The sequence below is a fragment of the Nomascus leucogenys genome, chromosome 5, assembly GCF_006542625.1.
Source record: "Nomascus leucogenys isolate Asia chromosome 5, Asia_NLE_v1, whole genome shotgun sequence".
Classification (NCBI taxonomy): domain Eukaryota; kingdom Metazoa; phylum Chordata; class Mammalia; order Primates; family Hylobatidae; genus Nomascus; species Nomascus leucogenys.
The window spans coordinates 138,532,966-138,654,861 of NC_044385.1; the positions used below are offsets into that span (position 1 = coordinate 138,532,966).

At 45.1% G+C, this 121,896-nt stretch overlaps 1 protein-coding gene and 1 long non-coding RNA gene across 2 annotated transcripts in view; one reads left to right on the top strand and one right to left on the bottom strand.

Moving 5' to 3' along the window:
- Positions 1-5,122, bottom strand: part of LOC105739817 — an 8,624-nt gene extending 3,502 nt beyond the window's left edge. Inside the window, exons 1-2 of the long non-coding RNA XR_001115799.2 lie at positions 4,956-5,122; positions 1,170-1,469 (exon numbers count right to left, since the gene is read on the bottom strand). This is a non-coding gene — a long non-coding RNA (uncharacterized LOC105739817). The remainder of the gene's footprint in view (positions 1-1,169; positions 1,470-4,955) is intronic.
- A 45,590-nt stretch (positions 5,123-50,712) lies between these two features.
- Positions 50,713-109,378, top strand: SPACA7 (sperm acrosome associated 7). The gene is made up of 7 exons (XM_030812536.1): positions 50,713-50,855; positions 67,745-67,801; positions 72,713-72,802; positions 73,728-73,835; positions 75,729-75,824; positions 107,134-107,214; positions 109,176-109,378. The coding sequence occupies exons 1-7, from the start codon at positions 50,762-50,764 to the stop codon at positions 109,238-109,240; spliced, it is 591 nt and encodes a 196-aa protein (XP_030668396.1). The 5' UTR covers positions 50,713-50,761; the 3' UTR covers positions 109,241-109,378.
- The last annotated feature ends 12,518 nt before the right edge of the window (positions 109,379-121,896 follow it).

Below are 121,896 nucleotides of genomic sequence, written 5' to 3' on the forward strand. Positions count from 1 at the left end.
AGCATGCATAGCTGACTCTCAGGCCGAGAAACAGCACACGCGTGCAGACCCCAGCCTCGGTCCCTGCACCACCCACTGGCACCTCCCCGCGAGCCGAACCGAAGAGGGACCCCGTAGCCCAGCGCAGCCTCTGACGGTACTCAGGAGCAGACCACAGCCAAACGTCCCGGTCACCCGCGGAATTTGGAGGAGGTTAGAAATGTTTCTGTTGTATGATTTCAGGACATTAAGCTGCTATTTTTAGGCGTGTAAGTCATTACAGTGTTCCCTGACGAGAGCCAGCCCCAGTGTGTGCACAACACCCACAGCCATGGGCTCATGGAAAACAAGCTCAGCCCGGCTCACGGTGCCTGGAGATCCACGTGGCACCCATCAGTGACCACAGTTCAGGGCGTCGGGTCTTGGCCCGAGCAAGGTGAGCCCCAGGCAGCGGGCAGGGAGAGGACATATCCTCTGCCCTGGGAGCAGCAGCTCCGCCCTGTGAGGGCTACGTGGGGCCAGTGCCTCCTGCTCAGCCCAGGACACCCACAGCGGGGCACACGGAGGGCAGGTGCTCACTCCCCATCTCCTGGAGGCCTGGAGTCAGCAGGGCCTGGGGAGGCAGGGCAGTTAGACAAGGCAGCCACCCCGAGGGAACGGCCTCCCTAGAGCATCACACTCACCCCACCAGCACACACAAGCACACGCATGAGCGCAAAGGAGAGCACGCAAGAGCACAGAAAGGCACACGGGAGTACACGAGGGCACAGAAGTGCCTACAGAGCACATGCAAGCACACGCGAGAGCACCCCCATCCTATTCCATAGCAGCCGGACACCCTGATGCCCTCCTTGATGAAGCTTCGTGCCCGTAGCCTGGGCCCTGGCTCTGAGGTGGCTTCGAGGACTGACTGGAAGCTCGCGTGCAGCACTGAGCCTCGCCTGGCACCTCAGGTGCCTGAATAGCATCACTACATTCAGCGTCCTTTCCTTAGAACACTGATGAAAAGCAAGCTGGATTCGGGCAGGGCACTGACTGTCTGCATGGTTCTCACCAGTTCACTGTACAGACAGCAGCCGCAGCCATAGACAGCACCAGGCCCTCCCACTGCTGTGTGTTCCCCCTGGAGCCAGCCGCACAGCCAGCCCCTGCCCTCTGCCCTGCCCTGTGTCCCTGAGAGGGTCACTCACCTTCTCTCATCCTGTGGCTTGGGGAGGTTAGAAAATCTGATAGAAGGTTAGAAAACCTTCACGCACAGATGTGATGGCTCGCGTCTGTAATCCCAGAGGCCAAGGCAGGCGGATCACTTCAGGTCAGGAATTCGAGACCAGCCTTGCCAACAAGGCGAAACCCCGTCTCTACTAAAAATACAAAATTAGCCGGGCATGGTGATGGGCGTCTGTAATCCCAGCTACTGGTGAGGCTGAGGCAGGAGAATCAGTTGAACCGAGGAGGCAGAGGTTGCAGTGAGCCAAGACCAGAGTGAGACTCTGTCTCAAAAAAAAAAAGGAAAAAAAAAAAAGAAAATTTAGAAAAGCACACTTCCACAGCATGTGGCTTTAGTAAGGCTCTTCTACTGAAGGAACACCCAGTGGCCAGGGCTGGAAATTTTAAACTAAGAATAATAATAGTATGATAATAAATTCTATTCCACAGAATAGAATAAATATCCATGAGCTTAAGCTGATACAAATAGGTAATCAAATAAACACATAGGGTGGGGAGGGACAGCCCTTTCTCACAGGAGACTCCCAGTTACTCAGTGTGGAAGGAAAGAAGAAACGGGAAAAGCTGAAACACCACCATTGGGCAAGCAGCACGGGAAGAAGTGTAGAAGGCAGCATTCTCGAGGGAGCTGATATCGGCAGGCAAAAATATGAGAAACTGGCTATTTCCGTAGTCCCCAGATACCTTTTCATAAGACACTGAATCATGGCAAAGGGGAAAATCCCAAGCTGACAGGGGAGATGCCCGGCAGATGCCACCTACCTGTGTGGTCAAAGTTGCACCACCAGGAGTGAGGCTGTGGGACGTCACGTGCCTGCCGGGAGGCTCCAGAAGGACATTTGGCATTCTGGCCAAAAATGCATAATTTTAACTTATTCATGAAGAAACATCAGACGAACCCAAACGAAGCAGCATCCTATAAAATCAGCTCTCCAGAGCTGCCATGGTCATTGAAGAGGAATCTACAGGGAGGAACTCCCCCAGCTGGGCAGAGACGAATGACACAGCAGCTAGAAGCAACCTGGGCCCCGGAATGGATCTGAGACCTGAAAAGAGGCAATCACAGGGAAATTGGTAGCGTTCACATAAGGCCTGTAGACCGGCTGGTAATCGTGTCATCTGCTATGTGACTGTAAGTTTAACACAATGAATTATGTAACCACAGCCTTCAGGGAAGCTGGGTGGAGGGTAGGGCAGACACTTTATACTAGTTTTGCTATTTTTGCAAGTCTTTTATAAGCATAAGATTATTTCCAAAGTGTATTAGTCTGTTTTCACACTGCTATGAAGAAATACCCGAGACTGGGTACTTTATAAAGGAAAGAGGTTTAATTGACTCACAGTTCCACATGGCTGGGGAGGCCTCAGGAAACTTACAATCACAGTGGAAGGCAAAGGGGAAGCAGGCACCTTCTTCACAAAGCGGCAGGAGAGAGAAGCACAAAGGAGGAACTTCCGGACACTTATAAAACTGTCAGATCTCGTGAGAACTCACTATGATGAGAACAGCATGGGAGAACTGCCTGTATGATCCAATCACCTCCCTCCCTGGACACATAGGGATTACAGGTCAAGATGAGATTTGGGTGGGGACACAGAGCCAAACCATATCGCAAGGGAAAAGCTAAGAGATAAAGGAAGGCCACTGACTAATGGGCGTTCTTCACCATCCTTGCTCTGGATTTGTCTAACCAAGGGTGTTGCCCAAGCCAAACCCCCAAGTTGAGAAGCCGGAGTTTCCGTGGTTTCATCCACAGATGGAGTCCTTTCTCAGCCCCTGGCCTCGCCTCCATTCACTGGGGACCTCACAGGGACCTGGCCAGGCCCTCCTGCTGGGACTTACTCTGCTTCAGGGCCCCATTAACTAAGGGCATCAGCGACCTGCCCTACACCAGCCGCTGGGTCCTTCTGTCCGCCCTGCTCCACACAGGAGCATGACCTTCCCGGAAAACTATGATAGTGACCACCCTGCACATCTGATTTGCCAGCCTCCTCCAAGTGGATCCCCTCCTCTGCCTGCAGCCTCCACCAAACAGCCTGGCGGGAGCTCCCGAGTCCTGAGTTCTGAGCCAGGTGTTTTGATGTTTTTGCAGACTGGTTTTAAAGATTATGGGGTGGAAGCATAACAAGAAGGAAGGAATATTCTCTATGGACTTGCCTGTAGTCACTCAACAAAGGTGATGAACCCCAGGAGCTACCCTCAGCTGCCCTGGGTGCAGAGGGTCCCGCTCTCGCTCTCAGGCACGGAGTCTCAAGGCCAAAGGGCTGAAGGCAGAGCTCGCTTTGTTCTGCCAGGGCTCAGAGTCTCCTGGACACACTCCCTCAGCTCCATGCTCCCACTCGAGACCATCGGCGTATGAGGGGCCATGGGCAGGGCATGTACACAGCCACCTGGGGCACGGTGGCCGGTGCTCCCCAGAGGTATGAGGGGCACCAGAAAACAACTACAGGTGAATCAGGTGTGGGGAGAAGGTATTATTGTAAACATGTATACAATAATTTTTTTAGTTTTTTTGTTGTTGTTTGGAGATGGAGTCTTACTGTGTCGCCCAGGCTGGAGTGCAGTGGTGCAATCTCAGCTCACTGCAGCCTCTGCCTCCTGGGTTCAAGTGATTCTCCTGCCTCAGCCTCCCAAGTAGCTGGGATTATAGGCGTGCGCCACCACACCCAGCTAATTTTTGTATTTTTAGTAGAGATGGGGATTCACCATGTTGGCCAGGCTGGTCTCGAACTCCTGGCCACAGGTGATCCGCCCGCCTCAGCCTCCCAAAGTGCTGAGATTATAGACATGAGCCACTGCACCGGGCCAAAACATGCTTTTTGAATCACAGAGGAAAATGGTCAGGGATGCATGTTAGATGCCCCATGTTTGCATACTTACCCAAGCAGCCTCCGACAGCGCATCCTGCAGCCCTCTTCAGTCTCAGGCATGGCCGAGGACCTCACCTTCTGCCTGCCGCCCCCCGGGACATAGCCTCCTACCGCCAGCTCACCCTCAGTCACACTCGGCTCCATGTGAGTGACGCCCCTTGGCCGGAAGCTTCCTGGGGTCACTGTCCCCATGCCACGAGGCCCCATCCCCCCACCCCACCCCAGGGGCCACCCTCTTCGAAGCTCCTTCAAACACACGCCCGCGCCCCCATCTGCTCCTTCTGGAAACGCACTGAACCCTCTGCGGGAACTCAGAATGGAGCACTCGGTTCTCCCGTCATGAACGAATTCTTCCTATCGGCGCTTAGAGCGAGTGTCTGTATTGTGGGCAAAGAGCATCAGAAATGTGTCGTGGAAAGAAAAGACTTCCAATTAAAGCTTCTAACACCAGGGCCAAGAAACCGAAGGTCCTGGGCGAGGCTCTCACACCCCCGCCTTCTGCATCTCTAGACAGCCTGCCGAGCCAGGCACAGCCCTGGGACCTCAGGGACTGAGGACGAGGCTCTGCCATGGCCTCTGCTCTTACTCTGAGCTCGCTGCCTGCGGGTGCCTCCCCCTCTCCCCACGCCCCTCCTCGGAGTCCGACCCGAGGCCCGTGTTCCTGGCTGCTTGCGTCCCACCTCCTGAGCCTGTGAGCTAAGCTATTCCCTGTCGTCACACTCAGTGTGGCAGTGTGGCTGCGTCAGTTTTCACCTGCCTTTAAATCGGCCCGGGCTGCATGCAGCCTCCCGCGTGCCTAGAGAGGCGTGTGCTGCAGGCACCTGCCCTGGGCCCTGAGACCCCAGGAAACTCCTGCCACGCCCTCTTCTTGCACGTACTCAGAGACTGTGAAGTGTATTCGCAGGCTTTCTGGTGTCTGTGAAAGGAACTGCGGGGACATTGATCAATTTCAAACACACGCCTGTATCCGTGAGGAGTCAGAGAGGCAGAGTTGGAGCGTTGCCCGGAAGCTGCCCTCTGTGGCCATGAGTGGGTGTCCAGCCCCTTCCAAGGCTGCACCAGGGAGACACTGGTTTTCTGCTCATTGTGACCGAACAAAGCCCCTAAGAGTCAGTGCGCAGAATAGAAGAGCTGGACCCCCGACAGGCTGAGTCCCAACATGAGGCACCCAGCGGAGGAAAAACGTTCACGGCCCCAGCTCTCCGCAGCACAGAAGAACACGCACAGGGGCACGCGGTGTTCTCAAGGGATTCATGGCTGTGTTTGAAGTTTTTTTTTTCTTTTTTTTTTTTCCAGTGAGACAAGTTTTACTGAAAACTTTTCCTATCTGGCTCATCAGATCTCAGGCCGTCTCTAGTGGTTTTAGCTGCTTTAATTTAATTAACTTTAAAAGACCTAGAGCGTATTAGTAAAATATACTCCCTGGTCACAACTCCATGGATGTTAACAACCTGTCCAATTACAGGGAAGGGGGTCCCGACCCCTCGCACCTGCTAATTAAAATTGCTAATCACCAGCAATTATCTGGCTGAGCTTTAGAAACCATTTGACCCTTCGCCCACCAAGGGAGCGATGTTTGCGGCCCCTCCCCGGAGCAGAGCCAAGCTGTCCCCAGCGCCTGCCTATTAAGTGCCACTAATAGGAAATCAACAAAAGCGCCGTGACATCTGTGTAGACGTCCCAGGCCCCAGGTCTGAGTGCACAGGTGCTGGCCATGAGGCTGCCAAAGAAAGTGCCAAGAGCAGGAAATTCACCAACAATGGGGCGGACTGTGCTGCTGCGGAGTCGGCAGCCCCATCACCCGCAGCCGCGCCTTGGCCTCCGGATAATTAGGTCCCCAAACCAGGCAGCCCTTTGTCCTGAGCAGCTGGCTGGCCAAAAGCATTGGACAGGGATTTTAAAGATCTCTTCTTTTTAATGACTCTTCTCCCTGCTCGAACATAAATGAAAGATGTTATTTTTTTAAAAAGTCCACTGAGAGGATCGCAAATATGTAGCCTTTATGTTGTAGGGAGAGTGGGGTTCCCTACTCTTACTGCTGGAGTGCAGAGGTGTCCTTTCCTTGCTGGGTTGAAGCGGGCTCACAGAAGAGACCGTGATTGTGATCTGCTACTAGGAAAAGGTTCTGGGATAGTTCAGACTCCCAAAAGGCAGCTTCCTGGGAAGCTCGTAGGTTTTAGCACCCAATCCATAGGTTTCTGCAGTGCCTGCTTCTTCCCCACAATATGATCTTTTAAAAACACCCCTCGGCCCATTCAGCAGATTCACAGACACATCACACTTTCCTTCTTGCCGTTTGAGGATGAGATGGTCTAAGTTTAGAAATTCATCCTAGGAGTGGTTTCAACAGCTCTGGATATAAAAACAGCGCAAGAAGGAAATGTAAATGTAGCTGAGTGGGACGCGTGTGATTTCAGACCCAATTACCGGCCGACTGCAAAGGAGACAGATGCAGATGGCTCCAGATGCGGGGAAGTGCGCTCCGGTCGAGGGCTGTGATCGGGGATAATCATCGCCTACAGTGGCCTTTGGTCCTTTATGAAAAAATAAAGTGAATAAAATAGTTTTACCCCATGGGTTTCAATTCCCTGCTCACCCTCTCTTGGCCTCCCCCTCCATCTCCCTGCAGCCTGGGTGTGACCTTCAGTCAGCAGTTGGGCATTGAGACCTCGGCACAGTCTGGCCTTATTTCTACAAGGGGAGAAGGAACCTGGCACCGTCGGAGTTTTGCCAAAGCCACGGCCATTGCCAAAGTCCACTCTCCACGTGTGTCTTGGCTGGAGTGGCTGGTTTCTGGAATTCGACATGTAAAGGCACCAATGATCCCTCTGGGAAGCCAGACAAAGGCAGGTTGGAGGCTACTGCCATGTTCCACCTGGTTCCACCTGGCCTCTGTCCCAGGCCACAGCTTGGCGCCTCCACCCTCCCCCCGCACAGAAAGGGGACTGCCGGACACAGGCTCCAGAGAACAGGGCTGCCAAGACCCACAGAGGCCTCCCCATCCCTGTACTGGGGAACTGGGATGAAAGCCACCCCCGCATTTGTCCAGAATGAGTGGAGATTGGACTTCAGGGCTGGACCCGCCTGTGGGGCTGAGCAGGGGTGGGTAGGCATTTGTTGAAGGTGCTTCCTGCCCCTCCCAGCCCCTGCCTGGCTTTTGCATTAGCCCCGGCACCTGGGATCCTGCATTTTCTTCTTAATCCTTTATCCGAGGCCAAACTTGATAGTTCTGTCTATTCTCCTTCCCCCCGTTTTCCTCCCCTCTACCTAACAGGTTTCTGGGCTTTTGACCCATACCCCTGACCTCACCACCTTTGTTTTCAGTGTAGTAAATACATAAACCAGGACCATAATCGTTGATGGTCATTCTCAAATACTACACACTGTACGCAGCTGTCTGTGCTAGACTCTTACATGCTGGCCATGCAGCAGGTTTGTTCACACCAGCATTATGCACCCACGTGAGTGATGCACTGTGTGACCCCGGGATGGCTGTGATGTGACAAAGCCCAGCACACACAATTAGCTATAGCAGTCATATTTGATAATGGTAACAAATGGTCTTGTGACGGGTTGGTGTATTTACTATGCTATACTTCTTATCATTATTTTGGAGTACTGGTCTTTCTATATATGTGTAAGTTAACTGCAGAACAGCCTCAGACAGGTCCTTCGGGAGGTGTCCAGAACAAGGCGTTGTCATAGATGATGGCTCCGTGTGTGTCACTGCCCCTGAAGGCCTTCCAGTGGGACAAGATGTGGGGGCAGAAGACAGTGATGTTGACGGTCCTGACCCCAGGACCAGGCCGAGGCTAATGTGTGTGTTTGTGTTTTTGTTTTTAACAAAAAAAAAATTTTAAGTAAAAAATTAAAAATAGAAGAAAAGCATATAAAGATATAAAGAAAATATTTTTGTACAGCTGTACAATGTGTGTTTTAAGCTGAGTGTTATTATAAAAGAGTCAAAAAAAGTTTATAAAAGTAAAAATAGTTATAGTAAGCTAAGGTTAATGTGGTATTGAAAGAAGAAAACTATTTTTGATCAGTGTAGTGCACCGAAGTGTACAGTGTTTGTGAGTCGCCAGTAGAGTGCAATCATGTCCGAGGCCTTCACAGCCAGTCCCCACCCACTCCCTGACTCACCCAGAGCACCTTCCAGTCCTGCAAGCTCCATTCGTGGGAGGTGCCCTGTGTAGGTGTGCCAGTTTTTATCTTTTATACTGTATTTTCACTGTGTCTTTTCTATGTTTAGATATATTTAGACACATAAATGCTTACCGTTGTGTTGGAGTTGCCTACAGTGTTCAGTAGTGTCACACACTGTGCAGGTTTGTAGCTTAGGAGTCAGAGGCTGCACCATAGAGCCGAAGTGTGCAGCAGGCGCTACCATCTAGGTTTGAGTCAGCACACTCTACATCAGGGGTGTTCAATCTCTTGGCTTCCTTGGGCCACATTGCAAGAATTGTCTTGGGCCACATGTAAAATCCACCAACACTAATGATAGCTGATGAGCTAAAAAAAAAAAAAAAAAAAACCCATACTGTTTTAAGAAAGTTTACGAATTTGTGTTGGGCCACATTCAAAGCCATGCTGGGCCACATGCGGCCCATGGGCCATGAGTTGGACAAGCTTGCTCCAGATGTCCACACAGTGATGAAATTGCGTAACAACACTTTTCTCAGAAAGCGCCCCGCAGTTAAGCAATGCGTGGCTGTAGCTTTGGATTCCCGTGTCGTAACTAACCTTAAAGAAACTGCCTAATTGGTGTATCATCAAAAATCCACATGTAACTGAGAAGGCCATTAAAGACTCCTCTTACCAACTGTGTATCTGAGCGAATGGAATTATCTTCATCCACTTCCACCAGAAAGAGATGTGAGAATCCACTGACTCCTGCTAAGCCAGGCATGAAAGAGATTGGCAAAGGCACACACACCAAGACCACTCTTCTCATTAAATATTTTTTTATTTGGAAAATATCACTTTTAATAAAAATATGCTAGGTTTACACAGGATGTATTTAATATTTTAAATTCCTCGGTTTTGGTAGTTATTATTGTAAGTACATTAAGAGCGCAAAGTTGCCCAGAGACTAGGCCACTTGAGAACAGCAGCTCCACCCTCCCATGTCCGTGCCGTGAAGCCTCCCCATGCCAGAGGCAGGCCAGGATTCAGGCAGCTCCTGCTGCACACGTTGGAGAATTACTTCCCCTGGAAGCTGGAGAGCCTTTGGAATGAGATCCAGAAAAGCTGCCACCATCAAGATCACTGCCTTTTCTGTGTGCCTGTTTCAACCCAGCACTGAAACACCAGCATCCTGTTGGCCCATAAGCTTTGGCCTGGCTCTCAGAAGGATGTTTGAGCAGCTCCTTGGTGAAAGCTACGGCAGAGAAAGGCACTGGGGCCTCCGAGGTGGTGCAGGTGAGCTGCACACCGCTGAAGGAGATAAATGATATTTTGCACATCAGCCACAAAACCAGATTAAGGAACTTCCGGTTCCAGACAACATGAAGTAGGTCCATTTCTCTCTATTCCCCTCACTAAGAACAGCTAGAACTGTATGTATTATACATCAAACACTCAAGAAAAAGCTGTGAAAATTAGAGAAGGCAGACGGGCTAGAGACAGCAGGACCTGAGGAAACATGTAGCATTTTCTTTATCCTCCCTGAGGCCTGGAGAGTCCAGCCACCCAGAAACACTAACAGACACAGGCTCAACAAAAGGCCAAAGAAAAGCCAGTTCTCTCTCTAGGTCAAAGGAATGGAGCAACTCAGCAAGAAGGAAAACTTTTCAACAACAATGGCCTCCTCCTGCCAAGTACCAGAGGAAAGGTTGTGGCCCCGCCCACACTCCTGATGGGTGGATCAGCAGAGACCTGATGGAGAGTCTGACCTCCACCCCCTGCACTCAGAAGGCACCTCCCAACACCCCAGGTGTCGGGGCACCTGGTGAGGAACCCAGACTTCTACCCCTAATTGACAGTAATGAGGCAACAGCCTCCTCCCGATGGTGTGCTGTCAGAGGAGACCTGCCAAAGCAGAAGGTGAACATAAGAACATGGTGTAATACTGAAGGTGTTGAGATACAATTAAAAATCACTCATCTAGTGATTCCTCAAAGACCCAGAACCAGAAATACCATTTGACTCAGCAATCTCATTACTGGGTATATACTCAAAGGAATATAAATCAGTCTATTATAAAGACATATGCATGTGTATATTCACTGCAGCACTATTCACAATAGCAAAGACATGGAATCAATCCAAGTGCCCATCAATGATAGACTAAATAAAGAAAATATGGTACATACACACCATGGAATACTACGTAGCCATAAAAAGGATGGGTTTATGTCCTTTGCAGGAACATGGATGAAGCTGGAAGCCATTATCCTCAGCAAACTAACACAGGAACAGAAAACCAAACACCACATGTTCTCAGTTATAAGTGGGAGCTGAACAATGAGAGCACATGGACACAGAGAGAGGAACAACAAACACCAGGGCCTGTGGTGGGGGCAGAGGGAGGGAGAGCATCAAGAAAAATAGCTAATGCATGCTGGGCTTAATACCTCGATGATGGGTTGATAGGTGAAACAAACCACTATGGCACACATTTACCTACGTAACAAACCTGCACACCCTGCACATTGTACCCCAGAACTAAAAATAAAATAAAAACCACTCATCATACTAAGAATCTGGAAAACCTCAACTTAAATGAGAAAAGACAAGCAAAAGACACCAACTCTGATGTGGTACAGATGTTGGAACTATCAAACAAGTAATTGTCACAATTACAAACCTGCTGGAAACACATGTGAAAATAGAAAGCATCATCAAAGAAACAGAAGATACAGCAAAGAACCAAATGGAAATGTTAGAACTGAAAAATATGATAATGCAAATAAAATAACCTGCTGGATGGGCTCAACACAAGAATGTAGAAGACAGAGGAAATAGCCAATGAACTTGAGGATGGAACAGTAGAAATTACCCAATCTGACCAGCAGAGAGAAGACAGGTTAAAAAAAAAGAATAAAATGCCTCCAGTATCTTGGAAGTAAAACAACAACCTAACATTCGTGTTGTTGGAATCCCAGAAGAAGAGGAGAATGAGGACAAGGCTGGAAAAGCATCTAAAAAAATAATGGATGAAATTTCCCAAATTTGGCAAAAATCATACACTTCAGAATCAAGAACCTGAGCAAAGCACAGACAGGATAAAACCAAAGCAGAACCCACATCCCAGTCAAACTTCAGAAGCTGCAGGCAATGAAAAACTCTCAAAAGCAGCCAGAGAGAAAGGAGGCATCATTCAGAGGGAAAAAAAAAAAATACAAAAGATAGCAAATTTCTCATCAGAAACCCTACAGACCAGTCCCAATAGGGCACAAATTCTTCAAGCGCTGAAAGAAAAGAACTATCAGCCCAGAATACTATATGCAGCAAAGATTTCCTCAAGACTTAAGGGAAAATCATGACATTCTCAGATGAAGAAAAATGGGGAAAATTTATCACAATCAGACCTGCTTTAAAACAATGGAGAGAGGAAGTTCTCTAAACAGAAGGGAAACGATGGAAAAGGGAATCTCTAAAGGTGAGGAAGGAAGGAACAGTGACAGAAAGAAGGGAAATGCTGGTGAAGACAATAGACCTTCCTCCTCCTCTTGAGGTTTTTGGGGTTTTATGGTTTTTTGGGGGGTTTTTGTTGCTGTTGTTGTTGATGTTGTTGTTGTTTTTTGAGATGGAGTTTCACTCTTGTTGCCCAGGCTGGAGTGCAATGGTGTGATCTCAGCTCACTGCAACCTCTGCCTCCCAGGTTCAAGCAATTCTCCTGCCTCAGCCTCCTGAGTAGCTGGGATTACAGGCGCCCATCACCATGCCTGGCTAATTTTTGTATTTTTAGTGGAGACGGGGTTTAGCCATGTTGGCCTGGCTGGTCTCAAACTCCTGACCTCAGGCAGTCCACTCACCTCAGCCTCCCAATGTGCTGGGATTACAGGCATGAGCCACTGCCCCCAGACTCCTCCTGAGTTTTCTAAATTTTGTTTGGAAGTTTGAGCAAAAATAATCATGTTGTGATTCCCAATGTATGTGTAAGAAATTGCAAAACAATGATTTTACAAAGGCAGGGGGTGATAATGAACTTACAGAAATGTAAGATTTCTGCAGTTCACTCAAACTGATAAAATGTCATCACTAAAATAAAATATACTTTAAATTTTTAAAAAATAATTCAAAGACTAGACAATTTTAGAAGAGGAAACCCCATTGAGGATGAGCGCAGTCCCTGAAGTGAAGAATGTGTGATGGGCATCACCAGTGGGGGCTGGGGGCATGTGCCAGGGCAGTGCTCAGTCCCTGGGGTGAAGAATGTGTGATGCGCATCACCGGTGGGGGCTGGGGGCATGTGCCAGGGCAGTGCTCAGTCCCTGGAGCAAAGAATGTGTGATGGGCATCACCGGTGGGGGCTGGGGACATGTGCCAGGGCAGTGCTCAGTCCCTGGAGCAAAGAATGTGCGATGGGCATCACCGGTGGGGGCTGGGGGCATGTGCCAGGGCAGTGCTCAGTCCCTGGAGTGAAGAATGTGTGATGGGCATCACTGGTGGGGGCTGGGGGCGTGTGCCAGGGCAGTGCTGGCGGCATCTCTCTGCCACCATGGAGACTCATCAAGGAAAATGGTGCTGTCTCCAATTTACAGGTCAGGACAAACCCAGTGACTTGCAAAGTCCAACATCCAAAAGCCAGGAAGCGACTGAGTGAGAATTCAAACCCGAAACCCACCTTATCTTCTCCCAATGCTGCGTGGCTCCACAGCACCTGTCTGTGTCCAGCATCCCCCCTTATTCGTGGGGACTCACTGCAAGACCCCAGTGGATGCCTGAAGCCGAAGCTCCTTCGGAGCCCTGTGCAGGCACACCTCATTTTACTGTACCTCACTTTATTATGCTTTCCAGATACTGTGGGGTTTTGTTTATTTGTTTTTGACAGATTGAAGATTTGTGACAACCTTGCAGTGAACAAGACTGACAGCACAATTTTTCCAACAGTGGGTGCTCACTTCATGACCCTGTGGCACATTTTCGTATTTTCACAATATTTAAAACTTTTTCATCATTATTCCATCTGTTACGGTAATCTGTGGTCAGCAATCTTTGATGTTACTATTGTAATTGTTTTAAGGTGCCACAAACTGTGCCCATATAAGACAGTGAACTTCACGGAGAAATGTTGTGTGTTCTGACTGTTCCATTAACCAATTGTCTCCCCACCTCCCTCCTTCTCTTCAGTCCTCTCTATTCCCTGAGACAAAACAATATTGAAATTAGGCCAGTTAAGAACCTTACAATGGCCTCTAAGTGTTCCAGTAAAAGAAAGAGTCGCTCATATCTCACTTTAATCAAAAGCTAGAAATGATTAGCTGAGGGAGGAAGGCATGTCAAATGCTGAGATGCCGAAAACTAGGCATCTTGCACCAAATAGCCAAGTTGTAAATGCAAAGAAAAAATTATTGAACAGAATTAAAAGCGCCACTCCAGTGAGCACACAAATGATGAGAAAGTGAAACAGCCTTATTGCTGATGTGAAGAAAGTATGAGTGGTCTGGACAGGAGATCAAACCAGCACAATATTCCCTTAAGCCACAGCCTAATCCAGAGCAAGCCCCCACCTCTCTTCAGTTCTGTGAAGGCTGAGAGAGAGTTGTGAAGGCTGAGAGTGGTGAGGAAGCTGCAAAAGAAAAGTTGGAAGCCAGCAGGAGTTTAGCTCATGAGGTTGAAAGAAAGATGCCATCTCCATAACATGAAAGTCAAGGTGAAGCAGCACGTGCTGATGGAGAAGCTGCAGCGAGTTCTCCAGAAGACCCTGCTGAGGCCATTGATGAAGGTGGCCACACTAACAACAGATTTTCACTGTAGAAGAAACAGCCTTCTGTTGCAAGAAGATGCCACCTAGGACTTTCATAGCTAGATAGGAGATGTCAGTGACTTCCTTCAAAGCTACAAAACACAAGCTGACTCTCTTGTAAGGAACTAATGCAACCAGTTACTTTAATGCAACTGGTGTCTTTAAGTTGAAGCTAATGCTCATTGACCACTCCAAAAATCCTAAGGCCCTTAAAAATTATGCTAAATCTACTCTACCTATGCTCTATCAGTGGAATAACAAAGACTGGATAACAGCATATCTGTTTACAGCATGGTTTACTGAATATTTTAAGCCCACTGTAGAGACCCACTGCTCAGACAAAAATAAAGACTTATTTTAAAATATTACTGCTCATTGATGGTGCACCTGGTCACCCAAGAGTGCCAATGGAGATGTACAAGGAGATGAGTATTGTTTTCATGCCTGTTAACACAACATCCATTCTGCAGCCCATGGATCAAGGAGTGATTTTGACTTTCAAGTCCTATTTTTTTGGAAACACATTTTGTAAGGCTATAGCTGCCAGAGAGAGTGATTCCTCTGATGGATCTGTGCAAAGTAAATTGAAAACCTTCTGGAAAGGTTGCACCATTCTAGATGCTACTAAGAACATTGGTGAAGTGAAATTTGAAACCAAAATGTCAGCATTAACAGGAGTTTGGAGGAAGTTGATTCCAACCTTCATAGGGTGACTTTGAGGGGTTAATGACATCATTGGAAGAAGGAACTGCAGATGAGGTGGGAACAGCAAGAGAACTAGAATTGAAGTGGGGCCTGGAGATGCAGCTGAACTGCTGCACCTTCATGAGAAAACATAAATGGATGAGGAGTTGTTCCTTATGGATAAGCAAAGAAAGTGGGTTCTTGAGATGAACTGGTGAAGATGCTGTGAACATCGTTGAGATGACAACAAAAATTTAGACTATTACATAAACTTAGTTGATGAAGCATTGGCAAGGTTTGAGGGGACTGACTCCAATTTTGAAAATTCTACAGTGGGTAAAATGCTATCAAATAGCATTACATGCTACAGAGAAAATTCTGATGAAAGGAGGAGTCCATCAATGTGGAGACCTTCACTGTCTTATTTTAAGAAATTGTCACAGCTACCCCATCCTTTGGCAATCACCACCCTGGTCAGTCAGCAGCCATCCATATCGAGGCAAGACCCTCCAATAGCAACGTGCTGAAGGTCCAGATGATTGATAGAATTTTTTAGCAGTAAAGTGTTTTTCAATTAAGGATTGCACATTGTTTTTAGACAGAATGCTACTGCACACTTAATAGGCTACTGTATAGTGTAAATTTTATATGCACCAGGAAACCAAAAAGTTTGTATGAGTCACTTTATTGCAGTCTTCTCTTTATTGCAGTGGTCTAGAACTGAACCTGCAATATCTCTGAGGTATGCCTGAATGTACTGTTTTTTCCTATACCTGTATACTCACAACAAAGTTTAATGTATACATTAGGCATGGTAAGAGATTAACAACAATGGCTAATAACAAACTAGAACAGTTATAACAATCTACTGTAATAAAAGTTATGTGAATGTGCATGTTCTCTCTCTCTCTCTCCCTCTCCCTCTCTCTCCCCCTCTCTCTCCCTCTCTCTCTCTCTTTGTCCCTCTCTCTGTCCCTCTCTTTCCCTCTCTCTCCTTCTCTCTTTCCTTCTCTGTCCCTCTCTCCCTCTCTCTCCTTCTCTCTTTCCTTCTGTCCCTCTCTCTCCCTCTCTCTCTCCCCCCTTCCTCTCTCTCTCTCTCTCTCCCCACCTCTCTGTCCCTCTCTCTCTCCCTCTCTCTCTCTTTCCCTCTCTGTCCCTCTCTCTCCCTCCCCCTTCCTCTCTCTCCCTCTCTCTCTCCCCATCTCTCTCCCTCTCTCCCTCTCTCATCCTTTCTCCCTCTGTCTCTCTCCCCCTCTGTCTCTCTCCCTCTCTCCCTCTCTCACCCTCTCTCCCTCTCTCTCTCTCCCTCTCTCTCTCCCTCTCTCTCTCCCTCTATCTCTCTCCCTCTGTCTCTCTCCCTCTTTCCCTCTCTCTCTCTCTTTCTCCCCCCGATATCTTATTGCACTATAGTCACCAGTTTTCAGACCACACTTGGCCTTGGGTAAATGAAACACAGAAAGCAAAACCGCAGATGAGAAGGACTATGGCTTAAGTGTAAGAAACTCTCAAAGCCTATGTAAGTTTTCTCGTACCAAAATCTGAGAACGGTTTCACTATGGTTAAAGAACCATAGTGATTAGAAGGAAAATAACTGGGAAATCAACTGATTTCTGTCTGTTTTGTAATTTCTAGGACAATGGCACTCAGGGTGCTGCACATTCAGGAGTCACCGAGACCCTGCTGCTCAGAGCCCAGCCCAGAGCCTGGACCCAGCTCTCAGGCCCCCCAGTCAGCCCATGTGAAATCTAATGTCACAGTTATGTCCAGTGTGCGGCCAGGGGCGGCGGGGACTGAGAATGCCGCTCCAGGGTGATGCCAGACCTTCACCTGAATTCAAAACCCATTTGAAACGTTACTGTGAAAACCAACAGAAAAGCGAGGGACAGAGCCCCACGGCGCCGTGCTGGCCCCTGCCGCAGACCCAGTCCTGCCCTCGTCCATTCTCGCTACCACAAAAGTGTCCTGACCTCATGAGGTCTCACTTTCCTCATTGCAAAATGGGAACAGTCCCACCCTTTCCTGGTGTGATCAGGATTAAACTAGTGGAGGGGGTTGGACAGTGGTCCTAACCCCCAGAACCTATGAAGGAGACCGTGTCTGGGGAAGGCTTCTCTGCAGATGTAGCTAAGGACCTGGAAAGGAGATTGTCCTAGATTAGGGTGGGCCCTGCATCCAACGCCAGGTGTCCTTCTAAGAGACACGGGAGGTGAAAGCACAGCACAGTGTGACCGCGAGAAGACCCAGGCAGAGACCAGCGCGATGCAAGCCCAGGAGCTCCTGGGCCACAGGAGGCTGGAAGGGGCAGGAAGGACCCTCCCTGGCTCCCTGGAGAGAGTGCGGCCCTGAGACGCCTGAGTTTCTGACTTCTGACCCCAGAACTTTGAGAGAAGGAATTTCAGTTTTAAGCCAATCACCGGGGCAATCTCCAACAGCAGCCACGGGCGGCTCCAGGCACCGGCTCATGTCTGGGGGGGTCTCTGCAGAAGCGGCTGTGGATGCCTAGCAGCCATGGTTTCAGAGTCTTATTCCGAAGCTGCGCCTCCACCTGCCCTCGGTGTGAGAACCAGCCTTCGAGCCTAGGTTGGGACTAATGAAAACGCAGATTAAACAGCGTCCTCCCTCCGGGCGGGCCCGAAGACCACCTTCCCTTCCAGGCAGGCAGCGATGCCCCTGAGAGCCCAAGGTCCCGGGACCTGGTGCAGGAAGAGCCGCCTGTGCAGGGGAGACGCGGGGATCATCGGCCACACCCCGGACGGTCGGTCGTCGGGGCCTTACTCGGGGGCGGGCGGCCCCAGCCTCCCGGGAATCCAGGGACGTCCGCAGCGTGGCTCGGGTTTGCCTCCAAGACGCTGCGTCCTAGGCCCTGCCCGGGGCGGATGGGGTCCGCGTGAGTGAGGCGAGTCCACCGGGCAGGCCAGGGTCTGCGGGGGAGGAAGCTGACAGCGGCGCCCCTGGGCCCGCTGGGCCAGGCCGGGATGGGACGGGGAGGGGACCTGAGCCCATCGCGCGCCCTCCGGGGATTCCCCACGCACGGGGCAGGCGCCAGCCAGGCGCCCACGGGAGACGCCCCTTCTGCCGCCCAGAAAGTGGGACTCAAACAAGACAGGACAAACAGGCCAAATGCTTCACGTGCAGCTTTGGGAGTGGAAAGGAATCATTCATGTTCCCTCTTCTTAACAGAGGGTGTTTCCAAGTAAGGATGCATCACTCCAAAAGCTTATATTACTTTCGTAATTAAAAAATACATTTGGTAAAAGAATGAGTACTTTTCTATCTACCCGGTCGGGGGAACGGGATGAAGTCGACCTTACATCCCAGTGGTCTCTGAGCCAGCCCTGGGCAGGCCCTCCGCAGCCACACCCATCCTCGTCTCAGGATCCTTCTGCAGGATGGTTGTGAAAATCATAAAAGACCGAACACAGGGCCTCATCTCCAAATGTGCTGGCCACCCACCAAACAGCCCCAGCGCGGCATGTCCTCGCCGTCACCCACCTCTCTGTCCAGGGCTCGGGGGAGCTTGTTAATAAATGCATAGCTGTCCCCTAGGGGTGCATACCGCGAGGGCTGCGGCCCTTCAGCGCTTCCGCCAGTTTCTCAGATGGCACAGCCCACGCCCATGCTTCTCTCTGTGGAGACCACGTCCCTGTCCTGAAAGCAGGGGGAATTCGCACATGGGCTGGTGAAGGAATCACCTCCTCACCCCATGCCAGACCATCGTTTTCATCCTGCGTTTTTGCACGTTTTTCTAAGGATTTCTCTTGTTGACAATTCAGAAAGAATGTGACCTCCATGGCCATGGAGGCGCCTGCGAAGCATGCCTTTCCTTTTTCTAGCTCTTAGGTGCTCAGACTTCCAAAATATGGGCTAGAACAAGCGCGCACACTCATCTCTCTGCTTCTAGTGACGAGATCCCTGCATCAGGGCTCAGCGAGGCTCACAGAGTTCTCTGCCTTTTCCCTCTACTATCCCAAAAATGCCAATGTGCAGACGAGAGAGCATTTCTCAGCCTCACGTTAGAGAAAGCACAAGATGATGCCCCCCGCGTGTACCTAGGATTCTGACATAAGCAAAAATCTCACTGAATTAACTCTCCAGGGATGAGTTGGTAATCCCGTAATCTGAAGAACAATCAGACTCTGCCACTACCGGCTGCGACCCAAGAAAAAACACTGTACAGGCAAGCTGCTCTGGAGGGTCGTCCTCACATTATGGAATCCCACAAGATGGTAAACAGATTTGGGAAAGTACCAGCGATGTGTCTTGTTACCAGCTCTGAAAGGGACTGGACCCTGGATAATCAGCCAGGAAGTAAACCAGAAGGGAAATAGCTGTTACCACGGTGAGGTCTCAGCTCCTGCCTCTTCCTTGTCTGTCGCTCTGAAGAACGCGGCAAAATTGGCCTAGTAGCCCCTGCCTTCTGAACCAATGATGCAAGAAAAAAAATGTTTAAATTCCTCCAACTTCTGAGCAAAAAGACTTATGTAAAAAGTCTTTTCTGTTGTTCACGATGCGTGCCCCTCACCTCCCCTGACAGGCTGTCAACATATGAGCTTTGCTTTACTGTGACGAGATTTGAACCCCTAGCCCTGAGTCCACAGGTTCCACTTGTTTCCAGGAGATGGTTGCAATGACATCATAAACAGTATCCTGTGAGTTGGTCATCTAGACTTCTGGGGTTTTTTTAATTATGGTAAAAAACACATACATTAAAACTTACCATTTTAACCATTTTTCAGGGTCCAGTGCCACGGTGTTAAGTACATGCACCTTGTTGTGTAAGATCTCTAGAACTCTTTCATTTCCCAAAATTGAAACTCTGCACCCAGTAAAGGACAGCTCCTCACTTCGCCCGCCCCCCACCACCCCACCCTCCACAGCCTCTGACTTCAGTTGTTGTTGTTAACTATCAGTAATGATCTAATCAAAGAATGCAGAAAGACAGAAAATTCTGACCCAAGGAATTGGGGTCTGTGAAAATGAACAGAGGTCCCTCATCTGGAGGGAATGTACGTAGGCCACATCAGGCCTGCCCAGGGTCTCTGTGGCGAAATTAGTAGCAAATTCTACAAAGACACTGAAATCACGGCCCGTGTGCTAGAAGCAGGTGCGTCTCCCTTTGACTCGAAAGCCTCTTTTCCCAGTGAGTTCTTCTTTCATGACTACTGCTGCTGGCCTCCCGTACAAAAGTTAGTGTTTTCATTCAATCAAGTTGCTGTCTCCCCAGTAAGTTTAGGACTTGCTAGAACTATCTACTTCTGTGTGTGGGATCAATCCCGTGTCACTCATAGGCTAGACTTTGAAGTTTTGACATTTGGATAATGCAGCTGCACAAACCTCTGTTCCCTGCCTGGGACCCCCAAGGCTGCAGTCGAGGGGCAGGAGTTCAGAGCACAGTTCAGAGTCAATGCCTATCAGAAACACTAAGGGTCCCACTAAGCTCCATAGCTAACACTGTGATGTTTCTAGAATATCAGCTTCGGAGATACACAATACAGTTTTGTATTCTTTTCACATGCCAAGAACTAAACAACCATATTCATTACGTAGTTCTCCTATCAAGCAGTGGCTACTTTTCATCAAGAAATTCACAAGGTGATCAAACATTTGGGCAAGGTTGCTCCTCAAGGGAGAAGGAGAAGGGCCCAGGAGAGCTGTGCTCTGGGTGGGCACCCGGCACTAAGCTTAGATGGAAGGTGTTCAGCAGAGGGCTGGACGTGCAGCTGCGAGGTGGGCCAGGCAAAGCCCCACACACTGAAGCTTAAAAACTCGACTGCACCAGGCCTTTCTCACGTCCCTGCGCTGTGATGTGTCTGATGAGGGTAATGAGGGAAGCATTTGCCTGAGCCCGTGAACACCTCCTCCACCAGACATTGGTGTGGTGGTGTCAGGCCATTCAGGCAGGGCTACGAGTTGTCTCCACCAGATGCCCCTGAGGCTCCCCAGATCACATCTACCAGCTCCCCAGAGAGAGGACGCCAGCAAGGCAGGTTCAGAGCAGTTGCCGAGCCTTGAACAGCCTCTGCTGGACGGTTGCCGCTCCAGGGAGGCTTCAAGCAACGCCCTCCCCTGGCCGAGCCGCCCTCTCATCAGTCATCAGGAGCCGTGGGGAAATCACTGAGCCCTGAGGCGGGAGCTGCCGGCAATTGCCTGTGATTGATAGCACTAAATATGAAACCGCATGTACCTCATCCATGCAGCATGGAATCAGAGGCATATTGTTAGTGGGGGAGATGAATAGAACTTGAGATAACCTCTGCAAATTAGGCATATGTTAGTGTTAAGCTTTGTCAGTAAGCAGGCTATAAATTACAGGCAGATTGTAACTCCATAAACTCTCCTAATGAATTGGATGACAGTGGTAATTCAATGCGAACACAGCAGCTTAACCCTTTTAAGAAGTCAGCCGCAGGCCTCCAGGATGCACCCAGCCAAAAGGCCCTGTCAAAGTCTGTCTTTAATATCTCCCTAGAGAGCATCTGCAGCAAGATAAAATAACTTCTTAACATTTTCTGCATATCAAAAACAAAAGTCTGAGACCCTATAGGCAATTACATTATTTCATAGTTCATTCCTTTTGGAGTTTTTCTCCCCAGCACATAATTTTTATTATAGTTCTTTTTTCCTTAAAACGATCACACTAAATGCTAGGAAGGCAGAAGCCCCAGCGTGCCCCGCAGCTCTGGGCGATTACCGAGCACATCGGGGGGTATCCAGCACTCTCAGGCTAAAGGCTCCCAGACTTTCACCAGAAGGAGAGGCGGTCTTTCCATACAAATGCACTACCTGCGGTGTCTTGTTGCAATAATGAAGTGGAATTTATAAATAAAAATAAGGTGCCGAGACAGACCCTGTGCGATTTGCGGCCATTACTGACAGAGGAACGACGTCAGTGACAGCTAAACTGAGGCTGTGAAGCTGTTTCATAATTTGCTGTATATTTTAGTAAAAGTTGCATGTAGAAATAACTGACAAATCAATGTTGATCAAAAGAAAACCTTAAATTCAAATGGGAAAATTAAAGGTAATATGTCATTATTTAAAATGTGTTGACATAGTAAAAAGCATTCTTTAGTTCCTATTTAAAAGGAAGTAACACAAAATAGCACCAATGGGTATAATTACTGTATATCAGCTACAGCTACTGGTACTCATGTTACAAAACTAAGAATTTTAAAAATAAATTACCCTTATCTAGGTGTATTTTCTCTTCTACAGAACACAATTCTCTTTTACTATAGATGTTAAAGGAAACATGTTCTTTACTTCTTTATCATGGTGTTAACCGTAGCCATCTCTTTCTTCATAGACCCACAGCACGTAATTCCAGCCAGACATTCAACCCCTGCAGATTTCATGTGAACAGATCCACAGTATCATTTTCTATGGCTCTAGTAGAAGGTGTTTGTTCACAGAGCATTTCTATAGAGCCCAAGGGTCATATTTACAGTAGCGGGGGGAAATGAATAACAACTGTAACTATTTTACATATTCTGTTTCACAGTTTGCTGTATATTTTAGTAAAAGTTGCAGGTAGAAATAACTTAGAAATATACAGCAAATTATGAAACAATGTAACTATTTTACATATTCGAGTTACACCTTTAGTCTGATGATCTTCCAGGACTTCAGAGGACAATGTTAGAATATTGTCTGTTTCAGTGACTCATGCACTGCAATCATTAAGGAATCTGAATAATGCCCCTTAAAAAATCTAATCTGGAAAACAATCTATACACTTGTCCTTTGCCACTCAGACAGGAAACGGATAAATTCTGAACTATCAAACTTGCATCGCTTTTGTGAGGCCGAATGCATTCTTTTGTTAAGGTCAGTGCACAGCCGTCATCTCACCTTTCTGGGATTCACTAGGAATCACTCTGCCTTCTCGGAGGCATCAGGCACAGCTCAGCTGGCCCTGTGTGAATGGAAGCCACAGGGACGGGAGGTTTTCAAATGTAGGAAAAAGTGACCCTGCTTCCGGGACCCCTTTCCCTGTCCCCACGCCAGGGACACTCCTGGTCTCAGCCTCCCCCACATCGGCCTCCTTGGCTATTTGTCCCCTGAGGCTCCGTGCATGCACAGGGTCTCAGGCAGACATTCTGTGGTTCCGGTGACAGACACAAACGCAGCCACTGATGCTCAAAATTTTGCAAATATTCTCAGCCCGTAGGGTGGCCCTGGGACCTGAGCAGGACCACTGGCCTGTTTTATTTGGCTTGCCTGCTACTCAGAAAATACAAGATTTCACATAAAAATCCAGCTTCCCATCCATTCTCAAAAAATCTGAAGAGCAACCGTGCAGAGCCCACTCACCACAGAGCAATGCCTGGAGCCCCATCTCTGTGATTCCTTCTGTGGCCACAGGCCTGGCGGCCAGTGCAGCCCCCGCCTAGCCTGGCCTGAGCCTTCCCCTCTGTCCCTCTCACCCCTGGGCCACCCACAAGGACGTCAGTGTGTGAGCCCCAGATGAGAACACCTGGGGCAGGTGCCACCGGCTGGCCTTGAGTGTGACTGTCCCCTGCTGGGAATTCTTTTTCTGTGTGTCTCTTTTCAAGTCCTGGTTTCCCAGTGAGCTTCAGTGAGGAAGAGACATGACTTTCATCGTTCTGACCTTTAAGGCGAAGTCCTTGACCAGCAGCCTCGCACCCACCTGGGAGCCTGTTAGGGATACAGTCTCAGGCCTGCCCCGGGCCTGCTGAGTGTGAAGCTGTGACTTCACAAGATGCCAGGCGGTGCCGTGCTCATTAACCTGTCCCCGAAGACACCTCCAGCAGGACTTGGAGCAGGTGCACAGTCAGCACTGGCCGACGGCTGGCAAGAGGGTGGTGCTGGAGAGCGGGAAACCTGGACCCGATCCTGAAACAAACCAAGAAACCAACAGAAACCGCATGTGGGCCAATCAGCAGTGGGGAGCCACCACCCCAGAATTCTAAGACCTTCAGAGAGTAACATGAAGAAAATTGTGGCCAAATTATGCAACCCCATTTTTTAGACAGCCTCTGTGCCAGAGAGTTGTATGATGCCTGTGAGTTTTATTGATAAGATTTCAAGAGGACTCTGAGAACTTGTCTTCCTTCTCAGGTGAGTGGGCTCTGCATGATTGCTCTTCAGATTTTTTGAGAATGGATGGGAAGTTGGATCTTTATGTGAAACCTTGTTTTTTTGAGTAGTAGGCAAGCCAGACAAAACAAGCCAATGGGCCTGCTCAGATCCCGGGGCCACCTTTACCAGCCGGAGCTCAGCAGTGTTCAATGATGATCTTCCACGAGCCCACAGCTCTGCTGGGAGGTAAGCTCCAGTGCAAAGAGGAATAGAAGGTGACTCATTTCCTACATTTCCTACATTCCTCTCCAGTGCAAAGAGGAATAGAAGGTGACTTTTGTCCTCAAGGAGCTTAGAGTCTAGTGAGGGTGTTTGCAAATTTGTTTGTGGTGGGAAAATAACAAAGAAGAGGCCGTGAACCCTGAGGTCCTCACAAGCCTGCCAGCTTGCTAGTGATGCGGGTTCCCGGGCTGTAGCCCCGAAGACTCGAGCCCAGCAGCACAGTGGTGAAACAGGCATCCCCCTTGGTACGAGCACCTGTAGACTCCCACAGATGTGCTCAGCACCCTTCTCTGAGGCCCCCGCAGGTGTTTATCTCCCTCACACATATGCGAGCATGTGTGCGTTTTTAAATGAATGGAGAATACAGTACTCACTTCCGGCCCTGGAACAAGGGAGGCTTCGTGAAAGAGGTGGCCCTGGAGCCACCCTGCCTGATGGCAGGAATGGCCTTGCCTTCTCACTGACACTTGCTCTGGTTGTCTTTCTAACTTCACCAAATTCAAGACTACATGGGAGAAGCTTCTGCTCAGGCCCCACTGAGAACAAACCAGAGGCAGGTTTGGGTTCATTCAGGTAAGTGAAGTCTTTGTGCCTTCCCTTGGTCCCGACCTCCTGGCTGCAGCCTCTCCCATGAAGGGACTCAACTTTCCTCCCTTCCTCTGCATGCCGCAAGGAGCCACGCGCGCCGGGGTAGGGGGAGGAGGAAGCCTGTAGCTGTCACGGCCCCTCTGTCTCAAGTGCCTCTTGGGTGTCTCTCATGCGTGTCACCATCCACTCAGCATGTCTTCACAGAACTCCCAAGAGCAGGGCCTGACCTCCCGCTACCTCCCAGGCAGGCTCCCCAGTGCCCTGGGCCCTGGCTCCAGCCCACGAGATGTGCTGAAGCAGCCAGCACAGCAGTGAGCCACTGCTCTGGTTACCCCATGATGGCCCGCTGCACAGATGAGGGAGCAGCAGCTCCATTGAGCAAGCCAGCGCCAGCTCCTGTCCCGCCACAAATACACAGATTCTCAGAAAGAACCTAGTTTTCTCATCTGTAAATGAGGAGCTGAGAAAAAAATCCTCTTCCAGCACTTAAATTCTGTGATCAGAAACTGTCACTACCTTAAACCACCTCCCAAGTACTGTTCACCATGAGTAGCACCTTTGTGTTCCATTTGCTGGTAGCTCTCTTTGCAGATCTGTGTCAGATGTTGTGCACAGCTGTGCATGGCTGTAGGTGGTCGTGCATGTCTAAACAGTTGTGAATGTCTGCATTTGGCTGTGCCTGGCTTCTGGCGATTGTGAATGTGCATGTTTGTGCATGTCTGTGAATGGCTGTGCACAGCTGTGCATGGCTGGGAGTGGTTGTACTTGATTGTGCATGGTTGTGTATTACTGTGAATGATTGTGAATGTGCATGGGTATGCATGTCTGTGCATGGCTGGGAATGATTGTACATAGTTGTGCATGGTTGTGCATGGTTCCACACGGCTGTGCATTCCATGTGCATGACTATGAATGTTGTAAATGTGCATAGTTGCACATGACTGTGCCTGCTTGTGCATGGCTTTGCATGGTTTTATATGACTGAATGGTTGCGAATGTGCATGGTTGTGCATGGCTATGCACAGCTGAGAGTGGCTGCACATGATTGTGCATGGTTGTGCATGACTGTGAATGGTTGTGAATGTGCATGGTTGTGCATGGCTGTGCGTGACTGTGAATGGCTGTGAATATGCACGGTTGCATATGGCTGTGCATGGCTGTAAGGTTGTGAATGTGCACAATTGCGCATGTCTGCACATGGATGGGAATGGTTATGAATATCTGTGAATGGTTGTGCATGGTTGGTTATGCAGCTTTGAATGACTGGGTATGGCTGTGAGTGGTTGTACATGGTTGTGCATGGTTGTGTGTGGCTGTGAACTGTCTTAACAGTTCTCATGTGAGCAGGGTTTATGAGTTTCTGCAAACACTGTATTTCCTCACATCCTCCATTATATATGCCACATCTTCATCACAAACCTTACACTCTCTGTCTCTCTCTCTTCCTTTTCTCACTCTTTCTCCCTCTTCTTTCTGCCCCTCCACAAAAGACAGAAAGCACGTGTACCTTGGTCTGTAACTTAATGAAAGCTCGGTCTCAGAGGCTGTAGTTGTCTGCCAGGTTGCAGAGATGTTGTGGGATCCAGTTCAATTGAAACAAAACAAGAACTTTTGCTAAAAGCTCTGCTAGAGATGCTTTCTGTATTAGATACATGTTGTCAACAACTCAGAGGAAATAAACACGTTTGGTTATAACTAACATGCACTAAGCACTCCGGGGAGCAGGTGCCATGCTAAGCCCTTTACTCAGGTTCTCTCATCTAATCCCAAGAATGCGGTCAGGTGGGTACTGTTGTGATTCTATAGATGGGTTTGCATCACCAGTAAGCAGTCCAGCAGGAATTTGAGAAAAAGGCACCTGGCTGCAGAGCTGCCGGTTGAACCACTGTGTCGTGACCCTCTTAGATTACACCCTCACATCCATGAAGCATTGGAATTTCTCAAGATTCAAGGTATTTTTCAAATATGTCTTAATAGTGCAAAAAATCCAGTGAATGTTGAGAAATATTTTGGGAATGGGAGCAATGTTTGTGAAGCTCCTGCCAAGCTGGCTGTGACTTAGGGCCTCTGAGTTTTGCTCAAGAAGGGAGTATTTGGGACACTCACAGTGCAAGGGTGGGGTCTTTCCAGCACCTGGGGGGTGAGGACCAGGGACGTCAGGACCTCAGGCTACAGGGAAGACCTCACCACGGCAAACTTCCATTCAGAACAATCCTGTGGGTGAAAAGCCTGTTTCTATCTACCAATGCCAACTGTTTTCTTCTGTAAACACAATAATATTTGTTGTATGGTTTTAGTATATACTGAATTCTCCAGTAATGCAACTGCTTTGAAAATCAAGAGAAGTCAGTACTTTGTCAGAACGTTATCGAGTGTTGTTTATCATTGAGGAAAATCATGCCACAGACAGGAAAATCCAGTCATTACTGGCGTCTGTGATGCAAAGATAGAGAGAATTGCTGGTGTATTGGTCTGCATTTGTAACCACTGCATTCATGAAAATCCTCTCTATTAGGATGCATAAATCCAAATATCTTCAGATAGCTTTTATTTCAAAATACTGAGCATAAAGTCTTCATAACAGGCAGCCGAATGTTGCTTCACTTCTCTGAAACCCGACTGGCTCATGTGAAGGAGAGGCGCGTGTTTGTCTACTTCATTATGTTTGTTCACACTGTCATGCCCAGGTGTTTACATATCGAAATATAGGCTGTTGTAAATTAACATCCTTTGATTACAGTTTAATTAATTTCCTATCTATAATATCATTTCTCAGGGGTGTGGATTACTCATACTAGCTGTGACTTTCATTCCAAGTAAAGGGAAGTGACAACGTGTTTGTCATGAAAGCGGGTGGCATTGGTTTTTGATGGGGTTGGAAACCACAGCTCTGGGGGACTGCCCTGCTTTGCCGCACATTCAGATGATAGGGAATGGCTACGTGTTCAATGAGGCAGCTCTGTGTGCACCCAGTGGAAAACACACGTGTGTTCTGGGATAAATAAATAAATAATCCCTTTGATAAAGCAGGAAGGCGCTCTACAGCGTTCTCACTCTGCCACTGAAAAGCTGCTAGCTTAATAAAGCCATCAAAGTTTTCGCATTCTGACCCCACAAAGGCAGTGAATAGCTAGAACTTCGACTTTTAATCTAAGCTGCAGCATTTGAAGAACAAGGAGCTCTTGAAGGCCTCGAAGCCCAGCACCCCCGGCCACTCTCGTCCTTGGGGCTACGCGCCCGCCAGAGGTTCATGATCACAGCACGAGGACGACGTGCTTTTTGAAAGGAGGCCTCAATCTTGTCGCTTAACCCCCAGAACATTCATTATTTTCAGCCAAAGGATAACAAAATTATTTCAGAAATTTTTTTCAGCCTTATCTCTGGAGCACACTTCACCTCCTAACTTCCACTTACTTCGTCTCTCCCAGACACTCAGGAGGAGCTGGAGGACCTGGCCCAGCGATCGGAGCCTCATGGGGAAACAAGGCACTGTCTGCTGAGTCTCAGCAGAAAAACATCTTAAAATGCTTTCAGATGTCAAATCGGTGGGCAGCAGGATTAAGAATGAGGGGGGCAGGAAAGAATGGCAAGGGTGGCGAGGAAACAAGGCCTTTGGTGACAGGTGGATGGGACGGCGAGCTTGGAAAACATCAGCAGCTGCTAGAAATCTCCCCAGAGGTGATGATTCCCAGGCCCACTGGAAGGCAGCACGAGGGTGCATTGTGAGCTGCGAGCAACCGAGGATCCGGGACCCTGGGACCTCCCTGGACGTGCACCCAGGAGCTGAGCCACCCAGAAAACACCCAGCCCGGACACCCAGGGAAGGCCGGACTCAGCAAAGGAGCCCCCCAGCCCCATCGAGGTGGGGTCCTGGAAAGTGGGGCCCCAAGGCCTGGAGGTCAGGGAACTGCGTCGGGGGAGATGGTGGCGAATGGAGACTGGGCCCTGGCCCAAGAGCCCCAGAGACTGTGCCAGGCCTGCAGCCTCAGAGGGGCTTTGGGGAAGCAGCTTTCACTCTCTGAGCTGCCAAAAAGGAGTCCAGTGATGTGACCGTGACCTCTGAGCCGCTGGACCCACCATTGGCCCTCTGTGGCCACCCCAGGCCCCACCTGCCAACAGGGCCCCCACCCATGGCTACCCAGGGACAATCCTCTTGCGTCACCTTTAGGGACTCTCCAAGCTCAGCTTCCTCCGACCTGGCCTCCCTCCCTGGGGCCAGTGCAGAATTGTGGAGGGGCAGGGGGTGCTGAGTGCCCGCACCCCTGTCTCACCTCCATCTCCCCGAGGGGTTGCAGGCTCCTCACTAGCCGGGAGGGTTCAGATCCATCAGACGGGCCTGGCACGGGGTGAAGCTGTGAGGGCAGAAGCCAGAGTCCAGGGGCACACGGTGACCCAACACCCAGCACTCGACGCAGAGCACCACTCACCTGATCCTCTCCGCTTCCGGGCACCGCGCTTTACAGACGAGGAAACGGAGGCTCTGGAGCTTAGGTGGCCTCTGAGGGCACAGGGATGCCGGGACCACCCCCTGCACCCCAAGGCAGGGCGCTCTCCTGCCTCTCATGTGCAGGCAGACCCTGTGTGTGTGATTGTCCCAGCACCGCCATGCAGGAGCTCAAGCCCGGGGCAAGGCCTCAGGGGAGGGAAGGGAGACGGAAGGGGGAGGGCCAGCTGTCCGGTCATGGGGGTCACGTGTGGTGGGGCCCTCAGAAGCCGCAGGTGTTTTTATTCAAATCAAATCAATGTTGTATTTAAATTAACTTTAATCAGGTGTGTCATTCAAGGCTAAGCCGGCGATGGGGGAAGGGGGCGTCTGTGGAAAGGTCCAGGTGGAAGTGAGAAAGGGAAGCGGGCACCAGGCCCGTGGCCCCGGCTGGAACACCAGGTGTGAATGGGGCCGACTGGGGGCTCTGCCTGCTGGAGACGGCCACTCACCCCTTTGGCCTCCATCTCAGTCCATTTAGGCTGCTGTCACAGAATGCTATAAACTGGGTGGCTTGGAACAAAAATGTATTTCTCACAGTTTTGGAGGCTGCAAGTCTGACACAAAGGCACCGGTGGATTTGGCGTCTGGAGAGGGCTTCCTGGTTTGTGGACGGGGCCTTCTCACTGGTTCCTCACATGGTGGAACGGGTGAGGGAACTCTCTGGGCCTCTTTTGTAAGGGCACAGGTCACATTCGTGGGGACCCACCTTCATGACCATCTGAACTGATCCCCTCCCAAAGGCCCCACCTCCCAACACCGTCACCATGGGGCTGAGGATTTCGATACAGGAGTTTCCTGGGGGACATGAACTAAGAGCATGGTGCCCCCCCAAGCCCGCTGCAGCCCCCTGGGGGTCTCCTCCTCCCGTCCTCAGCTTGCTCTATGCCCCTTGCCCTCCTGGAGCCCCTCCTGCCTCCTCTCCCTTTCTCTACTCTGCACGCGCGGGCAGAGAAGAGCTAGCAGTGTGGAGGTGGGGCGGGCACCCACGCAGGGGCACAGGAGCCCACCCCAAGCTGGGCACAGCAACGCCATGGTCCTGCAGAGCAGGCAGCCCTGGGAGGGTTCATGAGGGCCTAGCACACAGGGCACCTTACAGCCTCCCCTAATGTGAAGTCCTTCCGTGAAGCTCACAGAGCAGGGAAATACATGTGAAAACAAAACCAAACTTGGATGAGACATCACCTCCAAGGTGAAACAAATTTGGAAAACTTTCCAATGAAAGTACCTTGAAGAGACTTTAGGTTTGTATTACTTTAGATATTGCATGATTATGCTGGTATCTCACCCCCAGGAGGGAGCCGCGGGGCCCCCTCCTGCTCCAGCAACGGCCTTTCTCCATCGCCATCTCATTTCCGAGCCAGGCAACGGATGACCAGGGGCAGAGCGTCCCTGCTATGGGGGCCAGATCGGGGTTCACCTCCACTCCTAAACTGAGGAAAGGACACCTTTTTTAAGGTCAAAATTAATTTTTAAATTGCATCAAATTATCTCAAATAAAAACATGTAGGGACATGCACATGGCCCCCTGGCTGTTTCTCAGTGCGTGTTAGAGAAGGAGGGCGTTTTCAGCCCAGCCACTGGGACACCTGTTTCCTGCGGTCTCCAGAACGGTGCCTCCGTGTGCTGCATGGACAGAGACCCACAGTGTGTTACCTGCTCACACCCCAAACGCCAGGCTTCTTATGCTGAAACGATGGCTCTGGCCTGTGCCCTGCTAAGCGCTTGGCACGACTTCCATCTCGGAATAAAATTAGTCCTTGATTCTTCATCCCCGTGGAAATTGCATGGCTCCAGGCTCTCCACTTTCTTAATGGTTTCTTCACTACAAAGGCTCAATTGAATGACCCTGTCAGCCATCTCCAAGGTTTGGAATTAAATGTACCTAAGTGTAAATCAATAGAAAGGGAATCAAAAACTAAAAGGCTGGATTATTTTTGCAGATCTCTTTGTGCAAAACAAGTTTGCATTGAACCCAGAACCACCTGCGACCCCAGAGAAGCTCCACCCTTAGCTTCCGGTACATGAATATAATGGAGGAGCTTTGATGAGCAAAGATTAATCACAAGATCTATTAAAATGGAATTATGATTTTGACCCACTCACCTCCAAGAGCTGCCGGATAGCAAGATTAGAAAATTCGGAACTGTAAGTGTTCCATTTTAAACTGCAAGAGATGCTACACTGGCAAGCATCTCCTCAGCCCCTCCTCATTCCAGACTCAGGTGACCCCAGTCCTTCATGCAGACATGGATTGTGAATGCACTGCATTCTCAAACAGTGGGATATGCAAGAAAGATCCACAGGCATATTTAGAAGCCAGTGGAAGGCAGCTCTCGGCGCCACCATCACCTCCCCCCTCCCTCTAAGGACAGTAGCTCCAAAAACTCTGGAGGTTCCTCTGGTTTCATACCTCTGGCAGGGACCAGCCACCTTTGCCAGTCTGTGCATGTGCTAAACCTCAGACTTGCCAACCCACTACTTTGTCTACAAAACCAGTTTCTAATTTCCTCTTAGACACCAACGCCTGGTAAATTATTAGCACATCGTTTCTTCCAAGAGTGTTTCATGTTTCAATGGTAGCCCCCATAACACAACACAAGGAAGAACTTTCTGACAGTAAAAATGCAGCCACCTGAGCTAATCAGAAGGCTTCTTTGTGCCTCAGGTTGTAAGGAGCTGCACCTGGATGGGTACCTCTGGTTGGTTCTGTGGACCACTGCCAAATTTCCAGTGGTCAGCAGGAGCCCATACAAGATGGCAGAACTAATATTCTGTTCCAAACATTCACAAATCAAAGTGCCAAAGCTGTAGGCTTTTATTCATTCTGCATTGCTGTAGGAAATATGAGTTTTGCCTTCAGCTTCAGAAAAGCTGAAGGCTGCGTGAGTGGGCGCTGGATGCTTAATTTCAGGGTTGAAGGAAACAGTAGCTCAGAAATTGTTTCAAGGCTACAGGCGGGCTGTTCAGAAAGTCAGCAAGTGAGAAAAAGTTTTCATTCATCCATAAAAAAATTTAAGAGTAGTCAGAGTGAACCTTTTTTGCTAAGTTGGCCTTATCTGTAAAACATGTGAATGATAGAGATCTTTGAACATTAAAAAAATAACAAAAACAAACAAAAAACTGACACGTTCTACATCTTATCTGGAACCTCGGAGTTCTGGAATGCACCTGTCTAAATGAAGGCTAGAAAAGGGCTTGGGAGATGTGGGGGAGTGAAAGAAAGTAAATGGAGAATTTGGGGTCAAAAAGAAAAAAGTGTGTGTGTGTGTGTGTGTGTCTTGTGGGTGTGTCGTGGTTTTGTGTATGTGTGTGTATGTGTATATGTATGTGGTGTGTGTACATTTTCTGTTTGTGGTGGTGTATGTGTATGTGGGATGTGTATGCATGTTGTATGTGTGTGATGAGTGTGTATGCATGTGTATGTGTGATTATGTGTGTGTGTAGGATGTGCATGTGTGCGTGTTGTGTATAGTGAGTGTACATGCATATGTGCAATGTATATATGTGTGTATGTGTGTAGGATGTGCCTGTGTGTTGGGGGAATGTGTATGTGTGATGTGTGACGTGTGTGTGTGTGTGTATGTGTGTGTAGTCCATATGTTGGGGAGGATGTTTATGTGTTGTGTGTGGTGTATATGCATGTGTATGTGTGACCTGTGTATGTGTGTAGGATGTGCATGTGTGTTGAGGGAATGTGTATGTGTGATGTGTGACGTGTGTGTGTGTAGTGTGTATGTAGGGGAGGATGTTTATGTGTTGTGTGTGGTGAGTATATGCATGTGTATGTGTGACCTGTGTATGTGTGTAGGATGTGCATGTGTGTTGTGGGGGGAGTGTATATGCATGTGTATGTGTGATGTGTGATGTGTGTGTAGTGTGTATGTAGGGGAGGCTGTTTATGTGTTGTGTGTGGTGTGTATATGCATGTGTATGTGTACACGTGATGTGTATATGCATGTGTGTTGTGGTGTGTATGTGTGTATGGTCTGTGTGTGTCTATAAAAAATAACCAAATGACTGGATCTCTATGTTTTGAAACAGAACCCCTTAATTCTGTTTGGAAAATGATGTTCTTCCTGTGGACATCGGGATTTCTGTGCCCTAGGAAGAGTGATGGGTCTGCCACAACCTGATATTTCTCCAAGAATAATTTCAGGTTAAAAAACATCCATAGTAAGGTGAAGGTCTCAGCAAATGTGAAATAACATCTCACTGCCAGTTCCCACGTCCCAGGCAAAAATTCCTTTAAGTTAATTATACATTATCTGAACCAGTGTGTACATGTTCAGTCTCTTCATATCTGTACACATCTTCTAGCACTTTTGTTCTGATTTCTAAAGAACCTTGACTAATTCACTTTAGCAAGAAGCTAATCCCGCACTGTAGGGCTAAGTATAAAACAAGTGACATTCTCAAATGGGTGACAGAAACGTGCAGGCGAGGGATCATTAAGTGCTCATTAGCCACGTGCCGTCACGTTAACCATGGGGTGTCGCACCAATTTTCTCTTCTTTGTCATGAGCCAGCACTATCCCCCTTTCATGGAGCAAACCACCAGGGCGAATGGTGCCCACACCTCTCGCCTTCCACTCTGCTTGTCACACAGTGGTCCCTGAGCTGCACTTCCATGGCCACAGTCTTAGAAGTCCACTCAGAAGAGGCTGTTACCTGGGCCTGTTGGTAACAGTGGTGAGTAATTGAAATGGTCAAGTACCAGAAAAAATATATTTTTTCAGACTATTCAATATATACAACTGTTAGAGCCATGTGTGAATATAGTCATTTTATTTCAACTCATGATTTTAGAATCTTAAAGATGGCCATGTAACCCAGACATTTAGGATTCCCAGGTTTGTTTTTATTTCATTTTCATTTTTTAATAATTTCCATTTTATTTTAGATTTGGGGGTACATGTGCAAGATTGTCACATGGGTATATTGTGTGATGCACATGGACTGAGGATAGTACCCAAGAGTTACTTTTTCAGCCCTTGCCCCACTTTCTGCCTCCCACTTCTAGTCCTCCCCAGTGTCTATTGTTGCCATCTTTATGTCTATGAGTACCCAAAGTTTAGCTCCCACTCATAAGTGAGAACACATGGTATTCGATTTTCTGTTCCTGCATTAATTTGCTTAGGGTGATGACTCATAGCTGCATCCATGTTGCTGCAAAGACGTGATTTTGTATTTTTATGGCTGCATAGTATTCCATTATGTACATGTACCACGTTTTCTTTATCCAGTCCACCATTGATGGGCATCTAGGTTGATTCCATGTCTTTGCCATGGTGAATAATGGTGCGATGCACGCATACATGTGTTTCTTTGGTAGAATGATTGTTTTCCTTTGGATATATACCCAGTAATGGGATTGCTGGGTCAAATGGTAGTTCTGTTCTAAGTTAAGAAATGTCCAAACTGCCTTCCACAGTGGCTGAACAATTTACATTTCCACCAACAGTGCATGAGCGTTCCCTTTTCTCTGCATCCTCACCAACATGTGGGGGTTTTTTTGTTTGTTTCTGTTGTTGTTGATTTTTACTTTAATAATGGCCATTCTCAGGTCCACCTACACTAAAAATGGCCCTAAAATAAATTGGTTGAAGAAATTAGATCCCAAACATTCTTGATTTTTTCCTAGGTGAATTTTGAAGTCTTCATCAGTCTATCCATATTAAAAGGAGATGTCAGAAGCCAAAATAAAAGAATTATGGGCTGACAGGACAACTGGATTAAAATAAACATCAGTTTCATTAAAAAGGGCTAACTTGAAAATAAATCTTTTGAAGACAAATTTTTACTCCAGCTCTCTAAATAAAGTGACCTTGATGGACAGTGGAAGAAATCACACCATGGAATTCCTTGAATAAATTTATTGACTTTAAAAATAATAATAATAATAATGGCCATTCTGACTGGTATGCAATGGCATCTCATTGTGGTTTTGACTTGCATTTCTCTGATAATCAGTGATATTGAGCATTTTTTCACATGTTTATGGACCGTTGGCATGTCTTCTTTTGAGAAATGTCTATTCATGTCTTTGGCCCACTTTTTTAATGGAGTTATTTGGTTTTTGCTTGTTTAATTCGTTAAGTTTCTCATAGATTCTGGATATTAGACCTCTGTTGGATGCATAATTTGCAAATATTTTCTCCTATTCTGTAGGCTATTTACCCTGTTGATAATTTCTTTTTCTATGAAGAAGCTCTTCAGTTTAATTAGGTCTCACTTCTCAATTTTTGTTTCTGTTGCAATTGCTTTTGAGGACCTAGTCATAAATTATTTACCAAGACCAATGTCCAGAATGGCATTTCCTAGGTTTTTTTCTAGGATTCTTGTGGTTTGTGGTCTTAAATTTAAGGCTTTAATCTGTCTTGCATTGACTTTTGTATATAGTGAAAGGCAGAAGTCCAGTTGCACTCTTCTGCATGTAGATAGCCAGCTATCCTAGGACCATTTATTGAATGGGGTGTCCTTTCCCTGTTGCTTATTTTTGTCAACTTTGTTGAAGATCAGGTGGCTCTAGGTGTGCAGCTTTATTTCTGGGTTATCTCTTCATTCTTTTGGTCCATATGTCTGTTTTTGTACCAGTACCATGCTGTTTTGGTTACTATAGCTTTATAGCACAGTTTGAAGCCAGGTAATGTGATGTTTCCAGCTTTGTTCTTTTTGCTTAGGATTGCTTTGGATGTTTGGGCTCTTTTTTTGTTCCATGTGAATTCTAGAATAGTTTTTTTTCCTAATTCTGTGAAAAACGACATTGCTAGTTTGATAGGAATAGTGTTGAATCTGCACATTGCTTTGGGCATCATGGCCATTTTAATGATACTGATTCTTCCAAGCCATAAGCATATTTTTCCATTTGTTTGTGTTATCTATGATTTCCTTCAGCAGCATTTTGTAGTTACCTTTGTGGAGATCCTTCACCTCCTTGGTCAGATGTATTCCTCGGTATTTTATTTCTTGTGGCTATTGTGAATGGGATTATGTTCTTGATTTGCTCTCAGTTCAAATGTTACTGGAAATGCTACTGAATTTTGTATATTGACTTTGTATCCTGAAACTTTTTACTGAGGTCATGTATGAGTTCTGGAGCCTTTTGACAGTCTTTGGGGTTTTCCAGGTATCAAATCGCATTAGTGAGGAGAGATAATTTGACTTCCCCTTTCCCTATTAGGATGCCTTTTATTTCTCTCTTGCCTGATTTCTCTGGTCAGGACTTCCGGGATTCCCAGTTTTAATTCTTAGTCACTCTTAGTTCCAACAGTTGTAGCACCGACAACTGTGAATTTATGACTGTACTCCACAAAGAATGTCTACGCATTTAACCATGCTGTCTTCATTCAGTAGCTATCGGGAATAACAGCTGTTAGACTTGAGCAAACGTATTGGTGGGAACATGGCTAGGAAACATCTTTAAAATTTCTTTAACCCTGTTTCCCTGTTTGTCCTGCCAGCTAATGATATTCTTTGAAAGAAAAACTGAATTTAAACTCTGCTAACAGAGGCCTAACTCCATAGCAATGTGTTTTACTTTAAATAGTAGGTCTTGATAAACATTTCTAGCACAGTTTTACATCGAACTCATGATTAACACTTTTCTCCTAGTTTTCCAATTAATAATTCTATGTAAGCAAATTGTTTTCTTTCACTGCGATGTGACTCCATCCTCATACAATATATTTTATATTTGATTTTGCCAAAATTATTTCTTAAAGCAACATTGGATTCTTTATTTGAATTCAAGAAACTAATACAAAATGGAGCCTGAATATATGGAATGGGTCTCAGTGAACACACTTGCCTGGATTTTCCAGGCCAGTCTTGGCCAGCCTGGGAAACTCTGCCATTTTGTGCTACTGGTTTCACAGCCAATCATGGCCAATATACTGGATTTTATCACATGTAGAAATCTACAGTTAATCTGATTCCATGTAACCTGATCCTCTCAGCAAACATACCCCATAAGAAGACAAGAAAAAGGAAGGAAAGGGAAGGGAAGGGAAGGGAAGGGAAGGGAAGGGAAGGGAAGGGAAGGGAAGGGAAGGGAAGATGGATAAATGGATGGATGGTTGGATGGTTGGATGGATGGATGGATGGAGGGATGGATGGATGGATGGATGGATGGTATAGAAAGCTTTTAGGAGATTTTCTTTCTCAGGTAAGTTCTTGCTTTCCCAGAGGGGACAGCATTCCCCCTTGGCATTTCACTTTTGTCACCAACACTTAGAATTTCTAGTAGAGGGACCTCTGGAATGCAGAGCTATTATGGACCATTGAGGTCAAGGTTGATGCATCCAAGAAGGTGCCCTGCATTTTCTTGCTAGTCTTCAAAGACTCCTCCTGTGGACCCTTCCTGGGCAGGAAGTGCCATTGGCCACGATCCTGCTGTGACCCTCCATTCTGCATCCAGGTTCTTTCTGCCTTTTAAAGCATCGGCATAATGTCTCTACAATTAATCTGTAAAGCAGCAGAACTTTGTGATTCTGACACAGTTAATCGTTCCCAGTATCTCTATTTAAAGCTTTCTAAAGACAAAAGTAAAGAAGACAATTATACAGATTGCAGAGACCAGAGTAAGATGAGCTTAGAGAGAAAGAGAAACTCAGAGAGCCAACAACAATATAACATAAACAGCTCAGCAAATAATAGTGCAATTTCCCAGCTAATAGAATGGTTTAACACCTGAATACATTCATATGCCTGATTAAGCACTAACAACATACACCCATAAAGGAAGATTATAAGTTGTAATATGCCTTTGCAAGAAGCAGCATATTAACCACTATTTGTATACTTCTCCAATTACATTCCTTTAATTCTTTCATTTAGAAAACAGTTTACATTATAATAGCCAGCATCACTTCTGTTTTTAAAACAATTGGTTATATGTATATTGCCAAATTACGGGTCTACGGGATATTTTCATAAGAGAAAACAATTGCCAACATGCCTGAAAAAGGATCTTTAACTGGGGAGTCTGGTGACATACGGATGCATGGCCATTCCTTCTCACTATGCCAACGCTTCCCAGTGGGTTGAACAGCCCATTTTTTCTTCTCAAGTTTTCTGTGAGCAGAGGTTTGTCTTGCAGACCTGAAACGCGGACAGTGTGGGCCTGTCCAGCTCCCTCCTTGCTCCCTGTGTGCTCCGTCCAGGAGCCCAGCCCTCCCAGGCCACCGCACCCACCGGGGTCTGCATGCTGGTTTGTCGCCAGCTATTCTGTGCCAAAGGCCTCCAACACACCGTCCCTACCCAAATCCTAGCACCCTGCTGGTCCCACCCAGCTCAGTATCTGGCCTGCACAGGGTCACCCCTGGGGCCCAAACATGTCAGAAACCAAGATGCAATCAGCAACAGCAACAGAGCCTTGGAGACAAAAGCCAAACAGCGAAAAGCACCACCATTCGGACCAGAGCAAGCCAGGCACTGCCTCCTTGTGACGAGAACAGGAAACTCCAGGTGGAGGCAGGAGGAGCCTGAGCAGTGTCGGGGCTCAGAAGGCCACACCCCAAAGCCTGGCTGGGACCTGCTGAGAGGCCCAAGGAGCTGTCTCTGAATCAGGGCCCCCTGGCCTGGACGCCAGCTCCCCCAGGTGCTGGGAGGGGCTCTCTCTGGAATTCCTTGTCTGCCTACCAAAGCAGCTTCAATGCAGTTGTCTTACATCTCCCTCCCTGGGAATCTCATCAATGGCCAGGAAAGCTCAACCACCTGGGAAGGGAGGGAACAGGGGTTCCCCACACCCGGACTTCTCATCTGTTCTTCCAAGGGCAACTTCAAGGGAGGTTTTGGGGGACTTGATCTGCATAGTGAGGTGACCTTTATTCCCATGCAGCTCCATCCCCCACCTTCCTGCCTCCACCTCCTGGAGCCATTCGCTTTTCCCTGATGATTTATTGTCCCTCAGAAGAACTTCCCACCCTCGCCAACCCCCCGCTCCCCTGTGGAAAAGGACACATCAGCCTCTGCACTGTGCAACACATTTGGGAAATCACTGCAATTTCCCCCAGGCACAGTCATGAACTGCATGTGCATTTTCTCTGATCAATCCACCTTTTATCAGTTGATTTTGGACCAAACCTTCAGAGGGCAGGTAAAGGGGAAGTGGGCACACAGAGAGGCGGGCACAGCCAGGGAGCCACCCTGGGCAGGTGCAGCCTAAGCTTTGGCTCTAAGTGGAGAAGCTGAGCCTGAGAAGTGAGGTCTGGCAGGGCAGGTTGAGTCGGCATGGACCTAGGGAGGGTCCTGCCCCATGGCCACACGCCAGCAATGCTGCTACCAGGGAAGCCACAGAGGGGAGGCTGGGCCCAAAGAGGGTTGAAGGGTTGTGTTTTGAAAGCAAAGTTCGAGATCAGCGACCATTGGCACTGAGGGATCCCAGGGCTTCACAGACCTGCTCAAAGGAACACAATTTTTCCCAATGTCCTAGGAAAGTATGACAGCAGAGGGAGGGGCTTAGCCCCAGTCTAACGGCTTAGAAAGAATGCCAAGACAATAAACAAGCAAGCCACCCTTCCATGCATTAACTTACTGCTATCAACTGGATTCTGTGGCCCCAAACACGTGTGTTGACGCACTAACCCCCAATGAGATGGTATTTGGAGCTGGTACTTTAGGAGCTAATTAGGTTTAGATGAGGTCAGGAAGGTGGGCTCACCATGATGGGATTCCTGTCTCCATAAGAACAGGAACAGGTCAGGGTCCTCTCTCTGCCATGTGAGGACACAGCAAGGGGGCTGCTGTCTGCACATCAGAGAGAGAGCCCTCACCAGGAACTGAATCTCCCAGCACCTTTATCTTGCACTTCCAGCCTCCAGAATTACAGGAAATCAATGTCTATTGATTAAGACACACAGTCTGTGGTATTTTGTCCCACAGCCTGTGATGACTGAGACACTCACTTAACACCATAAAGGGGTGTGGTAAGAACACAGCACGAAGGACCCAGCTCCACCCTCCCTGCTCCCACACCTGTGTCCTCCCACTTGGGGCTGGTGCCCAGCTCCACCCCTTAGCCCTGGCTGAGCCCCATGCACTGTGGTTTGTAAGCAAACAACACACCATCAGAAGCTGGGAGGTACTTACGCCCAAATCCTGATGGCCCCTGCTCCTTTTCCACCATGGTCATGAGAATGTGCCCAAGCCAGCCTGTGGGGAGAGGCACACGGTCTGCATCTCCACAACCCCAGCTGAGAGCCAACTGCCGTAAGTGAATGAGAATAGCTGAGTGAGCCCAGCCCAGACCTGAAGAACTGCCCAGCTCAGCCTGGCCAACATTGCTGGCCACAGACTTAAGCCACTGAGTTTTGGGGTGGTTTGCCATGCAGCATTATGGTGAAAACAAATGGCTTAGACCTGTGGGAGCTATCAGCTCAGAGGCTCAGAGGGGTATTTGACATGTCTGAGGTCATCAGCTAGTAAGCCACTGACTAGGAATTAAATCGAGCTGGTGTGACCATGCTGAGCACTTAACCTAGTGCACACTGCCTCCCAGAGCCTAACACGCCATGGACACGTGTCCTGCAAGCATGTGCTCATAGAGTTGCATGGATTGGACTAGAGGAAAATACGAGCTGCCTCTGCTTCCCCGCTATTCCCACTGAGGACAAGAGAAAGCCCCGGAGCTGCCCACAAGACAAATAGAAGAAGTCTTAGAGAGGTGGAGGGAAGGAGGCAGACCCATTGGGGAACTTGGATCAAAGAATTGCCCAGGAGGGAGTGCCCTGGGTTTTCCTTTTGCCTCATGTCTCCGAAGTGGGTGCTGGAGAAGCTGGAAGCACAGAGATGGCCATGGATTCAGATCAAAAAAGACTCTGGAAAAGCCTACCCTCTGCAGCCACAAGGCCAAGGAAGTAGCAGCCCTGCAGGACACAGTAACTTCTCTCCTCCAGCCAAATACTACGGAGCTGTGGCCCTGTCCCCACCCCTCCAGCAGAAGTCATGTGGGGAGCCTGGACTTCTGCCCTCAGCACACTGTCATGAGATGCCCCAAACCCCTCTTTGGGTGGCATGGGAACAGGCTGATGGAGGGGGGCTTGGACTTCCACCCCCACCTGGTGGTAACAAGGCCCATTCCCCTCCCCACCAGGATGGTGACAAGGGAGGGAGCAGGAAGTGGGAACTCTCATCATCCCCCAGCAGTCATGAGGCCACCACCCCTGTAGCTTCACCTGGGGCCATGGGGGACCAGTAACAAGGCACTCCTGCTCCACCTGCTGCCAGCCATGCAGAGGAGCCCCACCGTGCCAGTATCAATGAGAGCAGAGAGGGAAGCTGTACTTCCACTCCCAGCAAGACAGTGACACGATGGCACCTGCCCTCACCCAGGGTCAGAGAAACCTGCTAAATGGCAAGATGTAGGTAAAACGCAGAGTCTCACAATATGACACACAAACTGCCCAGGTTTCCATCAAAAATCACTTGTCATATCAAGAACTAGGAAAATCTCAAATGGAACAAGAAAAGACAACTAACAGAGGCCAACACCAAAATAACACAGACATGAGAATTATCTGTCAAGGGTGTTAAAGCAGTGATCATAAAAATGCTTCAACAAACATTTACAAACACTCTTGAAACAAATGAAGAAATAGAAAGTCTCAACAAATTAAAGGTTTCAGCAAATAGTAGAAAATAAAAAAAGAACCAAATGGATATTTTAAGTCTAAAAATATAATATCTGAAATTCTAAAAATCACTAGATGGGATCAATAGCAGCATAAAAAGACAGAAAATAATCAGTGATGCAAAGACAAAATAATATAAATTTCTCAATGTAATCCACTATATTAGCACGCTAAAGAAAAAAGAATTACATGATCATATATATACATGCAGGAAAAAAAATGACAATTCTTTCCAAAATGATACACAGGTTTAACACAATTTTCATCAAATTCCAGCTTTTCTTTTGCAGATATAGACAAGATTATCCTAATATGTAACATGGAAAGCCAAAGGAAGAGGAGTAAACAGTTTTGAAAAATAATACTAAAGTGGAAGCAATTGCCCTTCCCATTTCCCAGACTTTCATGTCGCTTCAGCAGTCAGGACAATGTGGCACTGGAGAGGCATAAACACGCAGATTAACCGAATAGCAGAGAGAGCCCAGAAATAGCCCCACACACGCATGGCCAGCTGGTTTTTAACAAAAAGCCGAAAGCAAGTCAACGGAAGAAAAACAGAGCACCAATTTAAATGTAAGTCTTATCACAGAAACATCCAGAATAATTTTTTTTTTGAGACAGTTTTGTTCTTGTCACCCAGGCTGGAGTGCAATGGCTCATCTTGGCTCACTGCAACCTCCACCTCCCAGGTTTAAGCGATTCTCGTGCCTCGGCCTCCAGAGTAGCTGGGATTACAGGTGCGTGCCACCACACCCAGTAAATTTTTGTATTTTTCGTAGAGATGAGGTTTCACCATGTTGGCCAGGCTGATCTCAAACTCCTGACCTCGGTGATCCACCCGTCTCAGCCTCCCAAAGTGCTGGGATTACAGGTGTGAGAATAATTTTTGACCAGTCCAGAATAATTTTTGACCAAATGTCTGGGTACCATGGCCCAGCCAAGCTGACATAAATTTAGTCATCGCAGAGCCCAATGGAATCACAAGGTCTTTATAAATCAAGAGAAAGGCAGAAGACAGAATTGGAGATGGGGAGACTTTGCTGCTGGAGAAATATGGGCGGCCTCCGGATGGTGGAGGAGACAAGGAGCCAGATTTCCCGGATCCCCCAGAGGAAATGCAGCCACACAGCACCTGGCTTTAGCCTCGAGGCCCAATTTGGACTTCTGGCTTTCAGAACTGGTAAAATAATGAATCAGTGTGGTTCTAAGGCACTGAATTTGCAGGAGTTTGTTAGAGAAGCAATAAGAAACTAGTTCAGGTGTGAACAGACATGTTCCCAAGAGGGTGCACAGGTGGCAAGCACGCAAGAAGACGTGAGCATCGCCAGCTGTTGGGGAAATGCAAATTAAGGTCACAAGAGATTGCCACTACACTCCTATTAAACAACTAAAATGCAAATACAGCCAATAGCACATACGGGCAAGGACAGTGAGAAGCTGGATTTCGCATATGTTGCTGGTGGCCATGCAAAATGAAACAGGGACTCTGGAAATAGTTGGGCACTTTCCTGAAAAACTGAACCTACACATGCCACATGACCCAGCAACTGCACTGCTAGGCATGCACGCCAGGGGAGTGAAAACTTACGTCCACACAAAACCCATACACAGTGGTCTATATTAGCTTTATTTGAAACAGCCTCAAACTGGAAAGGACCAAAGAGTTCTTCAATATAAGAACAGATAAGCAAAGCGTGGTGCAGCTGTGCCACGGAGTGCCTGCTGCTCAGCCATGAAAAGGAACTGTTGATGCAGCCAGTGACTTGGATCAATGTCGAGGGCATTATGCAGAATGAAAGAAAAGCCCATCTCAGAGAAATCACCCTTCTGTATAATATTCTCACACAACAAAATTACATACAAGGAAAACAGATGAGTGCTGGCTGGGGAGGACGTAGGGGGCAGTGTGATGGAGATCTCATGGATGTGGAATAGTCCTGTGTCTCAAATGCAGCTGTGGTTGTGCAAATCTATACATGATAAAATCACAGAACCACACACATGCATTTCACCAATAGAGGCAGTCCCTGATGTATATTCACCTTACAACTGTTTGACTTTATGACAAAACAAAAGCCATCCACATTCAGTAAGAAACCGCACTGTGAGTTTTGACCCTTTCCTCGGCTAGTGATACGTGTTCTGATACTCCCTTGCCCTGCGGGGCAGCAAGGTGCAGCCCCCCAGGCAGCCGGGGAATCACGAAAGTCAACAGCCCACTCTGTGTGTTGCTAGAGATTTTTGGATACTCTGTTTTGTGTTTTCACATCCCATCATGTCTACAAAATGCCCACCTGTGTACCGTATTCAACACTTTAGTATAAAACAGTCTTGATGTTAGATAATTCACCCAACCGTGGGCTAATATAAGTGTTCTGAGTAAGTTAGGCTAGGAATCTCTGGTTAATCTGTAGGTTACTCACATAAACTACCAACTGCGATTTGGTGTATTAAATGCATTTTTGACTTGTGATATTTTCAACTTATGATGGGTTTTTCAGGCGGTAACCTCATCATAAGCCTAGGGATGTCTGTAATGTTATTTTGGTCTGTCTTTTGCTTGATATTTCTTTACATGTATATATCAAGGAATTTCAAGAAATGTATATATATATTTAAATATATACTTATTTATTTAAATATATGTAATTATTTAAGCATATGTACTTATTACTTATTTATATGTAATTATTAAATATATTATATGTTTAAATATATACTTATATATAAATAAGATATAAATATGTATTTTTAGTGTGCAACAAAAAAACAGAAGGAACTATGACATATTAATCTATGTTGCCCATTTACACTTACATGGTTTTGCTACTGTACTAAGTTATGTAGAATGTAAACATGGGGTAAACTCAGCAAAGAACATGCAGGACCTTCTTGTACATTTCTTTGCAACTTCCTGTGACTCTGTCATCACTTCATAATCAAAAGGCTTTTAAAAGAATATGAATAATTAACCAGATGTGGTGGTGCGTGCCTGTCTGTGGTTCCAGCTACTCAGGAGGCTGAGGCAGGAGAATCTCTTTAATCCATCAAGGCTACAGTGAGCTGTGATCGCACCACTGCACTCTAGCCTGGGTGACAGAGTGAGACCCTGTCTAAGAAAAAAACAAAAAGAGCATGAAGAAAGTTATCCAAATCCTACCAAACTGTAACTTGAAACTTGGGTCCTTTCTGAAAGAATAAAGGTTTAAAAAACTAGACTTGATAACATGAGCATTGGAATCTGGAACCACTTCAGGCCATAAAGGACTGATTCTGGTGAAGTTTGGCTCCAGGGTTGCACAGATTGAGGTACCACCCCACCCGACCCCACCCCCAAACAAGGAAACGGAGTGTAGCCCTCAGTCTGTGGCATGGACCTTGGTTCACTTCATTTAACAAAATCCCAGCAGAGGAAGGACAGGCCCAGCTATTCCTGCAGAGACTGTCCCGCTCCACACACATACTTGTTCCTCCTTCCCACCACTCATCCCAGCACCACCAAACTCAACCCTCAAACTCTTGCTTAGAGCAGGGTGTACAGGAGAATGAGGAGGAAACAAACTGGGCCTTAAAAAGTTGGAGGATGGACAAGTAGTCGCTCACCACTTTCCAGAGCAACTAGAACATCTGGGAACTTTCCAAACACAAGCGAGAGGAGAAGAAATACATGGCCATTCTGCAAACATACCAAAACAGATCTCTATAAAATAAAAGAACACCAAGCAAAAGACACATCAAAATAACAACACAAAAGAAAACCAACTCTAAAGGCAGAAAGCTATGGAATAACCGATGAGCTATAGAAAAGCTCAAAGGTGAGATTTTACACACACAAAATAGAATTGGATGAAAATGAAGTTACTGAAACACATTGAGGACCTAAAATGTTATAAACAGCAATGATATAATGACAGAAACAGCAAGAAACAAAATAAATACCTCTAGAAATTATTACCACAGATAAAAACACAGTGAATACAGATTTTTTTTTTTGAAGACAAAAGGGTTACAGCAATTAAGGAAAAGCTAATGGTTAAGGAAGACAGATGGAGAAAGTCCAGTGTAAGGAAACAGGTGCCTGGGGGTGGAGAACCAGAGAGATGGATTGATGACATATTCAAAGACATGAGATTGAAAAGTGCCTGGAGTGAATATAGATTGGGTCTGCAGATCAAAAGGACATACCTTCTTCCTGGCAAGTTTAACAGAGAACAGAAACGCCAAGGCAAATCCTAATTCAGCTGCTTAATTTCAAGACAAAGAAGGAATAATTCGGGTCTTCACACAGCCAGAGCAGATCGTCTGCAAGAGGGGGTCCATCTCAGGTGGCCCACAGAGCGCTCCACACAGCACTCAGGATCTGCAACGGGGAAACTGTAACAACTTTTAGGGAAGGAGGGCTGACCCGTGAATCTTGTTCCCCCTCAAGTCACTTTTAGATTCTAAAGCCAACAACCTAAGTTCTCAGGTCTGAAGACGTCCTGGGATAGAACATCTCTGAGCTCTTCTTAGGGGAAATAAGAAGTTCATGGCCAATTAGCATTGAATCAAAAGAAAACACACACACAGTTGGGAGAAGGGAAGTGAGAGGAAGGGAGAGTGAAGCCATCCTCGTATTTCAGATCAGGAAGTTGGCTGTTCCTGTGTAAAAGTGAAACTTGAACATGTTTAAAAAAAAATGCATTGACTCCAAATACCTAAGTTTTTCCCCCAGAGTCTCCCCTCCTCTCCTGAGAAAGAGCTCTGAACAATGACTCATAGTGAGGAAATACTGGACATTCATCAATTCCTTCAGTTGTGCTTCAGGTTTTTTTCCCTCCATTAAATATGAGTAAATTTGAAGAATTACTTTTGTTGCAGGAGTGAGGTGGTGTGTTCCCACCTTTATTACCTGATGTCCGTCCACCCCACGGGTGTTTGCGCCCACAGGAGAGCTCCTCACACCATGTCTATCTCTCCACCCACTCACCAGCCTGTGCACGTAAACATCAGTGAAGAGGTGTCTGCCACGACGTTAACCTGATATTCATGGTGGTCATGGCTGTGGGGCGACTGGGGTCATTTTTAAATTTTCACCCTTTTATAGTTTCATTGCTGAAGTTCTCTATAATGAGTATGTATTACTACAGTATTTATAAAAACAAAAACACGATTTTTCAAAAATTAAAAACATCAAAGGCAAATATTCTAAGATGCTAACAGTGTTAATTTTGGACAATGCAACTAAGTATGTTTGCATTTTTCTTGTTTTGTTTTGTTTTCTGAGATGGGGTCTCACTCTGTTGCCCGGGCTAGAGTGCAGTGGCACAATTACAGCTCACTACAGTCTCTGTCTCCCCAAGGTCAGGTGATCCTCCTACCTCAGCCTCCCGAGTAGCTGAGACTACAGGTGCATGCCACCACACCCAGCTAATTTTTGTATTTTTGGTAGACACAGGGTTTCACCATATTGGTCAGGCTGGTATCGAACTCCTGACCTCAGGTGACCCACCCGCCTCGGCCTCCTAAAGTGCTGGGATTACAGGTATGAACCACCTCACCCAGCTTTTTTTAAATGTTTTTATGAGATGGAGTCTCAATCTGTTACCCAGTCTAGAGTGCAGTGACACAATGACGGCTCACTACAGCCTCTGCCTCCCCAGGGTCAGGCGATCCTCCTACCTTAGCCTTCCGAGTAGCTGGGACTGCAGACATTTACCACCATGCCCGGCTAATTTTTGTATTCTTTGTAGAGATGACGTTTTGCTCTGTTGCCCAGGCTGGTCTCAAACTCCTAGGCTCAAGAGATCCACCCACCTTGGCCTCACAAAGTGCTGGGATAACAGGTGTGAGCCACTGGACCTGGCCTTGCATTTTTCTTTTAATTTTTAAAATTTTTACGTTTCCAAAAATTAAAACAATAAGGAAAGCCTGTTTATTTAAAAAGAGCCATAAAGAGTTCTTTCCTCTTTCCCCTGGAAGATGAAGGAAACAAATCTCTATTGGCATATGACAGAGACAATCTCAACTGAAATGCAACCATGGAGAAAAAAAACTTCTAGGAGTCATATGCTGCTGCTATGACAGTTATGCAAATGAATTAAAGTCCCCATTCAAAGAAACTGGTATAAATAGATTAATTTGTTAAATTCCCTTCTGGTTTTAATGTTGCATGCAAATACAAATGCAAAGGGAATTATGTGTAAAATTGTTGCTAAAAGACAGCAAAGAATAAGAAAAATAAATTTGCCATCAACCTCCCAAGGGTTGGTGAGAGATTCTTCAAACTAGAATCTCATAAAGCAACTGATTAAAAACACATACCAGACACTCTAGCCTCTTCTTTCCAATTAGCTAAGCAAATCTATGAAACGAGGGGGGCAGAGCTCTGTGAACTAAGCCAGTCTGACTACCATATATATGTGTGTGTGTGTATATATATATATATATATATATATTTTTATTTTAGACAGAGTCTCGCTCTGTCGCCCAGGCTGGAGTGCAGTGGTACGATCTCCACTCACTGCAAGCTCCACCTCCCAGGTTCGTGCCATTCTCCTGCCTCAGCCTCCCGAGTAGCTGGGACTACTGGCTCCCGCCACCACGCCCAGCTAATTTTTCTGTATTTTTAGTAGAGATGGGGTTTCACCATGTTAGCCAGGATGGTCTTGATCTCCTGACCTCATGATCCGCCCACCTCAGCCTCCCAAAGTGCTGGGATTACAGGCGTGAGCCACCGCACCCGGCCTCTGACCACCATATTTTAATGCTCAAATCTGTCCCTCCACTCCTGCATCTGGGCTTAGTTTGACTCATTTGGCCAATGAGACATTAGCAAATATGGTGTAAGAAAAGGCTTGTTTGTATCGAGGCTTACTCTCCTTTCTGCTGTAACCAAGCCCAGGCTGCCTGCTAGGGGCCGAGAGACCACATTGAGGGAAACCTCAGCCATCCCAAGCCCCAGCATCCTAGCTGAGGCCCCAGACATGTCCATGAGGCCACACTAGGCCAGCAGCCCTCAGAGCCAACCCACGAAGTTGTGAGCAATCACACATGGGCTGTATTAAGTCACTGAGCTTCGGGCAGCCTTGACAATGGCTCCTTCCTTGACCAAGCCAGCCAGGCTCCTCTGACCCCTATTCTCAGCGAGGCCTAGCCCCCAGCCCTGATCAAATTCCTCGTCCTCCGCCCTGAGGTGGAAGTCCCTGGCCTGCCTTAGCCAGACATCCCTCCTTGGTGCAGTGCATGTTATTTGACAGGCAGCAGTGCAGGGTTCTGCTGTCATGGGAGCTCTGGCTGCTGTCCGTTTGTACATTCAGCCTCTTAGGCCCATGCTGCTGGCCCCAAAATGACACTCTGAGTAGCAAGAGCCTGGGTTATAGAAGCGAGCATCTCACTTTGACCATTCATTAACTCAGAGTGGGACTTGCAACCCACTGGGTTTCTGCAAATGTCAACCATGCTTAGTGTGTCTTTATGGACACACTGAAAATCTGAAATATCCTCCCCATGCCTTGAGGTAGATTGGCTACCACTGCATCTATCAAGAGGAAAACCTGAGCAAAAAGATGCTGTGGGTTCCCATACCAGCAATAAAAATTAAAAAGCCAGAGATCCATGGTGGGCCAGCCATCCTAGGGGTCCTGACCAGGCCTCGGGGGGCATTGTTAGTCCTGTGCGTCCAGGCCCCCAGTGATATGGTTTGGCTCTGTGTCCTCACCCAAGCATCATCTTGAATTATAATCCTCATAATCCCACGTGTTGATGGAGGAACTTGGTGGGAGGCGATCTGATCATGGGAGTGGATTCCCACATGCTGTTCTCATGATAAGAAGTGAGTTCTCACTAGAGCTGATGGTTTCATAAGTGTTTGACAGCTCCTCCTTCATGTACTCTCTCTCTCTCCTGCCGCCTCGTGAAGAAAGTGCCTGCTTCCCCTTCCATCATGATTGTAAGTTTCCTGAGGCCTCCCCAGCCATGCGGAACTGTGAGTCAATTAAATCTCTTTTCTTTATAAATTACCCAGTCTCAGGGAAGTTCTATATAGCAGTGTGGGAACAGATAAACACACCAGCCCTCTCCACCACGGAGCTGGGATCTGAGGGTTGTTTACCCGGGACCCCACCACCAGCCAAGTCTAGACCAGCTGCCCCGCTCTGAGCCCTGGACATAGGAGTCAGTCCGGGGTGAGATAGGATCCAGCGGAGTCAACCAGAGTGACTCCTTTGGGCTTTTGTCACTGCGCTGATGGAGAAAGCTCTAGAAAGCCTAGGAGATCGAGCTGGGAGGATGATAACATGGAAATGCAACCATGTTCTCCTCTTGTGATGAAAGTCTCACTGCCAGGGAGAGATTGGGGCAGATGCTGAGAAAGAAGGTTTGGGGGAAAGGATGCTGAAACCTGGGTCATCTGTCTCCTGTTCTTCACCACCCTGGAACTTTGAGGGTGGGAGAGAGTGGAAGGGGACATGGGGCCACAGGCCTCTGTTCTTCAAGGCTCTGTTCCTCAAGGGGCCTTTAAGAGGTGATTAGACCGTCTGGATCTGTCGGTTCTGGCACTCGCTCTGTAATTCAACGACCTCTCCAGCATCCTTCAAATACACCTCTTTCAATGGGAGCAGATTTTGTTGGCTTTTGGCCACTGGCCCTTAAGTCCTGATTAATATCTACCCCTTGAGTCCTCAGGGTGCTCAGGACAGAAGAAGTCACCAGAACAGGCAATAAGAAAGAGTAGAGAGGATCTCTGTTACCTTAAGACCCTAATGAGCCTCCTCCCTGCTTCCCAGTCACAGACTCTGGACAGAAACCCTGCCCCCCCCGCCACCCAGGCAAGATGCCAGCTCCCTTCCTGGTCCTGATGTCACAGGTCCCTGGACATGACCTCCCCACCAGGGCAGGACCCCAGCTCCCTTCCTGGTCATGATGTCACAGGTCCCTGGACATGACCTCCCCACCAGGGCAGGACCCCAGCTCCCTTCCTGGTCACGATGTCACAGGTCCTGACATTCCACAGTGTCCTGGAGACCAAGGATGGGAAACTGCTGACCTTCAGAACGTCCTTCTCTTTCAGCTGGAGGGAGCATGGCAGTGAGCCAAGGAGATGGGACCCTCTGCTTTGTCCTCCTGCTGTGCTGCTGGCAAGAAACTGAGCTCCGGCCGAGAACCGTGATTCCAGGTAGGGCCCCGCAGGGATGGCTCAGCAGAAAGAGAACTGAACCAGGTGGGGAGCGGTGGCCTCTTCTGCCATGGGTTCCTCTTATTCCCAATCTACATGAATTTACCATTTATTCCTTGGGGAATGACTGTAGCTGAAAAGTCTATCTTTGAAGACCTTTTAAAATCTAGACGTCCATAGGAAAGTTGCAAATGTTACTTATTTTAACTTTTTATTATGGAAAATTTCTAACTGGGAAGAATATCATGAACCTTCATGTATTCACCCTCAGGTTCAATTATTGTGCATATTTTGTTTTTTTCTACACACACACACACACACACACACACCCCATACCACATACACACACTTTTCTTGTTTGGGGAGTATTTTAGCACTCTCCCAGATGTCTTACTACCTCATGGAAAACATTTTCTTGCCAAGAGATAAAAGCATTATCTACAATGTCGTAATCACTAACACAATTACCAAAAGCCTTTATCGCAGCTCATACCGTTAAAAAATATTTGTGATGCTTGTTAAAGATGGGCAGGCAGACTTTATTCAAAGGGGGCTACTACCATGGTGTCTCATAATAGCGGAGAGTGGGCTCAACTCCAAATACAGGGAAAGTGGAGATTTGTAGCCAAGGATCAGGGGTGGGTCAGTGGATGAACGTTGCTAAGAGGTAGGAGAATTCTTTGCTAAACTGATTCAGCAAAGGCCAAGAGGGCTTTTATAAACAAAAATGAAGCATTTATATTTTTTGTCAGAACTGATTACTCTAGAATTTGGATATTATGATTTTCAGGACCATATAATTGTTTGCATATGTTTAATAAAAATTGATTCTCCTTGCAACAGGACACAAAGGTCTGCTATCTTTGAAGACCTTTTAAAATCTAGACGTCCATGGGAGAGTTGTATGTTACTTATTTTAAGTTTTTATTATGGAAAATTTCTAACTTGGAAGAATATCATGAACATCCATGTATTCACCCTCAATTCAATTATTGTGCATATTGTGTTTGGCCAAACAGGAGGCCAGGCCTGAAAGGAAGCCAAGGTGATAAAATAATCAAAGATGGAGGGTGAGGAATTTGATCAGATATCAAGGGTGACCAGGCCAAGACTAGGGGATTTCCACTAAAAGACTTCACAGGATTCCTACTAAACATGGGGAAAAGCAGACAAAGATAGAAGCTAGGGTCAAGGCCTAGTCAAAGAGAAGACTCAGAGGAGCCTGGCATGAGGTAAGACAAGGAGCGAGGCTTTCCCGTTCCCTCCTCTTGTTCAAGAAAGAAGAGACATTCCTTTTCCCTTTGAACAAGATAAGTCCATTTTTCATCTGGTGGAGGGTATTTGCTGGATGGTACAAGTAGTCAGGAATTTAATGAACGGAATGGCTACGAGAAAGGGAAGAAAAACAAAGATTTATAGTTGGAAACGCAGTTTCCGAATCCAGAGGGCAGTCTGTTGAGAAGATTTCCGGCTTTTGGGCTCGAGGCATCTTCAGCCAATGGGGCAAGGATGGATTTCCTAGTTCGCAGGGCGTGTGTCCTTGGTGACATCATGACCATCAGAGCCACAGTCATGGTTATGCTGGGGGCAGAGCGTGGATGTGTCCAGCTTCAGCCTTTCCAGATGGTCCCACAGGAGGCCTGAGTTGTCAGGCTTTAGTTCTCAGTAACACCCAGTCAGGAGGGCAGAAGAAAGACTGGAAATGTTAGCCTGGGGACATTGAAGGACTCTAGAAGACTTCAGGATCCAGTCCAGTTTACAGGTGGATAACAAAGTAGAAAGCAAGGTGGAGTTTATCAAAAGATTAGAAAAAGTAGAATACACAGGGTTATAACTCACAAGGGCATGCTACCATTTTTCATTAAAACATAAAATATGGCTCTATAGTCACTCCGTTTTTTTGATCAAGATAACCAAAGTAATGCTATTCTTGTCTCAAAAATATATCACATCTTACAAGATTTAGTCTGATTACTTACATAAGTGCAGCAAGAATGGTAACGGACCACATAAATTGAGTTTTCTTTGCTGGAGATTTTTACAAGGAATCTCGGATTAGATTTTTTAAAAGCTTTTTGAGGCTAGGAAGCCCAGCCAAAAACTCACCTTCAGACTTCACGTGTGGTACCTAAAGACTTGGGTGAATTTCTCTCTTCTGAAGGTCTCGAGGTTCCCAAAGTTCCTGGATCTGCCAGAAAATGACCTTCTTCACTCACCTGTGGGATGGGGACCCGGTGAGCCAGGTAGCAGGTCAGTTTCTCCAGCTCCATCAAATCAACCTCAGTTTTTAAAAACTGTCTGGTCACATCTGATTCTATGTATCAGTCTCAAATATGACATTCCAGTCAAAGCCTTGGTAATATGACCAATGTTTCCAATCGTGTCCTGTTGCAAGGAGAATCAATTTTTATTAAACTTATGCAAACAATTACATTGTCCTGAAAATCATTGTATCTGAATTCTAGAGTGGGACAAAAAATATAAATGCTTCATTGTTGTTTATGAAAGTGTAATTACCAAATTGTTGTCCGTTATGCATAGCCTAAGAGAAACCAGAAGCAGAGAGTTCTTTAAATCTGGAAAACAAAACATTAAAAAACCGGAAACATTTCCAAGAAAATTCAGAAAAATTATAATCGTCCCCACATTGAGTCCCACATCATTAATTCTTGTTCTGCTTGATCTTGGGTTAGCAGGTTTACAAACCCGTCAATTTCTCCCTCAGTTCTGGAAAAGTCCAGTCTAATAGTGCAATCTTAGAGGCATCAGAAACCTTACTCCAGAGTACTTGGCAGAGTCTTACCTAAAAGTTTCCTTGAAGACAAAGAATTTTTGGACTGTAGCTGATTGCAAAAGCTTTCAAAAAAGCATCAGAGTAAAACAATAATTGTCTTGAATGACAAAAGACATAAAATGCATAAAATGGCCATGGTTAAAAATCTGATGAGAGTTCATTAGGCTGCAATTGACAAGCAAATTTTTGTTTCTGTGACATACAACATTACAAGATAATAATGGAAATTAGGACTCATAACTTTATACCAGGACATATCATGGACAGTAAGGACAGTGAAAATTTCTAGGAATTTTATACCATTTCTGAAACACTTATAACATATATGCATACAAATATAAAGAAGGTTAAACATCCCTTATTTGACAATGCTTTTTAAGAATTTAATGTATCAAATAAAGCTAATTAGTTTAACATCTTTCCTTTCACCAAGTGAGAGAACAAACCCTTTGAGATTTTCTAGTGGCCGTCTGGGAAATCTCAAAATTAGTTTGAGGCCAAAATTCTTCATTTAGAATTTGGCTTGGATGAAGTTGTCAAAAATTATAAAAGGTTTGAATATTTGGTTAAATGGGATCATAAGTTATTATGAAATGGTAGTTATCCGTTTAAGTTAAATGACAGTAAAGAATTTTTAAAGAAAATGTAGGAAGTATCATGGTTTTTAAAACAATTTAGCTCTTTTAATATTGAGGAGACTCAGTTTTCTTAAGTAATCAAAAACATGATAAAGAAAACATGAAACACAGGAAATATTTGATAAGACACAGAATCTTTGTTTCCTAGTAAGACTACTCAACAGGTAAGAGACAAGTACCTCTTACAATCTCTTATTAAGAACAGACCAGGCCTGGCGTGGTGGCTCATGCCTGTAATCCCAGCACTTTGGGAGGCCAACGTGGGCAGATAATCTGAGGTCAGTATTTCAAGATCAGTCTGACCAACACAGTGAAACCCCATCTCTACAAAATTAGCCAGACGTGGTGGTGCATGCCTGTAATCCCAGCTACTTGGGAGGCTGAGGCAGGAGAATCACTTGGACCCAGGAAGTGGAGGTTGCAGTGAGCCAAGATCACGCCATTGCACTCCAGCCTAGGCAACAAGAGCAAAACTCCATCTCAAAGAAAAAAAAAACAGACCAATAATTCAAGAAAACTTTAGCCTTTTAGCAGAGAGAGAAAATCAAACTCCAGTATTGCATTTCTACACTATTGATACTAAAGCTCATCTATAAAATCTTATAATAAAATTCATTTACTCTTAGTGTATCTTGACCACATAAGATTTTTCTCTCTCTCTTTTTTCTCAGAGACTCGTTACATCTTTCCATACTAATTTACGCATTTTGTCCGGTTTTTTCTCTTTCTGAAAAAACAAAGTTTAAACCACTTTAGGACAAAATTACTCACTTTTTTCTTCAACAAAAACACATTCTTCATATCACATGTGCTTTCTTATCAAAAACAGATCTTACTTTCCTTTATACTTTGCACAGGAAGTTGTTTTTCTTCACCGTCATTATTTCCAGTAGTTTTAATTACACATGTTGATTATGTTGATTACAATGTTCAACAGAGAAAACTAGGAGTAGACAGTTGTGAGTTGTGTCACATATAGCATTCTGTAACAAAGTAGCAAATTGTATGACTATACCATCTTACAATTTTTAGAGATACATTTATCTACAGCATAATTTTTCAAGGTGGCAAAAAAAACTTTTGTTAACAGGCTGAAATACATTTAGTCTCTCCATACCATATAAAATAAGAAGTCAAAAACACATAAACTTGTGCTTAGTAACGAGTGTTTCAATAGCTTATCCTATTTAAAAATTATTAATGAAACTCTTGTTTTACTTAACTGATCATAACGCCAGGGTTATGAGTCACCAAAAAGATGTTTAGAAACTGTTTTTAAAAGGCAAACACAGGTTGGGTGCAGTGGCTCATACCTCTAATCCCAGCACTTTGGGAGGTTAAAGCTGGTAGATCACTTCAGCCCAGGAATTTAAAACCAGCCTGGGAAATATGGTGAAACCCCATCTCTACCAAAAAAAAATGCAGAAATTAGCAGGATGTGGTGGCACATGTCTATAGTTCTGGCTGCTTGGGAGGCTCAGATGGGAGGATCACCTGAGCCCAGGAGGTCAAGGCTGCAGTGAGTCATGATCACACCCCTGCACTCCAGCCTGGCTGACAGAATGAGACCCTGTCCCCCCGCCAAAAAAAAAAAAATGCAGACACACTATTGTAACTGCCCAAGGGGTTTACTTGCCCCCCTGCCCAGGCAGAGCCAATTCATCAAGACAGGGAACTGCAATAGAGAAAGAGTAATTGACGCAGAGCCAGCTGTGCGGGAGACCAGAGTTTTATTATTACTCAAATCAGTCTCCCCAAGCATTCGGGAAACAGAGTTTTTAAGGATAACTTGGTGGGTGGGGGGAAGCCAGTGAGGCAGGAGTGCTGATTGGTCAGGGATGAAATCACAGCGAGTCAAAGCTGTCTTTTTGCACTGAGTCAGTTCCTGGGTGGGGGCCACAAGATCAGATGAGCCACTTTATCCATCTGTGTGGTGCCACCTGATCCATCAAGTGCAGGGTCTGCAAAATATCTCAAGCACTGATCTTAGAAGCAGTTTAGAGAAGGTCAGAATCTTGTGCCCTCCAGCTGCATGACTCTAAACCATAATTTCTAATCTTGGGGCTAATGTTAGCCCTACAAAAGCAATCTAGACCCCAGGCAAGAAGGAGGCTGCTTTGGGAAAGGGCTGTTACCGTCTTTGTTTAAACTATAAACTAGGTTTCTCCCAAAGTTAGTTCAGCCTACGCCCAGGAATCAACAAGGACAGATTGGATGTTAGAAGCAAGAGGGAGTCAGTTAAGCTGGAGCTCTTTCACTGTCTCAATCATAATCTCGCAAACGTGGTTTCAGTCTCTCCCTCTGGGTTTTATAACACCTTCATCTTTTTTGTTTTTGTTTTTGTTTCGTTTCGTTTTGTTTTTGACAGAGTCTCACTCTGTCACCACACTGGAGTGCAGAGGCGCGTCTCGATTTCTTGACCTCATGGTCCGCCCGCCTCAGCTTCCCAAAGTGCTGGGATTACAGGCATGAGCCACCGCGCCTGGCCAATAACATCTTAATCTTCAGGTGTAGGCTGTGAAGATGGGAAAAGGCTGTCATTGCTCTGGCTTCTTCTCACTGACAGGCGACGTAGTGGGAATGGGAATGAACCCCAAGGTGAGAAGAGTGGAACCATTTTGTAGCTGTCTGAGCGACACATGCAGGCCTGGCTGGGCTTCCAAGTCTTATGTGGTAAAAACATTATTACCTTGATCTATAGTTTTAGTATAGTATTTAAGTAAACAGCATACTATAAGGTAAATAATGAGTCCTAGGATAAGGAGTACAATTCTTAATTTTAAAAGAAAAGATTTGAGGCCAGGCACAGTGGCTTACACCTGTAATCCCAGCAGTTTTGGAGGCTGAGGCAGGTGGATTACCTGAGGTCAGGAGTTCGAGACCAGCCTGGCCAACATGGTGAAACCCTGTCTCTACTAACAATACAAAAAATTAGCCAGGCGTGGTGGCGGGTGCCTGTAATCCCAGCTACTAGGGAGGCTGAGGCAGGAGAATCACTTGAACCTGGGAGGCAGTGGTTGTAGTAAGCTGAGATTGAGCTATTGCACTCCAGCCTGGGCAACAAGAGTGAAACTCCGTCTAAAAAGAGAGAGAGAGAGAAAGACAGAAGGAAAGAAAGAAAGAGAGAGAGAGAAAGAAGGAAAGAAAGAGAGAAAGAAAGAGAAAGCAAGCAAGCAAGCAAGCAAGAAGGAAAGGAAGGAAGGAAGGAAGGAAGGAAGGAAGGAAGGAAGGAAGGAAGGAAGGAAGGAAGGAAGGAAGGAAGGAAGGAAAGAAAGACTGAAAAAGATTTAAAAGCATTAGTTTGGGGATTCTAACTCATAAAGAATTTATAATTTAGTCTAAACTGCCCAAAAAAACCTTAAGAAGCACTAACAGCAATGTACTATAGGTTTTTTGGAAGCATAATTTTTTTCTCTCCAGTCCCTATTTTTTAAAGAAAAACAAATCATGATAGAAATGATTTACAGTTTACAAAATAAACTTTAGTCTTACAGTACTTGGCTTGATTATTTACATGAAGTACAACTAGAATAATTATTTTTCACTTAGGTTTTAATGGGCTTTGATGGAACTTTGTTCCATGAAGAATTTTAGATAACACTTTTTAAAAGCCAAGCCCAGCCATGGATTTGTAACCTTAAATACCTATAAGTTGAGCAAATTCCTCTTTTCTTGAGGTCCCAAGATATCTTGCAGTTCCTGGGCCTGTTAGAAAGTGACATTTTTTATTTACCACAGGTCAGGAACCTTGTACAGGGACTCTGTGTGGACAAGGTATGAGGCCAGATTTCCCAACAGGCTTTAATTGGCTTTATAAGTTAACTTTGATTTTTTTAAAAAGCATGCCATTCCAGTTAAAGCCTTGGTAAAATAACCAATTTCTCTAATTGTGTCCTGTTACAAAAGAAAGCCTTGGTAAAATAACCAATTTCTCCAATTGTGTCCTGTTGCAAAAGAAAACAGATTTTTATTGCACTTATGCAATTAACTATACTACCATAAATTGAGAATACTTAGAAATAGTTTTCAAATTTTGGAGAAATCAGGTAGAGAGAAACAAATATGTTGTAAATTTTGTTCACAGGAGTGTATTTTACTCACTTGTTAAAAGTTGCAAGTAGCTTTAAAGAAGTAAGTTCTCTTGACTTGGAAAACAAAAGGTTTAACAATGTTTAATATGTTAGTTTTCCATAAGAGTTCTAAAGTTTGGGTTTTTCTTTATTTCAATAACATAATTTTTAAAATTATCTGAGACCTGTACTTAGAGTTTTATATTTAATTATAAACTGCCTTTTGAAAAGGACTAAAGCAAGACAAAATGTTTGTGGATGACAAAAGAATTAGTATAGCCACTATTAAAGACACAATTGACAAGGAAATTTGTTACCTCTGTAGCACACAGTCATTTAACATAATAATTAAAATTATTACTGATAACATATACTAAGTTATATTAGAATTATAGGAGTTTTACATAATTTTGGAACGTATATTAATAACACATTTACACAAATATAGCCCAAAGAAAGCCAAACACCATTTTCTATTTGACAATGTTTCCTGTATGGCTTTTATACCAAATAAGCCAAATGTCATTTTTGGACTTTAAAGGGCCTAATATTTAAATATTAGATTAGAAATAGACAAAATTTATAATTTGATTTTGGAACGTTTGTCAAATAGCAAAGGTTTAAAACACTGGATATCACAAAATAGAATCCCAGGTCATTATAATAAGTCATTTATTTAGCCAAAATGATAACTTCAAAATCTTAAGAGAAAAACCTTTACTCTGATAGAGGAGACTTAGCTTTCCAAACAAGACCCAATAAAGATAGCATGAGGCTCACTGAACTTGTCTCTTCTCTCTCCTCCCTTTTTTCCCTGTCATTTACCCAAAGGAGAAAACAAAACTCTTTCATTATATTTTAACATTACATAAAATTTGTCTTCAAAAGAGAAAACCAAATTTCATGTATGTATTGGTGCATTTTTAATGTTAAAGCTAGTTTATCAAATAAAATTTTATATCTCTATCCAGTTTTAATTAGTTTGACCAAAAGATAAGATTTTTATAAACTTTTAGAAACCTTTACAATTTTCCATCAAAGAGCAGATTAATTTTCTAAGAAAACCCTGTTATTTGGACACATGGGCCCAAATTCTGGCCCCACGTCAGTATGATTTTAATGTTTTAGCCTACAGAAAAAAGCTAATTAAATCTCAGCCAACTTGTTTAAACCCACAGAATTTTTTATAACATTAACCCTTTACAAACCCTTTTCACTTTGCTTAAACTTTTAGTTTTGTCCCATTACTCTTTTAGGTTAAGATAATCTTTAAAACTCTCTGAACTAGACAAAATTGTATTCCCTTTAACACAAGCCATATTCCTATGCCTTCTTATAATCTTCTACCAAAAACACGTTCCCTACGCATCTTGTATATAATTCTGTTTCTCTAGTAATCTTACTTTTATGTTATAATGTTAACTCTTAGCAACTTTTATTTTTAGTGAAAAACCTGGTAAGTAAGCTATTTTAATTACCTACTAGGGGTGCAGCCTAGGACATCAGACAGAAATGAAGGTAAGGTCTGACTCTTTTCAGCATAGCTAGCGGCATGCCTCTCCACATGTCTCCAGGCCTTATCTATAATCTAATGCTTCAAAGTAGGTAAATTGAACAATTTTCAAAAGTCAGGGAAACAGTTTGACCTTAAAACATTTAGCAAATCTGATATTTGACCTTAATTTAGACCAAATGTCTACATTTTTAAAATATTTTATTTTACTAATAACTTTAAAACTGCTTTTATTTCTAAAAGATTACTGGTCACATGAAGAAAAATGCATTAAAGTTTCTACTTTTCTGACAAAATATTTGATTTAAGTGGTTATTTTTAAGTCAATTAATCAGAGTGCTTTTATATATAAACAAGCATACAACACATATAAATAGACAGAAGATTCAGCACTTGTAAGATTTTTCATTTGCCAGTTTTTTTATTGGATGACTGGCTTCAGGGTAGAGCCCTTGGAGGAATGGGGCTGGGAAAGCATGAAACTTCTAGGGCCTAATAAGCAGGCATAGCTGGAAGGCAAAGACAGATCCCTAAAATTAAGGGTGCCATTTTATACTGAACACTGGATCCCCAAAAGGAGAAAAGTACTATAGGAGAAGACAGTGCAATGCTTCTACCTTGCATTTTATTGCAAGGCAACCCAAAGCCAGTCAGCCCATTTTGTAATTAGACCATACCCCATGGGAGTCCCATCTCTCAGTGGGGCAGGGGGATGTTTCCATATCTTCCAGATGCCCAAGAGCATGCATCTCTGATCTAAGTAGGCAAAGAGTCAAGTATTCCTCCTTAACTACTATTAGCCATTCCTTAAAGTAGATTTCCTACCTAGTTATTACACACCAAAGCTTTTTTATACTGTGAAGTAATTTCTGATAACCCCAAAACTCAAAACAGATGACACGATGCAAAACTAAACATAGCCTTTGATTTTGAGAGGGATTTATCCACTTTTAATTCCTGGGGTTTCATGAGGAAAACAGAGTCTTTTTTTGTTTGTTTTTTGGTGGTGTTTGTTTGTTTTCAAAACGGGTTCTGTGGCGCATCCTCTGTTTTTCCCAAGGAGTCCCGGGCTACCAGAAGTTATCTTAGGGCCTCTCACATGTGCATTAAGGATGACGAGACAAAAAAAAATGGAGACAAATAATACAGTTGACTGAGAAGAAAAATAAACTTTTTCCAGAAAAAACAAGATCCAAGAAGAGAAAAACATAAAGGCCTTTTAAATACATCTATACCTTGTTTATCCACTTTTAATTAACCTGACTTTTAACCATGGTGCTCTTTAAAAAAGAAATCCCTTCAAATCTCTTATTACCTGACTTTAGCCATGCCAAGTGGCTAATATTTTTAGCTTCTGAACTTTACCAAAGGTAACCTCCTAGGTGCTTCAAAAACATGGTAAGAAGTTTCTTTCTTTGTAAGATTTAGAATCTCTCCAAGTTCAGAGAAAGGAAAATTCAAGAGAGGAAATCAGAAGCTATCTATGAGGGAAAAAAACCTCAATAAATGGCAAAATTACATAAATAAGAAATCAGTGGCTGGGCGCAGTGGCTCACGCTTGTAATCCCAGCACTTTGGGAGGCCAAGGCAGGCGGATCATGAGGTCAGGAGATCGAGACCACGGTGAAACCCCATCTCTACTAAAAATACAAAAAAAAAAAAAAATTAGCCGGGCGTGGTGGCAGGCGCCTGTATTCCCAGCTACTCGGAGAGGCTGAGGCAGGAGAATGGCGTGAACCCAGGAGGCGGAGCTTGCAGTGAGCGGAGATCGCGCCACTGCACTCCAGCCTGGGTGACAGAGCGAGACTCCGTCTCAAAAAAAAAAAAAAGAAAGAAATCAGAAAGGAATCATTCCAGAAGCCAAGACTAGAACCCAGGCCGCCGTTGTCAAAAAGCACAGTCTTAGCTACTGAGTTAAAGCATTGAGCGGTTTCTATTGCTCTTCCCAGAAGGAGCCTAGAGAACCAGTTTCAAGCTCACAAAGGCTTTTAACTGCTTAAGAAAATGTTTAGGGCTAACTAGGACATGAATCCCCAAATTCCTGTCTTCTAGATGGTGGAACCAAGGGAAAGTAACTGCACATGATCACAAGGTTAAGCTCTTAAGGACACAAAACAAGACAGAAAAATTTCATCCAGTATTGGTTTCAGGGACCCACAGCAAAGTTCGTAACTGACCAGCCTGCCAGTCCAGCTTGAAAAGCAGGCTTGAAAGTGGGTCCTAAACCCACATTCTATCCTGTGATACTCCTTTCTCCGTTACAGAACACAGAAAGACAAATTCTTAGCACAAAGTACACCAGATTTGCTACCGCCTAAGACTAGTTTCACAAATCCTTTTTCCATTAATTAAACCCTTGCAGAGACAAATAGTGAGGTTTACCATTTACTCAGAGAAAGAGAGAGAGAGATCAGAAATTTGGCTGGTAAGAATTTCTTATCCATTTTGTTGGCTTACCAGGCTTGCAAGCTCCCTTTCTATGCAGCTTTCAGAAGAACGGAGTAGTTTCTGATGACCCTGCTCACTGCACCATAGCTGTGGGGTTCAAGCCACTTTACAAGAGAAAATCACCATTTCCTGTTTTATGGAACCATAGGCAAGTTTCTTAATTTGCAAGATGCTGCCCAATGGGCTGCAAGAAGAACAGAATTAACATTTTCTACCCCGGCAAAACACACATAACAAAACAAACATTGGTCACCTTGTTCAGCACCCAATGTCAACCTGGCAAAGCTCAAACATTTTCCCATTGGTCCCTGTTTTCTTTGATCCACTCCAGGTGGTGATGGACAACCTCTGAACGGTAATTCACAATGAGATCTCTGGGCAAGGCGAAGACAGGCCTATTGCGCCTTCTCTAGGGCTCATCAAATGTGACCAGACAAATAAGGAGGGTTCTGAGTTAGGCCTGCTGGACTTCCATCAGCAACCCCTTCTGAGATCCCTTCCACATATACAAACACACGTTAAGATGAGATGGACAGAAGGCCTTCCAAATCAGATCCCCAACCAAGAACTCCAAGAGTATCCCTTTCAAACTATCCTCCTATTCTCCATCTGGGAAACCTCCTCAAAATCTTCCTGAGTGAGGAGAAGTCTCCCAAACCAGGAATCTTCCTACTAGTTAGAAAGAGCAAGCCGAGACCCCTGAGGAGCCAAACAGATACCCTACAATGGGGCTACAGACAGACACCCTATCATGGGGCTACAGACAGACACCCTACCGTGGGGCTACAGACAGACACTCTGATAGGGCTACAGTTAAGGGACGTTTCCCCAGAACTATTTCTCCATTGCAATTAAATCCATGCACATTGGGTTGGCAGTGCCCTGCCAGTAGAGAGAATACCAGAGTCAGCCCCCAGTCCAACAGAACTAGGAAGCCACTCAGGCTGGCTGGCTTCTGGATCCATTGTTGAAGGCGGGCCACTGAACCGTGGGTGGATATCCAAAAGGGCAGTCCTGTACAAGCCCCCAAATTTGTAACCACCCAAGGGGTTCACCTTGCCCCCTGCCCAGGCAGAGCCAATTCATCAAGACAGGGGAACTGCAATAGAGAAAGAGTAATTCACACAGAGCCAGCTGTGTGGGAGACCAGAGTTTCATTGTTACTCAAATCAGTCTCCCCAAGCATTCGGGAAACAGAGTTTTTAAGGATAACTTGGTGGGTTGGGGGAGGCCAGTGAGCCAGGAGTGCTGATTGGTCAGGGATGAAATCACAGGGAGTCAAAGCTGTCTTTTTGCACTGAGTCAGTTCCTGGTTGGGGGCCACAAGATCAGATGAGCCACTTTATCCATCTGTGTGGTGCCAGCTGATCCATCAAGGGCAGAGTCTGCAAAATATCTCAAGCACTGATCTTAGGAGCAGTTTAGGGAGGGTCAGAATCTTGTAGCCTCCAGCTGCATGACTCCTAAACCATAATTTCTAATCTTATGGCTAATGTTAGTCCTACAAAGGCAGTCTAGTCCCCAAGCAAGAAGAAGTTTGCTTTGGGAAAGGGCTGTTACCATCTTTGTTTATACTATAAACTATAAACCTTCTCCCATGGTTAGTTCAGCCTATGCCCAGGAATAAACAAGGACATCTTGGAGGTCAAAAGCAAGATGGAGCCGTTAAATCTCTTTCACTCTCTCAATCATAATTTTACAAAGGTGGTTTCACTATGACACCAAATAAAGCTACCATCATCTCCAGTTATTTCCCTGTTAACTATTTTTATTTGGCTAGTAACCCAAGTAGAATAAAATTATGTCTGCATTATATCTATAGCTGACAACTCCAAAGACATACTGTCTTTATTTAACAAACAATCTCAAACTAGCTTTATATATCAACCATCCTAGTAATGCAAACTTGAAAAACATTTGGGTTAGCTCCTCTGTTTCTGGGAGTCCTGGGAATATTTAATCAAGCATATCTTTTTTCTCTAAGCCAATTTGAATAGAACTCCTTTAAGGAATTTTATAATTACTTTGGCAATACCATCCAGGGGTAGAAAAATATCACATATATGGAACATAGGTACGTACATGAAAGACACATGAAAACAGTGATTGTGTGGCTTCATTCTTAAATTTCAGCCATGAGTCTGGCAACACAGTAACACAAAACTCACTGGTTTATCTCCACTCTATATTTTTATCTGAATTATGTTTCCGATAAAAATGGGATATGTTGAGGTTACCCATCAATAAGGGCTCAAGATTTTTCTTTCTTAACCAGCATTTATGAAGGGGAGTTTCAAGCCTTTCTTTTCCCCTGATATTATTTAATCTTACAGAGGCTGTGACTGAGGCAGCCATCTGGATGTGTCAAAGCCTTCAATGAGTAGATAAAATGTCCCATCTGTTTCCAGGTGGTCTTTTTCCTTTTCAGCCTCAGATCAGGTAGTTGATCTGGAGTTGTCTGGGTCCATAAAGCTCCAGGGACTGTTGGGAGTCAAGGGGCTGAGTGGGAAGAGAAGGGTGTAATGGGGGTGGGGGAAGGAGTGGAGGCCCAGCGGGACACATCCAATGGTGCAAGGGGGCTAACGGAGATTAGATGGTGCAAAAAGAACTCGGGTGCAGAGACTACATCTAGAAGAGAACTCTGGGAGCCAGTTTGGGGAGATCTGGGCCATGGCCACTCTGTATGGTCCTCGCAAAGTCACAGCAAAAAGGAGAGGAGCAGAGCCAGTGCCGCAGTGAAGAGGGTCAGGAAGGTTTTAGAAGAGGTTTCAGTAAACAGAAGAACCTTGCCCATGTGCAATTGAGCTCCATGCCTTTTCACGGTACGTGTTCAAAAAATGGCAGTGTTAGCAAGGCAGTGTTAGCACGATCCAAGAGCAGCATTTTTGGCCCTCTGTATTAGTCAGTTCTTGCACTGCTATAAAGACATACCTGAGACTGGGTAATTTATGAAGAAAAGAGGTTTAATTGGTTCACTGTTCTGTGAACTGTACCGACTTCTGCTTCTGGGGAGGCCTCAGGAAACTTACAATCATGGCAGACGGCAAAGGAGAAGCAAGTACATCTTACACGGCCAGCAGGAGGAACAGAGAGAGTGGGCAGGTGCTACGCACTTGTAAACAACCAAATCTCGGGAAAACTTACTATCATGAGAACAGCAAGGGGGATGTCAGCCCCCATGATTCAGTCACCTCCCACCAGGCTCCTCCTCCAACACTTGGAATTGCAACTCAACCTCAGATTTGAGTGGGGACATAAATCCAAACCATATCAGCCTCTGACATCCAAAGGTGAAGTAGAGGACAGGAAACCCTCGCTGCATGTCCTACATGGACTGGCCAGAGCCATTCCATGGTCAGTGGTCTCTCATCAGGAAGGAGTGCTGGGGGCACTGCACTGTTTAAACCACAAAAGAGGGGAGAGTCTGGTCACAGACTTGGATGATTGGCTCAAGGAGATGAAGGAATGGGTCCTTCATTTCTTGTTTTCCAGAGCTGGCTTCTTCTTACTCCTTAGGAAAGCATTCTGGTCACAGTTGTGTAAGGAATACGTAAGAGAGAAAAAAGGTCAGAGTTTAGTCCTTACCTCCCAAGATCTGATTTCCTCATCCAGACAGTTGAAACAGGTGACCAAGGTCTTCCCCAGCTTGAAGACCAGTTAAGGGATCATTTCTAAATCACTTTCTCATGAGGAACATTGGGTTTCCTTACTCTCCTTGGGCCTTAATGACTCAGTGGGCACTTCAGGCATTTGTGTCAGAAATTGAGTTGACCATGTTATGTGGCTTTCTTGAGATGTTGGACCTTGAGGGAGAGAGGAGACAGTCAACGTGGTCCTAGTGATGGAGAAGGGTGCAGTGCTGTTTTCCCCAAATTAACCAGAATGAAATCTCAGAACTCCACAAGGAACCTTTTCACGGAGGCCAGAGTGTGCACGATGTAAATATCGAGAAAGAGCAGTGTATTCTCACAATTACATGGCGTGCAGCACCTTAAAACCGTGAGGCTGAAGTCAGAGGTGACACAGGAAGAATATGGCAAAGCCACTCCACTTGACAATGCACTTTAAAAACCGCACGGATGTTATAAAACACAAATATTTTACTGCACATGCTTACTGGCTGACTTGCACAATACTTCCATTATAATTATGGGACAGACACAAAATGAAAAGAATATTTTTAACAAAGCACTTGCACGATGCAGCTGTACCCATTCTTAATGATCATTAATGTCTCATCCAAAGAGAACTGTACTTTGTTTGTTTCGTTTACCGAAGGTCAGCATACTGGGAAGCAATTGTCATCACATCTCAGACCTTTTTGCATATTTTCCCGCATTGTTCTGAGCCGGCATGTGCGCAGACAAGTCGATTGGTATGCAGATTGTCTGTCATTAAAGCCATTTGGAAATCAGCTTTGTCATTGGTTTAGTGTTGGAACTTCAGATCCTAGAAGCCACCACTGGAAAGCTCTGTGCACTCAGAAAGGGAAGGTGTGTGGCCCTGCTGAGCCCAACCTCGGGGCTGGAGGAAGAGGCTGACATTGACCTTGAGCCTAAGCAATGCCCCAGGACGCTGAGATGCCACACCTCCAATGAAGAAAAACCGTGAATGGCAGAAGTGGGGAACTACTGGGTGGGAGCTTCCAAGGAGAAAGCAGTGCTCAGAACCACCATTCACTGTCGGGGTCACTCAGCACAGTCAGTTCCTGTCAGTCAGGCAGCCGAGGCCACAGGTCAGGAGGCCACGGGGCCTGTGGACAAGCCACATCCCCGACCTCGGCATTTCACCCACATGACTCCACCTCTTATCTGCAAATGGGACCACCCTGAAATCACTTTGCTTATGAAGGAGGAGAAAGAGGGGTGGCCCGTCTCTCTGAGTCCTGCCCCTGCTGAAACAGAGCCATGAAGCCAGGGCTTCATGATGCAGCCATAGCATTGCACACTGTTTCCCATTTCCCTAGAACATGTTTCTAAGCCTCCAGGTGCATGCATTGCAGGCGCCTTTCATGAAGGCGGTCAAAGGGTTGCTTTCGCAAGAGGAATGTGCCCTCTTACTCTGCTCACCTCAAAGCAGCTGGCTGAGCCCAGTCATCCTTGGGACTGGGACATTGTCTTGACCTCTCATGGGGTGATTCCAGGGACCAGGAGGGCAGGCTTACCTCAGAGCTCCTGGGCAATTGTCCTCCATCCTCACAGCCACCCCGGAGGCGGCTGTTTCTCTGCATTTTCCAGACAAGAAACCCAAGTCCCAGAGAACTTCCCTGGGGCCATCTCTCATCACCCACAGGACAGACTGGAACTTGGGCAGGGCTCCTTCCTCTAGAGGGGGCTGGTGGGCACCCACAAAATCATACCCATTAAGATAAAAATATGCAAATTCAATGAATATTGTTAAACTATAGGGCTTTTATTTCCTCCTAGGTTCACCTACTGAAATACCATTCAGTTCAAAACATGAGGATATGTCTGAATTATTAGGTAAGGAAGACCCTCCTATCGATCTCTGGCCTGTATGTGAAGTGGGCTGGATGGTTGTCTGTGGCTGTTTCCCAGATAACCTGGTACACGCTGCAGACAGTGGAGGGAACTGATTGGTTTGGGGCTAGAATCATATTCCAATGGCCCGTAGCTTTATTGCTGACATCTAAGAGTCAAACTCTCAAGAAATTAAGGAAGATAGAATTTTAGACCATTACACCTAAAAAGTGCCTGGGAGTGAGGTCCAGGGACCCTCAGCGTCTGCATCACGTGGTTTGGGGAGCTTGTTAGAAATGCCCAGCGGCAAGCCGGGCACAGCCCTCCAGCGTGAGCACCGCATTCAACCTGATGCAACTGATTCCTGTGTACCTGAGAGGCCCCATGGCTGAGCCGTCCCCTCCTCCACTGCCTCAGCCCTGCCAGCCCCCCGGAAAGATGGTGGAAACTACAGACCCCCTGGCCTCACCCCGGGGATGCAGACCATGCTAGTTTGGCTGAGCCTGGTGCCTCTGTGCTTCTCTAGAGCTCCGCAGGTGATGCTAAAATACAGCCGCCTGAGAACCGCTGCCCTGGGCCAGGGCCATCCAATAGAAACACAGTACAGGTCGCAGTTATGGTTTTCATTGTCTAGTGGCCACATTAAAAAGACACAGATGAGGCCAAAGCGGGCAGATCACGAGGTCAAGAGACGGAGACCATCCTGGCCAACATGGTGAAACGCCGTCTCTACTAAAAATACAAAACTTAGCTGGGCGTGGTGACGTGTGCCTGTAGCCCCAACCACTTGAGAGGCTGAGACAGGAGAATCTCTTGAACCCTGGAGGCAGAGGTTGCAGTAAGCTGAGATCGCAGCATTGCACTCCTGCCTGGCAACAGAGTGAGACTCTGTCTCAAAAAAAAAAAAAAAAGACACAGATGAAACTCATTGTAATAACATTTTATTTCAACATGTGATCAGTGTCAAATTTTTAATGAGATGTTTCAGTTTTTCCATCACGCTGGATCTCCACAGTTCCATATGTCCTTTGCACTTCACAGCCATTTCCACGTGGACAGCCACGCTCCAGTGTGTGAACGTGTGGCCAGTGCCCGCAGTTCTGCTCTGACCTCTCGTTTTACATGTAGGGAAACTGAGGCCTAGAACACTGGGACTCAGAGCACGCGGTCCTGACCCCCGCTCACATCGATGCCCTTGGGAAGCAGTCACCTCCCAGGACATCTCTGCCAGTGTTGCCTGTGGAGTGGGGTCAGGAGTAGAGGGTGGGGCCACCTGCCACCCGGCAGGGCCCAGGACTGCGGCTGCAGAGCCTGCACAGCCTCGAACGGGGGCTCCTGTGGGAACGCAGGGGCCTTCAGATGCTGGGCCCTTTCCAGGAGCTGCCACTGTCAGAAGTCAGGCTTTGCTTCCTTTCCACACCTGGGTGGGAGAGGCCTGGGAAAAGCTCTGCCTGCCTGTGTGTGTGATTGGCTACGTGGATGGATGAGTGAGCGCTCCAGTGAATCAATAGATGTTCCCATTCTCGCTCCTGCCGCCCTGTCCACTTTCCGGGTACTCAAGGGAACTGCCCCAGGCAGGAGTTAGGCTCCCCAAGGTCAGGGAATGGCTGTGACTACACTCACTTTCCTGGTGAATCTGGCGGTTGCCAGATTCTGAGAGTTTTAGTCCTGAGACCAGCACCTGCTCCAGCCAGTGTCTCAGCCACCCCCGGAGAAACAGCAGCCTCAGAAAAGGATTCAGGAAGAGGAAAGAGTGGCTGGCGTTTCTGGTATTTTTCCTGGGTCCTGACCAACTAAACCTAGAAGGAGGCAGCAGCTCTTACCCCCATCCACACCTCCAAATTTCTTCTAGGTAGAAAGCTGAAAGCGTTGACAGTGAGAATTCAAATCCCTGTGGAGGTCAGCGAAGCCCACCCAGGCAGGCCAGGCCGAGACTGTCTGTCCAGAGCTTGCCGCGGCAGGGGAGTCGCTACCATCACGTGCAATTTCAGAGCCCCCGAGTCAGGCAGGGGATGGGGCCTCACTAGAGCAAGGGAAGCCCAGGTCCTGTGCAGGCTGCCGCTGGGTGTGCTGGCGGTGGCTCATCAGACGGGCAGCGAGGGGTTGGTGAGGGAGCGTGTGTGGCTTTCTCTAGTGGGCTCCGAGTTGGAAGCGAGGACAAAAGCCAGAGGAGCTGTCGGTGATGGATGCGTTCCTGGCCCTCTGGGGCCGGCTGGTCCAGGGGTTGTGCTTCGGCTGCCTGAGTTGTTGCTAGAGGAGGTCTGACTTCCGGCAAGTTTGGCTGCAGAGCAGGCCAGCCCCCTGGACTGGCTGCTGCAGGTGTGGTTGGCTCTGTTTTTGTTTTTGTTTTTTGTTTTTTTTTGAGATGGAGTCTCACACTCTTGCCACCCAGGCTGGAGTGCAGTGGCGAGATCTCAGCTCACTGCAAACTCCACCTCCTGGGTTCAAGCGATTCTCCTGCCTCAGCCTCCCGAGTTGCTGGGATTACAGATGTGCACCACCTCACCCAGCTAATTTTTGCATTTTTAGTAGAGACAGGGTTTCACCATATTGGCCAGGCTGGTCTCAAACTCCTAACCTCAGGTGATCCGCCCACCTCGGCCTCCCAGAGCGCTGGGATTACAGGAATGAGCCACTGCGCCCAGCCTGGTCAGCTGTTTTGATGGATGGTCTGGTCATTGTATTTCAGCCTCTTCTCTCTCAAAAAATTCAACCATCAGCAGTTAGACTTGGTTTTAAAACAAAGAGCTTTCTAACCCTGTTCTACCTGCTGGCTTCATCTCTACCTAAAGCGTTTTTCTAGCCCTGACCAATCTCCCCATGGGTGGGGAGGCCCGTGGAAAGGTCAAGGCGGGCTTTGGCCACGGGCGGCTCACCGTGGGGTGGCTCGGCCCCCCGCCTCTCTTTGGCCCCCAAAGAGGAGTGTGCTTTGGCTCTCCAAGCAGGAGTGTGCCTCCCCACAGCTGGGCCACCATCCACCCACCTCAGGGAATCCCAGGGTGTCTGCAGCTCGAGGAGTTTGGATCCCCAGGAGGCCACTCCCAGCTTCAGGCATGGAGTGGACTGGGTCACACTGGGCCGGGTCAGGGACTGTGGGTGCAGTTGTTAGAGACGGAGAGTTGCAGAGACAGCCCATCTGCCATGGACAGGAGTGACTCCCAGTAACAACGGGGTAACTGAAGCCAGAGTTGGCCAGGAAGTTCAGACAGTGCCCCAGGAGGGCTCACTTCTTAGGGCTGGTCAGCTGAATCCTGTCCTCTGCCTGCCCCCATTTGCCCTGGGAGCCCATCTGCCCTTGGTGGAAGCTCTGGTACTGCTGACCTGCTGTGCCCGGTCATGGCTGTAGAATCCTGCCTCCTGGACATGGCTGGCTGGAGTGGGGCAGAGACCAGGGACTGAGGCTGGGCCATCCTTGGCCCCCCAGTGCCTGTGCAGTGTCTGCTTCAGAAGAGTGCACAGTAAATGCTTACCATTCAAATGCGTATCCACACTTCTCCAAGGCCCCTATCTCACTGGACACCACGACTGTTTAGGAACTTGGAATTCCTAAGATTGGTGCTTCTGTCCAATCACTGGCCCCAGCAGACAGAGCCTGAGTGGCAGCGCCCAGCCCCTTGGCTGGGATCCTGGGGCACCCGCGGCTAAGAGGCAGGTGGCACGCAGCTCTGGTCTGGCAGTTTCACAACACAAGGCCATGTCCCTGAGGTTGTCCTGGCCTCTCCTCAAGCTCGTGCCTATGATCAAGGATGGTGTCCACAGTGCCAGGCACCTCGTCCACTCCCAGGGCAGGAGGCGGGGGTGCAGGCCTGGATGCTGGTTCCCCTTTTATCAGGAGGAGCGAACTCCTCACAGAGCTGGTAGACTCCTCCTACCTTACAGGGCTGTAGCCCACCCGGCCGCAGGGGGCCTCACTGGGGGCGCACATTGCCAAAACCCAGCTCTGTGAGCGAGGAAGAGGGAGAGCACAGCTGCTGGGCGAGACACCGAGAGCCCAGGACGAAGCATTTTTCTCGGGGGTACTGGTGGCATCTTCATTTCCAGTGGCATTTTCAGCCTCTTCCCCTTTACCCTCGAATTCCGCATGAGCTGGTCCTGGGGTGACCAGACGCCTGCTTTGCCTGGGGCTGAGGAGCTCCTCATTGAGGGACTTTCCGGGCTAAACCCAGAGGGCCCCAGCAAACCAGGACCCACTGCCCAGCCCAGCGCTGCAGCCTGGCCTGGTGACTGTGCTGCAGAGACAGCGGTGACTCTCAGTTGCCGCAACACCTGGCCATGGCCCAGGCTCCATGCCGAGCGCCTTCTGCATACACTGCTTTACTGGACCCTCAGGAAAGCCCACAGGCAAATACACACCCCCGTTTTACAGACAGGAAACCGAAGCTCAGGGCCAGGAGGACGCTTGTCCAAGATCACATTCTGGTGGGAGCAGAGCTCGTGTGTTTTTTCTGGGTCTGTCAGACATGAAACTCAGGGCTCTCATGGTAAAAGCTCCCTAGGAGGACCCATAGGGACGTAAAAGAAGAAAATGAGGCTGCGTTGACACAGAGATCAGGAGCGACGCTCACTCACACACGGAGAGCAGCTTTGGGAGAGCCTCAGAGATGCGACAGAGGGACCCAGGGCAGGAAGGAGACTTAGGACCACATGTGGGCCAAGCGTCCAGCCTTGTACCTTTGGGGGGCAATGTTCAGTGTCCAAAACATCCAAATGGTCTCAGTTTTTCTTAAATTATTGAGGGAGGCAGCGGCCTGCCCACCCAGAGAAGGTTCTTTCGAAAGTCAAGTCCCACATCCCCTGGGTTCCCGGAGTTCCTGTTTCCCATTCACTGTGTGTACAGATGGCCTTAGGGGACAGGAGCACAAGGGCCAGCCCTGAGGGGCGGACTCTAACATGTTCTTGTGTGCTTCTCCCAAGATGAAATTCTAGTCCAGGAGATTTGGGATCTGAATAAAACAACACCGACCGAAATGCCAAGTACAGCATCAACATTATCAACAACAATATGTAAGGAAAAAATCAAGCATACCCCTTTCTAACCCTCTAACTGCCCTTATTCCTGGAGGTCTGTGGTATGGAATACATGACCCTATTATTTGCGCATTAAGACCAGCTACTTCTGGGGCAAGGGCACATGGAGATGTGAATATGGCGTCTAAAACCATTTCTACAGCTTCCCGAGACAGAGGAAGTCAACCCTAGACTGGCAGGGATGATTCCCTTTACTCTGGGATCTCTGGAGTGCGCGTTCAGGCACGTTCTCGCCCTCGGGAGCCACTGCAGAAACGCAGGGCACAAGAACATGAGAACCCTGCACTAACCAGCACTTTACAGTTCCTCCCACACATGCCCACACTCTCACTTCATGCTCACCTACGGCTTCTGAGAGAGCAGGGCAGTTATCATTACCCCATTTGACAGAAAGTAAAACTAAGGTCTAGCAAATGACTTGCCCAAGGCCACACAGTGAGTCATGAACCAACACAAAGAACGGCCTTCCCCAAGTGCAGCTTCACATGGTCAAAGACATACAAGTAAATAGAACAGCACATTCAGAACCAAGACAGAGTGCTGAATCGACAGTTGCCAAGGAGAGAACTGGGAATCAGAAATCCCCACACAGTGCATGAAAATGTATTCAGCAGCAGGAAAGTTCAGCACTCTCTTGAAATCTTGCATCCAGAATGTAAATTCCAGTTCCTAGGATTGGTTCACCGGCCATCTGCCAAGGTCCACACTGTTGGTTCAAGGGAGTCAGAGGACACCTGACTCTGTTTACACCTTCACTTGCCAACGCACATTTCCAAATAGAGCTTGCAAATCGTATTAGCATCCCATCCCTACATTTTAAAATAAAGCATGGGCCAAAAATGTTTATACCTGTGTAATCAAGAAAACTTTTCCCCATTTTTTTCCATGTTCTTCATTGAAGATGCTGGTATTGATGAGAATTATCAAGCTGGTGGTTCTGAGAATTATCATGAATTATTAGAGAATTTACAATCCTCTCCTGGCATTGAGGACAAAATTTCCAATGATGGTAAATGCAACCCAGTAATTACCCCTTCCCAAGTCCAGGTGTAACGGGAGAGGTAGGAGGCAGGCAGACGCAGGCGGACACATCTCCTTCCTGGAGGATAAACCCTTGGTGGGAGAATGTGCCTGCTGCCCCTGGTTAGGCAGATCTCCCAGTCTCTGTCGGGGCTGAGGGACCCCCAGCTTCCCCACCCCCTGCTGTGGGGCCGACCCTGGAATAAACACAGCCCAGGGAAGCACAGCAGAAATGTCTTATGGGCAGGCAGATGCCAAGACAGGGAGGCAGGTGCTGCCACAATGCCTGGCCCCCTCTCCCTAAGCTTCAGCTAAGTCACTTCTCCTTCCCAGGGCAGGTGCAGAGAGAGCCAGAGTGCCCCCAGGGGGTTCCCCCAGAAGTAGGGAAAAGCCTCCCTCCAACAGATGAGTCTGCTGGGAAAAAAATCAGTGTGCAAAGGCTCAGAGGATAAGATACTTGGACCCCACGGAGGGGCAAAATACCTCCTCTTTACCCTGGAGATTCAAAACCAGAAAGGGCACATGTATATACCCAGGTATATGAGTCTGTTCTCACACTGCTATAACAAACTACCTGAGGCTGAGTAATTTATAAAGAAAAGAGGTTTAATTTGTTCATCTTTCTGCAGACTGTGCATGAGGCATGGCTGGGAGCCCTCAGGAAACTTATAATCATGGCAGAAGACCATAGGGGAAGCAAGTACATCTTCACATGGAGACAGGACAGAGAGAGTGAAGGGGGAGGTACCACACACTTATAAACAACCAGACCTCGTGAGAACTCACTATCATGAGAACAGCAAGGAGGAACTCTGCCCCCATGATCCAATCATCTCCCACCAGGTCCCTCCCCTAACACTAGGGATTACATTTCGACATGAGATTTGGCTGGGGACACAGAGCCAAACCATATCACCAGGACACACATGTAGGACATCTGTGGTGTTCCCCACACACCGGACCAGGTCACAGCTCCAGTATCTGATGGTGTGCCAGGAGCCAAGCATTTCTGCAGGGGCCCAGGAATCTGCATCCCAATCCATTACCTCAAACAGTCCCCCCAAAAAGACAGACTCTGGAGTTGGGAAAGACTGAACTAGATTTTTTCAGGGCTTAAACAAGAATAAGATTTTATTTAAAATTAATATGAATACCTCCGAATTTGTCTCCCTGATGGTCAGTGTGGTGTTTGCTGACTGGCGAGTTTCTCTTTCTGCCATTGCTTCTCCATTTATTAATTGGGATTCTGCTTTAAGAAAGAGCTGCCCCTCCTCCCCTGTTTATGTATTCGGTTGCTTATTACTGTCTACATGGGCTACTAGGGATTTACTATAGTCTGTGGGTTATAAAACACTGACACCATTACTGATTGTGAGCCAAGAACTGGGTGCTCGCTAAGTTCAATGGCACAGCATTGCTTCCAGGCCCTCTCTACAGACAGAGCTAGGAAACACATCTGTGCAAATCATGGATCCGTGCAAATCCTCCTTTCCTGCCCACGTTCCTTTCTTCCTACAGTTCTGCAGCCGTTATCTTTTGTATGTACCTTTCCATTGCCTGCAATATTTTGCCATTTCAAACACAGCTGCAGTGAGCAGCCTGCAGCACAGGTATTTTCATATTGTCAGGAATTATCTCCAGGGTCAATTCTTAGTGTTGGGATGTTGGGTCAAAGGACGTGTGGAGGAGTGAATAAGTAGTTTTAATAGTCAGATAAGTCCTGGCTCTGTATTCACATATTGAGTTTCCAAAACATATTTTCAAATAAAACTTGAAAATGATATTAGCATTTCAACTTAGCATGTTTAAATAAATGACCAAAATGCTTATAAGTGTATAATCAAGAACATTTTCCCCGTTTTTTCCATATTTGTCATTAAAGAAGCCAGTGCTAATGCAAATCTCCATGGTGATCCTTCTGAGAATTATCGTGGGCCACAGGTGTCTCCTGGCAGTGAGAAGAGTGTTTCTGGTAAAGGTAAATATGCCCTGCTCACACTGAGAGCTCTATGGGAGAGACGGGGGCACGTGTGTGTGAGGTGACCGTCTCCCTCCAGCTTCGCCAATATGCCTTGTTACGCCATTAGGTTCCCACCAACATCACGGTGAGAAGCGGTATTTCAGTATTGCTTTTGTTTGCAATTGTCTCATTATGAGTGAGTTTAAACATCTCATATGTTTAAGGGCCATTTTTATACCACTTTTGTAAATGTTGTATTCATTACAATTTCCCATTTTCCTTTAGGTTTTTGGTCTTTTAGCCTCATTTCTCAAAGCTGTTTATATTTTAAGAACAAACTTTTAGAGAGAGAGAGAGATGATAGACAGACAGATAGATGATAGATGATAATTGTTGGGGTTTGTTAGTTCACTTTTGACTACGTTTATAATTTTTCATGGAAAAAAATGTCAATTTTTGTGTAGCCAAAATTATCAATATCTGGCTGCCTTTAGCTTTTGACTTTCTGAGTTAGAAAGTCCCCACACTGAGACTAAAGAAGAATTTGTTTTCCTCCAGTATCTATAGGACTTCATCTGCTACGTTAGCTCTTGGATCCATTTGAAGTTTACCTCTGAGCATGATGTGAGGTGTTCCTAATTTTATCTTTTTACGAATGGCTACCCAGTTATCCCTGAACCGTTTTTTAAAAGTCCATCTTTGTCCCATGATTTGCAAGGCCACATGTGTTATACACTAAGTCTTTCTGTGCGTGACTGTCCTGTCTGGGCCATGCAGCACAGTCCTCTACTAAGGGGCCAGCACCACAGCGTGTTATTCAGAGTGTATTTTAGCCTCTGGGACACACTTCCCTCTTTTAGTTCTTCTTTTTAGCTTTTCTTTTTCCATGTTTCCCTGATTATATTTTTGGTAACATATCTAATTTCCTTTCCTTGAGTTTACGTTTTTATTGGGATTGCATTACATTTGTAAAGTAATTTAGAAAATAACTGGCACTTTACCATGTTGAGTGGACCTATCTAAGAATAAGTAATGTCTTTCTGTTTGTTCAATGTCATTTCCTGTCTTTCAGGAATATTTTTAAGTCTTCCTTGTATAGGTGTTATACTGTCATGATAAGCTTATTCCTAAGTATTCAGTCTACTTTCTTGCTCTTACAAGCAGGATGTTACCTATCATTGTGTACTCTAACTAGTCTTTTATATGAATGCCTTGATTTCTATAGGTTAATTTTATCCTGCTATCTTACTGAATTGTTTTCTTGTTTGAGTTAGCTTTATCATTGATTATCTAGGGTTTTCCAGATATGCTATATTATCATCTGTTAAATAGAAATTGTTTTCTTCTTCTTTACCGATTTTTATGCATCTCATTGATGTCTCTTGCCTAATTGCACTGACTGATATATACAGGATAATGTTTAATAGTAGTGGAGTGAGTGGGCATTCTTGCCTTGTTCATGGCCTTCGTAGACACGCCTATAGTGTCTATCCAGTAAGTAGGATTCTGGCTTTGGAACAGAGGCACGCACATTTTAACATGTAAGGAAAGCATCCATCAACCATTTTACGTTTTGTCAAAGTCTTTTTTATCACTTTTGGAGCCAATAGTTTTTTTTCTTTAGATCTATTAAATATAGTGAATGATATTAATGAGTTTCCTAATACTGAACCAACCTTGCATTTCTAAAATAAATTTCATTTGGTCATGTTGATTATATTCTTAGAATGGTATTAGATTCAACTTGCCAATATTTTATTTCATATTTTTGCATCCAAATACACAAATGACACTAGTCTGTGGTAGGGTTTTTTACTTATCTTTATCAGGTTGAAAAACTGATGTTATAATAAAAAATCTATAATAAAAATTAGAAATTTTTCTTTCCTTTTTGGTTCTTTAGAGCATCAGAAGCATTTTATGTTTTAAAATTTATGAGAAATCCCTGTGAAACCACCTCTTCCTGGGGCTTTTTCTGGGGGAGTTCCTTAATAACTTTATTTCTTCTAGGAAAAGTGATTCTTTAGGTTTCTTAATCAATGGGGTCAATTTAGCCATCTATATTTCCCTAGGAAGTTATCCACTTCTTCTAGGTTTTCAAATGTATTTGAATAGAGATCTTTAAATCATCTCCTGATTTTAAAAAATTTACTTGTTTCCATTGTTATTTCCCCTTTGTGATTTCTTGTTTTGTAAATTTATGCTTAAACATTTTCTTCTTGATCAGCTAAGCCAGTGGTCTGTCTAGTTTATCATTTTTTCTGAAACCCAGGGATTTTTTAAATTTCCATAGGTTTTTGGGAAACAGGTGGTGTTTGGTTACATGTATAAGTTCTTTAGCGGTGATTTCTCAGATTTTGGTGCACCCACCATCCGAACAGTACACACTGTACCCAATTTGTAGTCTTTTATCCCTAACTCCCCTCCCATACTTTCCCCCAAGTTCCCAAAGTCCACTGTGTCATTCTTATGCCTTTGCATCCTCATAGCTTAGCTCCCACTTAGGAGTGAGAACATACGATGTTTGGTTTTCCATTACTGAGTTACTGCACTTAGAATAATGGTCTCCAGTTCCATCCAGGTTGCTATGAATGCCATTATTTCATTTCTTTTTATACCCGAGTAGTATTCCATAGCATACATACACCACAATTTCTTTATCCACTCATTGATTTATGGGCATTTGGGCTGATTCCATATTTTTACAGTTACAAATTGTGCTGTGATAAGCATGTATGTCCAAGTGTCTTTTTCGTATAATAACTTCTTTTGCTCTGGGTAGATATGCAGTAGTGGGATTGCTGGATCAAATGGTAGATCTACTTTTAGTTCTTTAAGGAATCTCCACACTGTTTTCCATAGTGGTTTTACTACTTTACATTCCCACCGGCAGTGTAGAAGTGTTCCCTTTGTACCACGTCCACATCACCATCTATTATTTTTTGATTTTTTTATTATGGCCACTCTTGCAGGAGTGAGGTGGTATAGCACTGTGGTTTTGATTTGTATTTCCCTGATCATTAGTGATGTTCAGCATTTTTTCAACTGTTTGTTGGCCATTTGTATATCTTCTTTTGAGAATTGTTTATTCATGTCCTCAGCCCACTTTTTGATGGGATTGTTTGAGGTTTTCTTGCTGACTTTTTCATTGTAGATTCTGGATATTAGTCCTTTATCAAATGTATAGATTGTGAAGATTTTCTCCCACTGTGGATTGTCTGTTAACTGCTGGTTATTTCTTTTGCTGTGCAGAAGCTTTTTCGTTTCATTAAGTCCCGTCTATCTTTGTTTTTGTTGTATTTGCATTTGGGTTCTTGGTCATGAAGTCTTTGCCTAAGCAAATATCTAGAAGGTTTTTTTCCAATGTTATCTTCTAGAATTTTTATGGTTTCAGGTCTTAAATTTAAGTCCTTTATCCATCTTGAGTTGATTTTTGTATAAGGTGAGAGACAAGAATCCAGTTTCATTCTTCTACATGTGGCTTGTCAATTATCCCAGCACCATTCGTTGAATAGGGTGTCCTTTCTCCACTTTATGTTTTTGTTTGCTTTGTTGAAGATCAGTTGGCTGTAAGGACTTGGCTTTATTTCTAGGTTCTTTATTCTGTTCTTTGGTCTATGTGCCTATTTTTATATTAGTACCATGCTGTTTGGGTGACTATAGCCTTACAGTATAAAGTCAGATAATGTGATGCCTCCAGATTTGTTCTTTTTGCTTAGTCTTGCTTTGGCTATGCAAGCTCCTTTTTCATTCCATATGAATTTTAAGACAAAATCTAGTGTTTTGATATACTAATTAGCTCCATTGTATTCTCTTCTTTACCTCATTAATTTCTACCTTTGTCACTAATATTACCTTCTTTATTTTCTCTTATAGTTCACTGTCTTGCTCTTTTTCTAGTTTTAGACCTGAGTAATTCTTTTATTTTTTTCCTTTTACCAATAAGTGTTTAGTGCTATGTTTCTTTACATGTATTCCATAGATTCTCATGTATACTGTTTTCATTATTATTTTCTAGAAATTTATCATTTTAGTTGGTATTTCCCTTTTAACCAAAAGTTTTCCAATTCCCAGGTAGTAGGGCATTTTGTCTTTGTTTTCCACAATAATTTCTAGTTTTATTGCCCTGTGATCAGAAAGTACTGTTTGTAATGGTTTTACTTTACAAAATTCGCTCATGGTTACATAAATATACTCAATTTTTGTGAATATTCTATAAGCACTTGAGAAACAGGCGTATTCTCCAGTGTCAAGATTTAACAGAAATCTGGTGTGTGTTAATAACAACCACCTTTTGATTATGTTGTTTAGGTCTCCTCTTACATTTTACACCTATTCAACCTGTCTTTTGTTAAGAATAGTGTATAAATTCTCTATTATAAATATTTTTCTGTCTGTGTCTCCTTGCATTTTCTGTAGTTTTTGCTTTATGAGTGTGATTCCTGTGTTATTTGGTGCATAGATTTTTATAAATATTATATCTTCATTGTGAATTCCAACTTTTAGCATTGAAAAGATACTTTCTTTATCATGTTAATGTTTTGAGGATTGGATATTTCTTTCTCTGCCATAAAGACCACTATCTCTCTGCTTTCATATTAAATAATAAGATATATTTTGTCCATTCTTTATTTTTTAGTTTACCATTTAAACTTTTATTTTTATTCATTTGCTTTTTTCTTCAATTTTTTAAATTGTGCTAAAATACCCACAACATAATTTGCCATGGTAACCATTTTTAACTGTATGGTTCCATGATGTTAAACACATTCATAATGCTGTCCAACCATCACCACTATCTGTCTCCAGAATTATTTCTATCACCCCAAATTGAAACTTTGTACCATTAACGAATAACCCCCCTTTCTGCCTCCCTCCAGGCTCTGGCAGCCACCATTCTACTTTCTGTTTCTATGAATTTGACTAGTCAAGTGCCTCATATAAGTAGAATCACATAGTATTTGTCCTTCTGTGATTGGTTTATTTCAATTAGCATAATGTCTTCAAGGTTCATCCTTGTCTTAGCATGTGTCAGAATTTTCTCTCTTTTTAAGGCCAAGTAATTTGGAAATTACATATCTGATGAGAGATTAATATTAAGAATATATTTTAAAAACTCTTAAAACCCAACAACAAATAACTCTATCTAAAAATTGGCAAAGGACTTGAATAGAGATTTTTTCCAAGAAGATATACATGGCCAATAAGTCCATGAAAAGATGTTCAATATCACCAATCATTAGGGAAATACAAATCAACACTACAATGAGATATGACCTCACACTCATTAGGATGGGTAACATTAATGGATGAGTTAAGCCCATTTACCTTATGGATGTGACTGATAATTCATCACAACTCTATCAAAGTATTATCAAAGTATGTGGATTGTGTTACATTTGCTATGTTTCTTCGGGAGGTAAATATTCCTTGCTCTTAGGATATCCAGGAATTGAACTCAGCTCTGCACCAAGTGGACCTAATATCTACAGAACTCTCCACCCCAAATCAACAAAATATACATTCTTCTCAGCACCACATCACGCTTATTCCAAAATTGACCACATAGTTGGAAGTAAAGCACTCCTCAGCAAATGTAAAAGAACAGAAACTATAACAAACTGTCTCTCAGACCACAGTGCAATCAAACTAGAACTCAGGATTAAGAAACTCACTCAAAACCACTCAACTACATGGAAACTGAATAACCTGCTCCTGAATGACTACTGGGTACATAACAAAATGAAGGCAGAAATAAAGATATTCTTTGAAACCAATAAGAAAAAAGACACAACATATCAGAATATCTGGGACACATTTAAAGCATTGTGTAGAGGGAAATTTATGGCACTAAATGCCCACAAGAGAAAGCAGGAAAGATCTAAAATTGACACCCTAACATCACAATTAAAAGAACTAGAGAAGCAAGAGCAAACACATTCAAAAGCTAGCAGAAGGCAAGAAATAACTAAGACCAGAGCACAACTGAAGGAGATAGAGACACAAAAAACCCTTAAAAAAAAATCAATGAATCCAGGAGCTGGTTTTTTGAAAAGATCAACAAAATTGATAGACTGCTAGCAAGACTAATAAAGAAGAAAAGAGAGAAGAATCAAATAGACGCAATAAAAAATGTTAAAGGGGATATCACCACGGATCCCACAGAAATACAAACTACCATCAGAGAATACTATAAACACCCCTATGCAAATAAACTAGAAAATCTAGAAGAAATGGGTAAATTCCTGGACACATACTCTCCCAAGACTAAACCAGGAAGAAGTTGAATCCCTGAATAGACAAATAACAGGCTCTGAAATTGAGGCAATAATTAATAGCCTACCAACCAAAAAAAGTCCAGGACCAGATGGATTCACAGCCGAATTCTACCAGAGGTACAAGGAGGAGCTGGTACCATTCCTTCTGAAACTATTCCAATCAATAGAAAAAGAGGGAATCCTCCCTAACTCATTTTATGAGGCCAGCATCATCCTGATACCAAAGCCTGACAGAGACACAACAAAAAAAAAGGGAATTTTAGACCAATATTCCTGATGAATATTGATGCAAAAATCCTCAATAACATACCGGCAAACCGAATCCAGCAGCACATCAAAAAGCTTATCCACCATGATCAAGTGGGCTTCATCCCTGGGATGCAAGGCTGGTTCAACATATGCAAATCAATAAATGTAATCCAGCATATAAACAGAAACAAAGACAAAAACCACATGATTACCTCCATAGATGCGGAAAAGGCCTTTGACAAAATTCAACAGCCCTTCATGCTAAAAACTCTCAATAAATTAGGTATTGATGGGATGTATCTCAAAATAATAAGAGCTATTTATGAAAAACCCACAGCCAATATCATACTGAATGGGCAAAAACTGGAAGCATTCCCTTTGAAAACTGGCACAAGACAGGGATGCCCTCTCTCACCACTCCTATTCAACATAGTGTTGGAAATTCTGGCCATGGCAATCAGGCAGGAGAAAGAAATAAAGGCTATTCAATTAGGGAAAGAGGAAGTCAAATTGTCCCTGTTTGCAGATGACATGATTGTATATTTAGAAAACCCCATCGTCTCAGCCTAAAATCTCCTTAAGCTGATAAGCAACTTCAGCAAAGTCTCAGGATACAAAATCAATGTGCAAAAATCACAAGCATTCTTATACACCAATAGCAGACAAACAGAGCCAAATCATGAGTGAACTCCCATTCACAATTGCTTCAAAGAGAATAAAATACCTAGGAATCCAATTTACAAGGGATGTGAAGGACCTCTTCAAGGAGAACTACAAACCACTGCTCAACGAAATAAAAGAGGACACAAACAAATGGAACAGCATTCCATGCTCATGGATAGGAAGAATCAATATTGTGAAAATGGCCATACTGCCCAAGGTAATTTATAGATTCAATGCCATCCCCATCAAGCTACCAATGACTTTCTTCACAGAATTGGAAAAAACTACTTTAAAGTTCATATGGAACCAAAAAAGGGCCCTCATTGCCAAGACAATACTAAGCCAAAAGAACAAAGCTGGCGGCATCATGCTACCTGACTTCAAACTATACTACAAGGCTATAGTAACCAAAACAGCATGGTACTGGTACCAAAACAGAGATATAGACCAATGGAACAGAACAGAGTCCTCAGAAATAACACCACACACCTACAACCATCTGATCTTTGACAAACCTGACAAAACGAGTAGTGGGGAAAGGATTCCGTATTTAATAAATGGTGCTGGGAAAACTGGCTAGCCATATGTAGAAAGCTGAAATTGGATCCCTTCCTTACACCTTATACAAAAATTAATTCAAGGTTGATTAAAGACTTAAATGTTAGACCTAAGACCATAAAAACCCTACAAGAAAGCCTAGGCAATACCACTCAGGACATAGGCATGGGCGAGGACTTCATGTCTAAAACACCAAAAGCAATGGCAGCAAAAGCCAAAATTGACAAATGGGATCTAATTAAACTAAAGAGCTTCTGCACAGCAAAAGAAACTACCATCAGAGTGAACAGGCAACCTACAGAATGGGAGAAAATTTTTACAATCTACTCATCTGACAAAGGGCTAATATCCAGCATCTACAAAGAACTCAAACAAATTTACAAGAAAAAAATGAACAACCCATCAAAAAGTGGGTGAAGGATATGAACAGACACTTCTCAAAAGAAGACATTTATGCAGCCAACAGACACATGAAAAAATGCTCATCATCACTGGCCATCAGAGAAATGCAAATCAAAACCACAATGAGATACCATCTCACACCAGTTAAAATAGTGATCATTAAAAAGTCAGGAAACAACAGGTGCTGGAGAGGATGTGGAGAAATAGGAACACTTTAACACTGTTAGTGAGACTGTAAACTAGTTCAACCATTGTGGAAGACAGTGTGGCGATTCCTCAAGGATCTAGAAGTAGAAATACCATTTGACCCAGCCATCCCATTACTTGGTATATACCCAAAGGATTGTAAATCATGCTGCTATAAAGACACATGCACACGTACATTTATTGTGGCACTATTCACAATAGCAAAGACTTGGAACCAACCCAAATGTCCATCAATGATAGACTGGATTAAGAAAATGTGGCACATAAACACCACAGAATACTATGCAGCCATAAAAATGATGAGTTCATGTCCTTTGTAGGGACATAGATGAAACTGGAAACCATCATTCTGAGCAAACTATCGCAAGGACAAAAAACCAAACACCGCATGTTCTCACTCATAGGTGGGAAGTGAACAATGAGAACACTTGGACACAGGAAGGGAAACATCACACACTGGGGCCTGTCGTGGGGTGGGGGGATGGGGGAGGGATAGCATTAGGAGATATACCTAATGTAAATGACGAGTTAATGGGTGCAGCACGCCAACACGGCACATGTATACACATGTAACAAACCTGCACATTGTGCACATATACCCTAGAACTTAAAGTATAATTAAAAATATTGTTCTTTAAATTATAAAAGTTGTTTGTTGTTGGGTTTTAGGAGTTTTTATATATTCTGAATATTAATCTCTGATCAGATATATAATTTGCAAATTACGTGGCCTTAAAAATAAATAAAATTCTGACACATGGTTAAACAGTGATGACCGTTGCAGATATTATGCTAAGTGAAATAAACCAATCACAGAAGGACAAATACTGTGTGATTCCACTTACATGATGCACCTGAGTAGTCCAATTCAGACTGTTAAAAAAATAGTGAGTACTGGGGAGGATGCAGAGAAATTAGAATTCTTGTGCACTGTTGGTGGGAATGTAAAATGGTGCAGCCACTGCAGAAGACAGTATAAAAAATAGAATTACTGTATGACTCAGCAATTACACTTCTGGGAATACACCAAAAATAACTGAAAGCAGGGTTTTGAAGAGGCATTTATACCCCCATGCTCATAGCATTATTCACAATAGCAAAAGCATAGAAGCAATCCAGTGTCCACTGACAAATACATGGATAAGCAAAATGTGGTCTGTCCATTTCTTTATTTTTAACCACTCAACATCACTTAAGTATACAGCATATACTTGGATCTTACTTTCTAAGGAAAACTGAAAAAAAAAATTAAGGGATGAGTTAAGCTCATTTACATTATCAATGTGACTGATAATTCATAACGACCCTGTCAAAATATCATAAAATTATGTAGATTGTGTTACATTTGCTATGGTTTTTTTAGGAAGTAAATATTCCTGTTCTTTAAATTATAAAAAATATTTTGGGTATTTAAGAAAGTTTGTATTTTTGTTCTAGTAATCACCTTTGTACTTACAACTTTTTAAATGTCCCTAATTCCTTTTTTTTTGTTATTACACCACATACTATCTGGTTTTTCAGTTTTTAATTCATATATACTAGTTGCACATATTTACAGGGCACATTTAACATTTTGCTACATGCATACAATGTGTAATGATCAAATCTGGGTAACTGAGATGTCCACCACCTCAATCATTTATCATTTCTTTGGGTTGAGAACATTTCACATGTTCTCTTCTAGTACTTTTGAAATATATAATAAAATATTGTTAACCGTAATCACCCTACTGTGCTGCTAAATGCTAGGACTTATTCCTTCTTTCTAACTGTATTTTTGTTCCCATTAACCAATCTCTCTCTATTTCCTTCTCCCCTTTCACCTTGCCAGCCTCTGGTAGCCACCATTGTACTCTCTACCTCCATGAGAAAAATTTTTTTTGCTCCAACATATGAGTAAGAGCATGTGATATTAGGCTCTCTGTGCCTTTCACTTGACCTAATGTCCTCCAGTTCCACCTGTGTTGCTGCAATTGACAGGATTTTGCCTTTTTATGACTGAATAGTATTCCATGTGTATGTGTACCATATTTTCTTTATTCATTTATCCACTGATGGACACTTACGTTGATACTATGTTTGATCTATTGTAAACAGAACTGCAATGGCCATGGGAGTGTAGAGATTTCTTTGATGTACTGATTTGCTCTCTTTTAGACATATACCCATCACATCAGTGGGCTTGCTAGATCATATGGTAGTTCTGTTTTTAGTTGTTGTTTGAGGAACCTCTATACTTTTTTCCATAGTGGCTGAACTAGTTTACACTCCCACCAACAATGTACAAGCATTCCCCCTTGTTCCCCATCCTTGCCAGCATCTGACATTGCCTGTGTTTTTGAAAAGTTATTTTAACTGGGATGAGATGATATCTCATTGTGGTTTTGATTTGCATTTCCCTGGTGATTAATGCTTTTCACATATCTGTTGGCCACTTGTATGGCTTCTTTTGAGAATGTCAGTTCAGATATTTTGCCAATTTTTGAATTAGTTTTTTGGGTTTTTTTTTGCTATAGGGTTGTTTGAGTTCCTTATATACTCTGGTTATTAATTTCTTGTCAGATGGATAGTTTGAAAATATTTTCTCCTATTCTTTAAGCTGTCTCTTCACCTTATTGATTGTTTCATTAGTTGTGTAGGAGCTTTTTGCTTGATATAATCCTAATTGTCTATTTTTGCTTTTGTTGCCTGTGCTTTTAAGGTCTTACTCAAAAAATATTTGCCCAGACAGATGTTCTAAAGTGTTTTCCTAATGTTTACTTCTAATGTTTTCATAGTTTCAGGTCTTACATTTAAGTCTTTAATCCATTTTGAGTTGATTTTTATATATGGGTGGGAGATAGGGGTCAAGTTTCATTCTTCTGCATATGAATGTCCAGTTTTCCCACAACCACTTATTAAGGAGACTATCCTTTTTCAAATGTATGTTCTTAGTGCCTTTGTTGAAAATGAATTGGCTGTAAATGCATAGATTTATTTCTAGATTCCCTATTCTGTCTCCTTGTTCTATGTGTCTGTTTTTAGTGTATTTATTACAGATTTTTGCTTTGTGTTTACCAGGAAACCTAAAAAACACATCCTATAACAAGTTATTTTAAACTGATAACAAATTAACTTTGATCATAAAGAAAAGAAAATAAACGAGCAAAGAAAAAACTAAAAATCCCTACACTTTAACTCATTTCCTCCTACATTTTCACCTTTTGTTGTCTCAATTTAAGTCTTTTTATATTGCCTATCTCTTTAAAAATTATTATTATTTTTTAATAGATTTGCCTTTGCATCTTTATACTAAAGATATGAGTGGTTTGCACACCACAATTGCAGTCTTAGAGTGTTCTGAACCTTCCTGTCTTCTGACTTTTACCATTGAGTTTCATACCTTCTGATAATTTCTTGTTGCACATTAGCACCTTTTTCTTCCAGATTGAAGACTTCTTTTCAGCCTTTCTTGTAAGACAGATCTGGCGGGCATGAATTCTCTTGGCTTTTGTTTGTCTGGGAAAGTATTTCTTTTTCAGGTTTGAACGATAGCTTTGCTGAGTAGAGCATTCTTGGTTGGAAGAGTTTTTTTTTTTTTTTTCCTTTAGCGCTTTAAATATGTCATCCAACTCCCTCCTGGCCTATAAAGTTTCCACTGAGAAGTCTGCTGCCAGATGTATCAGAGCTTCTTTAGAGGTTATTTGATTATTTTATCTTGCTGCTTTTATAATTCTTTCTTTGTCCTTTACATTTGAGAGCTTGATTATTAGATAAATTCGGGTAGTTTTACTTGGGTCGGATATTCCTGGTGATCTTTGATCTTCTTGTACCTCAGTATTCCTATCTTTCTCTAGGTTTGGAAAGGTCTCTATAATTACTTCTTTGAATAAACTTTCTACTCCTATCTTTTTCTCTACTACTTCTTTAAGGCCATGACTCCATAGATTTGCCCTTTCTTGATTTCATAAGTGTTCTGCATTCTTTTTTATTTTCCCCTCTGACTGTATATTTTTCAATGGCCTAAGTATTAGTCCCTTTTGTGTTGCCATAAAGGGATACCTGAAGCTGGGTAGTTTATAAAGAAAAGAGGTTTATTTGGCTCACAGTTATGCAGGCTGTACAGGAAGCATGGTGCCTGCATCTGCCTCTAGCTGGGGCCTCAGGGAACTTTTCCTCATGGCAGAAGGCAAGGGGAGCCAGTGTGTTGTGTGATCAGAGAGGGAACAAGAGGGAGTGATGGGGGGAGTTCCATGCTCTTGAACAGCCAGCTCCTGTGTGAACCAAAAGTTCAAGAACTCATTACTGCGGGGAAGGCACCAAGCTGTTTATGAGGGATCCACCCTCATGACCCAAACACCTCCCAGTAGGCCCCACGTCCAACACTGAGGATCACATTTCAACATGAGATTTGGAGGGGACGAATATTCAAACTATATCAGCCTGTATTCAAGCCTGATTCTCCTGCCTGATCAATTCTGCTATTGAGACACTCTGATGAATTTTTCAGTTTTTAATTATGTTTTTCAGCCCCAGGATTTCTGTTTATTCATGTTATTATTGTTATTATTTCAATCTTTTGTTAAATTAATCTGATAAGTTTCTGAATGGCTTTTCTGTGTCTTTTTTTTTTTTTTTTTGAGACTTGGTCTCATTCTGTCACTCAGGCTGTAGTGCAATGGTATGATCTCAGCTCACTGCAACCTCTGCTCCCAGATTCAAACAGTTCTCCTGCCTCAGCCTCCCGAGTATCTGGGATTACACGCACATGCCACCATGCCCAGATAATTTTCGTATTTTTAGTGGAAATGGAGTTTCACCATGTTGGCCAGGCTGGTCTCGAACTCCTGACATCAAGTGATCTGCCCGTTCTTGGCTTCCCAAAGTGCTGGGATTACAGGTGTGAGCCACCACACCCAAACTTTTCTGTGTCTTATTGAAGTTTTCCTCAAAATAGTTATATTTTTTGTAGAATTCTCGGTCTTAAAGTCACACATCTTCATATCTCTAGGGTTGGCTAATGGTACCTTATTTCATCTCTTTGACAGAGTCATATTTTTCTGAATGTTCTTAATGCTTCTGGATGTTCATTGGTGCCTGGGCATTGAAAAGTTAGATATTTATTCCAGTCATCACATGGGCTTTGTTTGTACCCATCCTTTAGAGGACCTATCATTGATTCAAAGGAGACTGACTGACTGTTGAGTTCCCTAAGCCTGTGGTCACTGCAGCCATTTTTGCACTACAGAGCATCCTAAGTCCAGTTACACTGCAAGTCTCTTGCAACCTCCTAGATACCCAGCTCTGATGTAGTTGGGGAAAATCAGGGAGAATTCTCTGGGCTCCCAAAGTCCCTCACTCACTTCCCTCTGTTTCCGCATAGCAGATGGAGTATTTCTCCACACTGAGCTGCCTGGAGTTGGAAGAGGAGTGATACAGGCACTCTCATGGCCGCCACAGCTAGCACCAATGCTGGATCTCACCCAAAGTCCCACAGCTGCCCAGACAAGCACAGTACCAGAGCTCATCCAAGGTCTGCAGCTGCTACTGCCTAACTGCCATTGATGTTTATTCAAGGCTCAAGGTCACTTTAGTCAGCCAGTGGTGAAGCCAGCCAGGACTCAGTACCATCATACCAGGGTGGTATTATGGTCTTCCAGCCTGGGGTCAGCCTAGAAATGTTGTCTGGGAGTAATAGCCTGGAATCAGGAGCTTCAGGGTTCTTCCCAGTGTGGTTTTGCTGTGGCAGGGTTTGTGCTAGGTTCCAATGCAAAGGCCCCTGTACTCTTTTCTCTCCTTCTCCCCAGAAGGAGTCTCACTCTAAGCTATAGTGCCTGGAGTTGAGAGAGTTGTGATGTGGGCACTCCTATGGCCCCTGCATCTGGTGTTAAATTGGGTTGCATCCCAAGCCTTCTGCCTCCCAGACCAGTGCAGTACCACAGGGTTCACCCAAGGACTGTGGTCACTATAGCCCTGCTGGCACTGAAATTTATTTGGGACCTATGACCACTTTAGGTAACCAGCAGTGAAGTAGGGCAGGACTCAGGTTCATCCTGCAGGGCAGCGATTCTCCTCTGGCCTGGGGTGGGTCTAAATGCTCCCTCTGTGGGCACTGGCCTGGAATCAAGGACCACGGAATTCTGCCAGGTGCTGTGTTCCACTGTGGTGAGGCCAGCATTGAGCTCCAATGCAAGGTCCCACACTCACTTCCCTCCCTCCCTGAAGCACACAGATTCTCTCTCTGCACTGTGCTGCTTGGTGTTGGGGCAGGGTGGTGTAGGCAATACTATACTGTCCTTCCTACCTTCTTCAATGTCTTTTCTTGTTATTATGCTAAAATTAGGTACTATGATCACTCATCTGATTTTTTAGTTCTTGTGAAGGTGCCTTCTTGCATGCATAGTCGTTCAATTTTATGTTCCTACCGGGTTCAGTCGCTGGAGGGTAATATTTAGCTATCTTTCTCCACTTTCTGGATTATCGGTTGTTGTTGTTGTTACAGACTGTCAGTGTCACCTGGGCTGGAGTGCAGTGGCATGATCTCAGCTCACTGCAACCTATACCTCCTGGGTTCAGGAGATTCCCCTGCCTCAGCCTCCCAAGTAGCTGGGATTATAGGCACCTGCCATCATGTCTGGCTAATTTTTGTGTTTTTAGTAGAGAATGGGTTTCACCATGTTGGCCAGGCTGGTCTTGAACTCCTGACATCAAGGGATCCACCCGCCTTGGCCTCTCAAAGTGCTGGGATTACAGGCGTGAGCCACCATGCCCAGCCCCTGGTTTGTCAGTTTTTAATGGTGTACTTGAACTATTAATCATTGCCTAATTGATTCAATTAGGCATCAACATCAAAGAGTTTCTATTTTCCTCTTCATCTCCCTTATCACCTCCTATAGTTTAATCACTTCTATTTTGTCAATACATATAGCATTTGCATATTAGTTTTCCAGTCTCACCTATGTTTCAATCATTTACATATATGATTATTAGTTGTGTGTGTGTGTGTATGTGTGTATCCACCTTCACCATCATTGTTCTTGTTGAAGTTGTCCAGTTATCTTTTGGTTTGATGAAGCTCATCCTGTAGCAGATTACTGAAGAATGTGCTATGGACACACAAATCTTTAGACTCTTGTATGTTTAAATTGATGTTTGATGGACACGTAGATGGATATAAAATCCTTGGTTTACACTTTTTTTTTCATTGAGTTGATAGAAAATGCTGCTTCATTGTTACCTTGCTTTTTTGTTTGTTTTATCTTTGAAATCTAATGTTTTTACTAGGATACATCTTGGTATTAATTTTCCCAGATACAAAATGGATCCTTTCAAAATTAGACTTACCTATTATTTTTCTATAAAGTTATCTTAATTATAACTTTAAATATTAGTCCTATTTCATAGTTAATGCTGCTGTTGTTTTCTTCAATTACGCCAATTATACAGATGTTATTTCTTCTTTGCCTGCCTGTATTATATTTTTCTACTATTTCCTTATTGATGGAAACATCCTCATTGATGTTTTTTACTTATTTCTTTATCTCATTACATTTTCTTGTTTTTCTGACTTACTTTTCTACCTTTTATTAGGTTTCCATTTAAGTTATATCAGTATTGAAAAATACTGATCCTTTAGTGAATATTTTGATTGCTTTGATATAATAAAAATAAGTGTATCCTCTGATATTTTTGGTTCTTTTTAATCTTACAGGACCATACATGTTCCCCTTTTGCTACTTTTGTCCTTTGTCATTCAATTTCTAAAAGGAGCCTACTCTTTATTTTTTTTGGTCTTTTCTCTTTCCCAGGTGTTATGTATTTTGAAGACTGATACATAAAATTCACGTGCTTTTTAAGTTCTTTCTCTGTAGCCCTTTCTCTGATCTACCCAGGATCCATATTTAGTATTTTCAGTCTTACAGTGGACTTGCTTATTCTGATAGGGTTTTAAGATCAATGTTAGGCTTTTTCTAGCTCGTTTTTCTCACTGTTTTATCTCAACCTGCCATTGCTCATCAATAAATGTTGCATGGAGTGGATGTAGGGCAAGAACAGAGATTCTTCACTATAACTTTGAAATTTTTATTCTTTATTTTTTACTTACTGTTATTTTGATATTTTAGTATTTTATAGTTAGGTTATGCCTGAGTGTCTAGTTTTGTGCAATCTTATTTTTCTTTCCTGTTTTTCTGTGTCATTTTTTGAGGAAATATTGGGAGACACAGGCCTAGGCAGCTGCCATAGTCCTTAGTCACATGGAAATCAAATCAAAGGACTTGGAAGATTCAATTTACTTATTTGTGTTTGCCAATGTTGAAAACTATATAAGTTGCAAATCTTTAGAAATTCTAGATAAAACATAATAAACATTTTTAAATGTCTATTATGATCTGACAGCAAAGTAAAGGAAATCTTCAGGGCTAGAAAACCAAGAGAGAATTAAAATCCAGAGCAGTAAGTTACAGATCTAATTGCAGAACAATCCTCAACTGTAATTTTCCCTTATGAAAAGAAATTTGGCTGTTAGAGTTTATTTGCAGAAGATGAGGCCTAGGGAAGAAAAGTGTTGCAAATGAAATCCCTGAATAATGCTACGACTGCTAACAAGACTACACCCTCAGTAAAAGGATAGTGTAGATAAAAAACCATCTACCAGCACAGGGAAATGGAAATATGTCTGTGTAAGCCTGCACCACATGGGGACTTCAAGTTCTGTGTATTCTGGAATAGCTAATCTGTGAAACCAGTATGATAGGAATTCTCATCTGGTGACACTCTGGGTCAGAGGACGCTTGGCAGAAGCAAATACAAACTCGATGTAAAGAATGATTCCCTTAACTTGGGCTACACAGGATTTTCATAGACAATTGCTCTGCCAAAGGTGAGCTTATAATTCAAAACACAAACTTATGGAGAGCAATATGCCATGGATAATAAGCAGCAGGCAAAATAATAGCATTACTAGACTTCAAGAATTTCAGATAATTGAACAATCTGATAGAGCATTTGACATAAGTATGTTTCAGGTTCTCTACCTCCACTTAGAATGCTGTGAAAAAAAAATGTTACTGTCAAGCCAGGTGCAGTGGTGGGTGCTTGTAATTCCAGCTACTTGGGAGGCTGAGGCAGGAGAATCACTTGAACCCAGGAGGCAGAGGTTGCAGTGAGCTGAGATCATGCCATGCCACTGCACTCCAGCCTGGTGACAAGAGTGAGACTCCATTTAAAAAAAAAAAAATGCTACGCTACTCTCACCCTAGTAATAAAAATTGGGATCATCTACAAAACCATGGCTTTCCTTGAGCCCATAAGAACATTCCAGTAGAGGGTAGTTAAGTAGGCAGAATTCAAAAGAGAGGCAACCCTACCCAAACAGAGCTGGAACACATGAGCTTTCTCATTTTTGGCCAAGCAGGAGAAAAACAGGTCACCACCACACAAGTGGGTAAGAAGTAACCACTGAATTTTTTAATAGCCAAGTGTGGGATATCATATGCATTTGAAAAATCCAGAGGCCCCATGCACATGGGGGCTTGCACTCACAAGGTCTTCTCCATAGGTCTCTGTAAGATGCTCACAGGAAGGACTGGGGCACAGCACGGCGCAGAGGCATGTAGGGAATGTGGGGCGCAGAGGCATGTAGGGAATGATCACCCACAGCTGGGGACAGACAGGTGACCTCTCCCACTTTCTCAGTAGCTCTGAAGCTATAAAAGCCTCCTGCGGAGGGGCAGCAAAGCCTCTTATTCCCAAAGCACAAGCAAAGATCTATGACTTCTGGGGATAGGAGTAAAAGCAAAACTTTTCTGCCTCTAGGAGAAAGATGTTAAACTATCTTGGGGCCAGGATCCTTCACCATTACTAACAGAGAGCTGTTACCATGGGAAGGGACAAGAAATACTACCCAAGACCAACCACTGTAAAAGGCAAAGTTTGGCTACGGAGAGAAGTGACTTGGGTGCTGATCAAACATCTCAGATTGCCTGAGAGTAAGGCTGGATAAGGACAAGTGAGAAATCCCCTGCCCATCACAGGCCTAGCAGGGAGTAACCAGTGAAGGGAGTATATCCTCTGAGGGAAGGAAAGAACTGAGAGAGAAACCTGCTGTTTCATGCAGGTGTTCAGGGAAGGCTGAAGGCTAAAGGGAAATAGAAACACTAGGAAAGTCCCTGGCCCTTCAGCTCCTACTGTGAACACAAGGCAACAGCAGCACAATTCTGGAGGAATTTGATTCTTCGGTGCATTGAAGATGTCAATAGCAACAACTGATTCCAAGCCAGACCTATCTCTGACCAAACTGGCTCAACCCCCATGCTAATGGCATGACAGAAGAAGAGGTGTGCCCATTTTAAGGCATAATACAATTTACATCAATCTCTACTGTGCTTCAATACATGATGTCTGGGCCCGGCGCGGTGGCTCATGCTTCTAATCCCAGCACTTTGGGAGGCCGAGGTGGGTGGATCACAAGGTCAGGAGATCGAGACCACAGTGAAACTCCGTCTCTACTAAAAATACAAAAAAATTTAGCCAGATGTGGTGGCGGGCACCTGTAGTCCCAGCTACTTGGAGAGGCTGAGGCAGGAGAATGGCGTGAACCTGGGAGGTGGAGCTTGCAGTGAACCGAGATTGCGCCACTGCACTCCAGCCTGGGCGACAGAGCAAGACTCTGTCTCAAAAAAAAAAAACAAAAAAATACATGATGTCTGACATTCAATAAAAAATTACAATACACAAAAGGAAGCAAGAAAAATACCCATTCTAAAGTAATAAACAACAGAACCAGACACAGAAATGTCCCAGATGTTGGAACTATCAGACAATGATAACTATGATTACTATGTTAAATAATCTAGTGGAAAATGTGGAAAACATGTATTAAAAGATGAGGAATTTCAGCAGAGATATGGAAATTATAAGAAGAGTCCAATTGAAATACTAGAAATAAAATACATAATATCTTAAATTAAGAATTTATTCCATGAACTCATCAGTAGACTGTGCACAGCTAGGAAAAAAGTTAGCTATCTTGAAAATAGGTCAATAGAAATAAAAACTGAAACATAAATGAAAAAAAGAATGAAAAAATACCATATTACCAAAGAGTTATGGGTAAATACCTCATTTCCTCACATACATATCATTGAAATCAAAGAAAGATAAACAGACAAGAGAGAGCAGTATAGAGGGAGAAATCATGGCTGAAAATGCCCAAAGGTAATAAAACGTATCAAACTACAGATCCAAGTATCTCAGAGAACACCAAGCAGAATACGTTTAAACACAGAGACACACACATGTTCTAGGTATATCATATTTAAGTTGAAATTTTAAAAAGAGAGTATTTTGAAGGCAGCTAGAAGGGAGAAAAGAAACACTTCACATAGAAAAAAACCAAGATAGGAATTACAGCAAACTTCATATCAGAAACTATATAATCTAGAGGACAGTGGAATGACATCTTTAAATGACTGAAAGAAAAAATTGCCATCCCAGAATTCTATTCTCAGAGAAAATATATTTTACATATGAAGACAAAAATAAGGATTATTTCAGACAAAGATAACACATCGTTAGCAGATCTGCAAAGTCAGAAATGTTAAATGGCGTTCTCCAGGCCAAAATGTGGATTGTACAAAGAAATAAAAAGTACCAGAAATAGTAAAAATGAAGTAAATATGAAAGACATTTTGGTACTGTTAGTTGAGATCACTTGAAATACAATTGAATCTCCAAAGGAAAAAGAAAGAAAGAAACATGCCAAAGAAAATGTATGTCAACAAAGCAAAAAAGAGGGCAACTGGAAGTATGCCACTTAAAGGTTCTCACACTTTACATGAGGTGATAAATTACTATTTAAAGTTAGACTGCAATAAGTTAAAGATACATATTTGTAAAGCCTAGATCCAACACTAAAAATATTTAAGGTGTGAATAACAAATCAATAGAGGAAGTAAATGAATATTTAAAAATACCCAATTAATTCAAAGAAGACAAGGGGAAAAAGAAATAAAGAACAGATAAGGCAAATAGAAAACAGCTAGCAAGTTTGCAGTTTTTAATCCAAAAACATCAATAATTACCTTAAGTCTAAATGTTTTACCCTAGGGGTTGTCAAACTATAGGCCAAGGGCCAAATATAAATATAGGAATATAAATCATTCTATTATAAAGACACATGCTTGTGTATGTTCATTGCAGCACTACTCACAATAACAAAGACATGAAATCAACCTAAATGCCAATCTTTGAGAGACTGGATAAAGAAAATGTGGTGCATATACACCATGGAATACTACACAGCCATTAAAAAGAATGAAATTATGTCCTTTGCAGTTACATGGATGGAGCTGGAGGCTATTATTTTTAGCAAACTAACACAGGAACAGAAAACCAAATACCACATGTTCTCACTTATAAGTGGAAGCTAAATGATGAGAACACATGGACACATAGAGGGGAACAAAAGGCACTGGGGCCTACTCGAGGGAGGAGAATGGGAGGAGGGAGAGGATCAGGAAAAATAACTAATAAGGACTAGGCTTAATTGCTGGGTGATGAAATAATCTGTACAACAAACCTGGTGACACACTTTAAAACTTGGAGAAAATAAATGGTTTTCTAGAAAACTTTAGAAAAAAAAAGAAAAAAGAAAATTGAAGTGGCTATGTTACTATCAGACAAAGTTGACTTCAAAACAACATTATCAAAGATAAAAGGAAAACTAGATCATTTTAGAAGGGTCAGTTTCTTAGGAAAACACACAATAATCTCAAATATCTATGCACTCCACCACAGAGCTTCAAAACAAATATGAAGCCAACCCTGATAGAAATGAAAGTAAAAACAGACAAATCTATAGCTATATTTGGAAACTTTAGCACTCTTTTTCAGTAATTGATAAAAGAAATAGAATAAGGACATAAAAGGCCAAAACAACATTTTTAGCCAAATTACTCAAATTGACCTTTTATAGAACACAATCCACCCAGCAACAGAAGAATGCATATCTTTACAAATGCTCTTGGAACATTCACCAACATCCACCATATTTTTGACCACAAAACAAACTTCAACACGTCTAAAATAATTAAAATCATGCAAAGTATGTTATCTGCACACAACAGAAATAAACCAGAAATCGATAATAGAAAATGATGTGGGGAAATCCTCCAAATATTTGCAAATTATGCAACACACTTCTCAATAACCCAATGTGCAAAGAAGTCACAAGGGAAATTCAAAAATGTTTAACCCTTTTCCCATTTAGAAAAATGAAGTGTAGCTCACTGCCAGTGCTCATTTGCTTTTTACATAAACATGCTCTTTAAGGCAGAAGCAAATCTGACTGATTTTCAATGTGAAAATAAAATAGAAAAAGTGTTCTTGGAGTTAAGCAGAACTAACATCAGAATCGTCTGAATCATCAGAATTGTCTATTTCAGAAAGATCAGATTTATTGAACAAATCTTCGGCCAACAACTGTTCAAGAACAATGTTAACATCACACATAGGAATGCTATATTTTCTAGGATTTTACATTTTCAGCAACTGAGAATTACTATATTTTGTAAATGGAAATACCTCTACTAAAAACAGAATGCTATAAATAGAATGATGGCTTTTGTTTCCAAAGTCGATATACTCGAGCGATTCAAAAATTAAAAGTGAAATATTTCATGACAAAGGTATCTTGGGGTAGATGCTGCTGCCACAAGTACCATTGGCAAGTATTCTCGGGGCAAATGGGAAAGGGTTAATTAAATGAAAAGGAAAATACAACATGTCAAAAGTTGTGGGATGCAACTGAAGCAGTGCTCAAATGGAAATCTATAGTATTAAATGCTTATGCTAAAATAAACATGCTTAAAATTATTCATGGCATAGAAATGGAATTGAGAACAGAAAATATCAAGACACTGTGAAAAACAGGCAAAGTTGTCAAATACCAAAAAAGAACTAGGAGAAACGGAAACAAAAAGTCATTAAAATTCAAGATGAAGTGATGAGTGGAACAGCAGATCTGTCATAATTGAAAAAAAAGTAAATTGGAAGGTGAACCTGAGACATTACACAAGTTTAGCATATAGAGCTATAAAACCAGAGACCAGGAAACATAAAATGTAAGAACCAACATCCCACAGGAGGGAATGGAGAGTGAGTGGGGGGCAGTGTTTGAAGGAATGATTATCAAGGCTATCCCCATACCAGTGAAAAACATAAATCCTCAGATTCAGGAATCACAGCATGTTCTAAAGGAAGAGAAATAGAAATGAAATTAGACATATCACTTGTAGAGCTGCAGAACTCCAAAATCTGAGACGATCTGGCAATCAACCTGAAACAAGTTAAGATTTCTAAAACAGAACGATTAGACTGTAAATGGTTATTTCCACAGAAAACAATAGAAGTCAAAAGACAGCAAATCATATCTTCAAAAGATTTTTTTAAAAGCATGGCTATCCACGTAGAATTCCATACCCAGCTGAAGTATCTGCCAGTGAGCGCAAAATAGACTTTGCTGGAAAAGGCCAAGCATTTCACATTGAGAGAACTTCGGTTTAAAGAAAACATCATGAAGGATTTGAGGCAGGAGAAGCAAGATGCGGGAGGCAGGGGCAAACAAAAGCCTGATAAATATGGGGTGAATCTGAACAAGGACCCCCCCTGGGTGAGGCAGAGCAGCCCCTACCCACCCGCAGGCACCGCACATGACCAGCACTGCTCTTCCCTGTCTCCACCAGCATCTCTGCTGCCCTCCAAAGAGCCTAGGTGCATCCATGGTGATGCTGCATTGGGAGCGTGAAGATTCCCCTGTCACCACCGTCATTTCAATTCTGCGTTTAGCCTTCTCATCACACTGAAGTGGAGCTTCTGCTTCTTACCCAGTCATGGCTTCCCTGCAGCAGTCTGTGGACTTCAGGATGCGTCAGGAATGAGGGCTGGCCCAGGCCAGGGAGGATCTGGATGATCTACTCGAATGAGCTGTTTCTCTGATGAGAACAGAATGACAGAAGTTCACATATAGAAAATCGCATTGTGTTGGGGGCTTGGTCCTTTTCATTAAAATAAAAATCCATCCTGAAATTCAAACCCTGCTTCCATGGCACAGGGTTAAAGAAATGGAGTCTGAATCTTACAAAGTGCCTCCTCTGGGACCCTCTACTGCCAATTATTGCTTGCTTCCTCTCACCTCCTCCTCCAGCCTGAGTAATGCCTTTTAATTTTTACCAAAAGCCAAATAGAAGTGTCCAGGCAGCTCCTGATTTAGCTCAGCTCCTAAGATGACAGGAACACAAGAGGCAGGGCTGGGGGCATGGTCTCCTGGGCTGGGAGCTGTCTATTCATGCTGTCTCAGTACCTGCTGCTCTGGGCTGCAGATATTTCTCGGTACGTCCATATCACCCCGTTGGAACAAGGCTTCCTGAATGAGAGAGTGCACCCTCCATGCCGACCCTGGCACCTTGCCTAGAGTAGGTGTTTGTTGAATGAATGAATGAATGAATGAATGAATGAATGCATAGACACTGAGGAGAATGTGAAACCTTGACCCTTATTTGAGCAGAGGACTGGAGAAGTTGCTTCTGTGAGAATGTAAAGGATTCATTAACATGGAGGAAAGGTAAATCCCACAAAGTCCTAGTGACCTTACCAGCAACTCAGATGCAACCTGACAGGGCGGCCATGTGCCAAGGCGGCATGGGCAGCCGGATCCAAGGGTGAGCACAGGCTCCCCTGCAGGGTGACATAGGCCAGGAGAACATTGCAATAGAAACAGATGCGAGTCAGAGGGCATGAGTTGAAAAAAAAGTTGAAGAAAAGATGGGGAAAACCATTTCTCCATGTTTACTGATGGCACATGACAAGGATAAATTGTCTGAAACAGAAAAGATGGACGATGAAGTCGATACAACTGGAAGGAAACATGCCTTCTCCCTGGTGGTTAGGAAATGGGATGGCTTCCCCTCAGCTCGGCCCGGCCGCTGGAGCCAAGGTAGGCAGTGCCCTGACTCTGCTCCTGGTTTTCAGGCAGCACAAGGCCACCCAGGATGGGCCATAAAGTCCATTTATTCTATTGGCACCAACATTTGAAAAAGAAGAACAGAATAAAGACAGAGTGTAAGTATGAAACTGTTTTGTTTTCACCAAGGGTGGAGGCAGAGAGAGAGAAGACAAAGAGAGAGACAGAGAGAGAGAGAGACAGGGAGACAAAGAAGATGTGTGAGAGAGAGAGAGAGAAGCTCTCACAGCGTAACATGATTTTTTTGTGCCCTGGTTGAGAGCTAAAGAACAGGATGGTGTAGCTCTGGGGGACATATTATCTCTGCAAGTCTCTGAGGTCTGGGAGATGCAAAGCACCCCCTGCCTCCCCACCCCCCATGGCACTGGAGGCTGGACCCACATCACAGGTCCTAGGGTGGACAGCACCAGCATTCCATCTGCCAGGAGGCTGGACCGGGATCCCCAGGGAACTTATTTGATTTCAGCATTGTATCCTTAACAAACAGTAGCCCCATGCAGGCACATGTCACTATGTTCAGTCACTATGTTTAGTCACTACTGGTTCCCTGGGGCTGCCATACAAAGTACTTAAATGGAAATGTATAGCATTAAATGCTTGTATTGAGTTAATTTGCATATATGGTGTGAGGTTATTGTTGTTTTGGTTTGATTTGGTTTGGTTTGGGTTTTTGCATATTCACATCCAATTGTTCCAACATCATTTGTTAAAAAATTCAACTTTCTCTCTTGAGTTGCCTTAGCATATTTGTCGAAAATCAGCTCATCATATATGTGCAAGTCTGTTTCTGGACTTTTTATTTTGTTTTATTGATGTAAAACCTGTTCTTCCTCATTGTCCATTTCATTGTCTTGGTTACTGTATGTCAATCACAGGTTTGAATTTTCCAACTTTGTTCTTGATTTTCAAAATCAATCTGGCTATTCTAGTCCCTTTATCTTTCTGTATAAACTTAAGAAACAGCTTATTAATGTCTACAAAAAATTCTGCTAGGATTTTAATTTGGATTGCTACAAATCTGTAGGTCAATTTGGTAAGATCTGCCATCTTAACAATTTCCAGTCTTCCTACCTATGAGCAACTCCATTTATTTAGATCTTTGCTTTCTTGCACATTTTGTAGTTTTTAGCATAAAGATCTTGCATATATTTTATTAGGTTTATACATAAGTGTTTAGTAGTTACTGATATTATTTTAAGTGACACTTTTTAAAATCCAATATCCAGTTATTCATTTTTAGTATATATAGAAATATTATTGCTTTTGTATATTGACTTTATAACCTTACTAAACTCACTCTTTAGTTCCAGCAGCATTTTTGTAGATTCTTTTGGATTTTCTATGTAGAGGATTATATCACCTGGGAATCGTTTGTTCTTCCTTTCCAACATATATGCCTTTTGTTTCTTTTTCTTGCCCTGTATCACTAGTTAGGATCTCCAGTGCAATGTTGAATGTTGAATAGGAGTGATAAGCACAGACATTCTTTCATAAGAGTGAAAGCATTCAGTCATTTGCTAGGAAGGATGATGTTAGCTGCAGGGATTTTTTATACATTCCTTTTGTTGGGTTGAAGAAGTTGCCTTCCATTCCTAGTTTGCTGAGAGTTTTGTTCATGAATGGAGTTTGAATTCTGAGAAAAGCTTTTTCTGAATCGATTCTGAGCATAGCAAATATTTTTTGTGTAAAATCAGACAGTAAATCTTTCAGTCTTTGAGGGCAAAGTGGGCTCTGTTCCTCGACCCTGCCATGGGAGCACAAAAGCAGCGTGAATGGTGTATGAAAGAATGAGCATGGCTGTGTCCAAGGCAGCTTTATTCACTAAAGCCGGTGCGTCCACAGTTGACCATCAGCCGCAGCTTGCAGCCCTGCATCTGTTGGGATGGTCACTTGGTTTTACTTTATTCTGTTGATGAGGAGAATCACATGTGATTGATTTTTGACCCACTTGGTCATTATATTGTTGGATTTAATTTGCTAAAATTTAGTTCAGAATGTTTGCATCTGTATCCCTGGGGGACATTGGTCTGTGGTTTGTTGGGTTTTTAATGCTTTTCTCTAGCTTTGGTTTTAAGGTAATAACGGTTTCATAGAAATGGGTTGGGACATAGTCTCTGTTCTTGAATTTTCTAGATACATTCATATGAAACGAATATTATTTCTACCCAAAATGTTTGATAGCATTTATCAGTGAAGATATCTGGACCTATATTTTCTTTATGGAAGGGTTTTAACTACAATCTTAATTTATTTAATAGATAGAGAGCTATTTTGTGTATTTATTTCTTTAATAAGCTTTGATAATTTGGGTCCTTATGGGAACTTTCTCATTTCACCTAAGTTGGCAAAGTTATTGGCAAAAGTTGTTCACAATAGTTTTTTTTATTCATTTTCAGTGTCTGCAGGAACTGTAGTGATAGTAATTCTCTAGTAATTTGTATCTTTCTAAAAATCCCTCAGTCTGATTTGAGGTTCATCCATTTTATTGATCTGCTCAGAGAACCAGGTTTTTTGTTTCATTTTCCTCTATTGATTTTGGTTTTAATTACAGTGATTTCTTCTCTCAACATTATTTTCTTTCCTCTGCTTATTGTAAATTTTATTTCCCCTTTTTTCTAAGTTTTTGATGTGAATACTTAGATCATAGGTTTGAGACTTCTCATATTTTCTAATAGAAATGTTTAGTGATTTCCTCTAAGTATCACTTTTATCTCATCCCATAAATTCCAATATGTTGTGTTTTTATTTTCATCCAGTTCAAAATACTTTATCATTCACCTTTTAAATTTCTTATTTGATCCATAGGTTGTTTAGAAGTGTGCTGTTTAGGCTGGGCATGGTGGCTCACACCTGTAATCCCAGCACTTTGGAAGGCCGAGGCAGATGGATTACTTGAGGTTAGGAGTTTGAGACCAGCCTGGCCAAAATGATGAAACCCCATCTCTTCTAAAAATACAAAAGTTAGCTGGGCTTGATGGTGGGCACCAGTAATCCCAGCTACATGGGAGGCTGAGGCAGGAGAATCACTTGACCTCAGGCAGCTGAAGTCACAGTGAGCCGAGATCATGCCACTGCACTCCAGTCTGGGTGACAGAGCGAGACTCCATTTCAAAAAATAAAAAAAAAAAAAAGAAGTGTTATATTTAGTTTCAAATATTTGGAGGTTTTTTCCAGATACCATAATTTTATTGATTTATAATTTAATTATATTTTGGTCAGAAAACATATGTTATATGTCATGATTATTGTTAAATGAATTTTAAAACTTTAAATATAGCCCAGAATATAGTGTGCTTTAGCAAATATTCCAAGTGTTCCTGAAAAGTATGTGTATTATACTGTTAAGGGGTGGACTGTTCTATAAATATGAATTAGATCAAGTATGCTAAGTAGATTCATTCAACTCTTCCATATCCTTATTAAATTTCAATCTACTTGTTCAGTTGATTATTGAGAAAGCACTGTTGAAATCTCAAACGATAATTGTGGATGTGTTCATAACTCCTTTTAGTTCTAGCAGTGTTTCCTTCATGTACTTTGAAGCCCTCTTATTTGGTGTATAAACCTGTAGGATTGTTATGTTTTCTTGGTGAGTTATCCCTGCAACATGACTCTTGGCCAGGTGCAGTGGCTCGTGCCTGTAATCCTAACACTTTGGGAGTCTGAGGCAACAGGATCACTTGAGCCCAGGAGTTCAAGACCAGCCTGGGCAACATAGCAAGACCTCATCTCTACAAAAAATAAAATATTAGCTTGGTGTTGTGACACATACCTGTAGTTTCAGCTACTCAGGAGGCTGAGGTAGGAGGATTGCTTTAGCCCAGGAGGTCATGACTGCAGTGAGCCAAGATGGCCACTGCACTCCAGCCTGGGTAACAAAGTAAGACCCCATCTCAAAAAAAAAAAAAAAGAAAGAAAGAAATGACTCTTTTATTCCTAGTAATATTATTTGCCCCCTAAATATACTTTGAGATTTAAGTAACTATTTTACCTTTCTTTTGATTGGTATTAGCATGTCATATCTTTGTCTATCATTTTACTTTTAACCCATTTGTGTCTTTAGGGGGGTTTCTTATAGACAGCATATGGTTGGCTCTTACTTTTTTTACCTAATCTGACATTCTATGCTTCTTGAACATATGGTATATAGTTTTATAAAAACATTTTTAATACTTTTGCTTCCTAATTCTACTCTCATGTGTCATTTCTGGGTCAATTTTGATTAATTTTTCTTCTCATTGTAGATGATACTTTATTGCTTATTCACATACCTGGTCATTTTTGTTTGAATGCCAGACGTTGTGAATCTTATTTCATTATGTGTTGGATAGTCTTGTATTTTGAAAACTAGCATTGAGCCTGTTCTTTTACCCAGCTAAGTTACTTTAAAGCAGTTTGGTCCTTTTGAGGCTTGCTTTTATGCTATATTAGATGGGACTAAGCAGCATTTATTCTAAGTCTACTATTCCCCACTACTGAGGCAATGTAATTCTGTGCACTCAATGTCCTGTGTATTATGAGGGGTTTTTTTTAAATGTTTTCTGACAGGAACCCCACTTATTTCTGGCCTGTGTGAGCTCTGGAAATTGTTCTGCCTGTTCGGTTGTGTGGTCCTTTTTCCATCCTTGAGTAATTTTCTTACAGCCATTCACTGGCCAGTAATCAGCTGAAGGCTCGAGGCATCCCTTGCATCTCTCTCTCTCTCTCTCTCTCTCTTTCTGTGTGTGTGTGTGTGCGTGTCTCACTCTGTCCTTTGAACTCTAGCTACTTTGACCTCTCCAAACCCCTCAGTATATTGAGATCACTGGGCTCTGCCTAAGTTCTCACTCCTAATGCTGCCCTGGAAACTCTCCAGGCAGTGCCTGAAGCAAGCATAGGGCTGCATTCAGCTGCTTTCCATCTCTCAGAGGATCACTGGTCTTTGCTGATTAATTTTTGATATATGGGAAATCACTGTTTCATATATTTTTTCTTGTTTTTTAATTAAATTGGGAGGATAAATCTAATCCTTGTTACTCCATCCTTTCCAGACATTAAAAATTCAAATACTAGATTTTTACCCATGTGGTTCCATTGAGAATCCTGGAACTGTGAAAAGCTCTGCATTTCAACTCTGGAAGGAAAAGCAAGGACTGGGGTGATGGCCCCTGGGTTCTCCCAGCTCAGCCGCATACAACCTCAGTGCCCTTAGGAAGGTGCTTTGCCTCACTGGGGCCTCATCTACACATGAACACTAAGTATTACCCACGGGCTTCACCAGGTGCCCTATAGTTGAATGAAACCACACATACATAGGGAACGGGGAAATGTTAGCTTCATATACACTTCCCTGGGACTCCCGAGGGCTAGAGATTACACTCTACAAATAAGCAAACTAAAGATAAAATGTTTTATATTAAATGATGAATTACATATGTTTACACAAATAGCTAACCTGAATTATCTGCCAAAATTTTCTAAGGAATCTTCTCTGAAAAATACGCTGTGTGAATTCATTTTGAGTATGAAATTGGCAGCAATCTCTCTGGTGTAGGTTATCTCTGGAAAGATACACAGGAAAGCGGGTCACAGTTGTGGACTCCAGGAAACTGGTTGAGGACCAACCATTGGTAACAGCCTGATGTTTCACTGAACGTCTTTTCTAAAACTTAAAAATTGTTCCATGGGCTTGTGTCCTTATTAAACATATAAACTGAGCACCTAAGAATAATTTAGATAAATGTTTTTAAAGCCTGAAGCAGCCTTTAAGGATGCCTGCAGCCTTTAATGAATGTTTGCAGATCCACGTTCCTCATAATGTAAAATGGATTAAGAGGAAAATAGATCTGCAACTATGCTCTCTTCCTTGTTGCCAGAAAACCCAACTTCCCCACGTAATCTGTAACTTCTGGGAATAGGAAAAGTTTCGTGGTTCATAATATCATTCCTGACATACTGATTGTGCCTAAACTTCAGTTTAAGACTTTGGAACCTGGTAAAATCTAAGTATCCCATAGGACATATATAAATTCATCTCATAATCATTCATTTCCTGTAACATTAATGTCAACAAGAGACTCATTTACTCGCAATACCTACTGAGCCTGGTAGGTGCTCGGCAGATATATAAGGGGTTCTTGTTTCCAAGAAATGAGACTGAGGGGTCAGGCCAGTCAACAGTAGTCATTATTCATGCGTTCACAAAATGCAGACGTACCAAACCATATTTTTAAGGATTCCAGGTTGCACCTGCACAGAGTTTTGGGAGAACTAAAGAGAGGTCTCCTGGCGTGCTTTGAGAGTAAGAAGAGTAAATAAAGGAAGAGGATTAGGGTTCTCTGTAGGGTGCCCCCACTAGGAAAGGTGCCTCCCAGGCTGGGGGCTACTCCAAAGGGAGCCCCCCACCCAACAGCTGCAACAGCCAGGGCCAGTTTGGGGGGACTTGGAGCCGCTACTGAACTGATGTCGCCTCACACTCCCTGCACCTCTTCCTGAGCAGCGGGGACCACACAGCATAGTTACTGGTAGAAAGGTCTGGACAGGAAGAGAGGTGGGGGAAATTCAGTGTCTGTAAAACCTGTGTCCGGGTCCAAGGACCACGGCTCAAGTGACCATGAGTGTCAGATCCACAGAAGGGAGCCCTGCTCACCACCAGCAGTGGGGAGCCCTTAGGACACAGAGTGGACAGAATAATTCTATGCTGGCGTCTCCTAAGAGTGTAAAGAGAAAATGCAGAGAAAGCATAAAGATGTAGGACTCCACTCATTGCTTGGGCACCGAGCCACACTTTCTGGGGCTTGCTGGAGGAAATGTTTTTGATGGCCTCGCCTGAGACTGTGTCTCCAGAAGCCGCGGCACCTCACCTCGCTTGCTCTGTGCGTGGGCGCTGCTTTGCTCAGCGCTTATGGCTCCCTGAAGTTAAAAGGAAAAGTGGAATCATGCCTTAATTATTTACAAAGCATGATCATTGTACTTACTGTTTTCCCCACAGAAAAGAAGAATTCAAAGAACACTCAGTATGAAAATCTATCCATTCTGGACAAAATCCTTCAAAATATTGGAAGATCTCCAGGTAGATTGGAAATAATAGATAAGTGTCTTCTCGTTTGGGGATTTTTTTCCTGCTCAAGGGACAGGTGTGTCTCTGAGCCGCTCCAGGGAGAGCAGGTGAGCCCAGCCCCCAGGTGGACCCACCTGAGCTCCACAAGAGCCCCTGTCCGACCGTTGATGTGTGGACACCTGACCGGACAAGTCCAATTCAAGGAGTCGAGGCCCGTGTCAATGAGGGAGTGCTCTCCCTTTTCAGCCGAACAGAGCAGGGGACCAGTCCCCCTTTTCCCAAGAATAATCAGGACTCACAAGGCTGCCACCACCCACCCACACGAGAGTCCCAACCACGTGGTGACAGGAGCCTGCTCCCCCCATGACAGGCCCAGGAAGGGCCCCCACACCCCTCTCAGGACGCCCTCCATCCTCTCGTAGCATGGGGACCCCCAGTCCAGCCCTTCTCCACTCCCTGTTCACACAGCTCCACCACTGTCCACCTGCTAAGAGTTGGCCATGCAGATCTTGTGGCTTCTGCCCCTGGCCCCAGGCTTCTCCTCAGAGCTTTCCAGAACACCTGGGAGCCAGTCCTGGGTGAGGCTGACAGCCCTCTTGTCCTCCCGGTATCCCTGAGTCACATGGCAGCCCAGTGTGCCCAGACCCTCCCCCCATACCCTGCAGCACTTGCCCGTCCACGCAGCCTGAGACCCCCGATCTGGAGCGCGTCACACCACGAATCCCAAGCTGCTGTCTGTGAACGCCAAAGACTTTGGCAAATGAGCCATTGCTGAGCCACACGGCTGGCTTTTCATAGCCCGAGCACAGAGCCAGACGTTGAGACCCTGTCGCCTTCACTCACCTCCACTGGTGCTTCCCAAGCAGCCACCACATGCCAGGCACTGTCCTAGGCTCTGGGGCTTCTCACATAAAACAGGCAGCCCTGCCTGGGAGCTCACCCGCTAGAGGATGGTTAGGTGGGCCTCCCTGTCCCCTCTTAAGGCATTGGGGTTCGGACTTCCCCATCCAGCCTGTCGGCTGCTGCTCCCAGCCCCTCACTGTCCACAAGCGTGGGAAGCCGGCCAGCTCGTCCTTTGTTAAAATGCCAATGAGGACGGTCCCGGGAAGCGTCTCTGGAGACCTTCCTGCTGCACGAGTTGTCATCGAGCACAGGCCAGGAGCTTCTCTGAAGTGGGGCCCCCAGCCCCCCATGTTCAGACTTTGCCAGGCCAATGTAAGTCCCAGGACCATGAAACCCCAGGCCACAAGGTCTGCTCGTGCCCCCAGCAGCAGGGACCAGGCCAACACACGCGGTGTAGAAAGGGCAGTGAGCGGTCATTCAGGCTATGGCCAATTTCCCAGACTGTGCCGCTGTCCAGGACAACCTCTGCTGCTTTAGATACAATTTCATGATTGACCTTGTCAAGGTTCCATTTCCCTGGGATCTGACTGTTCTGCAGGGAGAATCACAAATTCTCCTATAACACAGACAGAAAAAGACAGGGGCCTCTGCACTGATGAAGCTCCCGTACGTCATCAGCACCTCTAGTTGTGGCCGTCGGCAACAGAAGCCCCGGAGGTGACAGTGGGGACTTCCAGAGCCCTGGCAATATTGGACAGTGAAGAACCAGGAGTCCCCAACCTCCTGGTACTGACATCCCAGGAATGAGATCCACAGCCGGCCACCGTGAGGGGAAGAGGAGGAGGAGGACCAGCCCAGCTCCACCAAGCTTGGAGTTGTCAATGGGTTTTGAGGGAGAACGCAGGGGAAATGACACTGGACATGGTGGCCCCGCAGGGAGAGCCAAAGGCAGCCTGACGCAGCCAGCGACCCCTCCGTCCTCCTGCCTCGGACACATCCGCGGGGCTCTCCCCTCCCTCCACAACTGAGGGCTCGGTTCCTCCTGTCCCCTGGTGTCTTCCCAATCCTGCCGGTGCCCATCTCCCCTCACACCACAAACTGCCAGGCTCAAAATCTCTCTTTCCACACAGGAAACATTTTCCGTAAAGAGCAGCAGAGGACCAGTGCACAGAGCAGGAGCCAAGGCAGTCAGTGAGGCCGCATCCCCAGAGCCCCTGCGCAGGAGATGAGCCTGCTAGAATCCCCACCCACCAGCCTCTGGAACAGGGCACTTGTGTGCACACGCCCATGTTCTCGGAACCATTCCGCATAAAGGAAAATCGTTTATTCACACGATCCCAATTGGAGTTGGTTTATTTAAGTGTTAAGCCAGAGGGTATGTGGGATTTGGGTGTTTTTTAAAAAAAAAAAGAAAACAAGAAACAAAAAACCATATCGAACCTGGAAATAAGAGCATCAGAATATTCTGTCTACAAATAACATAATCTCAGAGCTCATAAAGAATTCGTCCATGAGGAACAGAGACTACGAAGGCCTGAGAGTCTCTTCCCTGCTGCCATGCCTTGCAAAATACACACGCACACATATAACACATGCACACACATGTAACACATGCATACACACACAACACATGCATACACAACACATGCACATACAACACATGCACACACACAACATGCGCACACATACGTGTGTGCATACAACACACGTGCGACATGCACACACATGCAATGTGCATGCACATCCAACACATACACATGCAACATGTGCACACGTGCAATCCACGTGCATACAGTACATGCACACATGCAACACACACACACACAACACATGCGCACACATGAAGCCTCATTGCATCAGAATGTTTGCTGAGCTTGGGAATGCTGGCTGGGACTGTGTGTTGTGGAAGGTGAAGGTTTGCTCCAGGTGGTGTGTGTGACCTACAGTGTTACCTGGGGGTAGGGGCTGGGGGTGACCAGGACACATCTTGGGCAACTTTTCTCATCCATACTGATTCTGACTGTGGACAGGCTGCAACCTCTGCTGAACTCATTGAGGTGACCCATCTGGAAAGATTTAGGACAAAACATGATTTTCCCATTTCTCTAGAACAGCAGCCAGGCTTGGAGAAGCTCATGGATCGCGTTTGGGAACAATCCTGGACAGACGACTTCCGTGCCCTCTGCACAGTCTAGCAGTGGATTGGTGTCCTTTCTATTAATAACGCCATTTTCAAAGGCAACTGGAAACGGAAGTAGACGATGCCACCGTACTTGTAGCTGCTGGCTGTGCTCTCTTCCTAAGAGACGCAAACGTCCTATGCCCTCTTTCTGTGGTGTCTCCAAGGCAACTGCAGAGGACTGAGGGTTTGGAATCAGAGAATGCTTATATTGGAATGGCCCTTTGAGGCCTTTCATGCAATCCCTCAATTCCAGATGAGGAAACCGAGGCAGCGAGGACACATGACTCACTAGCTACTCAGTAAGTCAGTGGCAGGGCAGGATGCAGTTATTTCTGATGCCCAATGCTATCCTGTGTCTACTAAACCACGCTGCAGCCTGTTAATACAGGGACAGCTCCGTGTAGTTCTTCTCCTTTCTTTGTGCACTTGCAGTTTTTATTTTTCTGTTTTGTGCATGGATCTCACAAAGCATTATTAGCGAACTCTGTGGTTTGTAAGTTGTTTCCATGCACAGTGGGCCACCGAGTCCTCACAGCAAGGCCAGGAGGCAGGCGTCGCCTCCACTCCACATGAGTGGGCCTGGGGCTCAGAGGTATTCAGTGGCTCACTCACTGCCACACCGTCACGTGGCCTGTTGCAGCCCTGACACCGTGCCCCAAACCAGGCCCTTGCTGCTGGACGTTTTAATCATCAATGGCATCATCGTTTTCCAAGTGGGGCCTTGCAGGGTGTGTCCCCCAGGAAACCTCAGCAAAGCAATGCTGACCCAGAGAAGACAAAACATAAAAAGTGTCATTGATTTGACCACTCTCTCTCCTCTGTCCTGACCACATGAGATCCCTGATTACACAGTCTTCAAAAGCTGGAAGTTTGATGTATTAGTTTGATCACATCAAAATATTCTCTCTGTCAGGGATGGCACTGAAAACAGCCACGGGAACACATTGGGTCTCCAGATTGACGATTACTGTGCAGGGCTCAAGCACGCCCCCCTTGCTGTATGGGACACACCCTTGCTGTTCCCAGGAGGCCTAAGACAGAGTTGGGAACTAAGCTGGGAGGAAAAACATCAATGTTAATATTAGCTACCCCAAGGCAAGTGATGAACTGGCTTACAGGGGTGTTAAAGACGTGCCTGTGAGGTGGAAGTGACCCCCCGACATGTACTAGGATGGGCATTCCAGGAAGAAAGTGTCCCAGAGGTGCCAGGGCAGGGGTGGGTGAGCATCGGGGGGGCTCTGCCACCCAGGGTGGGAATTGTGGCCAGAGTGGTCCCCTATTATATGTTATGGGTGGGAGAAAATGGTGAAACATATTAATGTATGCTGTATGATTTCAGTGTTTTGAAAGTTTTTGAGATTTGATTTATGGCCAAACATACAGCCGATTTTGGTAACAATTCCATTTGGAACTTGGGAGGATGGTGTATTCTGCAGCTTTGTGGGGGTGGGTTCCCATAGAGTCAATCGGGTCAAGTTTGTTAATTGTGGGGTTAAAATATCTCCTTACTCATTCCTCTTTGGTCATCCAGTATCAAAAGAGGTGTGTGAAAGATCCCCACTGTGAATGCGAGGGATTTATTTCTTTAGTTCTCTCTATTTTGTTTTGTATGTTTCAAAGCCATTTTGCTAGGGTCCTACAGACTAAATTGTCTTTCTGGTGAATTTAAGGCTCTATTGTTATGAAATATTCCTCTTTATCTGTAGTACTTCTTCTTGCCTTATATTCATTTTGTCTGATATTAACATAGCCACGCTAACTTTCTCTTGGTAAATGTTGGCATGGTATATCATTTTCCATCCTATTACTTTAAACTTCACTGTAATGTTATATTTAATAAATATATATATATTTTTTTTAGGTAATATATAGGAGCACATTTTTAGAAATTCAGTCCTTTTGTCTTTTAATTGGAATATTTCATCCTTTTCCATGAAATATAAGCAGTGCTATAGCTGGATTTGTATCTATGATGCGACTATTTTCTATTTGTCTCACATGCCTCATTTTTTTCTTCTTTCACTTTATTTGGATTAAGCAAGCATTTTTTTCATTCCATTTTCCCCTCTATTAGATCATTATGTATTTTAATATTGTTTTAAAGGTTATATTAGAGACTACAGTATATATCCTTGACTTACTATCACCTAAAATTAATACTTTTACCACTTCCTTTTCTCTTCTTTCACTTTATTTGGATTGAGCAAGTTTTTTTTCATTCAATTTTCCCCTCTATTAGATCATGGATTATGTATTTTTAATATTATTTTAAAGGTTATATTACAGACTATTACAGTATGCATCTTGGACTTCCTAGAACCTAAAATTAGTACTTTTACCATTTCCTGAATAATGCAAGAATAGGAGAATACTTAACTCCACTTACCATTTTTTGCATTATTTTTGTCACAGATTTTAATTCTACATATATTTTAAATGCTTCAAAATATTATACTTAGTTCTATGCAGTTAATATTTGTTTTGGATTTATCCACATATTTACTCCTTTATTTGTTCTTCATTCTGTTGTGCATTTTTAATGCTTCTGGCTAGCAGTACATTCCTGCCAACTAACTCCTTTTAGTATTTTAGTGTAGGCCTACTGGGAAAATCCTCAGGTTTTTATTTGTCTGAAAATATCTTTACCTTCATGTTTTGAAGAATGTTTTCACTAGATGTAGGCTCTAGATTACCAGTTACTTTCTTTTCCATTGTCTTTTGACCTCCATCATTTCTCCTGGGGAATCTGCTGTCACTCTCTGTGTTATTCCTGCTCCTTGGACAGTAATGTGTCTTTCTACCTCTGGCTAATGTTAATCATTTCTCTTTGTCTTTTCATTTCAGCATTTTTACAGTGATGTTCCTAGCTGTGTTTTCATTGCATTTATCCTGTCTGGGGTTTATGGTGATATTTGAACCCATGGCTTATTTAGTAAGTTCTGAAAAATTGTCTTTTCAAATATTCTGTGCCTCTTTTCTCTCTCTCTTCTCTCCTCCAATTATGCATGTTCAATGTTTGTGCTGTGTCCCACATTTTTCTTGTACTCTTTTTATTTTTCATTCTTTGTTCTCTTTTATTTTAATCTGAATATTTTCTCCTGACCTACATCCAGATCACTAAATCTCTCTTCAGCTTTGGATTATCATTTAATCATCATAATTAAATTTTAATTACTATGTCTTTTAATCCTGGAATTTCCATTTGGTTCTATGGATTCCACCTATCTGTGATGTTCACCATTGTGTCATCTGTTTTATGGATATATTAATCATAGTTATGTCTAATCTGTATTTGATAACTCCAATATCTGTATTATCCAGAAGTCTGTTTCTATTGCCTGGATTATTGATATGATTGGTACTTTTTGATGGAATGCTGGACATCGTGTGATGAAAAACTAGAAACTCTGAAAGACATCTAGCTCTGGTAGCCAGTTAGAGTGAGGACAGATCATCTTAATTAAATTGTTTTAATACTAGATTTGTCTTTGTAACACCTGGTCTATTTCTAGTTTTGCTTGTTCCTATGGGAGTTCCAATTTAGAGCTCTGAGAATTTACCAGGGCCCTTCAAATGCAACTTTTATTTTTCACACTGGGAGACTGCTTGAAAGCTCTTTAGCTCCTCAGCCTCTCTGCTACCACTTTCTGCTGACCTTCTCCCCAGCAGCACAGCTGAGGACTTAGGGAATGCTTTAGGGGGACAAGCAGATTGGCTAGTTGGACTCACTACACTGAACAAGCCTTCTTTCTGGGATCTTAGCACCTGAAGCCCTGACTGTGTAAGAAGCCCTTAACTCACGTTTTTTCTTCCCAGCCCTGGGAGATTGCCGAAAGCCTCCTAGCAACTGCTTTCTGCTGTGCTGCTCAACCTGTCTGTATGCATAAGAATTAGCAAATGCCTCAAGGGGGTGATGAGCTCAGAATATGATAAAACTCACATCCGCAAATTTCCTTCTCTCTTAATCTTGACCACTCAAGTTCTGCCCATCTTGGGAGTTTTTCAATATACACATCTGCATTTTATCCAGGTTTTCCCATTGTTTTCAGTGAGGATGTGGCTGCTACTTATCCCAGAACCACATTTTGAGAATCTTTAATCTAGAAACAGAGTTAATCAGCTACATCCTGACATCTACAAGGAAGACAGGATTTTGCCACAAACAGGAAAAAACAGAGCTTCTGTACTTGGGGTCAGGGAGGGAACAGATCAAAACCACCTCAGAGGAAGGGGTGTGTGTGAGCAGTGGGGAGCACTGCAACATTAGGGAGCTCAGAGACGGCTCCAGAAACTAGAGATGGCAGCCGTGCCACCTCCTGTGGGTCTGGGCAGGACCAACCAACAGCCTAACACCAAGGGCAACAGCCAGCCACTTCCCAAACTCTGTACAGTTTTAGGATTGAATGTTAATTTGTTGCAGACAGACTGAGAGGGCTCTGAGCATTGTATTCTATCACCAATATCATCAATGGCTAAGAGCACGTGCACCAGGAACAGAACAAGACCAGGGTAATGGAAGAACACAGGTAGCAGGGTCAGGACCAGGGCAAGGCTGGTCCCCAAACCACCTTGACAAAGCGCTTTGCAGAAAGACACTGCTCGATACATCCACGGTGAATGTGTGTGTGTGTGTGGGTGTGTGTGTGTGAGAGAGACAGAGAGACAGAGAGAGAGATTTGCTGACTAAGGGCTCTATCAACGAGGAGGAATTGGAACTTCACACTAGAATCAAGTTACACCTGTATGTTATCTGGAACATCTCTTCCATGTTCACAGCGTAAGTCACCTATTAGTGAACTACGTATAGTTCCTTCTGCAGTTTGAGTTTCTCAACCAGCTGGTCTGTTGTTAAATGCACAAACCCTCTCTCCCATCTTGCATCAGGGCCTGGTCACCTCTGGTGCTCTGGGGGAAACTGGTGCCCGAACAAGATTGAGAGCCACACCCCAGACTCTTAGATTTCCAAAACATAAACCATGACGAAGTGCTGACGCACAGTGGTACAGCTGGCCTTTTGCCCAAGATCCTCCCAGTTCCTCACTCTGATTCCAGAGGAGGTTGCCTCCGTCCCTGTGAGCCAACAGCTGTGTCCAGATGAACAGATTCCAACCCTGGGTCCTCTGAGAACCACAGTTCAGAGGCCAAGGGACCTAAAGCTTCCCCCAGCCCTGCAGTGACCACAGATAAGCAGCAGGAGAACCTGGAACAGTGCATAGTTGAGACACTCACTTACAGGGAGCATCGTGATGCCACGCTCAGAGACAGATGACTGCAGACAGGGCATCTGCTTGCCGTCCCTGAGATTTTAACTGAATACATGTCAGGACACCATTCTACCATTCTTTTTTTTTTTTTTTTTTTTGAGATGGAGTCTCACTCTGTCACCCAGGCTGGAGTGCAGGGACATGATCTCGGCTCACTGCAACCTTCGCCTCCCAGGTTAGAGCGATTCTCCTGCCTCAGCCTCCCAGGTAGCTGGGATTACAGGCACGCATCACCACGCCCAGCTTATTTTTGTATTTTTAGTAGACACCAGGTTTCCCCATGTTGGCCAGGCTGGTCTCGAACTCCTGACCTCAGGTGATCCACCCACCTCGGCCTCCCAAAGTGCTGGGATTACAGGTGTGAGCCACTGTGCCCGGCCACCATTCGTTTATTCACAAAAGCACACACTCCTCTGCTGTTCAACTCCAGGAGTTTCACCACCTTTCAGAATATGCTACTTTTGAGTAGTGTCTACACAGCAAGAGCCGTAGAGGACCCAGCCATCGTCTGCGGCTTTCCTACAGAGAAGAGGGATGGACTGCCATGACCCACCCTGTCCTTAACTTGCCTGTGTCTTCACTGCTGAATCAGCTGAGCCCAAGTCCTCGGCAGCTGGAACAGACCCTTCCAGAACCGGCAGGCCAAGCCCCACGCCCCAGCACCAGCATCCTCGCGTAGCTTTGGCTCCAAGGACTTCTGCTATCGATGCTCGGCGCCCTCCTCACCTTTATTCCAAGTGCGAGTTGCCTTTTTCTGGAGTTTATGCTGTTTGGTGAACTGCACTTTCTAGACACAGCTCTCCAGAGACGAACCTGGTTTCCATTGGAAACCATGGCCTCTTTCTCCGGGGACCGTGGGCCAGGAGGCCTCTGCTATTCCTGGTCTCTCTGAAAACAGCCTGTGGTCCTTTTCCTCGGGCAGAGGGGTGGTTTCTGATCTGGCGTGGTCCTCCGTCTCCTTGTGCCCCAGCCAAAGGAAATGGTCCCAGGCAGTCCCACGGCCTGACGCACCTCTGCCCAGGGAGACGCTGCTCACACGCTGGCTGGACACACCCCACGGGAAACATGCACATTCAGGTACACTTGAGGTCATCTGTGCCAAGGCCGCTCCCTGCCCGCACCCCCCCACCCCTCGTGCTCTCCTGGCGCCTTTGCTGCTGTGCACAGAAGCCCTACCGTGTGCACTGCCATAGCACAGCTCAGACCTGTCACTGACAACATGGCAAGGCCAGCGTCCCAGCGCCCCACAGGGCCACCTACAGCGGGCCCCAGGTGTGATGCAGCCGCACCGCCTTGCAGGCAGACCCAGCTGGATTTCACAGCTGTGCTTGAGAGCAGGGGTCGGCAAAGGCTGTCTATCAAGGGCCAGATGAAAAGCATTTGAGGCTTTGCAGGCTCTCTGGTCCCTGTGGCAACTCAACCTCCGGATTATAGCACAAAGGCACTAGAGGCCGGGTGCGGTGGTTCACTTGAGGCCAGGAGTTCAAGACCAGCCTAGCCAACATGGTGAAACCCTGTCTCTATTAAAAATATTTTTTTTTTAAATTAGCCTGGCGTGGTGGCAGGAACCTGTAATCCCAGCTACTCGGGAGGCTGAGGCAGGAGAACTGCTGGAGCCAGGGAGGCCGAGGTTGCAATGAGCTGAAATCACGCCACTGCACTCCAGCCTGGGTGACAGAGGAAGACTCTATCTCAAAAAAAAAAAAGCAGCAGAGGGGATCCATGAACCACGGTCTTGGCTGTGTCCCGGGAAGCTTTATTTACAAACCTAGGTGGGAGCTGCGCCCACGGGAGCTTTCTCAGCGGAGGAGAAGCCTGCCCTGCAGTCCCTCCCTGCACGGGGACCACGGTGGGCTCCTGAGCACTTCCAGTAGGTGCGACTGCAGAACTGAACTCTTCATTTTATCTGGATGAGTTTAAATGTAAACAATCTGTGTGGCTGGTGACTCCCACGCTGCCCCGCGCGGCTCTGGGAGCGCAAACCTCAGAACAGGTCCCTGCAGGCCCCACCTCTCCCACAAGCCCTTCCTCCACGTGTGCCTGGGGCGGGTCTCCCAGCAGCACCACCTCTTCCACCCCCGATGCTTCTTCTTAGACCAAAGGCTTGCTCCTTGCAAAAGACTAAACAGCTGCATCGTTTCCTAGGTAAGAGGCTGCATATGAAGCTTTAGAAAGCTAAACATGGCTGGCCCAGGAAATACTGCGTTAAAACGATGGGACTTTTTAAGAGGCCACATAGACTTGAAAAATATTTGTAATAAAATGTTTTCCAGCTAAAGATCCCACACGATGATTTTCAACCCAGAAAGCACTTTTACTCCTTGATCCTGAATCACTGATAGAAGAGCTTTACAAAAGGTGATTCCGATGACCCTACCAGGCAGATGGCCAGCAGACAGCCCCGAAACACCAGGAATCCATCCCCGGGGCTGGGTGGAGCAGGCAGGGCTGGCCGGGAGCGAGCAACCAGGTGCTCCCAACTTCACCCTGGCCACCCCTGCCCCGGGCAACGCAGGCTCCAGGAAGGGAGTTCCAGGGTTCGCGTCTCAAAGTCAGGGCAAGGTCTCTCAGCTCGTGAGGTGGTGGTGAGGGCTGATTTAGACGTCGAAAACAGTAGGTCTGAGGAAGTGAGGGAGATGATTAATAATAAGAACAACGGACCCCTCCGCCAGTGCTGGGGGCTGACTCGGAGCCACACGTCTCATCCACCCGAAGGCGACGGCACCGGGCAGTGAGGACACACGACCGCCACCCTGTGGTCATCACGCACCCTCCAGCCCCAAGGGCAGCCCCACGCCTGGAGTGGTGAGGGGCTCCAGGAGACAGAAGCTGTGGGACCACCCCCCCCCAACACACACACACACACACACACACACACACACACACACATCACACAGAGGGGGAGATTTTCAGGAACTGGTCAGGAACCTGAGAGAGTCGATGCTGCCATTCAAGTGCAGAGCTCTCTGCAGGCAGGATTCCCTCTCCTGTGAGGACCCCAGTCTTTTTCTTAAGACGTTCCGCAGAGTGGATGAGGCCCACCCACAACATAGCCAGACGACTTTACTCAAAGTCCCCTGAATTAACATTAATTTCATAGAAAAACTAGTTCATAGCCATGTCCCAGGGGTGTCTGTCCAGATATCTGGGTGCCATGGCCCAGCCAGGTTGACATGAGGGTTGACCATCACCTCACCCTCCCATCCTCACCCCGCTGAACACAGGGGGATTGGCGGAGAAGCCAGGATCTGTCAGTGGACAGAGCCAAGGCTGAGCCCAGAAGCTGCAGCGCCTGGGCAGGGACCTCAAGCCCTGTCCTGCACTGCCTCTCTATGGCGGGTCCGGGAATGACAGCCTCCTGCGGCCGGGAAGTTCAGGCTCAGCTGTGCACACCCAACGGGAGGCCACAGGGTGGCGGAGAGCTCATCCTGGACCCATGTCCCCACAGCAAAGCCCTTCAAGCTGCCTTGCCCCACACAGGCTCCCGTGACCTTTCCTCCCTGGCAGATGGGGCCACAGAGGAGACCCCAAAAAGATAGCCTCCCAACTGTCCCCCATTACCAAGGCCCTGTGGCTGCACCAGAGGCCACGGGAGTGGGGGCGGTGGGGAGAGCAGACTGTGAAAGGGCTTGGGAGATATGGGGCTTGGGGGTTTTGGGTGGGGGTAAAGACTGGGGTTTGGGGTCAAGCGGGGGTCTGGGACTGTGCCTTACCACGGGATCTGTGTACACAGCGATGCACTCAGCGTACACGGGCCCTTCCCTCTGAGCCCTCGGCCCCTCATCTGCAGGATGAGTGAGCCCTAGAGAAGCGGGCAGAAGCAGAGGAGGCAGCAAATGCAGAGCATGTGGCCTGTGACTTAGCCTAGAAAGCCCCCTCGGTGACAGAGGCTGCGATCTAGAAAGCTCGCTCAGCGACAGAGGCTACGATCTAGAAAGCCCGCTCAGCGACAGAGGCTACGATCTAGAAAGCCCGCTCAGCGACAGAGGCTACGATCTAGAAAGCCTGCTCAGCGACAGAGGCTACGATCTAGAAAGCCCGCTCAGCGACAGAGGCTACGATCTAGAAAGCCCGCTCAGCGACAGAGGCTACGATCTAGAAAGCCCGCTCAGCGACAGTGGCTGCGACCCAGAAAGCCCTCTCAGCAACGGTGGCTATGATCCCTCACAACTCTGGCCCCTGGCTCTGCTGGTCAAGCCTTCCACAGCCCGGAAGCCTCTGCAGCCTCCCTGTTGCTGCTGAAAAGGACGCTGGTTGGAGAAGGACCCAAGGAAGCACCGACAGATTGAGACGCGCTCGAGGACGACTGGCCCGGAGGCTAAGAGGCTGGTGCCCGGGCTGCCCCTTGACCCTGCTGCACCGGCGCCGCCTCTGTGTTTGGTCCTGTCTCAAAGACCGAGGTGAACAACAGAGCAGGGTAGGGGTGAGGAGGACTGAGGTGAACAGATGAGGACTGAGGTGAACGGGTGAGGACTGAGGTGAACCCACCCTTGTTGGCCATTTCCATTTCCCCACGAGGCAACATTACTTTTCAATACTGGGTAAGGGCTGTGTGACCACAGAACCACAGATGTCAGACCCCTCCCACTCTGACCAGAAAGCCCCCTTCGAGGAGCCTGAGGCTGCCCTGCCTGGGTCTGCTTCACTCGTGTCCACACTCACAGCTTCCACCCCTTGCACCCCCCATGGAGGGTGCTCAAGATCCGCTCCCCGTGCCCTGCCCCCCATGCCCACCCTCCCTGGGCTCTCACCACCCCCGGTCCTGCACAAGCTGAGCCCCTCTGCCTTCACCCTCAGGGAAGCGGGCTCCCTGTTAGGGACTTGGAGCAAGGTCAGCCCCTATTTTCCCACTGCCCCTCAAGATTTCACAGTGAGAAGCTGGGCTGGGGACCCGCAGGTGTTCACAGAGGCTCACTGTCACTGTCTCAGCGCTGGGGTCTGTTTCGTTTAGACTCACCTCGATCCTGTACCTGGACACACTAGGGTTCATGGTCTTTTGCTGAACTAAGTTGAGCTGGATTCCAGCCCTCCAAGGAGCCTGTGATGGGAGGGGCTGGTCTCTCCCTTGGCGAGGGGTAGGGAGGAGCCAATGGGCACAGAATAGAGACACACCCTACTCAAGTCCAGAGGTCAGAGGTGGGGCAGGGGGCCCAGTGGTCAGAGTGACGAAGGTGCTGTGTCCTGGGGAGGCTCAGCCCCTGCCAGCATCCCACCCCCTCCAAGCAGCAGCTTCCCGGCGTTCCTGGATTCCCTCTTGCCTTTAACTCCCACCTGCACGATCCAGTTCTCCCACACTCCATGTGTGTTCCTACTGAACGCCAACGGGGACAACTGCAGAAAGCCCAGGAGCCTTTAGGTTGGGTTTGCCTGCTCTTTTCTGACACCCAAGGGCAACAGTAACATTTGCTTTTGAGGGAAGCTGCCATTTTTAATCAGCTGAACAGTGACCCAGAACAACAGACTGAGTACTGCAAAGAAAAGTTTAACAGAATAAATGTGGGGTCAGGCACGGAGTCCAAGAAGAGTGGCCACCATGCAGGAGGCAGGTGTGTCTGGGGCAGATGGGGGAGGCTCCGGGGCGAGCCCAGGAAGCCCAGTCCTCAGCGGTGGATGGGGGCTTCCATGGCCAATCCAACCCGCGTGGCTGGATTACAAAGAAGGGTGTCTAGAAGCCGCGCTGCCTCTCCCAGGCACCTCTGAGCTGCTCCCAGGAGGGGCTGCTGTGAGTTAAGGAGAACAGCAGTCAGCTGGGACTGAGAGTTACGTCCAACGAGAAACGGGGGAGTCCAGGGTGTTTCTCCTGTACTGAGACAGCAAAGGAACCACAGGGTGTGTGTGCACAAGCGACCACAGCTGCCACGAGGGCCAGGCTTGTTCTGCTGGTCCAAGGAGTCCACTGGCCATGGGAAGACATTTCAGCCCCATGCAGTGCTCAGCACAGAGAGCACCGCCTCTGCAGGGGCCCAGCTGAAGGCCACACCCAAGGCCCATGACCAGCACTCCCCGGCCACCCTGCCTTCCCTCCCCACAGACACACATACCCCAGGCCCCCACTCCAGCACTCCCCGGCCACCCTGCCTTCCCTCCCCACAGACACACACACCCCAGGCCCCCACTCCAGCACTCCCCGGCCACCCTGCCTTCCCTCCCCACAGACACACACACCCCAGGCCCCCACTCCAGCACTCCCCGGCCACCCTGCCTTCCCTCCCCACAGACACACACACCCCAGGCCCCCACTCCAGCCAGTAACTCCACCACAGCCTCCAGGGGCAGGTCAGTCCCGTCTGCCGCCTCCACCCATCCAAACCGCCCTGGTGACCGCGCAGCAGTCTCCATGCTGCGAACCTAGACACAGGCTGCATTGTTTCCCAAAGGCCAGGGTGGTCGGCAGCCCTAAATGAG

Bases quoted from the DNA above. Each gene is read 5' to 3' on its own strand.
- SPACA7 (XM_030812536.1), top strand. From the start codon at position 50,762: ATGGCAGTGAGCCAAGGAGATGGGACCCTCTGCTTTGTCCTCCTGCTG. The intron at 50,856-67,744 runs GTAGGGCCCCGC...ATTTCCTCCTAG, and splicing joins GCCGAGAACCGTGATTCCAG to GTTCACCTACTGAAATACCA. The intron at 72,803-73,727 runs GTAAGGAAAAAA...TCTTCATTGAAG, and splicing joins AACATTATCAACAACAATAT to ATGCTGGTATTGATGAGAAT.